At 41.6% G+C, this 108,766-nt stretch overlaps 4 protein-coding genes and 1 pseudogene across 6 annotated transcripts; all 5 read right to left on the bottom strand.

The window, feature by feature from the left end:
* Nucleotides 1–14,730: 14,730 nt before the first annotated feature.
* On the bottom strand, nucleotides 14,731–44,358 carry LOC120027542. 3 transcript variants are annotated; one of them, XM_038972531.1, is made up of 25 exons: nucleotides 44,185–44,358; nucleotides 42,532–42,804; nucleotides 42,140–42,433; nucleotides 41,738–42,022; nucleotides 40,695–40,748; nucleotides 40,307–40,351; nucleotides 36,817–36,855; nucleotides 35,287–35,325; nucleotides 35,025–35,102; nucleotides 32,957–33,229; nucleotides 32,565–32,858; nucleotides 32,163–32,447; nucleotides 31,121–31,174; nucleotides 30,736–30,780; nucleotides 27,247–27,285; nucleotides 25,717–25,755; nucleotides 25,455–25,532; nucleotides 23,387–23,659; nucleotides 22,995–23,288; nucleotides 22,593–22,877; nucleotides 21,551–21,604; nucleotides 21,166–21,210; nucleotides 16,463–16,501; nucleotides 16,201–16,278; nucleotides 14,731–15,712 (listed from the first exon to the last, which is right to left on the bottom strand). In XM_038972531.1, exons 1-25 carry the CDS (start codon nucleotides 44,246–44,248, stop codon nucleotides 15,705–15,707), a joined length of 3,354 nt encoding a protein of 1,117 aa, XP_038828459.1. In that variant the 5' UTR covers nucleotides 44,249–44,358; the 3' UTR covers nucleotides 14,731–15,704. The 3 variants fall into 3 exon arrangements, with proteins under 3 accessions (XP_038828459.1, XP_038828460.1, XP_038828461.1); XM_038972532.1 differs by lacking the exon at nucleotides 16,463–16,501; XM_038972533.1 differs by lacking the exons at nucleotides 14,731–15,712; nucleotides 16,201–16,278; nucleotides 16,463–16,501 and adding an exon at nucleotides 18,685–18,961.
* Nucleotides 44,359–45,490: 1,132 nt separating this feature from the next.
* LOC120026805 lies at nucleotides 45,491–48,861 on the bottom strand (annotated as a pseudogene).
* A 7,097-nt stretch (nucleotides 48,862–55,958) lies between these two features.
* LOC120027192 (histone H3-like centromeric protein A) lies at nucleotides 55,959–61,618 on the bottom strand. The gene is made up of 5 exons (XM_038972079.1): nucleotides 61,503–61,618; nucleotides 59,432–59,603; nucleotides 59,100–59,221; nucleotides 56,770–56,844; nucleotides 55,959–56,551 (listed from the first exon to the last, which is right to left on the bottom strand). Exons 2-5 carry the CDS (start codon nucleotides 59,556–59,558, stop codon nucleotides 56,423–56,425), a joined length of 453 nt encoding a protein of 150 aa, XP_038828007.1. The 5' UTR covers nucleotides 59,559–59,603; nucleotides 61,503–61,618; the 3' UTR covers nucleotides 55,959–56,422.
* Nucleotides 61,619–63,001: 1,383 nt separating this feature from the next.
* Nucleotides 63,002–69,102, bottom strand: LOC120027124 (proteasome subunit beta type-7-like). The gene is made up of 8 exons (XM_038971969.1): nucleotides 68,857–69,102; nucleotides 64,905–64,998; nucleotides 64,692–64,789; nucleotides 64,385–64,525; nucleotides 64,016–64,131; nucleotides 63,709–63,767; nucleotides 63,474–63,625; nucleotides 63,002–63,354 (listed from the first exon to the last, which is right to left on the bottom strand). The coding sequence occupies exons 1-8, from the start codon at nucleotides 68,919–68,921 to the stop codon at nucleotides 63,243–63,245; spliced, it is 837 nt and encodes a 278-aa protein (XP_038827897.1). The 5' UTR covers nucleotides 68,922–69,102; the 3' UTR covers nucleotides 63,002–63,242.
* A 7,764-nt stretch (nucleotides 69,103–76,866) lies between these two features.
* Nucleotides 76,867–99,046, bottom strand: LOC120026804 (tenascin-X-like). Its single transcript, XM_038971519.1, has 18 exons — nucleotides 98,653–99,046; nucleotides 97,780–98,154; nucleotides 97,066–97,593; nucleotides 96,471–96,586; nucleotides 89,720–89,873; nucleotides 89,324–89,602; nucleotides 87,700–88,503; nucleotides 86,486–87,240; nucleotides 80,547–80,634; nucleotides 79,965–80,084; nucleotides 79,533–79,685; nucleotides 79,246–79,388; nucleotides 78,994–79,126; nucleotides 78,732–78,883; nucleotides 78,185–78,281; nucleotides 77,461–77,622; nucleotides 77,101–77,264; nucleotides 76,867–76,965 (listed from the first exon to the last, which is right to left on the bottom strand). The coding sequence occupies exons 1-18, from the start codon at nucleotides 99,044–99,046 to the stop codon at nucleotides 76,867–76,869; spliced, it is 4,716 nt and encodes a 1,571-aa protein (XP_038827447.1).
* Nucleotides 99,047–108,766: the final 9,720 nt, after the last annotated feature.

The raw sequence follows: 108,766 nt of genomic DNA, 5'->3' as shown, positions 1-108,766 counted from the left end.
GTGGCATTCGTAAATTTATATTTTTTCATTAATCTCCTAGCTTGAAAAAGTGGTAGAATTGGCGGTTATTTCTCAAAAATCTCCGACAACATGCCCAACAGAACTACTAAGAACTCGACCAAAACCACCATCCCTGTAGATGTGCAGGAGGAGCTAGCTTACGTTAGCGAAGCTAACACCATTGCGGATCCAGGCACAATGGACCTGGTGATTCAAAAGATGACGGATAACATTACTAAAGTGATCGATGTTAAGATAAGAACGGTCTTGGAAGCAATAGCAGGCCATTCAGCTGAACTACAGAGGGTTGTCAAACGTGTTGATGAGGCGGAAGGAAGAATTGCTACAGTCGAAGCTTCAACTACATCTATGGACACTAAGATAAAAGCACTTGAGAAACAGGTGTGCGAAATGGCGGAGCACATTGACGACTTGGATAATTGAGGACGCAGATGCAATATCCGTGTTGAGGGACTCCCGGAAAATTCTGAAGGGACACGTTCAGTAAAAAATTTTGAGGAATGGATCCCTGACTACCTACAAATGGACACTAAGGCTGGTTGTGTGAAGCTGGTCGTGTGAAGCTGGACAGAGCCCATCGCTCTCAAGCACCGATACCTGGTCCCAACCAGCGCCCACGGCCAGTGGTTATAAAGTTCCACAACTTCACCGACAAGCAGCGCGTTATGGATGCGGCTAGAAACATCGGCTCTGACGGTAGTCAACGTAAAGGTCCAAAGGTCTCATTCTTCAATGATTACTCCACAGCGGTTGTACGAAGACGCAAAGGGTTTGATGAGGCGAAGGCTCGACTCAAGAGAATGAAGATGGACTACGCACTGCTGTACCCGGCCACATTGAAGATTATGGTCAACGGATCGCCTAAGAAACTCTACACACCTGAAGAGGCTGCTGCGCTTATTGACTCTCTCGGGTAAATAACTTTAAGCTGCACCTCCGCAGCATTGGATAACTTTTTTATTTTATTTGAATCTGATCATGAAACAGTGGTGTGAGTTCTCACGTGCTCCGGTTCAGTAATATTCGTATTTTTATTATTTTTCTTGCTAAAGTAATAGCTCAGGCTGAGATATGGGTGAATCTATATTGGTGCCCAGGCTTGGTTTTAGGTGGAAGAGCCTCAATCTTCATATATTGATTTTCATTTCCATATGTATAAAGGATGAGGCTATTGAGTGGCAATGCAGACTTAAGAGTCTACATTGGAAAGTTGAAATCCCCTGCATGTTAGCTAGTGGGAAAACCCCCTTTTGGATCTTTACATGTTTAATTTTTGGGTTTAGTATAGTTCGAGTTCAGGGTTCATATCGTTTGTTTATGCTCGGTGAGATAGAAGAGAGTTCAACACATGGAAAAAGGTACCATCCCACTTTTACAGTAGGATTCAGTCTGGATATTGAACGGTCAAAGTGCAATGGCAGGTAACAGACTGCGTGTATGTACATGGAACATTAGAGGGAGCCATAACCCCATTAAAAGGAAGAAGGTACCTTCTTTTTTGAAAAAAGAAAATATTGATATTGCCCTGTTGCAAGAAACTCATTTGGATGATAAGGAGCATCTGAAATTACAACAAGGGGGGGTTTGGTCAAGTGTTTTTCTCATCATTTACATCCAGAAGTAGAGGTGTAGCAATTCTTGTGAAAAAGAACTTACCACTTAAGGTCTTGAATTGTGTGAAAGATAAATTTGGTCGCTTTGTTATAATTAATGGTACTTTACAAGGGCAGAACATCTCCATAATGAATATTTATTTCCCCCCTGCCCACCCCCCTGATTTCCTCACTAAGGTATTTCTAGACTTTTCAGAATTAAACTCAGACACTGCAGTGGTTGGAGGAGATTTTAATTGTTTGTTGAACCCCCTTATTGATAAGTTTCCCAGCGGTATAGCTTCACTCTCTCCTCGAGCTAAGTCACTTAAAGCTATTTGTGATGATCTGGGGTATGCTGATGTTTAGAGAACTTTTCACCCCTCCAACAGAGAGTTCACTTTTTTCTCTGCCCCTCATGGATGTCAGACTAGAATAGATAACTTTTTTATGCCCAGGACGTCTTTGCAGTCTGTTTTATCCGCTAGGATAGGAAGCATAGTCATATCTGATCATGCAGAGGTGATCCTGGACATAAAACTCAACGGGGCATTCAATCTGTCAAGACATTGGAGGTTGAATACAACCATCCTTAAAGACCATACATTCACATCATATTTTATTACAGAGTTTAAAGCATTTTTCTCTATTAACTCTCAATCAACAGATAACCCCTCGCTCCTTTGGGAAACCTGTAAAGCGTACGCCAGGGGTCTGATTATGTCATACACAGCCACTAAGAGGCGGAAAAAGCGTGAAAAGCAAAAAATGTTAGAGGGTGAATTAGGAACTAAAGAGAAGCACTATATTAAAACTCCCACTCCTGCCCTATTAAAGGAAATATCAGTTCTTAGATCAACGTTGGACTCTCTCCTAACACAGGACGCTGAAAAGAAAATGAGATTTGTCAGGCAAAAGCTATATGAACATGGCGATAAGTCAGGAAAGTACTTGGCGTACCTAGCTAAAAAGAGAGCTGACTCACAGTCAATTGCTACTATTACTGATTCTGATGGCAATCATTTATATGAAAATAAATTGATAAATGACTCATTTAAGAAATCTTATGCAAATCTTTATGCCTCAGAACTGCCAAATGATGCACCCAAATTAATGGAGAACTTATTTTCTAAGATTGAGCTCCCTACTATCTCCGAAGAACAGAGGTCTCTCCTGAATGCCCCTATTACCGAGGAAGAGATAATGTTCGCAATTAAGAATCTGCAAAATGGTAAGGCCCCAGGACCAGACGGGTTTTGTAGTGAGTTCTATAAAGAGTTCCATGGCCTGATCCTTGAGCCATTGCGTGATATGTTTAACCACTCATTTTCAAATGACCAGCTCCCTCAAACGCTGAGAGAAGCCAACATATCACTTATTCTCAAAAAGGGAAAATGTCCAGAGTCTTGTTCCTCGTACAGACCAATTTCCCTTCTGAATGTGGATAGAAAATTACTTTCTAAAATTCGAGCCCCAAGATTAGAGGACTCACTGCCACTAATTGTGAAAGGAGACCAAACTGGCTTCGTTAAGGGCCGTAAGTCATGCAACAATGTCAGGCGGCTTCTTAATGTAATTCAAGCCTACCAACAAAGTGCTAGGGATGGTCTTGTGCTCTCCCTAGATGCTGAGAAAGCATTTGATCGTGTGGAGTGGTCTTACCTATTCTTTGCTCTAAATAAATTTGGTCTAGGGGACAACTTTATTACATTTACATTTAAGTCATTTAGCAGACACTCTTATCCAGAGCGACTTACAAAATTGGAAAGTTCATACATATTCATCCTGGTCCCCCTGTGGGGAATGAACCCACAACCCTGGCGTTGCAAGCACCATGCTCTACCAACTGAGCCACACGGGACCATAAAATTTATAAAATGGGTGAAAGTTTTATATGATGATCCTCAGGCTGCTGTCCTTACTAATGGGCTAAGGTCAAATAGCTTCTCTATATACAGAGGTACCAGAGAGGGCTGTCCTTTGTCCCCTCTCCTATTTGCACTCGTTATGGAACCACTGGCCGAGGCCATCAGGGTAACGCCTGCTATACAGGAGCTGCTCATTGGTGATGTTCACCATAAAATAAGCTTGTATGCTGATGATGTCCTGATATTCATCTCTAGTCCCGAGACTTCAACTACATCTCTTATTAATATTATTGAATTATTCAGCGAATTCTCAGGCTACAAGATTAACTTAACTAAATCAGAGGCTATGCCACTTGGTAACCTTCACTCTGTACCTAATACTTCTCCCTCCTTCCCTTTTAAATGGTCTCCCTTAGGTTTTACGTATCTGGGTATATTTGTAACTCCTAAATTCCAGCAAATGTACAAAGCCAATTTTGTTCCCTTGTTTGATACAATAAGGCAGGATCTGGAGCGCTGGAACTCTCTCCCAATTTCTTGGTTGGGTAGAATATCCCTCTTGAAAATGAACATTTTACCTAGACTACTTTACCCAATCCAAATGATCCCAGTATTACTCTCCAATAAGGTAATAAAGGATGTAAATGGATGGCTAAGTTCCTTTATATGGAGTAAACGCAAGCCAAGACTTAAGATGGCAATATTGCAGCTGCCAAGTTCTATGGGGGGCTTGGATCTGCCCAATATCAGGTTCTATCAGTGGTGTGCCCACCTATGTTATATTTCTGATTGGATCACAAACGATGATGGTTAGACATTGAGACTTCTTGTAACGATCGTCTGTGGTGGTAGAAGGATCGGACCAAAGCGCAGCGTGGTAAGTGTTCATGTCTTTAATATAAATCCAAAACTGAACACAGGAACAAAAACAATAAACGATGATCAAACGAAACAGTACCGTGTGGCGACAAACACTGACACGGAAACAAACACCCACAAACCAAAAGTGAAACCCAGGCTACCTAAGTATGATTCTCAATCAGGGACAACGATTGACAGCTGCCTCTGATTGAGAATCATACCAGGCCGAACACAAAACCCCAACATAGAAAAACACACATAGACTGCCCACCCCAACTCACGCCCTGACCATACTAAATAAAGACAAAACAAAGGAAATAAAGGTCAGAAACGTGACACTTCTCTTTCAAAATACCCCTTACAGGTTCTTTTATTTTTCAGAAGTTTCAAGTCTGTAGAAGATCACTGCAATAATCCTATTACACTTAACACACTCAAAGTATGGAGGTTAGTTCAGCGCTTCCTGGGAAGGTGCAAACTAACCTCTGTTCTTACCCCAATTCTTAACAACCCAGATTTTGGTCCAGGATTGCTGGATGCTGGCTTTAACTTTTGGCTTAATAAGGGCATACGCAGACTAAATGACTTATTTGCTGATAAGATTTTATTGTCATTTGAGCAGATGGTGGAGAAATATCGACTCCCAAAGCAGGACTTTTTCCACTTCCTACAAGTAAGACATTATATTGTGAAGAGCACCACCTTAATTGGTAACCCTGATATGTCTGTCATTGAAAGAATGCTTTTTTTTCCACAAAGGAAAATGTCTGTAAGTCTGTTTTATGATGCTTTAAGGCCCCTTTCTGCTGTCGACACACAGAGGATGAAACAAGTGTGGGAGAAAGAATTGTCTGTTACTATTGACGAAGAGATGTGGGAGGACATTTGGTGATATGCAAAAACAATATCTATATGTAATCGTACTAGAGCAATCCAATTAAGAATAATACACAGATTGCATATATCCCCAAATCGCAGACATGCCTTTAGCCCCTCTTCCTCTTCTCCTCAGTGTCTTAAATGCAAAACTGATACAGGCACCCTAACACATTGTTTATGGTCATGTACCAAGATACAAAGATACTGGTCTGGTGTTCTGCAAGAAATTGAAAAGATCCTAGGGGTTGATCTAGATTTGGACCCACTTTCTTTACTGTTGGGTCTCCCTAGTAGGCATGTTACTTCTGTGGGTAAGAGGAGGCTTTACAACATCCTTACCTTTGCAGCAAGGAAAAACATCCTTTTACAGTGGATTAGTGATAAGGTTCCTTCTATTAAAGATTGGCATAAGATACTTTTTGAATGGGTGCCTCTGGAATATCTGACATGTACATTGCATTCTAAAACAGATCAGTTCTACAAAGTATGGGAACCCTATCTAAATTACCTAGAACATGAGGTATCAGCTATTATGCTGCAAGGATTCTCTTAGAATGGTGGTGATCTATGTATTTCAGAATTACACTGTACGTTCCATGTGTGGAACCTAACTTCTTAGTTTAAACTGAGCTTTTTTGTTTAATTTCTGTTTGTAAGTTTGTTTAAAATGTATGTATTGAGAGACGCAATGATGGGGATGGGGTGAGAGAAGCGGGGAGAGGAAAATGGTGTGCGTGTGTGTGGATGTGTATGTATGTGTGTGTATGTATGTATGTGTATGTATATGTATATATATATATATATATATATATATATATATATATATATATATATATGCGCAGGTATGTGTAAGTGGGTGCTGTTTTTTTTGCCTTGTCTCTGTTGTTGTATCTCTTCATATGGGTGAAAATTGTGAAATTCCAATAAAAGTACTGTTTTAAAAATAAAAAAAACAGTATCTTTAATTATATGTAAAACATGTATCTTTCATCAAAGTTTATGATGAGTATTTCTGTTAGATGACGTGGCTCTCTAAAACTTCTCTGGATATTTTGGAGCCATTTCTGAACATGGCGCCAATGTAAACCGAGATTTGTGGATATAAATATGCACATTATCGAACAAAACATAAATGTATTGTGTAACATGATATCCTATGAGTGTCATCTGATGAAGATTATCAAAGGTTAGTGATTCATTTCATCTCTATTTCTGCTTTTGTGACTATCTTTGGCTGGGAGAAATGGCTGTGTTTTTTGGATTTGGTGGTGTTCTAACATAAATATATGTTGTGTTTTCGCTGTAAAACATTTTTAAAATCGGACACGAGGGGTAGATGTACAAGATGTTTATCTTTCATTTGCTGTATTGGATTTGTTAATGTGGGAAAGTTAAATATTTCAAAAAAATATTTTTGAATTTCGCACGCTGCCTTTTCAGCGGAATGTTGTGGGTGTTCCGCTAGCGGAACCCCTGGGCTGTAAAGGTTAAGGAGAAGTATATCTTTAATTCCATGCATAACACTTGTATTTTCATCAACATTTATGATGAGTATTTTTGTAAATTGACGTGGCTCTCTGCAAATTCACCGGATGTTTTGGAGGCAAAACATAACGCGCCAATGTAAACTGAGATTTTTGGATATAAATATGAACTTTATCGAACAAAACATACATGTATTGTGTAACATGAAGTCCTATGAGTGCCATCTGATGAAGATCATCAAAGGTTAGTGATTCATTTTATCTCTATTTCTGCTTTTTGTGACTCCTTTCTTTGGCTGGAAAAATGGCTGTGTTTTTCTGTGACTAGGTACTGACCTAACATAATCGCATGGTATGCTTTCGTCGTAAAGCCTTTTTGAAATCGGACACTGTGGTGGGATTAACAACACGTGTATCTTTAAAATGGTGTATAATACTTGTATATTTGAGGAATTTTAATTATGAGATTTCTGTTGTTTGAATTTGCCACCCTGCAATTTCACTGGCTGTTGTCAACTCAATCCCATTAACGGGATTTGAGCCAAAAGAAGCTAAGGAAGTCTCAAGCTATTGCTCATCTGAGGTAGAGTATCTCATGATAAGCTCTAGACCACACTACCTACAGAGTTTTCATCTGTATTCTTCGTAGCTTACTACATACCACCACAGTCAGAAGCTGGCACTAAGACAGCATTGAATGAGCTGTATTCCGCCATAAGCAAACAAAGAAAACGCTCACCCAGAGGCGGCACTCCTAGTAGCCGGGGACTTTAATGCAGGGAAACTTAAATCTGTTTTACCAAATTCCTATCAGCATGTTAAATGTGCAACCAGAGAAGAAAAGAAACTCTGGACCACCTTTACTCCACACACAGAGATGCATACAAAGCTCTCCCTTGTCCTCCATTTGGCAAATCTGACCATAATTCTATCCTCCTGATTCCTGCATACAAGCAAAAATTAAAGCAGAAATCACCTGTGACTACATCAATAAATAAGTGGTCAGATGAAGCAGATGCTAAGCTACAGGGCTGTTTTGCTAGCACAGACTGGAATATGTTCCGAGATTCCTCTGATGGCATTGAGGAGTACACCACATCAGTCATTGGCTTCATCAGTAAGTGCATCGATAACGTCATCCCCACAGTGACCGTACGTACATACCCCAACCAGAAGCCATGGATTACAGGCAGCATCCACAGTGAGCTAAAGGCTAGAGCTGCCGCTTTCAAGGAGGTAAACATTCACAAGGCCACAGGGCCAGACGGATTACCAGGACGTGTACGGTGAGCATGCGCTGACCAACTGTCAATTGTCTTCACTGACATTTTCAACTTCTCCCTGTTCAAGTCTGTAATACCAACATCTTTTAAGCAGACCACCATAGTGCTCAAGAACATTAAGGTAACCTGCCTAAATGCCTACCGACCCGTACCACTCACGTCTGTAGCCATGAAGTGCTTTGAAAGGCTGGTCATGGCTCACATCAACACCATCATCCCAGAAACCAACACCAATTTGCATACCGCCACAACAGATCCACAGATGATGCACTCTATTGCACTCAACACTGCCCTTTCCCACCTGGACAAAAGGAACACCTACAGTGGGGAGAACAAGTATTTGATACACTGCCGATTTTGCAGGTTTTCCTACTTACAAAGCATGTAGAGGTCTGTAATTTTTATCATAGGTACACTTCAACTGTGAGAGACGGAAATCCAGAAAATCACATTGTATGATTTTTAAGTAATTAATTTGCATTTTATTGCATGACATAAGTATTTGATACATCAGAAAAGCAGAACGTAATATTTGGTACAGAAACCTTTGTTTGCAATTACAGAGATCATAAGTTTCCTGTAGTTCTTGACCAGGTTTGCACACACTGCAGCAAGGATTTTGGCCCACTCCTCCATACAGACCTTCTCCAGATCCTTCAGGTTTCGGGGCTGTCGCTGGGCAATACGGACTTTCAGCTCCCTCCAAAGATTTTCTATTGGGTTCAGGTCTGGAGACTGGCTAGGCCACTCCAGGACCTTGAGATGCTTCTTATGGAGCCACTCCTTAGTTGCCCTGGCTGTGTGTTTCGGGTCGTTGTCATGCTGGAAGACCCAGCCACGACCCATCTTCAATGCTCTTACTGAGGGAAGGAGGTTGTTGGCCAAGATCTCGCGATACATGGCCCCATCCATCCTCCCCTCAATACGGTGCAGTCGTCCTGTCCCCTTTGCAGAAAAGCATCCCCAAAGAATGATGTTTCCACCTCCATGCTTCACGGTTGGGATGGTGTTCTTGGGGTTGTACTCATCCTTCTTCTTCCTCCAAACACGGTGAGTGGAGTTTAGACCAAAAAGCTCTATTTTTGTCTCATCAGACCACATGACCTTCTCCCATTCCTCCTCTGGATCATCCAGATAGTCATTGGCAAACTTCAGACGGGCCTGGACATGCGCTGGCTTGAGCAGGGGGACCTTGCGTGCGCTGCAGGATTTTAATTCATGACGGCGTAGTGTGTTACTAATGGTTTTCTTTGAGACTGTGGTCCCAGCTCTCTTCAGGTCATTGACCAGGTCCTGCCGTGTAGTTCTGGGCTGATCCCTCACCTTCCTCATGATCATTGATGCCCCACGAGGTGAGATCTTGCATGGAGCCCCAGACCGACCGTCATCTTGAACTTCTTCCATTTTCTAATAATTGCGCCAACAGTTGTTGGCTTCTCACCAAGCTGCTTGCCTATTGTCTTGTAGCCCATCCCAGCCTTGTGCAGGTCTACAGTTTTATCCCTGATGTCCTTACACAGCTCTCTGGTCTTGGCCATTGTGGAGAGATTGGAGTCTGTTTGATTGAGTGTGTGGACAGGTGTCTTTTATACAGGTAACGAGTTCAAACAGGTGCAGTTAATACAGGTAATGAGTGGAGAACAGGAGGGCTTCTTAAAGAAAAACTAACAGGTCTGTGAGAGCCGGAATTATTACTGGTTGGTAGGTGATCAAATACTCATGTCATGCAATTACTTAAAAATCATACAATGTGATTTCTGGATTTTTGTTTTAGATTCCGTCTCTCACAGTTGAAGTGTACCTATGATAAAAAATACAGACCTCTACATGCTTTGTAAGTAGGAATACTTGTTCTCCCCACTGTATGTGAGAATGCTATTCATTGACGACAGCTCAGCGTACAACAACATAGTGCACTCAAAGCTCATCAATAAGCTAAGGACCCTGGGACTAAACACCTCCCTCTGCAACTGGATCCTGGACTTCCTGACGGGCCACCCCCAGGTGGTAAGGGTAGGTAACAACACATCCGCCACGCTGATCCTCTACACTGGGGCCCCTCAGCGGGGCATGCTCAGTCCCCTCCTGTACTCCCTGTTCACTCATGACTACACGGCCAGGCACGACTCCAACACTATAATTAAATTAGCAGATGACACAACAGTGGTAGGCCTGATCACCAACAACGACGAGACAGCCAATAGGGAGAAGGTCAGAGACCTGGCCGTGTTGAGCCAGGACAACAACCTCTCCCTCAACGTGATCAAGACAAAGGAGATGATTGTGGACTACAGGAAGAGGACCGAACACGCCCCATTCTCATCAACGGGGCTGCAGTGCAGCAGGTTGAGAGCTTCAAGTTCCTTGGTGTCCACATTACAAACAAACATGGTCCAAGCACACCAAGACAGTCGTGAAGAGTGCACGACAAAACCTATTCCCCCTCAGGAGACTGAAAAGACTTGGCATGGGTCCTCAGATCCTCAAAAGGTTCTACAACTGCACCATTGAGAGCATCCTGACTGGTTGCATCACTGCCTGGTATGGCAACTGCTCCGCTTCCGACCGCAAGCTTGGCCCCAGTACATCACTGGGGCCAAGCTTCCTGCCATCCAGGACCTCTATACCAGGTGGTGTCAGAGGAAGGTCCTAAAAATTGTCAAAGACTCCAGCCACCCTAGTCATAGACCGTTCTCTCTGCTACCGCACGGCAAGCAGTACCGTAGCGCCAAATCTAGGTCCAAGAAGCTTTTAAACATCTTCTACCCCCAAGCCATAAGACTCCTGAACATCTAGTCAAATGGCTACCCAAACTATTTGCATTGCCCCCATTCTTTACACCACTGCTACTCTCTGTTGTCATCTATGCATAGTCACTTTAATAACTCTACCCACATGTACATACTACCTCAACTAACCGGTGCCCCCGCACATTGCCTCTGTATCGGTACACCCCTGAATATAGTCTCGCTATTGTTATTTTACTGCTGCTCTTTAATTACTTGTTTTATTTCTTATTCTTATCTGTATTTTTTTGAAACTGCATTGTTGGTTAGGGGCTCGTAAGTAAGCATTTCACTGTAAGGTGTTGTATTCGGCGCATGTGACTAATAAAATTGTATTTTATTTCATTTACATGTAAACAGGAGTAATAGTGACCAGTAGCAGGATAAATTCCAGTCAAAAGTTTGTACACACCTACTCAGTGGCCCCACATTTGTTTTGGGGGGGGGGCTTGCCTGTTTTGCATGTTATTTTGGCATTAACACGTGTCACATATCAGTTTGCAAACAATGTAATATATATATATATATCATTGAGTTAATAAAGCCGCATACAAACAGGCAGCTCCGAAACGCAGGTGTTTCAGCCTAGCTCAGTGCTTTCTGTTGCGGTGGGGCAGGCCAACAGAAAATAGGAGCATTGCACCGTGATTGGCTCAACATTGCACTGTAATTGGCTCAGTGTTCTGTCACTCATGGGGACACTACATCACCCGCCTTTAGTAAGGGTAGACATCAAGAATGTGAGCCCGTTGGGTCATTCCATAGACTTAGATTAGAAGTGCCCTTCCAATAAGAATCAAGGTCATTGGCCACAGATAAAATGGCATCAAATCACGTTATATCTACAGTAGCTTTGACTGGACTGTCAATATCTTACTTTCAAAATCTTAGTTTGCAGTCATCATGAATCAAGTAGACAATCTACTGGCAAATCCTTTTTAGTCCTTGTCATATGAAAATAAATAATGAAGATAAATTATAGATAAAGTGCATCGGTGCTCATCGGCCATTGACCATAAACATTACACAACAAGTAGGAAATCGCAAATTCAACAAAGAGTTGTTTGGAAGGAATCGGTGACAGTGGCAACTCAGAATTGTAAATCTGTCTCTTTCTTTGATGATAAACTTTGCCAAGGAAGGACCGCCGCGCACAACAAGGTGAGTTCAAAAATGTCCTAAATGCTGCAATATGCCAGGGAGATATGGTCAGCCATATCAGCTATGTTTTTTAAAAAGACAGTAAACGAGGCTGAATTAATTGTGTCGCTGTCAGACAAGGCTCCGCTGATATCCAGGTGTAGCGGTGGTAAGGATTCACTCAATTGTGCTGGAAAGAAAGCTCTGCTGTTAGGACAGTTTGTGGGCACCCCTTGTCGCCGTAATAGTGCAATTAATGTATTGTTTAGTGTTGTGTATGGGCTTTGCTGGCAAGCATCTAAAAAGAATGTTGGAGTTTGCCCGACCAAGGTTAACATGCTAAAATCGCCACTGCACCTAATCATTTAAAGATTTTTCTTTATTTTTACTATTTTTTACATTGCAGAATAATAGTGAAGACATCAACAATATGAAATAACACATATGGATTCATAACCAAAAGTGTTAAACAAATAAATATATATTTGAGATTCATAAAAGTAGCCACCCTTTGCCTTGATGACAGCTTTGCACACTCTTAGCATTCTTTCAACCAGCTTGATGAGGTAGTCACCTGGAATGCATGTCAATTAACTGGTGTGCCTTGTTAATAGTTAATCTGTGGAATTTCCAGCCTTCTTAATGCATTTGAGACAATCTGTTTCGTTGTGACAAGGTAGGGGACTATAAATAAGATAGCCCTATTTGGTAAAATACCAAGTCCATAATATGGCAAAAACAGCTAAAATAAGCAAAGAGAAATGGCAGTCCATCATTACTTTAAGTTATGAAGGTCAGTCAATCCGAAAAGTTTCAAGAACTTTGAAAGTTTCTTCAAGTGCAGTCGCAAATACCATCCAGTGCTATGATGAAACTGGCTCTCATGAGGACCGCCACAGGAAAGGAAGACCCAGAGTTACCTCTGCTGCAAAGGATAAGTTCATTAGTTACTAACCTCAGAAATTGCAGCCCTAATAAATGCTTCACAGAGTTCAAGTAACAGAGACACATCAACATCACCTGTTCAGAGGAGACTGCGTGCATCAGGCCTTCTTGCTCGAATTGCTGCAAAGAAACCACTACCAAAGGACACCAATAAGAAGAGACTTGCCTGGGCCAAGAAACACGAGCAATGGACAATAGACCGGTGGAAATCTGTCCTTTGGTCTGATGAGTCCATATTTGAGATTGTGGGTTCCAACCACCGTGTCTTTGTGAGACGCAGAGCAGGTGAACGGATGATCTCCGCATGTGTGGTTCCCACCGTGAAGCATGTTAGAGCAGGTGTGATGGTGATTTATATAGAATTCAAGGCACACTTAACCAGCATGGCTACCACAGGATTCTGCAGCAATACGCCATCATATCTGGTTTGGCTTAGTGGGACTATCATTTGTTTACAACATGATAATGACCCAACACACCTCTAGGCTGTGTAAAGGGTATTTGACCAAGAAGGAGAGTGATGGAGTGCTGCATCAGATGACCTGGCCTCCACAATCACCCAACCTCAACCAAATTGAGATGGTTTGGGATGAGTTGGACCGCAGAGTGAAGGAAAAGCAGCCAACAAGTGCTCAGTATATGTGGGAACTCCTTCAAGACTGTGGGGAAAGCATTCCAGGTGAAGCTGGTTGAGAGAATGTGACTGTGCAACGCTGTCATCAAGGCAGAGGGTGGCTACTTTGAAGAATCTAACATCTATTTTCATTTGTTTAACACTTTTTTGCTAACTACATGATTCCATGTGTTAGTTCATAGTTTTGATGTCTTCACTATTATTCTACAATGTAGAAAATAGTAAAAATAAAGAAAAACCCTTGAATGAGTAGGTGTGTCCAAACTTTTGACTTGTACTGTATTTATACAAAAAGTAATTCCTTCAGAAACTTTGCTATGAGACTCGAAATTGAACTCAGGTGCATCCTGTTTCCATTGATCATCCTTGATGTTTCTACAACCTGATTGGAGTCTACCTGTGGTAAATTCAATTGGACATGATTTGGAAAGTCACACACCTGTCTATATAAGGTCCCACAGTTGACAGTGCATGTCAGAGAAAAAAACAAGCCATGAGGTTGAAGGAATGGTGCACTTCACAAAATAGATGGCATCACGAGGGAGGAAAATGAAGTGGATATATTGAAGCAACATCTCAAGACATCAGTCAGGAAGTTAAAGCTTGGTCGCAAATGGGTCTTCCAAATGGACAATGACCCCAAGCATACTTCCAAAGTTGTGGCAAAATGGCTTAAGGACAACAAAGTCAAGGTATTGGAGTGGCCATCACAAAGCCCTGACCTCAATCCTATAGAAAATGTGTGGGCAGAACTGAAAAAGCGTGTGCGAGCAAGGAGGCCTACAAACCTGACTCAGACCAGCTCTGTCAGGAGGAATGGGGCAAGATTCACCCAACTTATTGTGGGAAGCTTGTGGAAGGCAACCTGAAACATTTGACCCAAGTTAAACAATTTAAATGCAATGTTACCAAATACTAATTGAGTGCATGTAAACTTCTGACCCACTGGGAATGTGATGAAAGAAATAAAGGCTGAAATAAATCATTCTCTCTACTATTATTCTGACATTTCACATTCTTAAAATAAAGTGGTGATCCTAACTGACCTAAAACAGGGAATTTTTACTTGGGATTAAATGTCAGGAATTGTGAAAAACTGAGTTTAAATGTATTTGGCTAAGGTGTATGTAAACTTCTGACTTCAACTGTATGTATGCATGTATACACACACACACACACACACACACACACACAATGTATGGTAGACCCTATTTTGAATGATAGAATGTGCAAAAAATTGAGTATTTTATCATTTATTTTTTTTGTCACAAAAAATCCTACAGGAGATTTTGAAAAGCATGTACAGGTTATAAACAATGTGCACGTGTGTGTTTCTGAGTGCATCTGTGGGCACAATAATTGATAAGTAATGTAGCATACTGGTTAGTACATAGTAACAGAGCAATGCCATGCAAAATTATTGAAATCATTCGGCAAAATAATTTTGTCCACACGTAGCATGCATAACACAAGGAGGCCATATTCAACAAACAAAAAAAGTTTTGGGGAATAAGAGAAAATATATTTTTTACCATCGCTTCAAGACTACATGTTGGGATTATTTGTGTCCTCCATAAAACAATGTTAAAATGTGATAGAAACAGAAAATCCAGTACATATTCATTCAAGAGAGTAGCTTTGTCTTAGATTAGAAACCCAGTGAACGGTTTTGAAATGGGCCCAAGGTTGAAATAAACAATCATAACAAATTATACTGCAAATACCCAAAGGATTAACAATGCTTTTTTGTTACTGAAAATGTACGATAACTATTTTGATATGTTACTTAAAAAAGAAGAGTTTGTCACCGATTGGGCAGAGACTGGAGGTATGAAAACATACCAACATAGAGTATCCTTCTAGGCCTATATAACCCTGATCTAGTTACAATCCCTGAAGACTGATACAAATACTGTAAATATGCCTTTTCATTGTGTGTTAACCTCTCTCCATACAGTAACATCCAGTGTAACAGTAAAACATGAAATGTACTACAGAATAAATTCGTTGAGGAGAAAGGGACACATTGAACTGTAGTGTATTTGGAAGTACAGAACCTTACTCAAGAACAGCTAACAAACACAAAGTAACTATCATTTCCATCACAAGCTTATAAGAATTGAGCAGTGTAACTGAATAACAAGCGTTATCAATAGGCATACTATGAAATTAATTGACTGGTCCCGTCAGGAAGTTTGGCCACCAAGTCATCTAGCCACCTGCACATAAATACACAATATGGAAAAGATGTCCATTATTAGATTGAACACATATGTTACAGCGCAATGTTGTAAAATATTTTCTTATGTATAACAATAAATGGCATGAATAACACATAAGTCAGCTCTAATTACAAATAGATGGTGTCAAATACTGCTGATGGCTTGGCCTCACATGAACTAATTAGTTAGGATCTTTAACTTTCTCTTTTAGTAATAAAACACAAGTGTTGCCCGTTGACATTTTAAAACCGATGTTCCTTATGTTCAGAACTGTCTATTTATCGAACATGCCAACTTTAGAGGATAAACAGAGGTAATAAATGTTTTACATAAAAGTAACCAATTCTACGGCGGCAAACTAATGCAGCATGTAATTCCTAGTTATTTTATTCTATCTTCATAATTACCTCAGTAAATCATTTCTGTAATAAACTGGGACAGTTGGAGAAGAGGTGAAAGAAGGGTTGATATCCATCTAGACTTACTTCCATTAAGCAGCATTGGCATCTTAACTTCCTCCTCACTGGCTCCGTCTGAAGACCTTGCCTTCTGGCTGCCGTGACCTGAAATAGTGGCAGAGGGAAACGGTCTTTCTACAGTCTCAAAAAAAATTGTAAACAAATACAATGTAAGTCTTTGATTGATATTATGTATGCACACATATGACTGACTGAATGTCGCTTTGGATAAAAGCATGTCTGCTATCTTTATTTATTATTATTATGGGTCAAGGGAATATTAGATTACCAGAGTCTGATGAGTTGCTACTTCCATCCTCATATTTGCCTAATAAAAAGGAGAAAACACAGTCCCTAATTTCACTTTAAATATGACAATAAAAAATGTAAACAAAAGCTAACAAAGACAACCATAAACAAGAGGTTCCATTCTTCCATATTGTTGTTCATAGTGCCGCATACAACATACTGTATGTGTGCCTTACATAGCATGCGATGTGTCTTTGTACTGTCTTATTTATTTTACAAACCTCTTCTCTGGCATACTGAAACTAACAGATCTGTTGCCCTGCATGTTAATTAACACAATGCATCAGACACACAGCTCATAAAAGAGACTACAATCACACTAAAAGGGCTTGTGTCTGAGAGTAAGGAAATAAACCTTTAGACCTTTGTGTTTGGTCCATGGTCTGATGTCTTTCTATCCAATCCTCCCTGAGAATCTTGTCGCTTGAACATTTATTGCACTGTTCTAATTTGTGTGCCGGCCGTGTGGGGAAAAATGTGAAGGTATCACGAGCTAGGACAAAATCAACTTTTGTGTCCTCCATCATTCTTAAATAGAAGAAGTTTGGAACCACCAAGACTCTCTCTCCACTGGCTCCAGTTGAAGCTCGCATCCGCTACAAGACCATGGTGCTTGCCTACGGAGCTGTGAGGGGAACGGCACCTCCGTACCTTCAGGCTCTGATCAGGCCCTACACCCAAACAAGGGCACTGCGTTCATCCACCTCTGGCCTGCTCGCCTCCCTACCTCTGAGGAAGTACAGTTCCCGCTCAGCTCAGTCAAAACTGTTCGCTGCTCTGGCACCCCAATGGTGGAACAAACTCCCTCACGACGCCAGGTCAGCGGAGTCAATCACCACCTTCCGGAGACACCTGAAACCCCACCTCTTTAAGGAATACCTAGGATAGGATAAAGTAATCCTTCTAACCCCCCCCCCCCTTAAAAGAGTTAGATGCACTATTGTAAAGTGGTTGTTCCACTGGATATCATAAGGTGAATGCACCAATTTGTAAGTCGCTCTGGACAAGAGCGTCTGCTAAATGACTTAAATGTAATGTAATGTAAATGACTCTTCCTAGAGCCAAACCGAGCAATCGGGGGAGAAGGGCCTTGGTTAGGGAGGTGACCAAGAACCCAATGGTCACCAAGAACCCAATGACAAAGCTCCAGAATTCCTCTGTGGAGATGGGAGAACCTTCCAGAAGGACAACCATCTCTGCAGCACTCCACCAATTAGGCCTTTATGGTAGAGTGGCCAGATGGAAGCCACTCCCCAGTAAAAGGCAAATGACGGCACCTAAAGGACTCTCAGACCATAAGAAACAAGATTCTCTAGTCTAATGAAACCAAGATTGAACTCTTTGGCCTGAATGCCAAGCGTCATGTCTGGAGCAAAGCTGGCATCATCCCTACGGTGAAGCATGGTGGTGGCAGCATTATGCTGTTGGGATGTTTTTTCAGCGGCAGGGACTGGGAGACTAGTCAGAATCGAGGGAAAGATGAACGGAGCAAAATACAGAGAGATCTTTGATGAAAACCTGCTCCATAGCGCTCAGGACCTCAACCAAGACAGCGCAGGAGTGGCTTCGGGACAAATCTCTGAATGTCCTTGAGTGACCCAGCCAGAGTCCGGACTTCTAACATCTCTGGAGAGACCTGAAAATAGCTGTGCAGCAACGCCCCCCATCCAACCTGACAGAGATTGAGAAGATCTGCAGAGAAGAATGGAAGAAACTCCCTAAACACAGGTAAGGGGTCTGAATAATGATGTAAATTTGATATTTCTGGGGGTGGGAGTTATACATTTGCAAAAATGTCTGTTTGGGTAGTCAAGGATATATTTTGTATAATTCTATAAAGTTATAGAATAAAACGTAGGCCTATCGTCTATTTTTGTTTCCCTTACAATAAAAAACACTACAGTGTAATCCATTTGATCACCTTTATTTGTAGATGTGATTAATAATAAAGACCAGTCACAGCTTCTTTTGACAAAGTAGAAACTAAAAATATAATAATAATATAACCAGCCAGGTGTGCAGGTGAATTATTTGCTGTATTTCTAAATAAAAGCACCAGTGCATGAACAATAGTAAAGGATTAATTGCATAAATAAATATTAGTGGAAATATATTTATGACAAGATATAAAAACAGTAATTGGTTGATTGTAGCAGACACTGTATTGCGCCCTTATATCTGTGCCTTTACACACAAATCAATCGTGTCTTTTCTTTATGCTTCGGGTCCAGTCAGCACACAGCTTCGGGGCTTTGTGTGAGCAAGCCCCACAAACAAATCGGTTGCACTGCACAATTTATGGGCCTTGTTTCGTGCACCTGACGACTTGACATTGTGTCTTATTTTTCCCGAGTGGGAACTGTGGTGCTTGGGGAAAAGAGAGCAGGACTTGTTTCCTTGGCGGCCTGCTTGGCTGCTGTAGCTTCCATCTTGGCGTTTTATGTTCCGAGCGGGCTAGTCTTCTTTGCAATCAACTTGTCTGCCAGGGAAATTGATTTGAACATGGTCACATTTCTGCCTTTGCTCATGTTAAGGCTCCATGAGTCTCAAAACCACAGTCTCAGACCGTCGCTCACCCGCTAGCCTGGTTTCATCTTTCCTCAGATATGGAAAGCCATTGAGTAAGGACTTGGTTTTGACATCGGTGGCTAACCAGAACTTAACTGAAGTGAAATGCACCATTATCACTTCCTATCGGGTTTCTATCACCCATTCACGACAGAAAGGAATATTAAAATTGTACGTTAATTATGTTACTAGTTTTTGCTTAACAGCCAGAGGAATGCTGCCTGACAAGTGGTCATGTGCTGAATGCATGGACAGCACAGATATTCTTGTAAAAAGTGACATTTGGAAAAAGAGCTGCACCTCTTGAATTTTGAGAGTTATTTGAAAAAGGTAAGTCTGATAGAAACTGCAGAATATGCTCTTTCAGATACTATATAAAAATCACAATGTTTTACCTGCGTGTGACTCTGAAGGACAATTTGATAAAGCGATGCTCCGTTCCCTGCATCTGTCAATTACAAGATGCGCCCATTTCTTCATGTACAACTTGATTGGCCTAATATTCTCACTCCTCAAGTTATTGTCAACTGAATCTTGTCCACAGGCTAACTCTTATTATGTATGAAATTAGTTTTGGTATAGTTTAGGTGTAGTTTTGATGGACCGGCTGTGTGGCATCGGCTGACTGGCATTGTTTGTTTCCTGCTCATCAACCTGGATAATAGTCAAGGATATGTTTAACATTATTCTAAAGCCTGCAACATGTAGCATGTTTTACTTTCCCTTCCATTTGATTAGTAATAGAGTTATAGTAAATAAAACAGTCCCATAAGAATGTATTTTTACAAAGTAAAATTTAAACAAGAATGGGATCAATTTAGGCCTAATTTGAATTTGATTGTGAAGTGACTTGTACAATTATCGCCTATTTATCCATTTGTCAATCATTCAGTGAGAAGAGAGAGACGCATTAGCACCTGGCTGACTACAGCACATTGTCTTGGCGGATTTAGATAGGAATAGTTGTAAAAAAACAGGTAAAACGGCTCTAAATACTTTTGTTTGTAATTTCAAAATTCTGACAAATGAGCAGTGTAAAATACAAACATTCAGGAAGAGTCAGGGAAGGAGCAGGACATAGGTTTTTTGGGAGGCTGAATTTTTTTACTTACAAAATCAATCATCAGTGGCCGTTGGCCTATGGCAGTTCTAGTGTTATCTCCTAGCTCTTGATGATGACTCAGTCCTCTCATTTTAGGTAAACACTTAGAAAAAAAAACCCTCTAGAATCTAAAAGGGTTCTTTGCCTGTCCCCATAGGAGAAGCCTCTGAAGAACTCTTTTTGGTTCCACGGAGGGTTCTACATGGAACTGATGGGTTTGACCTATAAACTTCAAACATCCTTAATCATGTCACAGAGGGAGAGAGAGGGAAGCAGGATGTGTAAATACTGTCAGAACATGTTATTGTTAGACATCGGGATACTATGGGAAGGAGGGGGGCCACAGACTGGTACAAGTCAACAGGACAGCTATGAGTGGGGAGAATTAAGGAATGCGGAACCAAGTCAGCTCCAATGAAGTGAGAAAGAACAGTCATCACTGGAGTTCTGCCTAGCAACAGAGATGTACTGGCTGACCATATGTGTGAGGAGGAGACTCCGCGTAGGAAGGGTTAAATACCAGTGCTTGTGTAAATATGTTTTTTTTGTCTTGTGCATCTGTGTGACCCAGTGGGTGAATACACCTGGTTGGAGCTTTACTAATCATCTGAGTTTTACACAGTTCATTTAGAACCTAACAAACTCAAAAGGGTTCTATCTGGAACCAAAAAGGATTCTATCTGGAACTCAAAAGTGTTCTCTTATGGGGACAGTTGAAGAACCCATTTTTCTAAGAGTGTACCACATGATTTGTGATGAAGGTGATAAAAGTAACCTTTGCTATTAAATGCAAACATGCCAGGTCTTATTGTATTGTTCCTTAACCTGCCTTTGGAAAACACCTTGAAGACGTATTTGCTTAAATGCCAGGAATTCATGTTATAAGTCAATCATTCTTATTTGTAATTAGAATCTTCTCAGAAAATAAAGAAATGGAACCTTTTCTGCTTTTAGCAACTATTATAACAGTAAAACATAATATGTCCTCTACAAGTTTTGAAATAATGTCTTACTTGGTGTGGTGGTCATGTTCGAATTGGTCGCTCCATTCCCATTGCCTGAAAGTAACAGAGTCATATGAGTAGAATAACTTTGCAAGTACATGGTTAAGTCTGATTCATTGATGTTATGCTATATACTGATCGGTATTGTCCAGAACAACATGTAGACAATATGGGGCTATTAATCAGTATGGGAACATGATTGATGTGTAAAAACATGGATTGGATGGGCTGTCATTAATTGAATCCTCTCAAGATGTTATTAAATCAATGCAAACGACAATCATGAGATGGACCATTATTAAACACATCCCAACCAGATCATTGGTATTGCTGTGCTACTGCTATACATGAAAGACTTCTAGGGGTAAAACACATGACATTGTATCAACAGTACCATTTAGAGGGGTCTGGATCCCAGGAGGTGGTAGAGCTCCTGAATTACCAGCACCTAAAACAATGGAGCAAGGTGTTAAAACCAATTATGAAAGTGGACAAAAACAGGGGAAACACATAGGTAGGAAAAATAATTATACAATACTTCACTTAGTTTGACCTCCTGACTTGATTTACTAAAGTCATGCACTAATGCCAAAAAGTGCACTGAAAAACCTACTCTGTACAGAAATTACCACAATCGCTACCGTTTCTCTCATACATAATATAAGAAACTTAGATATTTTGCCTTTCCTCCAAAGAAACAGCATGATAATTATGCCAATGGCAGCAGCACCACCAATGATGATGATAGCAACTGTGGATTAAGTACAGAACACACTAAGTACAGAACACACCTTCAACATAGTAGTTTGAAGGATTTTATTGTAATGGAATGGGGGGGGGGTAGTTGAGGTAGTGAAGGGGGAGCGTGATGCTCGTGGTAGGTAGAGGTTTGTCTGTCCGTAGAAACAATAACAAAGTGGTCACACCGCCTGTATTTTGGTAAAAAGCGGTGGGATGGGCTTGGAGAAATGTACCCACTCCCAAGTTCATAGACAGAGCTATGGATGCAAGGACTGACCATCCATGTTATTCAAATGACAGTTTTAACCACGTTCTGAGGCCAGACAGTGTTTGTTTACATTTACATTGTTTACAAAACACTGGAATAAAACAAGCCTGTATCTTGGGATTTGATGGAGTACGACAGTAGAACTAAGCTCATGAGGCATTCATAAGTTATATTCTTCAAGATGCAATGGGTATATATCATTCATTTATGTCCAAAAATGGATGTAGCAACAACAGATTCCAGCTTTAACAACAAAATCCTATACATTGAGCTTGAAACTGTTGACTCACATTTAAATAATCTTAATTTGTGACCTTACAACAGACTCAAACATTTTACTAATTGATTTTTACCATAATTGCTAACCATGCTAATAACTGGTTTGTTGAAAATATATAAAGTATATGAAATACTAGGACAACCTTACCCCATTTTTTCACAATTGACTCGTTCAATGTTGTATGGCTGACAGAGCATTCATACATTTCCTTGTCTGCCTCTGGGATCTGCACACTAATCCTGATCTGGTAGGTGTCATCATTATTGGGTAAGACTCCGTCAGACTGCACTCCATCGTCTTCGGTCAGTTGGACCCCATTCTTCTTAATATGAATTATCACATCTTTGGGATAGAAACCTGTTGCCATGCAGGTCAGGCGGACATTTCCTGCAGGTGTGGCTTTTTTAGCAAAAACAGAGATATTTGGAGGGGCTGAAGAGGGAATAAACAGAGAACACTCATATTTAATTTCTGATCTCATAGGTCCTTTTCTGTAAACCAATCGTTAGGCTACACTATTTAAGGAGATTAATATTTATAAGTACTCACGGTCAGTGCTACTTAATTCTTTGTCTCCATATTCCATGAATTTGGACAGCCAGTCCACACACTCCTTCTCCAGGTAGCCCTTGGTGTACTGGTTGAGGATCTGCACCCCGTCCCACTTCCTCTTAGTCGGCACAGCTTGAACAACTGAGGCCACCCACTGCATAGTGGCAAAATCAAAGGCCAAGAAGTCATCACCATCGTAGCTGTATTGGTCAGTGCCCTTTATGAATTTCAATGTGCCGTCTGGCTGTTTGTCAATCTCACATCCATGTTTCCACTGAAGGACATGAACATCTGAGATGAAAAATGAAAAAGGTAGACAACTAATTACCCACAATTTAAGAAAAATATAAATGCTGAGCGTAGGACAAAATGCAAGTGTGGTTTCTCACCAGTGTTGTTGTGCCCCATGCGGTCCATCAGGATGTTGATGTTGACTTTGAACCACTGCTCCTTGCTCTTGCGTGACTGAGTGCCTTTTTCCCAGTAGTCTGCTGGCAGCTTCTCCCTCATCCAGTCCTGTTTGGGAATCTTCTTTTTATCCACACTGTCATAGTAATCAATCTGTTTGTCATTCAACAGACCCATGGCAGTGAACTCGTGGATACCAGGCAATTCAACTGGCTTTGAGAGGGCAGTGTAGATGTAATTCAACGAGTAGATCTCTGTAGGGGAAAAGAAACATTGAGATAATTTGTCTCAATTCTCCTTCTCTCCATGTTAATCAGCCATGCTGTAAAACATTCAATTTGCACTACGCATAAATAGCTCTGCCATTTCCTGGTTGCTAAAACTCTAATAGTTAACCTAATTTCAGTTTGTGCCAAAATAAGCTTGTATAGTGTGTAGAGAATCATTGTACCATCTAAACTGCTGTTAAATATATTTTCCATAACAAAAAATACAGTATTTTCAGCTGTTTGACTGGTGTACAAAAACAAAAGTAAAAGAAGCAAAAACAAAACTTAAGAACAGAAAGCATAGAAATAGAGTACATAGAACATATCTCCTGCTTCTTAGAAGTGCTATCAATTAGAATGATAGAGCTTTAACTAACATTTCTATGGTAATTTTGTCACGTCGCCCAGAAAGTTGCCACTAGGAAGACACTGTCAAATACTTAGGTCTATCGTCTCTGTAAGGGGCCAACTAGTAAAAAAATAAACTTCTATGAAATATCATAGCAGGGAAGTCATACTACGGCCTTGCATCATTATGTCTAAATGGTAGTTTAGTTTGCATTGATGTAGCCCATACAGGCCTATTACAAATCTAATCAAATCAAATCAAATGTGTCACATACAACAAGTGTAGACCTTACCGCGAAACGCTTACTTACAAGTTACACCGGTTGTATTCGGCGCATGTGACAAATACAATTTGATTAGATTTTTAATGGGCCTATAAGGACTACATCAATGTAACCTAAACTACCATTTAGACATCATTATGCAAGGCCATAGTATGACTTCTCTCTGCTATTACATTCATTGCCTATTGAAGAAGTGAAGTGGAACATATTCTGCGATTTATCAAAAACAAATGTATTAACCTAATCAATTAACAGTATTGATTAAGGTAAACTATTTTCGTAACTTGTTGATTAGGCATATGAGTCGTCAAACTATTAAAACAATGAATTTCCTGTTTCCTGTGAGCGTTTCATATTTTTGTTAAACAGTACAAGTAATTTATCTACAATGTAAAATGTCAAACATACCAGCTAACAACATGATCGGGCAGCATATGTGTTTTACAAAAGGTTGATCATGGGGGATTTTGAACTGTAATGTATTTGGAAGTACAGAACCTTACTCAAGAACAGCTAACAAACACAAAGTAACTATCATTTCCATCACAAGCTTATAAGAATTGAGCAGTGTAACTGAATAACAAGCGTTATCAATGGGCATACTATGAAATTAATTGACTGGTCCCGTCAGGAAGTTTGGCCACCAAGTCATCTAGCCACCTGCACATAAATACACAATATGGAAAAGATGTGCATTATTAGATTGAACACATATGTTACAGCGCAATGTTGTAAAATATTTTCTTATGTATAACAATAAATGGCATGAATAACACATAAGTCAGCTCTAATTACAAATAGATGGTGTCAAATACTGCTGATGGCTTGGCCTCACATGAACTAATTAGTTAGGATCTTTAACTTTCTCTTTTAGTGATAAAACACAAGTGTTGCCCGTTGACATTTTAAAACCGATGTTCCTTATGTTCAGAACTGTCTATTTATCGAACATGCCAACTTTAGAGGATAAACAGAGGGAATAAATGTTTTACATAAAAGTAACCAATTCTACGGCGGCAAACTAATGCAGCATGTAATTCCTAGTTATTTTATTCTATCTTCATAATTACCACAGTAAATAATTTCTGTAATAAACTGGGACAGTTGGAGAAGAGGTGAAAGAAGGGTTGATATCCATCTAGACTTACTTCCATTAGGCAGCATTGGCGTCTTAACTTCCTCCTCACTGGCTCCGTCTGAAGACTTTTCCTTCTGGCTGCCTTGACCTGAAATAGTGTCAGAGGGAAACGGTCTTTCTACAGTCTCGAAAAAATTTGTAAACAAATACAATGTAAGTCTTTGATTGATATTATGTATGCACACATATGACTGACTGAATGTCGCTTTGGATAAAAGCATGTCTGCTATCTTTATTTATTATTATTATGGGTCAAGGGAATATTAGATTACCAGAGTCTGATGAGTTGCTACTTCCATCCTCATATTTGCCTAATAAAAAGGAGAAAACACAGTCCCTAATTTCACTTTAAATATGACAATAAAAAATGTAAACAAAAGCTAACAAAGACAACCATAAACAAGAGGTTCCATTCTTCCATATTGTTGTTCATAGTGCCGCATACAACATACTGTATGTGTGCCTTACATAGCATGTGATGTGTCTTTGTACTGTCTTATTTATTTTACAAACCTCTTCTCTGGCATACTGAAACTAACAGATCTGTTGCCCTGCATGTTAATTAACACAATGCATCAGACACACAGCTCATAAAAGAGACTACAATCACACTAAAAGGGCTTGTGTCTGAGAGTAAGGAAATAAACCTTTAGACCTTTGTGTTTGGTCCATGGTCTGATGTCTTTCTATCCGATTCTCCCTGAGAATCTTGTCGCTTGAACATTTATTGCACCGTTCTAATTTGTGTGCCGGCCGTGTGGGGAAAAATGTGAAGGCATCACGAGCTGTGACAAAATCAACTTTTGTGTCCTCCATCATTCTTAAATAGAAGAAGTTTGGAACCACCAAGACTCTTCCTAGAGCCAAACCGAGCAATCGGGGGAGAAGGGAATTGGTCAAGGAGGTGACCAAGAACCCAATGGTCACTCTGATAGAGCTCCAGAGTTCCTCTGTGGAGATGGGAGAAACTTCCAGAAGGACAACCATCTCTGCAGCACTCCACCAATTAGGCCTTTATGGTAGAGTGGCCAGATGGAAGCCACTCCTCAGTAAAAGGCAAATGACAGCCCACTTGGAGTTTGCCAAAAGGCACCTAAAGGACTCTCAGACCATAAGAAACAAGATTCTCTAGTCTAATGAAACCAAGATTGAACTCTTTGGCCTGAATGCCAAGCGTCATGTCTGGAGCAAAGCTGGCATCATCCCTACGGTGAAGCATGGTGGTGGCAGCATCATGCTGTTGGGATGTTTTTTCAGCAGCAGGGACTGGGAGACTAGTCAGAATCGAGGGAAAGATGAACGGAGCAAAATACAGAGAGATCTTTGATGAAAACCTGCTCCATAGCGCTCAGGACCTCAACCAAGACAGCGCAGGAGTGGCTTCGGGACAAATCTCTGAATGTCCTTGAGTGACCCAGCCAGAGCCCGGACTTCTAACATCTCTGGAGAGACCTGAAAATAGCTGTGCAGCAACGCCCCCCATCCAACTTGACAGAGCTTGAGAAGATCTGCAGAGAAGAATGGAAGAAACTCCCTAAACACAGGTAAGGGGTCTGAATAATGATGTAAATGTGATATTTCTGGGGGTGGGAGTTATACATTTGCAAAAATGTCTAAAAACCTGCTTTTGCTCTGTCGTTATAGGGTATTGTATGTATATTGATGAGGGGGAAAAAACGATTTAATCAATTTTAAAATAAGGCTGTAACGTAACAAAATGTGAAAAAAGTCAATGGGTCTGAATACTTTCCAAATAGACTGTACAAGGTAAAATAACTGGCAATACTTTTGAATAACATTACCTGAGTCAGAGGAAATGCCGCTAGCGCCATCCATTGTCACTGGGAAAAGATAATCAATCTTTAGTTAGATAAAGCTATATAGTGATGATCATTGTTCCTCTATAAGGCATGCATATTCCCAATTGAAATTCAATTAATGAACTGAAAAATCCTCATAGTAAACAACGACCAGTATCCAGATCATTAATTTAATTCACTTCCTGAATTGAAAAGTACACTAGTAAAATATGTTACATTTACTTTTTCCCCTTTTTACATTTAACTTCAGTGTTATAATAATCATACTCAGTACAGATAATTTATTGGTTAAAATTCATTTGTCATGTTGTTCCCCACTAGGTTGTTGACAGTGTGTAAGGGCTTTTAACATTAGAACTGCCTGGCCTTTCAGCATATAAGTACCCGATAGAGAATGTTGCCAGGCGTCCCGTTTAGCATATACATAAGATGCATTTCAACCTGCAAGATGCGCAAACATGCTTGATAAATAAATGCTTGATAAATAAATGCTTGATAAATAGTGCATTAACTATTGTAAAGGATTAATTGCATGAAGAAGTATTCATGGAAAAATATATTTAAAAAATAACAATAGTTTTGTTTGGGTAGTCAAGGATATATTTTGTATAATTCTATAAAGTCATAGAAAAAAACGTAGGCCTATCGTCTATTTTTGTTTCCCTTACAATAAAAAAACACTACAGTGTAATCAATTTGATCACCTTTATTTGTAGATGTGATTAGTAATAAAGGCCAGTTACAGCTTCGTTTGACAAAGTAGAAACTAAAAATATAATAATAATAATATAACCAGCCAGGTGTGCAGGTGAATTATTTGCTGTATTTCTAAATAAAAGCACCAGTGCATGAACAATAGTAAAGGATTAATTGCATAAATAAATATTAGTGGAAATATATTCATGACAAGATATAAAAACAGTAATTGGTTGATTGTAGCAGACACTGTATTGCGCCCTTATATCTGTGCCTTTACACACAAATCAATCGTGTCTTTTCTTTATGCTTCGGGTCCACAGTCAGCACACAGCTTCAGGGCTTTGTGTGAGCAAGCCCCACAAACAAATCGGTTGCACTGCACAATTTTCATGGGCCTTGTTTCGTGCACCTGACGACTTGACATTGTGTCTTATTCTTCCCGAGTGGGAACTGTGGTGCTTGGGGAAAAGAGAGCAGGACTTGTTTCCTTGGCGGCCTGCTTGGCTCCTGTAGCTTCCATCTTGGCGTTTTATGTTCCGAGCGGGCTAGTCTTCTTTGCAATCAACTTGTCTGCCAGGGAAATTGATTTGAACATGGTCACATTTCTGCCTTTGCTCATGTTAAGGCTCCATGAGTCTCAAAACCACAGTCTCAGACCGTCGCTCACCCGCTAGCCTGGTTTCATCTTTCCTCAGATATAGAAAGCCATTGAGCAAGGACTTGGTTTTGACATCGGTGGCTAACCAGAACTTAACTGAAGTCAAATGCACCATTATCACTTCCTATCGGGTTTCTATCACCCATTCACGACAGAATAGAATATTAAAATTGTACGTTAATTATGTTACTAGTTTTTGCTTAATAGCCAGAGGAATGCTGCCTGACAAGTGGTCATGTGCTGAATGCATGGACAACACAGATATTCTTGTAAAAAGTGACATTTGGAAAAAGAGCTGCACCTCTTGAATTTTGAGTTACTTGAAAAAGGTAAGTCTGATAGAAACTGCAGAATATGCTCTTTCAGATACTATATAAAAATCACAATGTTTTACCTGCGAGTGACTCTGAAGGACAATTTGATAAAGCGATGCTCCGTTCCCTGCATCTGTCAATTACAAGATGCGCCCATTTCTTCATGTACAACTTGACTGGCCTAATATTCTCTCTCCTCAAGTTATTGTCAACTGAATCTTGTCCACAGGCTAACTCTTATTATGTATGAAATTAGTTTTGGTATAGTTTAGGTGTAGTTTTGATGGACCGGCTGTGTGGCATCGGCTGACTGGCATTGTTTGTTTCCTGCTCATCAACCTGGATAATAGTCAAGGATATGTTTAACATTATTCTAAAGCCTGCAACATGTAGCATGTTTTACTTTCCCTTCCATTTGATTAGTAATAGAGTTATAGTAAATAAAACAGTCCCATAAGAATGTATTTTTACAAAGTAAAATTTAAACAAGAATGGGATCAATTTAGGCCTAATTTGAATTTGATTGTGAAGTGACTTGTACAATTATCGCCTATTTATCCATTTGTCAATCATTCAGTGAGAAGAGAGAGACGCATTAGCACCTGGCTGACTACAGCACATTGTCTTGGCAGATTAAGTCAGGAATAGTTGTAAAAAAACAGGTAAAACGGCTCTAAATACTTTTGTTTGTAATTTCAAAATTCTGACAAATGAGCAGTGTAAAATACAAACATTCAGGAAGAGTCAGGGAAGGAGCAGGACATAGCTTTTTTGGGAGGCTGAATTTTTTAACTTACAAAATCAATCATCAGTGGCCGTTGGCCTATGGCAGTTCTAGTGTTATCTCCTAGCTCTTGATGATGACTCAGTCCTCTCATTTTAGGTAAACACTTAGAAAAAAAAAAACTCTAGAATCTAAAAGTGTTCTTTGCCTGTCCCCATAGGAGAAGCCTCTGAAGAACTCTTTTTGGTTCCACGGAGGGTTCTACATGGAACTGATGGGTTTGCCCTATAAACTTCAAACATCCTTAATCATGTCACAGAGGGAGAGAGAGGGAAGCAGGATGTGTAAATACTGTCAGAACATGTTATTGTTAGACATCGGGATACTATGGGAAGGAGGGGGGCCACAGACTGGTACAAGTCAACAGGACAGCTATGAGTGGGGAGAATTAAGGAATGCGGAACCAAGTCAGCTCCAATGAAGTGAGAAAGAACAGTCATCACTGGAGTTCTGCCTAGCAACAGAGATGTACTGGCTGACCATATGTGTGAGGAGGAGACTCCGCGTAGGAAGGGTTAAATACCAGTGCTTGTGTAAATATGTTTTTTTTGTCTTGTGCATCTGTGTGACCCAGTGGGTGAATACACCTGGTTGGAGCTTTACTAATCATCTGAGTTTTACACAGTTCATTTAGAACCTAACAAACTCAAAAGGGTTCTATCTGGAACCAAAAAGGATTCTATCTGGAACTCAAAAGTGTTCTCTTATGGGGACAGTTGAAGAACCCATTTTTCTAAGAGTGTACCACATGATTTGTGATGAAGGTGATAAAAGTAACCTTTGCTATTAAATGCAAACATGCCAGGTCTTATTGTATTGTTCCTTAACCTGCCTTTGGAAAACACCTTGAAGACGTATTTGCTTAAATGCCAGGAATTCATGTTATAAGTCAATCATTCTTATTTGTAATTAGAATCTTCTCAGAAAATAAAGAAATGGAACCTTTTCTGCTTTTAGCAACTATTATAACAGTAAAACATAATATGTCCTCTACAAGTTTTGAAATAATGTCTTACTTGGTGTGGTGGTCATGTTCGAATTGGTCGCTCCATTCCCATTGCCTGAAAGTAACAGAGTCATATGAGTAGAATAACTTTGCAAGTACATGGTTAAGTCTGATTCATTGATGTTATGCTATATACTGATCGGTATTGTCCAGAACAACATGTAGACAATATGGGGCTATTAATCAGTATGGGAACATGATTGATGTGTAAAAACATGGATTGGATGGGCTGTCATTAATTGAATCCTCTCAAGATGTTATTAAATCAATGCAAACGACAATCATGAGATGGACCATTATTAAACACATCCCAACCAGATCATTGGTATTGCTGTGCTACTGCTATACATGAAAGACTTCTAGGGGTAAAACACATGACATTGTATCAACAGTACCATTTAGAGGGGTCTGGATCCCAGGAGGTGGTAGAGCTCCTGAATTACCAGCACCTAAAACAATGGAGCAAGGTGTTAAAACCAATTATGAAAGTGGACAAAAACAGGGGAAACACATAGGTAGGAAAAATAATTATACAATACTTCACTTAGTTTGACCTCCTGACTTGATTTACTAAAGTCATGCACTAATGCCAAAAAGTGCACTGAAAAACCTACTCTGTACAGAAATTACCACAATCGCTACCGTTTCTCTCATACATAATATAAGAAACTTAGATATTTTGCCTTTCCTCCAAAGAAACAGCATGATAATTATGCCAATGGCAGCAGCACCACCAATGATGATGATAGCAACTGTGGATTAAGTACAGAACACACTAAGTACAGAACACACCTTCAACATAGTAGTTTGAAGGATTTTATTGTAATGGAATGGGGGGGGGGTAGTTGAGGTAGTGAAGGGGGAGCGTGATGCTCGTGGTAGGTAGAGGTTTGTCTGTCCGTAGAAACAATAACAAAGTGGTCACACCGCCTGTATTTTGGTAAAAAGCGGTGGGATGGGCTTGGAGAAATGTACCCACTCCCAAGTTCATAGACAGAGCTATGGATGCAAGGACTGACCATCCATGTTATTCAAATGACAGTTTTAACCACGTTCTGAGGCCAGACAGTGTTTGTTTACATTTACATTGTTTACAAAACACTGGAATAAAACAAGCCTGTATCTTGGGATTTGATGGAGTACGACAGTAGAACTAAGCTCATGAGGCATTCATAAGTTATATTCTTCAAGATGCAATGGGTATATATCATTCATTTATGTCCAAAAATGGATGTAGCAACAACAGATTCCAGCTTTAACAACAAAATCCTATACATTGAGCTTGAAACTGTTGACTCACATTTAAATAATCTTAATTTGTGACCTTACAACAGACTCAAACATTTTACTAATTGATTTTTACCATAATTGCTAACCATGCTAATAACTGGTTTGTTGAAAATATATAAAGTATATGAAATACTAGGACAACCTTACCCCATTTTTTCACAATTGACTCGTTCAATGTTGTATGGCTGACAGAGCATTCATACATTTCCTTGTCTGCCTCTGGGATCTGCACACTAATCCTGATCTGGTAGGTGTCATCATTATTGGGTAAGACTCCGTCAGACTGCACTCCATCGTCTTCGGTCAGTTGGACCCCATTCTTCTTAATATGAATTATCACATCTTTGGGATAGAAACCTGTTGCCATGCAGGTCAGGCGGACATTTCCTGCAGGTGTGGCTTTTTTAGCAAAAACAGAGATATTTGGAGGGGCTGAAGAGGGAATAAACAGAGAACACTCATATTTAATTTCTGATCTCATAGGTCCTTTTCTGTAAACCAATCGTTAGGCTACACTATTTAAGGAGATTAATATTTATAAGTACTCACGGTCAGTGCTACTTAATTCTTTGTCTCCATATTCCATGAATTTGGACAGCCAGTCCACACACTCCTTCTCCAGGTAGCCCTTGGTGTACTGGTTGAGGATCTGCACCCCGTCCCACTTCCTCTTAGTCGGCACAGCTTGAACAACTGAGGCCACCCACTGCATAGTGGCAAAATCAAAGGCCAAGAAGTCATCACCATCGTAGCTGTATTGGTCAGTGCCCTTTATGAATTTCAATGTGCCGTCTGGCTGTTTGTCAATCTCACATCCATGTTTCCACTGAAGGACATGAACATCTGAGATGAAAAATGAAAAAGGTAGACAACTAATTACCCACAATTTAAGAAAAATATAAATGCTGAGCGTAGGACAAAATGCAAGTGTGGTTTCTCACCAGTGTTGTTGTGCCCCATGCGGTCCATCAGGATGTTGATGTTGACTTTGAACCACTGCTCCTTGCTCTTGCGTGACTGAGTGCCTTTTTCCCAGTAGTCTGCTGGCAGCTTCTCCCTCATCCAGTCCTGTTTGGGAATCTTCTTTTTATCCACACTGTCATAGTAATCAATCTGTTTGTCATTCAACAGACCCATGGCAGTGAACTCGTGGATACCAGGCAATTCAACTGGCTTTGAGAGGGCAGTGTAGATGTAATTCAACGAGTAGATCTCTGTAGGGGAAAAGAAACATTGAGATAATTTGTCTCAATTCTCCTTCTCTCCATGTTAATCAGCCATGCTGTAAAACATTCAATTTGCACTACGCATAAATAGCTCTGCCATTTCCTGGTTGCTAAAACTCTAATAGTTAACCTAATTTCAGTTTGTGCCAAAATAAGCTTGTATAGTGTGTAGAGAATCATTGTACCATCTAAACTGCTGTTAAATATATTTTCCATAACAAAAAATACAGTATTTTCAGCTGTTTGACTGGTGTACAAAAACAAAAGTAAAAGAAGCAAAAACAAAACTTAAGAACAGAAAGCATAGAAATAGAGTACATAGAACATATCTCCTGCTTCTTAGAAGTGCTATCAATTAGAATGATAGAGCTTTAACTAACATTTCTATGGTAATTTTGTCACGTCGCCCAGAAAGTTGCCACTAGGAAGACACTGTCAAATACTTAGGTCTATCGTCTCTGTAAGGGGCCAACTAGTAAAAAAATAAACTTCTATGAAATATCATAGCAGGGAAGTCATACTACGGCCTTGCATCATTATGTCTAAATGGTAGTTTAGTTTGCATTGATGTAGCCCATACAGGCCTATTACAAATCTAATCAAATCAAATCAAATGTGTCACATACAACAAGTGTAGACCTTACCGCGAAACGCTTACTTACAAGTTACACCGGTTGTATTCGGCGCATGTGACAAATACAATTTGATTAGATTTTTAATGGGCCTATAAGGACTACATCAATGTAACCTAAACTACCATTTAGACATCATTATGCAAGGCCATAGTATGACTTCTCTCTGCTATTACATTCATTGCCTATTGAAGAAGTGAAGTGGAACATATTCTGCGATTTATCAAAAACAAATGTATTAACCTAATCAATTAACAGTATTGATTAAGGTAAACTATTTTCGTAACTTGTTGATTAGGCATATGAGTCGTCAAACTATTAAAACAATGAATTTCCTGTTTCCTGTGAGCGTTTCATATTTTTGTTAAACAGTACAAGTAATTTATCTACAATGTAAAATGTCAAACATACCAGCTAACAACATGATCGGGCAGCATATGTGTTTTACAAAAGGTTGATCATGGGGGATTTTGAACTGTAATGTATTTGGAAGTACAGAACCTTACTCAAGAACAGCTAACAAACACAAAGTAACTATCATTTCCATCACAAGCTTATAAGAATTGAGCAGTGTAACTGAATAACAAGCGTTATCAATGGGCATACTATGAAATTAATTGACTGGTCCCGTCAGGAAGTTTGGCCACCAAGTCATCTAGCCACCTGCACATAAATACACAATATGGAAAAGATGTGCATTATTAGATTGAACACATATGTTACAGCGCAATGTTGTAAAATATTTTCTTATGTATAACAATAAATGGCATGAATAACACATAAGTCAGCTCTAATTACAAATAGATGGTGTCAAATACTGCTGATGGCTTGGCCTCACATGAACTAATTAGTTAGGATCTTTAACTTTCTCTTTTAGTGATAAAACACAAGTGTTGCCCGTTGACATTTTAAAACCGATGTTCCTTATGTTCAGAACTGTCTATTTATCGAACATGCCAACTTTAGAGGATAAACAGAGGGAATAAATGTTTTACATAAAAGTAACCAATTCTACGGCGGCAAACTAATGCAGCATGTAATTCCTAGTTATTTTATTCTATCTTCATAATTACCACAGTAAATAATTTCTGTAATAAACTGGGACAGTTGGAGAAGAGGTGAAAGAAGGGTTGATATCCATCTAGACTTACTTCCATTAGGCAGCATTGGCGTCTTAACTTCCTCCTCACTGGCTCCGTCTGAAGACTTTTCCTTCTGGCTGCCTTGACCTGAAATAGTGTCAGAGGGAAACGGTCTTTCTACAGTCTCGAAAAAATTTGTAAACAAATACAATGTAAGTCTTTGATTGATATTATGTATGCACACATATGACTGACTGAATGTCGCTTTGGATAAAAGCATGTCTGCTATCTTTATTTATTATTATTATGGGTCAAGGGAATATTAGATTACCAGAGTCTGATGAGTTGCTACTTCCATCCTCATATTTGCCTAATAAAAAGGAGAAAACACAGTCCCTAATTTCACTTTAAATATGACAATAAAAAATGTAAACAAAAGCTAACAAAGACAACCATAAACAAGAGGTTCCATTCTTCCATATTGTTGTTCATAGTGCCGCATACAACATACTGTATGTGTGCCTTACATAGCATGTGATGTGTCTTTGTACTGTCTTATTTATTTTACAAACCTCTTCTCTGGCATACTGAAACTAACAGATCTGTTGCCCTGCATGTTAATTAACACAATGCATCAGACACACAGCTCATAAAAGAGACTACAATCACACTAAAAGGGCTTGTGTCTGAGAGTAAGGAAATAAACCTTTAGACCTTTGTGTTTGGTCCATGGTCTGATGTCTTTCTATCCGATTCTCCCTGAGAATCTTGTCGCTTGAACATTTATTGCACCGTTCTAATTTGTGTGCCGGCCGTGTGGGGAAAAATGTGAAGGCATCACGAGCTGTGACAAAATCAACTTTTGTGTCCTCCATCATTCTTAAATAGAAGAAGTTTGGAACCACCAAGACTCTTCCTAGAGCCAAACCGAGCAATCGGGGGAGAAGGGAATTGGTCAAGGAGGTGACCAAGAACCCAATGGTCACTCTGATAGAGCTCCAGAGTTCCTCTGTGGAGATGGGAGAAACTTCCAGAAGGACAACCATCTCTGCAGCACTCCACCAATTAGGCCTTTATGGTAGAGTGGCCAGATGGAAGCCACTCCTCAGTAAAAGGCAAATGACAGCCCACTTGGAGTTTGCCAAAAGGCACCTAAAGGACTCTCAGACCATAAGAAACAAGATTCTCTAGTCTAATGAAACCAAGATTGAACTCTTTGGCCTGAATGCCAAGCGTCATGTCTGGAGCAAAGCTGGCATCATCCCTACGGTGAAGCATGGTGGTGGCAGCATCATGCTGTTGGGATGTTTTTTCAGCAGCAGGGACTGGGAGACTAGTCAGAATCGAGGGAAAGATGAACGGAGCAAAATACAGAGAGATCTTTGATGAAAACCTGCTCCATAGCGCTCAGGACCTCAACCAAGACAGCGCAGGAGTGGCTTCGGGACAAATCTCTGAATGTCCTTGAGTGACCCAGCCAGAGCCCGGACTTCTAACATCTCTGGAGAGACCTGAAAATAGCTGTGCAGCAACGCCCCCCATCCAACTTGACAGAGCTTGAGAAGATCTGCAGAGAAGAATGGAAGAAACTCCCTAAACACAGGTAAGGGGTCTGAATAATGATGTAAATGTGATATTTCTGGGGGTGGGAGTTATACATTTGCAAAAATGTCTAAAAACCTGCTTTTGCTCTGTCGTTATAGGGTATTGTATGTATATTGATGAGGGGGAAAAAACGATTTAATCAATTTTAAAATAAGGCTGTAACGTAACAAAATGTGAAAAAAGTCAATGGGTCTGAATACTTTCCAAATAGACTGTACAAGGTAAAATAACTGGCAATACTTTTGAATAACATTACCTGAGTCAGAGGAAATGCCGCTAGCGCCATCCATTGTCACTGGGAAAAGATAATCAATCTTTAGTTAGATAAAGCTATATAGTGATGATCATTGTTCCTCTATAAGGCATGCATATTCCCAATTGAAATTCAATTAATGAACTGAAAAATCCTCATAGTAAACAACGACCAGTATCCAGATCATTAATTTAATTCACTTCCTGAATTGAAAAGTACACTAGTAAAATATGTTACATTTACTTTTTCCCCTTTTTACATTTAACTTCAGTGTTATAATAATCATACTCAGTACAGATAATTTATTGGTTAAAATTCATTTGTCATGTTGTTCCCCACTAGGTTGTTGACAGTGTGTAAGGGCTTTTAACATTAGAACTGCCTGGCCTTTCAGCATATAAGTACCCGATAGAGAATGTTGCCAGGCGTCCCGTTTAGCATATACATAAGATGCATTTCAACCTGCAAGATGCGCAAACATGCTTGATAAATAAATGCTTGATAAATAAATGCTTGATAAATAGTGCATTAACTATTGTAAAGGATTAATTGCATGAAGAAGTATTCATGGAAAAATATATTTAAAAAATAACAATAGTTTTGTTTGGGTAGTCAAGGATATATTTTGTATAATTCTATAAAGTCATAGAAAAAAACGTAGGCCTATCGTCTATTTTTGTTTCCCTTACAATAAAAAAACACTACAGTGTAATCAATTTGATCACCTTTATTTGTAGATGTGATTAGTAATAAAGGCCAGTTACAGCTTCGTTTGACAAAGTAGAAACTAAAAATATAATAATAATAATATAACCAGCCAGGTGTGCAGGTGAATTATTTGCTGTATTTCTAAATAAAAGCACCAGTGCATGAACAATAGTAAAGGATTAATTGCATAAATAAATATTAGTGGAAATATATTCATGACAAGATATAAAAACAGTAATTGGTTGATTGTAGCAGACACTGTATTGCGCCCTTATATCTGTGCCTTTACACACAAATCAATCGTGTCTTTTCTTTATGCTTCGGGTCCACAGTCAGCACACAGCTTCAGGGCTTTGTGTGAGCAAGCCCCACAAACAAATCGGTTGCACTGCACAATTTTCATGGGCCTTGTTTCGTGCACCTGACGACTTGACATTGTGTCTTATTCTTCCCGAGTGGGAACTGTGGTGCTTGGGGAAAAGAGAGCAGGACTTGTTTCCTTGGCGGCCTGCTTGGCTCCTGTAGCTTCCATCTTGGCGTTTTATGTTCCGAGCGGGCTAGTCTTCTTTGCAATCAACTTGTCTGCCAGGGAAATTGATTTGAACATGGTCACATTTCTGCCTTTGCTCATGTTAAGGCTCCATGAGTCTCAAAACCACAGTCTCAGACCGTCGCTCACCCGCTAGCCTGGTTTCATCTTTCCTCAGATATAGAAAGCCATTGAGCAAGGACTTGGTTTTGACATCGGTGGCTAACCAGAACTTAACTGAAGTCAAATGCACCATTATCACTTCCTATCGGGTTTCTATCACCCATTCACGACAGAATAGAATATTAAAATTGTACGTTAATTATGTTACTAGTTTTTGCTTAATAGCCAGAGGAATGCTGCCTGACAAGTGGTCATGTGCTGAATGCATGGACAACACAGATATTCTTGTAAAAAGTGACATTTGGAAAAAGAGCTGCACCTCTTGAATTTTGAGTTACTTGAAAAAGGTAAGTCTGATAGAAACTGCAGAATATGCTCTTTCAGATACTATATAAAAATCACAATGTTTTACCTGCGAGTGACTCTGAAGGACAATTTGATAAAGCGATGCTCCGTTCCCTGCATCTGTCAATTACAAGATGCGCCCATTTCTTCATGTACAACTTGACTGGCCTAATATTCTCTCTCCTCAAGTTATTGTCAACTGAATCTTGTCCACAGGCTAACTCTTATTATGTATGAAATTAGTTTTGGTATAGTTTAGGTGTAGTTTTGATGGACCGGCTGTGTGGCATCGGCTGACTGGCATTGTTTGTTTCCTGCTCATCAACCTGGATAATAGTCAAGGATATGTTTAACATTATTCTAAAGCCTGCAACATGTAGCATGTTTTACTTTCCCTTCCATTTGATTAGTAATAGAGTTATAGTAAATAAAACAGTCCCATAAGAATGTATTTTTACAAAGTAAAATTTAAACAAGAATGGGATCAATTTAGGCCTAATTTGAATTTGATTGTGAAGTGACTTGTACAATTATCGCCTATTTATCCATTTGTCAATCATTCAGTGAGAAGAGAGAGACGCATTAGCACCTGGCTGACTACAGCACATTGTCTTGGCAGATTAAGTCAGGAATAGTTGTAAAAAAACAGGTAAAACGGCTCTAAATACTTTTGTTTGTAATTTCAAAATTCTGACAAATGAGCAGTGTAAAATACAAACATTCAGGAAGAGTCAGGGAAGGAGCAGGACATAGCTTTTTTGGGAGGCTGAATTTTTTAACTTACAAAATCAATCATCAGTGGCCGTTGGCCTATGGCAGTTCTAGTGTTATCTCCTAGCTCTTGATGATGACTCAGTCCTCTCATTTTAGGTAAACACTTAGAAAAAAAAAAAACTCTAGAATCTAAAAGTGTTCTTTGCCTGTCCCCATAGGAGAAGCCTCTGAAGAACTCTTTTTGGTTCCACGGAGGGTTCTACATGGAACTGATGGGTTTGCCCTATAAACTTCAAACATCCTTAATCATGTCACAGAGGGAGAGAGAGGGAAGCAGGATGTGTAAATACTGTCAGAACATGTTATTGTTAGACATCGGGATACTATGGGAAGGAGGGGGGCCACAGACTGGTACAAGTCAACAGGACAGCTATGAGTGGGGAGAATTAAGGAATGCGGAACCAAGTCAGCTCCAATGAAGTGAGAAAGAACAGTCATCACTGGAGTTCTGCCTAGCAACAGAGATGTACTGGCTGACCATATGTGTGAGGAGGAGACTCCGCGTAGGAAGGGTTAAATACCAGTGCTTGTGTAAATATGTTTTTTTTGTCTTGTGCATCTGTGTGACCCAGTGGGTGAATACACCTGGTTGGAGCTTTACTAATCATCTGAGTTTTACACAGTTCATTTAGAACCTAACAAACTCAAAAGGGTTCTATCTGGAACCAAAAAGGATTCTATCTGGAACTCAAAAGTGTTCTCTTATGGGGACAGTTGAAGAACCCATTTTTCTAAGAGTGTACCACATGATTTGTGATGAAGGTGATAAAAGTAACCTTTGCTATTAAATGCAAACATGCCAGGTCTTATTGTATTGTTCCTTAACCTGCCTTTGGAAAACACCTTGAAGACGTATTTGCTTAAATGCCAGGAATTCATGTTATAAGTCAATCATTCTTATTTGTAATTAGAATCTTCTCAGAAAATAAAGAAATGGAACCTTTTCTGCTTTTAGCAACTATTATAACAGTAAAACATAATATGTCCTCTACAAGTTTTGAAATAATGTCTTACTTGGTGTGGTGGTCATGTTCGAATTGGTCGCTCCATTCCCATTGCCTGAAAGTAACAGAGTCATATGAGTAGAATATTTTTGCAAGTACATGGTGGTTAAGTCTGATTCATTGATGTTATGCTATATACTGATCGGTATTGTCCAGAACAACATGTAGACAATATGGGGCTATTAATCAGTATGGGAACATGATTGATGTGTAAAAACATGGATTGGATGGGCTGTCATTAATTGAATCCTCTCAAGATGTTATTAAATCAATGCAAACGACAATCATGAGATGGACCATTATTAAACACATCCCAACCAGATCATTGGTATTGCTGTGCTACTGCTATACATGAAAGACTTCTAGGGGTAAAACGCATGACATTGTATCAACAGTACCATTTAGAGGGGTCTGGATCCCAGGAGGTGGTAGAGCTCCTGATTTACCAGCACCTAAAACAATGGAGCAAGGTGTTAAAACCAATTATGAAAGTGGACAAAAACAGGGGAAACACATAGGTAGGAAAAATAATTATACAATACTTCACTTAGTTTGACCTCCTGACTTGATTTACTAAAGTCATGCACTAATGCCAAAAAGGGCACTGAAAAACCTACTCTGTACAGAAATTACCACAATCGCTACCGTTTCTCTCATACATAATATAAGAAACTTAGATATTTTGCCTTTCCTCCAAAGAAACAGCATGATAATTATGCCAATGGCAGCAGCACCACCAATGATGATGATAGCAACTGTGGATTAAGTACAGAACACACTAAGTACAGAACACACCTTCAACATAGTAGTTTGAAGGATTTTATTGTAATGGAATGGGGGGGGGGGTAGTTGAGGTAGTGAAGGGGGAGCGTGATGCTCGTGGTAGGTAGAGGTTTGTCTGTCCGTAGAAACAATAACAAAGTGGTCACACCGCCTGTATTTTGGTAAAAAGCGGTGGGATGGGCTTGGAGAAATGTACCCACTCCCAAGTTCATAGACAGAGCTATGGATGCAAGGACTGACCATCCATGTTATTCAAATGACAGTTTTAACCACGTTCTGAGGCCATACAGTGTTTGTTTACATTTACATTGTTTACAAAACACTGGAATAAAACAAGCCTGTATCTTGCGATTTGATGGAGTACGACAGTAGAACTAAGCTCATGAGGCATTCATAAGTTATATTCTTCAAGATGCAATGGGTATATATCATTCATTTATGTCCAAAAATGGATGTAGCAACAACAGATTCCAGCTTTAACAACAAAATCCTATACATTGAGCTTGAAACTGTTGACTCACATTTAAATAATCTTAATTTGTGACCTTACAACAGACTCAAACATTTTACTAATTGATTTTTACCATAATTGCTAACCATGCTAATAACTGGTTTGTTGAAAATATATAAAGTATATGAAATACTAGGACAACCTTACCCCATTTTTTCACAATTGACTCGTTCAATGTTGTATGGCTGACAGAGCATTCATACATTTCCTTGTCTGCCTCTGGGATCTGCACACTAATCCTGATCTGGTAGGTGTCATCATTATTGGGTAAGACTCCGTCAGACTGCACTCCATCGTCTTCGGTCAGTTGGACCCCATTCTTCTTAATATGAATTATCACATCTTTGGGATAGAAACCTGTTGCCATGCAGGTCAGGCGGACATTTCCTGCAGGTGTGGCTTTTTTAGCAAAAACAGAGATATTTGGAGGGGCTGAAGAGGGAATAAACAGAGAACATTCATATTTAATTTCTGATCTCATAGGTCCTTTTCTGTAAACCAATCGTTAGGCTACACTATTTAAGGAGATTAATATTTATAAGTACTCACGGTCAGTGCTACTTAATTCTTTGTCTCCATATTCCATGAATTTGGACAGCCAGTCCACACACTCCTTCTCCAGGTAGCCCTTGGTGTACTGGTTGAGGATCTGCACCCCGTCCCACTTCCTCTTAGTCGGCAGAGCTTGATCGACTGGTGCCACCCACTGCATAGTGGCAAAATCAAAGGCCAAGAAGTCATCACCATCGTAGCTGTATTGGTCAGTGCCCTTTATGAATTTCAATGTGCCGTCTGGCTGTTTGTCAATCTCACATCCATGTTTCCACTGAAGGACATGAACATCTGAGATGAAAAATGAAAAAGGTAGACAACTAATTACCCACAATTTAAGAAAAATATAAATGCTGAGCGTAGGACAAAATGCAAGTGTGGTTTCTCACCAGTGTTGTTGTGCCCCATGCGGTCCATCAGGATGTTGATGTTGACTTTGAACCACTGCTCCTTGCTCTTGCGTGACTGAGTGCCTTTTTCCCAGTAGTCTGCTGGCAGCTTCTCCCTCATCCAGTCCTGTTTGGGAATCTTCTTTTTATCCACACTGTCATAGTAATCAATCTGTTTGTCATTCAACAGACCCATGGCAGTGAACTCGTGGATACCAGGCAATTCAACTGGCTTTGAGAGGGCAGTGTAGATGTAATTCAACGAGTAGATCTCTGTAGGGGAAAAGAAACATTGAGATAATTTGTCTCAATTCTCCTTCTCTCCATGTTAATCAGCCATGCTGTAAAACATTCAATTTGCACTACGCATAAATAGCTCTGCCATTTCCTGGTTGCTAAAACTCTAATAGTTAACCTAATTTCAGTTTGTGCCAAAATAAGCTTGTATAGTGTGTAGAGAATCATTGTACCATCTAAACTGCTGTTAAATATATTTTCCATAACAAAAAATACAGTATTTTCAGCTGTTTGACTGGTGTACAAAAACAAAAGTAAAAGAAGCAAAAACAAAACTTAAGAACAGAAAGCATAGAAATAGAGTACATAGAACATATCTCCTGCTTCTTAGAAGTGCTATCAATTAGAATGATAGAGCTTTAACTAACATTTCTATGGTAATTTTGTCACGTCGCCCAGAAAGTTGCCACTAGGAAGACACTGTCAAATACTTAGGTCTATCGTCTCTGTAAGGGGCCAACTAGTAAAAAAATAAACTTCTATGAAATATCATAGCAGGGAAGTCATACTACGGCCTTGCATCATGATGTCTAAATGGTAGTTTAGTTTGCATTGATGTAGCCCATACAGGCCTATTACAAATCTAATCAAATCAAATCTAATTTGTCACATACAACAAGTGTAGACCTTACCGCGAAACGCTTACTTACAAGTTACACCGGTTGTATTCGGCGCATGTGACAAATACAATTTGATTAGATTTTTAATGGGCCTATAAGGACTACATCAATGTAACCTAAACTACCATTTAGACATCATTATGCAAGGCCATAGTATGACTTCTCTCTGCTATTACATTCATTGCCTATTGAAGAAGTGAAGTGGAACATATTCTGCGATTTATCAAAAACAAATGTATTAACCTAATCAATTAACAGTATTGATTAAGGTAAACTATTTTCGTAACTTGTTGATTAGGCATATGAGTCGTCAAACTATTAAAACAATGAATTTCCTGTTTCCTGTGAGCGTTTCATATTTTTGTTAAACAGTACAAGTAATTTATCTACAATGTAAAATGTCAAACATACCAGCTAACAACATGATCGGGCAGCATATGTGTTTTACAAAAGGTTGATCATGGGGGATTTCATAAGCCTAAACAAAGTAGCTGTATCATCTTGCCTTATGGCTGGCCTGTAAGTGCGCATTAGCGAGTAACGGTAATCAATAAAGTGGAATAACGCACATAAGGCTGACTACATAGCCTATAAAACGCAATAAATCAAAAAATATTGTAGACTATGCTACAACAACAGACCGCTCATATCAGTTGGTAAACGATTTTTATTATGTTTTTATTTTTATCCAGCAGTCAACTTTTACTTTTGACATTCGAGTAGGTCTACAACTTACCGCTTTGGCTCTGAACAATACATTCTGTCGAGAAATATAAAACAATTAACATAAACGTATACATCTTGTGAACTACGTTTTTGCAGTTTCCTTGAGAGGTACAGTAAATGTTGGAGGTACAGTAACGGAATACCTCCAACTTCAACAAAGTCCGGTCTGCTACAACCAATTACTGCCGCGTTCAAGTACTAGTCAGAACTAGGACTTTTCTGCCTCTCTTAACTGGTTGTAGTTATAAACGTGCCGTGTTCAACGTTAGCAAATTGGACATTCCAGTTTCCAACTAGCGTTTGAACGCGGCATAATTCGTTGCCCAAAGTGCTTTTATTCATCCAATGATTTTTGAGGACTGAAAAACGTAAGCTGTTATCAGGTAAAAAAGACGAATGTACGTTTCAGTTGCTGTGAAGCCTATTTGTTTCCCTTATTGGTGTCAAATCAAACTTCTCACATGCGCCGAATGCAACAAGTGTAGACCATACCGTGAAATGCTTACTTACAAGCTCTTAACCCACAGTGCAGTTCAAGAAAGAGTTAAGAAAAATATTTACCAAATAAACTAAAGTAAAAAATAATAAAAAGTAACAATAATGAGGCTATATACAGGGGGAATTGGTACCGGGTCAATGTGCGCTGAGGGTACAGGTTACTCGAGATAATAAACAGCAGTAGCAGCAGTGTACAAAACAAATGAGGGGTGTCAATGTAAATAGTCCGGTGGCCATTTGATGAATTGTTCAGCCGTCTTTTGGCTTGGGGGTAGAAGCTGTTAAGGAGCCTTTTGGTCCTAGACTTGGTGCTCCGGTACCCCTTACTGTGTGGTAGCAGAGAAATAGTCTAAGACTTGGGTGACTGGAGTCTGACAATTCTTTGGGCTTTCCTCTGACACCGCCTAGTATACAAGTCCTGGATGGCAGGAAGCTTGGCCCCAGTGATGTACTGGGCCCTACTCTGTAGTGCTGTATGTTCTATTCCTATTCATTAATTGTGCAGACCTGGAGAAAATCTAAACACGATGCCAATACTGTTTTCACTGTAGGCTTGCATTGATAAATTCAATCATAGACATCAAATACATCAGATTCATTCACATACCCTCAATCATTTTATAATGTAACAATTATGATAGACTAGATTTTACATTTTGTTTAACGGTTTGGAAGTCTATTTCATGATATATTTCTAATCATAATCTCACAATTGATTGCTCTGACATGTGTCAATCAGTACTTCAGCTGTCCACTCATCCCTCTGCCTCACCCATTTCCTAGTTTCCCACCCTCCACAAGTCTTAGTCCCTCCTTTTTTACTTCCTTCCAAAACAGAATCCAAAGCCTCCCTTCTCTCTGTTGAAAGCCTGAAGCCCGCCGGTGACGTAAGAGCCCTGTTCCCGTTTCCTCCTCCCTCTTCTCCCCCCTTTTGGTAGTGCAGAGTGTCCATGGGGTGGCCGGGGAAGGGACCCAGGGGCCTCCTCTCCAGATCCCCCCTCTGGCCTCTCATGCCCTCCTGTCTCCAGCTGTTCTCAGACACCAGCTCCCTGAGCAGGCCCGGGCGTGGGTTCTCTGGCCCAAACTCCAGAAGTGGCCCCCTGGGGCGGAGGCCCGCCGCAGCTACAGCCCTCGGGACATCCAGGGAGTCCTGGAGTAAGGCCGCCTCCCACTCAGGGTTATCCAACGTGGGCAGGATGGCAAGGGGGAAGTGGGGGTGCCCGTGTGGCCCCGGGATGTGAACCAGGAGAGCCAGGGAGAAGAGTGAGCATCGGCTGAGAGGCACAGAGAAGGAACGAGGAAAATCTCATCTATAGGTTGGAAATATAAAGTAGTTGTGAAATAAATCACAAAAAGTAAAAAGACTCAACGCATCAGATTGCAAATCATCCAGATATTCGCAAAGCCCTGATTCTTAGGGCCCCATTCAAGAAAAAAGCTAAATTAACTGTGTGGAGCAACAAGCAAGCATTCCTCCTTCCCACAAACACCCTGAAATAGCACCAAGTGGGTGTGCTGCTGTAACAGTATAGCTTTCATCTGTCCCCTCGCCCGACCCGGGCTCGAACCAGGGACCCTCTGCACACATAGACAACTGACACCCACGAAGCATCGTTTACCCATTGCTCCACAAAACCCGCTGCACTTGCAGAGCAACAACTACTTCAGGTCTCAGAGCGAATGACGTCACCCGATTGAAACACTATTAGCGCGCACCCCCGCTAACTAGCTAGCCATTTCACATCGATTACACTGCTAGACACCATGTCCTAGCATGCAGATTTCTACAGGTATTTACATGGTTCTATTTACTATGTAAGCACTGAATCATGTGTACCTGCTGTACACAGACAAACTGAATATCAATGTCCACACCTGATACCAAACACATTAGCATTGATGGATCCATTGGCTTACCTTGTAGAATGTGTTTCTGCCTTGACCCTTTAAATACCCCCATAAATGTAGTTTCAGCTGACAGCGTCGTGTCCTCTGTCCCCGATTGGTTAATCGGGCCCTTGATGCACATGTAATGCAACATCTAAATTCTTCTGACTTGGAAACAGGCCTCACTTAACTGATGGATTCTAAAGTGTCCAATTATTGTGCTTGATTGTGAAGTGATTCTTTAGGACTGTCGAAGAAACCTTGTCTCAGTCATTAAGGTCATCTCACAGGGAGGACACGGATGTACCTGAAAGAATTTCATTGTAGGGTTTCCTGACACATTCATTATAGACATTCATAAATACTCTGGATCAGTCACTTTTCTCAATTGAACGATTCAAGTAAAAACATCATATAACCATTGAGGTCAAACTATAGATTAAATTAATTACTAAACAGAGCGGTCATCTTCATAGCGGAACGTCATGTGTGCTTTGTAAATTGACATTTTAAGAGGATTGTAGCCATTTTACATTTTGGTTGTTTAGCAGACGCACTTATTCAGAGTGACTTACAGTTGTGAGTGCGTACATTTTCATAATTTTACGTGCTGGTCCCCCCTGGGAATCGAACCCACAACCCTGGCATTGTAAGTGTCATGCTCTAACAACTTAGCTACACATGACCTCATCCTATTCATCCTTAACCCAGTCTGTTAAAACCAATCTAGGGTGCCTCCCGAGTGGCGATAAGAAACCCTGCCTCCCGAGTGGTGCAGTGGTCTAAGGCATTGCATCGCAGCTGTGCCACTTGAGATCCTGGTTCGAGTCCAAGCTCTGTCACAGCCAGGCCGTGCCCGGGAGACCCATGGGGCGGCGCACAACTGGCCCAGCGTCGCTAGGTGTGACACATTGGTGCGGCTGGCTTCCGGGTTAGGCGGGCATTGTGTCAAGAAGCAGTGCGGCTTGGCTGGGTTTCAGAGGATGCACGCCTCTCCAACTTCGCCTCTCCTGAGTCCGTACAGGAGTTGCAGCGATGGGACAAGACTGTAACTACCAATTGGATACCACGAAATTGAGGAGATAAAGGGGTTTAAAAAAATCTAGTAAGGTATGACTGATTGCTGAAGTACTGTATTATTTTATCTGTTGAAAAATTATTTTAGACAATGAGTAAACAGACAACCTATACTTCCATCAGTTAATACAGCCCATTTATTAAAGTACAAAGAGCTCGTAGTCATATTTGTGGTGGGATTCAGATACATGATCTTACACACATTCCCTGGCACTCAGTGTGTACAATATCATAACAAACACAAGCATCTATACATCTCTAAACTACTTGCGCATATTGATATCATAACAGCCATGACAAAAAGTGGAACAAAACAAGGGGCGAAGAATGATCATAAAACGCTTAATTTACCATAGCATTATTATAACTAAAAGTCTATCAGTTCACAGAGCTGTACCGTCAACATGCCTAACATTGACCACGTTTACATGCACACCAATATCCACTTATTATTCGGGATACTGTTTTTGAGTTGACTCATATAAACATCATATCCCGATTACAATAACCAGGATTGAAACTTTTCCTGGTTATGAGACAGGCGGATAAGAAGGCTGGGACATGCTGATCTTCGACGGGATACTGTAGCATGTAAACATCGAATCCTGTTTACCGTTGTTTTTGGCGGTCTGCGCAGGCTCAGTTTCGCATATCATGGGTGATGTTTTTATCTGATTGTCAAACTCACTTGAAAACAATAGGCTACCTGTGCAGTTCGATCCATCATAATTCCATAGTAATTTGTTTTGCTGATACTAACTTACTGGCTTAGGCTACTTTCACCCATAATTTAGATACATTTCTGCAGGCCATATTATAATTTCTGACATTTGGTAGGCCATTTGTTTGTCAACTATAGTTAGATACTTGCAGCTTCTCTCCTGTCATAACTTGTTGTCCTGGAAGACTAAATAGCGTAGTGATCACCAGAATAATGTGAACATGGTCAATAATATGGTTGAAGTACCTTGTCAGAATCGCCTTCTCTCCCCAATCCAGACTCCCCAAAATCATAGGTCATTAAAGGGGAGAGCCTTGGTGCACCCTGGGAATTGTAGTCCAGGAAGAACGAGTCTTTAAAGCCTGCTGATTGGTCGGCGGGGCTTTGGGCCGGGTCACTGAGAGGGGCGGTGAGCAGAGAGAGCTCCAGTTGGTCGATGGTGCTGGTCTGGAAGAACTGGGACTGGTGGGAGGAGGTCACTAGGGACGGGGAGGCTGTAGCCATGGTGTCGAACCTCTGGGGGGCGGGTGAGTTGCTCTGCGACTCGTCGGCTGAGAGGGAACGCCTGAGCTTGGCCCTTGCATTCTGGAACCACACCTGAGTGTGTGTGTGTGTGTGTATGTATAAGAGAGAGATAGAGATGAAATGAGAAATCACAATCATTTTAAGCATGACCTCAATGTCCATTGGCAACAGTTTGTCCGCATAATCCTGTACTGATTTTTTGGGGGATCACTACTCAGGTCAAAATTTGTTCACAGTTAAAATCCTATGTTCATGTCTCAAACCTGAAGCACTCTCTTGGGCAGACCGGTCCTGTGAGACAGACAGCTCCAATCCTTGCCATCAGGGTTGTGTTTCAGGGCAAAATAGGACTCCATGGCTCTCAACTGTTCGCTGCGGAAACATGTTCTTATTCGCTTAGTCCGCCTGCGGGCCCGGCCACCTGTAACGCCATCCTCCAGTCGTGGCTCAGGGCTGCTGACAGACTCCTCCCCTTCTCCTGTATCAAGGTAGGTTGATATAGCAGACTGTCCATTTGTAAACGTGAATATCATCTGTCATCTTTGAATAACTCACCTTCTCGCTGCTTGAGGTGGAGCTTGTGAGAGGGTGGAGCACTGCAGTCATCATGGTAATGTGATTGACAGTACAGGCTCTGCCCCTGTTGGCAGTATAGGTTACCAGGCATCAAGGTGACATCACACTCCTATGAAATATAGAATTACCACCATTGATGTAATTAAAAACGGTGCCTGGAGAGAGTGACTTCAATAGCCTCCTATTAAAGTGTATTCAAGCTAATGTTTGGGCCTCTTGGCCTTCGTCAGAGCTTTTAAAAGTGAAAGAAAATTGAGTGTACCCAGGTTGACTAATACTTCATTATTTGATTTTATGCATTTCACGTCACCATTACCACAGGTTTCAGTAATAAACAAGAATTCTACCCCCTAGCTTATGGTAGGGGTAATTGCACCACCTTATACTCAGATAGGCTAGGGCAGGGTTTCTTTATTTTCTTTTTTTACCCCTTTTTCTCCCCAATTTTCTGGTATCCAATTGGTAATTACAGTCTTGTCTCATCGCTGCATCTCCGGTACGGACTCGGGAGAGGCGAAGGTCGAGCGCCATGCGTCCCCCGAAAACACAACCCAGCCAAGCCACACTGCTTCTTGACAATGCCCACTTAACCCGGAAGCCAGCCGCACCAATGCGACGGAGGAAACGCCGTACACCTGGCGACCGTGTCAGCGTGCATTGCGCCTGGCCCGCCATAGGAGTCGCTAGTGCGCGATGGGACAAGAATATCCCTGCCGGCCAAACCCTCCCCTAACAAGGACGACGCTGGGCCAATTGTGTGTTAACTCGAAATGACACAACGACAAGGTTCCAGTTTAACAAAGTTTACTCTACTATATGTACACACTACAAGGTAGCCATTACACTCCAGGCTAGGTCCAACAACGACAAGACTTCCTGCGCATGCGCACTCTTGACTGAGTGATAGCCCCGTAATAACAGAAATATAGGGATACTTAAAACATGAACTTAACAATCTCCCCCTTTTCTTTAAAGACAAATAAAACATCAACAACATAATTAAATGTCCAAGTATTATTCAAGATCCCCATTACAAATGGGTTGTGTGACAGTTTTTATTTGTATTACTCAAGCTGCCACTTTCCATTACTGAGAGCCTGTAGGAGCACAAGACCGGATGCTCCTTTTTTAGTCAGACAGTCAGCAAGCTTTTCCTTTGTGGTTGACCACAGAATCCGCTGGATTCTCTGTGCTCAAAACCTCTAGCCACTAGACGTGCTTTGGGCACTATTCCAGTTAAGGATTCTTTAAGGGTACACACCCACCTTGTTGAGACGCACTTTTGGCCAATGTCTTTGACTTCCTCAAACACTCCATTTTTCCTCCAATTACTGAGCTCATCTAGCTTAGCTGAGTCAAATGACACGTCCTTTGTTTCAAGTACATCATCATTTTGAATGTCATTCTGTTTTTCTCGATTTTCCATTGGTTCAATTCTGATATTATCTACAAGTGGCAGGTCAGCTGACCCTGTTGTACCAGAAAGTGTAGCTGGTTCAGAGTACTGCAAGTTGTACCAGTTCTTGTGTTTTGCTTTTCCTGCTCGTCCAATGACAGTTGCTGTATGTGGAATACCACTTTCTCTGTCCGTGTATTTAACAGTTTGTCCAGTTTTCAGATTGGAACAACCATGTTCTCTTAACACATGTGGCTGTTGAATGTTTTCCTCATTTGAACGCTCAACAGTATTACCTGTGGCATGGTTGAAGGTCTCTGCTCCATTTCCTGTGTCAGTTTCGGTGTCCATATCATTGGATGCGACATCTGGTAGGTTTGTCTGTTACTGTGTCCTTTTTGTCATTTTCATTAGGAGACTGATTCTCAGCAACAGCCCCTCTATCTTGTTGATCATTTACTTTCCGCAATCTTGAGTGATGCACCCTGACAATCATGCCTTCGTGCCTCACAAATATCACCACACCATCTTGACCAATGACTACTCCCGGTCCTTTCCACTCTTGACAGTCAACTCGTTTGTAGTACACTTTGTTTCCAGTTTCGTACTTCTCATCATCATTATTCCCTGAACTGCTGAGTAACTTCTGAAGTCTGTTAACTGTATCATGTGCAAACTGTTTGTGAAGCTTTAACAATACTTTGTGTTTTTCTTTAGTGCTCATGTTCTCTGTGACTGTCAGAATCTTCATGTGCTCTGTGTCAGTCAGAATCTCATTTTTGCATGGACTCTGTGTGATGTCTTTGTCTAAAATGTTTACACAATAGTGGCCTGAGGTAGTAAGTTCAAGAGTCACTGGTTGTTTAAACATCACTGCCTTGTCATTTTTTATGTCTAGTACAGCCTCTGCCTTCTTGAGTGAAGCTTTGCTTAATAGTAAGGGGATATCTGTAGGGACCACCTCTGTTTCAATGTGACACTTAGTCTGACCAATTTTTGCTGGTATCTTAACTCTCTTGGTAGAATGGACAATTCTCCCATCTCCAAATTTGAAAGCTCTGTTGCTTGGTGTGTCAATCATATTTTGTACTTCTTTCATATTTAGTTCACTGACATAGCTATCAAGCCATTTTGCACCACACACTGTCCGTGTACATGCAGTATCAATCACAGCAGATCCTAAGGATTCAACTATAAAAATCTCAGTATCAGAAGCAGATTCATTAGAAAACAGTGTAATGTTACACTGCTCTATCTCTGTGTTTACATTTTCCTCTGTTAGTTTAACTTGTTCATTTTTATGAGGACAGTCTTTAACCCAATGGTAAGTGCTTTGACAAATTGCACATTTTGATCTCCTTCCATATTTGTCCAGTGGATTTGTGCCGGGAAATGGCGCCCTCTTCTGGTTGTCTTGAGAACGTGACTTGTTGGCGCCTTTTCTGTGCTGCTCGGTGTAATATGCTGCGTCACTCACTTGCATTCCATCTGTTATTGGCGCGACAGACGTCTTTTCACCAAATATTATTTTTAGTGCCGACTTCATAGATGCAAAAGTCAGCACAGTACAAGCAGTCAAAGCCAACTGTTTCTCCCTACCATCTAGACAAGCAGTGTCTAGCAACTTGAACCCTAACACTGCATCTGGGAGAACCATGTCGTACTTGCGCATTCTATTGTACCTCTGTTCGAAATCAATGATGTAGTCCGCCATTGCAACCGAAATATCTCTCGTAACACTGTCAAACTTTGAATATGCCTCGTAGGCACGGTCTTTCTCTTCTTTAAGAAATACAGAATCCAGTGCTGTGATCAAAGTTCCCATACCGTCATCCTTGTTCAAATCCTCAACGGATATGTCCAGTGCTGTATCTCTCGCTCTTCCCTCTAGCGATAATACCACCGCAAGTGCTTGCTTTTTCGCGTCCAGATTAGTAACCCGTATCCAGATTCCCAGTTCATTTTTCCAACTTTCGTACGACCTCTTCTCGTCGAAGCGAGGTGGCACGTTGTAGTTAGAAGCCATCCTCTGCTACCAATGTTAACTCGAAATGACACAACGACAAGGTTCCAGTTTAACAAAGTTTACTCTACTATATGAACACACTACAAGTAGCCATTACACTCAAGGCTAGGTCCATCAACCACTAGACTTCCTGCGCATGCGCACTCTTGGCTGAGTGATAGCCCCGTAATAACAGAAATATAGGGATACTTAAAACATGAACTTAACATTGTGCGCCGCCCCATTGGTCTCCTGTTCGCGGCCGGGCTGTGACAGAGCCTGGACTCGAACCAGGATCTCTAGTGGCACAGCTATCCCTGCAATGCAGTGCCTTATAGACCACTGCACCACTCGGGAGGCAGGGTTTCTTAAACTATGGGTCAAAGTCGGCATGTGAGAGGTGGATCGCGAGTTATGAAAAGACATCCATAATCTCACACCATTTCTTCTTAATTTGGGTCATTGGAGGATGCAAATTTCTCCTTTGGGCCTCGAGCTGAAAAAGTTACACAGAAGTGTCTAGGAGGTAGGGTAGGGGTTAGTGGTCAAAGTAGAATTGGACAGGTACTGTAAGTGCTAATTATAGATCCAAAATAGCTAACCTGGCAGGAAAAGCATTCAGGGTGAAAGGTCAGATCACCAGACCTCATGACCATTGCGGACGACGGAATTGGCTGGGAGCAGCGGGCACATCGTCCCACACTGAATAACCTGGCCAGTTGGAGAAATAAGATCTCTGTTAACACTCATCATTCTTGAACAATATGAGGACTGAGCATGTCTTTTACAACATTAACATGCTCCACTAAAGGAAATCCTCTTAGACAGAAGAGAAAAGTGTACAAATAGAAGACTGTCGTCAGTAGCCTGCAGAGGATTTACCGTACAAGAAAATGAAGACGGGACCAAAACAACCAAATGAGTAGTCTGGTGCAGATAAGTAGGTAGAGGCAGAATCAAAGCAACCAGAACATAAGTGTCTAAAGTGGGTGAAGACTGTAGTCACCTGCAGTAGTCCTGCTGACAGTAGATGCTGCCGTCACGGCAGTAGAGTGTGAGGTGCGTCTGGAGCTCACACTGGCATTGGCTACAGCGGAGACACGCCTCGTGCCACGCCCGCCCTGCAGCCAATAGGACAAAGCGGTCGCAAACACGCCCCTCGCAGCCGGCACACACCAACGGCTCCTCTACTACGCCTGTAGCTGGAGACTGCAAAGCAAGAATAGAAAAAGGTCATTCCGGATCACAAGGGCTCCGTTGTAATACTTTACAAATGCATCCCTCCTTCCTCCGTTACTTGGTGTAATCACTGATTTGACATGACTGGAGAGGTGTAAACAGACTCATGTCAGATCAATGATTACCGCTAGATAATTTAACAGGGTCATGAAGAGACATTTTAGGGGATCGTGGAGGCCACTGTGTATCAAAATAGAGCCACATTTCCTGGTTTCCCTGCAATCGCCATTACCTCCATCAAACAAGACAACTCAGAATGTAGGTCATGGATTTCCTGCTTACTTTATGTACCTAGTGGCTGTGTGGTCTATCAAACAAACTGAAGCCTGTTAGCTGAAGCCTGTTAGCCTGCACATGCACGTTCATTATGTTGAACCCAGTTTATACCGGGAACAGTTTTCAGACGTGCGCTACTGGAGCGGTGCAAAAAAGGAGCAAAGCTTCTCTTTATGGGAAGTCATGAACTATTCATAAAAACCCATAGAAGACAAATAGAGTGTAGGGCCCTTGGACATGCATTGAGACTGTTCTCATACGCCTACATGGTAAAAATACTATCAAAATGTGAAGATATTTAGTCAAGAATTGATCCAATTCCATAGTATTATTTGTTTGACAGATACAATGCCTGTTTAGGAATGTTAACAACAAAAATGGGGCATATGCTATTATATAGTCCACATATACAGTACTGTATGGGTTTTAGCCAACTCCTCTATTGATGTCATAACATGTATGTATGGACGTCAGAACAGTCTGGGACCAGGCTACAGACATGCATAATTCATATCATTGGTTCAGGCAAGCTGGGGCTTACACTGGCTGTTGAATTATCCTCTCCTAATCGTCTGCTCCCCTGGTTCACTGACTCCTCCCCCTCGTCACCATGGAGGCTGCCATACAATAAGCCCTCCAGGGTGCTGCTGTCCTCTGGTGACATCATGATTGCCCTTGTGACAGAGGGGAAAAGGATGGATATGGATCACATCAAATAACAATAAGACATTTAAAAGAGTTCTTGCTTATTCATTAGGTTTATTTCTAACACTATCCTTGCAGTTGATACTTCCATCTCCAATCCTAAAATGCACCTTTTACAAACATTTACAATAGATGCAAGTAGACAATGTGGAATTAGAACTGATTTAGATTATCTTGACAAACAAATACATTGCTCTTAACATAACTATTCAATGAATTGGCTTGACTAGACCCATAAGCATAAAATGATCTTACCTGACGTGTTGATGTCCTGAAAGAATGCACTTCTTTTGGATCCCTGAACAATATCCCCTTTAAAATGACAACTTAATGTGCATTATGGCACTTGAATAAACAGTACTATTCTCTGTCCAACCCCTTCTTTTTGACTCCAAAAATCCTCATGTCCACACCATTATTGTGATAATACGCTAAAACAGTGTTCCCGCTCCTCTGTAGTCATTCAACTGTTGTGCTGTTAACTTTAAACATCTAACTCCCTAAATGTTGCCTGGTGTGTTTCTCGGTCCCAAGTGAAGCCTCAGCACACCTGTAAACAGTACCATCAGGAGCCGTTTCAGGCAGGTGTGAGAAGATTGGATTGGCTGCGCTGCCTGCTGGGAAAGCGGGTAGATCAGGGGCCAGGAGGCAGCAGAAAGCTGTCCCAAGAGACCAATTAAAAAAAAAAAAAGAGCCAAAAGGGGCATCTGGGAACACCACACCATAGGCTGAAAATACAATGAGACAAAGGCAATGGATAAAACCACATGCACACAAACACCATAGATGCATGTTAAATTTGGGCATGAAATATAAGATGAATTTCCATTTTCTAAGTATGGATCTGTAATCCTACAACAGCTGTATGGGAACAGGTATACAAATGTGAGGCATTTCTAATTGTTTTTCCTACTGAATAAAAACATTTATTAAAATCCAACATTATTTACAGTAAATCTCATATTTGACCACTATACTAACTTGTTTTAGGTGGCATGAGGGCCCAAAACACAGATGAACTAAAGCAGTATACCCAACAATGTTTTTCCATCAATGTACAAAAACACTTTTTTCTAAAATCAAAACATTGGTCAACAGTCCTTGCCTGGGTGAGCATTTTGTTATAGAATATACTGAGTTTATAACTGGCATGAACATAATGCATGTGTATTTGGGGCAAATTAGATCCACTGATGCTTTGCATCAAAACATAGCATTGTTAGAGGTCCCCAGCACCCCATAGTCCATGGTCAGTGGTTTAAAACAATATATATTAAAAAGAGGCTATAACAGGCCCACTCCAAGACACATTGCTCGCTCCTCAATGGCTCATCTGAGTGTTCTCAGAGATTATCCACTCCTCGAATTCGCCGGGCAAGTTGAATGTCACGGGGGAACAGCGTTACACGCTTGGCGTGGATGGTACACAGGTAGGCGTCGGAAAACAGTAAAACGAGGAAAGCCTCTGCAGCCTGGAAGAGAAAGAATGGTGTCAAAAAATGATGACCAGGAAACGTTCATATTGACAACAGGGATACCATTTTTTTTATTGCAGATTTGTAAATAAAACCTTTCAAAATAAGTGTACTATGATGTTATTATAATCAAACATTTTAAAACTGTAAGAGAAGGGTTTAGAGTATTGATATAACAGTTCTTCAAATAAGCACAGGAGTGGGAACCAACCTACCTCCTGCAACGCCAGAAGAGCATACACCTGCCATCTCATGAAGTCCCTGCTATAAGTCTGGCACACCTCCCGAACCTGAGTAAACAACCTGAGTAAACAACCTTGAAATTCGCTAAAGATAAATAATCACTAATAGGTTATATTAACTTGGGGTATCAACTTTAAGTCTAAAATACAAGCCTCTTAGTTAATCTTTCTTTTATTTATTCCAAACTAAGACACCACCAGCTTGCCAGTCCCACCAGGATTTTGCAGTATATATATATATATATATATATATACACACTGCTCAAAAAAATAAAGGGAACACTTAAACAACACAATGTAACTCCAAGTCAATCACACTTCTATGAAATCAAACTGTCCAATTAGGAAGCAACACTGATTGACAATAAATTTCACATGCTGTTGTGCAAATGGAATAGACAAAAGGTGGAAATTATAGGCAATTAGCAAGACACCCCCCAAAAAGGAGTGATTCTGCAGGTGGTGACCACAGACCACTTCTCAGTTGCATTACTATGCTTCCTGGCTGATGTTTTGGTCACTTTTGAATGCTGGCGGTGCTCTCACTCTAGTGGTAGCATGAGACGGAGTCTACAACCCACACAAGTGGCTCAGGTAGTGCAGTTCATCCAGGATGGCACATCAATGCGAGCTGTGGCAAAAAGGTTTGCTGTGTCTGTCAGCGTAGTGTCCAGAGCATGGAGGCGCTACCAGGAGACAGGCCAGTACATCAGGAGACGTGGAGGAGGCCGTAGGAGGGCAACAACCCAGCAGCAGGACCGCTACCTCCGCCTTTGTGCAAGGAGGTGCACTGCCAGAGCCCTGCAAAATGACCTCCAGCAGGCCACAAATGTGCATGTGTCAGCATATGGTCTCACAAGGGGTCTGAGAATCTCATCTCGGTACCTAATGGCAGTCAGGCTACCTCTGGCGAGCACATCGAGGGCTGTGCGGCCCCACAAAGAAATGCCACCCCACACCATGACTGACCCACCGCCAAACCGGTCATGCTGGAGGATGTTGCAGGCAGCAGAACGTTCTCCACGGCGTCTCCAGACTCTGTCACGTCTGTCACATGTGCTCAGTGTGAACCTGCTTTCATCTGTGAAGAGCACAGGGCGCCAGTGGCGAATTTGCCAATCTTGGTGTTCTCTGGCAAATGCCAAACGTCCTGCACGGTGCTGGGCTGTAAGCACAACCCCCACCTGTGGACGTCGGGCCCTAATACCACCCTCATGGAGTCTGTTTCTGACCGTTTGAGCAGACATATGCACATTTGTGGCCTGCTGGAGGTCATTTTGCAGGGCTCTGGCAGTGCACCTCCTGGCACAAAGGCGGAGGTAGCGGTCCTGCTGCTGGGTTGTTGCCCTCCTACGGCCTCCTCCACGTCTCCTGATGTACTGGCCTGTCTCCTGGTAGCGCCTCCATGCTCTGGACACTACGCTGACAGACACAGCAAACCTTTTTGCCACAGCTCGCATTGATGTGCCATCATGGATGAACTGCACTACCTGAGCCACTTGTGTGGGTTGTAGACTCCGTCTCATGCTACCACTAGAGTGAGAGCACCGCCAGCATTCAAAAGTGACCAAAACATCAGCCAGGAAGCATAGGAACTGAGAAGTTGTCTGTGGTCACCACCTGCAGAATCACTCCTTTTTTGGGGGTGCCTTGCTAATTGCCTATAATTTCCACCTTTTGTCTATTCCATTTGCACAACAGCATGTGAAATTTATTGTCAATCAGTGTTGCTTCCTAATTGGACAGTTTGATTTCACAGAAGTGTGATTGACTTGGAGTTACATTGTGTTGTTTAAGTGTTCCCTTTATTTTTTTGAGCAGTGTATATATATATATATATATATATATATGGAAAAATGTTTGATTTTGCTGCAGCAATTCTGACGTGTGTCTTCATTGGTCTAAATAGCAAGCCCCTTTTTTGAAGTGCGTGATTGGTCATTTTTATGTGATAATATTGAGATGATTTGACTATTGTATGCAGTAATAGTGCCGTGATAGGTCAAATATGCAAGCTCTCGCATAATACGTGGGGAATTGTCAATTTTGCAAAGAAATATGGAATCGCAAAATCCCAGAGAGACTGATTTACCCACATACACAGCAGAGTTCACAGGGCTTTACAGGATTAACTATGTATCATCAACAACAAATAATGTATTGTTAAAGAGTGGCAGCATCCATCTAAGAATGTAAGGTGCCTATAGACAAAAATGGTGGTTGTAAATCGGTCCACAGGAGCCATGTGCTAATCAACCTCTACGATGCAAGACAGTGAGGCAACAAAGCCAGTGGTATTGTACCAGGCGCACAAACGGTCCCTTGCGCAAAAGCAAGTCAGTGCTCTTCTGGTACTTGCGAATTTCCATCAGAGCTCGGGTGCCAGGGCGAAACCTCCTCTTCTTTTGCATGGAGGGAGCTGGACCTGCAGGGGATAGAGAGATCCAAATCATCTTTAAAACAATGAGAACCTTATTATTATTATTATAATAATAATAATAATAATACATAATTTATTAATTGCAACACTTTCAACTAGTGGTTACATACATAGCTAAACAAAAAGTTTGCTTCAGTGTCAGGATTGAGAAGGCATGAGTCAACCCACATTTCCCCTCCTCCCTATCTTCCTCACCTGATGGTCCGCTCAGCCGTGCTGCCGGTGATGTTGAAGCAGGCGCGGTTGGGGCTGGAGGCCGACGCTTGGGTGTTGCACCCTTGCGCCGGCTTGCAGAAGAGCTGTCAGGTTCGCGACGAGGCATCCTCCAATACTAGTTCACAACACTGCGTTAAAGCCACACTGTTGCCTGATGGCGAAGAGAATATGGAGAAATTATGCATTTAGTGACTTGATCCAGTATTGACCATATAAGTTCTTGGACTTCATCATTAATCTTGCATGTCATCATCACACCTGACCTGTAAGCCAATAAGTAAAAAGGGTTGAACTCAAACTAGATAAAAAATAAAAAGCATAATTGATATGTCTTTATGACAAGGGTGTCAAACTCATTCCATGGAGGGCCTGAGTGTCTGCTGGTTTTTGTTATTTCCTTTCAAAATTGTATCCAATTAAGACTTAGACAACCAGGTGAGGGGAGTTCCTAACTAATTAATGATAAATTGATTAATCAGGTACAAGGGAGGAGTGAAAACCTGCAGACACTCGGCCCTCCATGGAATGAGTGAGGGGTTTCGATTAATCTTGGGCGGGCGCAAGTGTAGGTGTGTTTTGCACTGGCTGAAAGTTGATCGCATTCGATTTGAAGTGAGCCAGGTGCCCCGCTCTGCTGACGGCGAAGTCAGCGCAAAACTAAAAGTTACATAAGCACTTGTAGTAATGAGTAGGATTTCACATGCAAAAAGTAATTGATTTGATAAAGGTTTTCTATCTGCCTTCCCAATAAAAAAAATAGTTTTCGGGATGGAAAAACGCTTTCAGTGTAAACTTAAAACAACTAAAACCAAATATAAAGTACTTGGAACAAAAATATAAATGCAACAATTTCAAAGATTTTACTGACTTACAGTAATCAATTAATTTTAATTAATTAATTAGCCAGGCCCACCCAATCAGAATGAGTTTTTCCCGACAAAAGGGCTTTATTACAGTCAATACCCCCGTAACAGCTCTGGTGGACATTCCTGCAGTCAGCATGACAATTGCACACTCCCTCAACTTGAAACATCTGTGACATTGTGTTAGAAAATGCACATTTTAAAATTGGCTTTTAAATTTGAGAAAAATAAGTTTTGTGCATATGGAAAGTTTAAGATTTTATTTTAGGTCCTGAAACTTGGGACCAACACTTTACATGTTTATTTTTGTTCAATGTATGTAGAAAAGATAATACACAATATTTTTTTAATAAAAAAAAAAAAAAATTACTATCATCTTTGAGAAATAACAAATACAAAAAAATAAAAGCCAAACGGTCAAGGGAATTAAATTCCAAACCAATGAATTGAACAGTATTGAATTTATTTATTAAGTTTGGAGCAAAAGAACACAGCATTAGCCATGGAAAAATGCATAGAATTGCAGGAAATTCTTTGCAACTGCTAAATGTTGCCTCAGCTACATGGCAGAATCCCTGGAATAGAGCTCCATGGAGAAATTCTGAGAATTGCAGGAAATTCTTACAAATACTAAAATTGCGCACACAAAAATGGAGGCGTCTGGACGATGCACCATGCTGCCTTGTTGACAAAATGACAGAGGTGCAGATTACTGTTCTATGAGACTGCAACCCCCTACTACTTTCTCCCCCCAATTTTCGCTCGATAACGTGATGGGCCATAGTCCGGTGTACCCACAGGCCAGATTAATCGAACCCCCTCAGTGACACATGCTACCTTTGAGTAAATGTTGTTTTGCTGGGGGAAACCTGGAAACAATGCAAAACAACATTCACTCAAAGATAGCAGATAACTAGCGAACTGGCCACACAACAAGCTAACTAGTAAACGGGCATCGGTATGAAAGCAAAGAACTTGGCAAATCAAGAATAACAAAAGTTAGCTAGCTAACTGACAAATTCATTTAAGGGAGGAAAGAAAGCTAGCGATAGGTCTTCAGAAAGCGTTGGACATCTAACTTACTCAATTAGGTAGCTAACGTTATATTGAGCACGCATGCCATATCTAACAACAAAAACAATGCAGAACTATCATAACTTTATAACGTGCAAAAATTACACACTTACCAGCCGATACAAAATATTATGCGAAGAACTTTTTGCCACTCATATTTTCCGTGACACAAAGACAAGCTCAACATTCAAACGACGCTCTTTGGTGTCCTTTTCTTTACAGAGCCAATGAGATTCATGATGGGCTTGTAAAAACGCCCTGTTTACCGTTACTCCAATGGGCGGTGTTGGAGAAAGTAAAGCTGTTCGTTTAGTGGACAAGTAATCATCCGTCATATCGAGCATCTGCTTTTCCATGAGGTAAACGAATGTATGGTCACTTTGCTGTCTGTTTTGGCTATACAGCATTTACTGCGATCCGGGCCTCTACAGAAGTCAGGGCATTCATACTTCTTGAGCTTCGCTCAGCAGCGCAGAGCCATACACCAGTTATGTCAATGCGGAGCTATACAGAGCCCTCTGCATTGTAAACGTTTTTTGGGGGGAAGCAATGACGATGTGGTATGGAGCTTGATTTGGCCTATGCAAGCTTCCCGAGGTTCCGCAACTGCGTGTCACATCCTCCATATGGGGCTTCGGGTACACATTGCCAGATCAAGCATAAATCGGGTTCAAAGAACCCACCATATCTAACAGCATATCTAGCAGTAATAACTCTAGTAATACAAATGATAGAGACAGAAATATCCAACATTATTAGATTCAGGTGTGTGTATGGTTTGGGGTGGGGGGTTATCACAGTGCGTGCGGTTACATGCACACAATAATGTGATTATTGTGGATAGTCAGATTAATATAATAGTTTGTTGAAAACGTTTACATGCTTTGTAAGAAGAACGATTTCCCTAATAATCCTGTTTACATGGACACATCTGAAATCAGGCTACATGATGGAACTAATAAATGCAGAAAATCGCCAATCAAAATAAACATTCTACCACTTTATTTTTGGGAAGCATATTTGATTCGGAGTTTGGACATATATAGGATATATGTGAAAACGAATTCTAAGCAGGGGTGAAGGCATGGGTGGGCCCACTGGGGAGCCAGGCACTGCCAGGCCCACCCAATCAAATTGAGCAAAAACCAAAAAAAGAATATATATATTTTTTTTTAAACTCCTCTGCATAAATCGGCATTTAGAAGTAGTTTTCACATTAAAACTTTATATGTCCGAACTCAGAATCAAATATTCTTCCCAAAAATAACATGGTAGAATAACATTGTAGAACGTTTATTTTGATTGGCAATTTTTTCGCATTTATCAGAGTTCCGTCAGCTAGCCTGATTTCAAACGTGTCCAAATCGTTCGTCTTGCAAAGCATGTGAACGTTTCAATCAAACTATTACATTAATCTGACTAGCTACAATAGTCACATTATTGTGTGCATGGAACCGTACTCAGTGATGTACTATTGCATGCATGTTCTTGTAGAACCTGCTAATACATGTAGGTCTAATAGAAATGTCTAAATGCATTCATTGTATTTTGGTATTAAGTACCAGTAAGGCGATCGCAATGCAAATTACCAATGATTGTTGCTGATACTTAATGCCATTATCGCATGTAAGAAATATTTTATTGCCTTTTAATGTTTCATACACTGCAATACTGTTTTGAAAGTAAATTATTTAATTAAAAAATCTGCCAAGTATGTGTAATAAGCTATGCAAAACCCAATGCCATTATCAATTCACAAGTTCATCTAGGTATTTATTATTAAAGTAGATACTTTTGCTAATGAGTGTTGGAATTCACAAGTGTGTTTGATGATTCCTGCTGCAGCATACATTTCACTGAGTGTCCATGAGCTGAATTGATTCATCAACAACATCCAGAGGCAGGAGTGTGACAGTCTTTGTCAAAACTGCAGTGGTGCCAGGCTTGTACTTGTACTGTCCTTCTCTGGAAACAGACAGAGAAAGGAAAGAGAGAGAGTATATTGTAAATTCCCGTTATGAATAATCAAGTAATATTCACAAAATGTTGTTGGTTGTAGCCCAGTAGAAACTTGTATAGCTCACTTTTTCCCCTTCTGGACAGGCTGGTCATAGCCCCTAAGGTACTGAACCCCTGCCTGGGTGATGACACACAGGTCCACGTTGCTGCCAGAGCCCAGGTCACAGAAAATCCCAGCAGCAATGGCATCCCGCACCAGCTTTTTAGCCTCGTCCAGCTGAGCAAGATAGACAGTTAAGACAGGTGAGCAATACATTTTATGAAATGAACAACTGTTCAATGAGAATAACTGCATCTCACCTCCATGTTTGGTCTGTATCTGTCCTCAAATATTGAAATAGCTGCACCTGCTCCTGAACCTGCAAAAACAACGGCAGTAATGTTACCTTATCTAATGTTTCAATATTCAATACAACTTCATACCATTAAAAGCTCTTCACACGGCCCAGATTAATTATTTGATGGCAATAGACGATTACCAAAGAGAAACAATACAGACAACACTATGTGATTTTGATGAACTGAAACACGGACAGATGGTGTAAAAAAAAAATCTCCATAAATGACAGAGTCAAGAATTGACTAGATAAACTAATGGAGAGCATACCCATGGTAAGGAATGGTAGTTTGTCGTAGGAGCCGTGTGGGTAGATGCTGTAGAGGTGAGCGCCAGTCACATCCACACCTCCAACAATCAGAGAGGAGCCAATATGTCCCTGGTACCTGGAGCGGAAGTCACAATTCAGGTGTAGAGCGCTACAATGTAACAGCATCATCAAAATGTTCTTGATAAAAACTGGTTGTTGTAATCAAATGAGGGATGTGCTATCATTGACGAAGGCACTGCTGTGTCTGTTATTTTATATTATGGTCTGGAAAGTAACTGGATTGTCAGCATTCAAACCGTGTTATGTGAGTGGCCACTGTAGTGGTCTTATTTTCCCATCGTCACAGACTCATTCATGCTCTCGCTCACCTAAAGAGCATCTGTTTCAGTTGTCGGGTAACCGTGACAACAAGGGGAGGGCGTCCTGTGCTGAGTGAGTGCAGCTCCATATTGGATGACATCATCTGAGTGGTGACTTCTGCGTCTGCAGCCACACCTGCTCCACAACAGCTACAATAAAAATGGAGATTAGTGGGTGAAGCATGGTGGCTCAAATAGACTTCAACAAAAGCCCCAGTCTGTGCCTACCATTGTGCAGGGGCTGATGCTGATCTACATAGGGGTTACACAAGCTACACTATTATACTGTACGAGGTGTATTCTTTGTGGCACTTACTAAATGTTAGGTGCAATGTAGTGGATCTTCATGCAATTCTTGTCAGCTACCACCATGTCATCAGTGGCTCTTGTGTCAGCTCCAAGTATCACCCCATCCTGTGGAGGGAGGAAACCCAAAGTATAATCATACTTAGGGTATTGATTGTGTTGAGCTCAACCCTGAAACAGCTACATCACAATAAGCGGAAAATGTGTAATGACTGATTCTCACCTTGAAGACTATGCCAGCGATGGTGGTTCCAGTCTTCCTTGCCTTAGGAGAACTGTAACCAAGCTCAGACAAATTCCCTTCCAGCACAGCATTCCTGCAAAGTGAGCACTTTTTATGCAATGTTGGGTATATTTAGAGGAACTGGCATTGTGTTAGCCTATGTAGAGCCAGACCGATATATCGATTCACTGATATTATCTGCCGATATTGGCCTTTTAACGCTATATCGGTCGATAACTCCACTGATAACCGATATTCAATAAATTGAACGAAAATAGGGAATTTCATGCTCATCTGAACACTCGCGGCCATTCTCATGATGTGCCATTATTGTCACAAAGTATGAAATCAACACTTGAAGCATAGTTATTGGATAATTGCTTGTTTGGATGGCAATTTATGAAAATTCAGCGTGGAAAAATTGCACTTCTTAATTTCCCTGCTGTAAAATAGTATGTCAGGAGATATATTGGTATCATAAGTTTAGAGCCCGACCGACATACCTAAGCCTACTAAAAGCAGAGATTATTCAGGAAAGCTTCCTCTACAGTCTCTGCTAAAACTATGCATTTACATGGTAACAATATGTAGGCTTGCAGTAATTAACCTGCTTTAAACTGTGCTATATTCTTAGTAATCTGTCTGTAGGTTCACAATTTTACAAAAATGTGTCATATTCAGAATAAATGACATTTTATATCAGTTTCTTTAACAATTTCAGAGGCACAGTAATTAAAGGACAATTCCGCCACTTTTCAACCTCATTCATCTCCTGCACAAAACCAGTGTCTACATACAGTACCAGTCAAAAGTTTGGACACACCTACTCATTCAAGGGTTTTTCTTTATTTGTAATATTTTATACATTGTAGAATAATTTTGAAGACATCAAAACTATGAAATAGCACATATGGAATCATGTAGTAACCAAAAAAATGTTAAACAAATCAAAATATATTTTATATTTGAGATTCTTCAAAGTATCCACCCTTTGCCTTGATGACAGCTTTGCACACTCTTCTCTCAACCAGCTTCATGAGGTAGTCACTGTATGTGAAAACAACACGTTTCTATGATATGTGGTTAAAAAGATAAGGTCCTAAAACATTGCTAATCACAGGGCAGGGTTAAAAGTAAAAAAGTGACTTTCAAAACCTGCAATGAGTTTCTAGCCCAAGGGAGGGTATTCTTGCTCCCCACGTCATGGTGAATCTCCGTTTTAACTTTTGATGTCATCGGGTAGAACTTTTTTACGTTATATTTTTTTCAGACAAAACGTACAAATGTGCCGTTTTCACATATGTTGACAATCCAGAGGCGGCTGGTGGGAGAAGCTATAGGAGGAAGGGTTCATTGTAATGTCTGGAATAGACTAAATGGAACTGGGTCAAACATGTGGTTGAGATATGTTTGATACAGTTCTAGTCATGCCATTCCAGCCATTACAATGAGCCAGTAGTCCTATAGCACCTCCCACTAGCCTCCTCTGGTTGACACTTGTATTGTGCTGGAGATAATGAAAATTAGGTTGAAAAGTGGTGGAGTTGCCCTTTAATTGTGCATGAATTTGGTCTTGACTCGAGCCCCTCACATCCATCTCAAGACCTCGAGATCTTTCACAACACTGTGGTACAAACATAACATCTTATTAAACAGAGCTGCCAACTCTCACGCATTGGCCGCGTGACACATTTGACCCTCTTCTCATGCTCAGACGCCACACCTCATATCTCACGCATTAAAAAGTACTGCTTTTATTTTTATAGTCACGTCCTGACTAGTTAGTGCCTAGTCAGTGCGTTGACTTTTCAACTGTGCTCCAAATCGTTTTGAAATCGGAGCATCTGCGCCTGCAATTTAACATCACGAGCGGAACCTCTATCATTGTTCTATCACAGCACTGTGAGCCACGGCACTTTGAAGAAGATGATTGGTCTAGTTATGTAAGGGATCAAGAGGATTAATCAAGAGCAGAGTGGAGCTGGATGGAGAGAGCAGCACAGTAGCACTGTTTTATGTACAATGCCAACAAAATGAGGTTGCTGTTACGCCTCTATCACACCGACAGCATCATTGCGCTAAATGGTACGCAGCATCATCTGGATATGTGTGCAACAAAAGTTTAACATTCACCTTTTACTACCTTTTCTGTCAAGCCGTCTATGCATACAGTTTTATGTATATGTTCAATATATCCAACGTATGCACCACACAGAATGCACCGCAACTGCCTCTGCAACACAATGTTGCAAGGAAAACGCAGCATTCCATTGGAAATAAATGTACTTCTCGTGTACCAAAATGCAATAACGCTATCTGTGTAATCGAGGCGTTACTCCCGTGCCTATTACAGAATGCATCTGTTTGACAGTGTTTACTAAAGTCGATTTAATCCACACTTGCATTTGTCCCCTCGTTTGGTGATTGGCATTAAGGCTGTGACAACGATAGGGCAGTAGACAGAGACCAGTATGTTTTAGCAGGGAAGTTTGGTAGGGGGACCTGATGTGTAACTATGCCAGTGTAATCACATATTTGAAATCTAATATGCCTACTTGAGTGTTTGAAAATGAAGTATATGAGGCTATGTATTTTTGCAGGCATTCATGGACAGTTTTGAATAAGTCCTACAAATAAGCATCCAGGCCTCAAATATATTTTGACATTTTAATATTGTGCACATGTTAAGCAGAGATGGTAGGGGAACTCACAACACATAAACACATTATATTTTGTCTATGTAGAGTACGATGATGGCAAGGATCTTAAACTAGTAGGGATAAACCACCTGAATAGTGATATTCATTAGATTTTTTTTTTAAGGTTTGTGATTGAGAAATTAATTGTTATAATAAGAACATTTTGAAAAGCACTTGGGAAACATAGATTGCGGTGGTGAACCCTCCTGGAGAGCAAGCAGGATTTTCTTGGAGATCTGTTTTAAAGAAAGTTCACCCAAATTACAAAATGTATGTCCTTAGCTTGAAAGCAGTCTATTGACAAGGAGACTGAAATCTATGATTTGGTTACCCACTGCCATCAACCATTAATATTAATATTTCCTGTGCTGAGCCTTGGTGTAGTGCAGGGATAAACAACTAGATGCAGCCTCAGACCGATTTTTGTCTGGAGCGGATGGTCAGGGGGCCGGAAAATAATTACAAATAATTTGTAGACTGCGAACTGGCAGCAAGAAGCCCAAACAGATACGTTTGACTAAAACATAATAATTTCAAACCTTGCTTACATTTGTATACGATCACGTGTCTCTCTATTATGCGGGGAATACTTGGGAACAGATTTCTTAAATTAAGATAACTTGGAGAGGATTTCCTGATATTTTTACAGTCTTTTATGTCCTACAATGAAAATTCCACACAAATGTTTATTTATTTTTGCACCGAAAACTTGGGGGGCCAAATAAAACCACACCCGGGCCAAATTTTGCCCGCCAGTTGGAGAACCCTGGTGTGGTGGTAACACTCCCTGGCACATGTCACGTACTTTCCACCTGAGGACAGACAGTCCCTGCTTCCAACGGTTTCTCCCATTTGCCTGTCTCCTCATCTCATTACTGTCTGAATAATGTGTCAAACCACCTAAAAAAAAATATTAGGATACTTTAAATGTAATCCCAAAGATCTCAAAGTAACAAAGTTGTACAATTGACTGTTTATTTAATGTTCAAAGCATCTTGAATACACCTGACCTGTGGTTTTATTTTATTTTCCACCCTGGTCATACAGTAGGCCTAAGCCATGTCAAAATACGTAGAATTGCAGGGAATTAGCTTTAGAACTGTAAAACCTGTCTAGGGGTTGTGCCAGAGGGCAATGAAAGTCACTCCAAGCTTTCTTAAAAAGTTGACTGCCCTGATTATTATAAAGATGTTTTTGTTGTTGCAGTAAATGTTTCTCAAATTACCATGTGGGCCTCAGAAAAATGAACTCACCTGCGAGTATTTTCGAAGGAAAAACCAGCGCTTTGAGGTTGGCACGGTCGAGAATTATTGAGCATCTTCAATCAAGATGGGCGAACGAATCCACAAACCGAGACCCCTTATGAAAGGCGAGACAGCTTACTGCACTTTACTTTTCTATCCCTATTACTTTGTTAAACGCTGTCAAGGTAAACTGTGTTAGCTAACTGTGTCAGCGTTTAGTGGGGAGAACTCTTTCACTTTCAATTTTAACACATCATAGCCTCAGACGAATCAAAACACCGTATAGGTCAGGGAGAACAAAAGGGTAATGGCTAGATGGGATACAGCTTTTGTTAAGTAAACGTCAAAAGTCGTTTTTTTTGTTGCATTTTTGCAACCCATTTCCTAACATTAACCTAATTCTCCTAACCTGCTGCGTAAGTTCTAACCTGCTACGAAAAGTCAAATATGACCAGCTGTATACCATCTTGTCAAAACCGAACAAAATGGATTCTCAATGGCTGGTTGGCTGATAGGAACGGGATCCTTGGGCCGTCCCAACTCGGATGTTTTAAAATGGTTACGGTTAGTTAAGGGTTATGGTTAAGGTTAGGTAAGGGTTACGGCTAGGGTACGGCTAGGGTACGGCTTAAGTTTAGAGATGTCCGAAGGATACCAAATAGCACTAACGTTGTAGGTTCACAACCAGCTGTTTGGAAAATGAACAGCTGCATAATTGGTGCAAAAGGTATTGAATTTTAGAAAATTCAACGAAAGAAGCAATGAAGACGGGTGAAGTGTGAATAGGCCTACTTTTATATGCATGTCTATGGCGTGTAAAAAAAGTAATGTCCTCTACGGTCATACTATCAGTAGGCTATCAATGGCATATCCTAGGCCATTTGCACCATTATCAGTTTGTGGAGTGTGGAACATATTATGGAAATGACAAGGCCAGTGTAAATATGCTGTATGTTTAGTATTAGTTTAAAATACAAAACAGTTTCTCAACATAATTATATGTAGGGTAAAGGGAACTTTCATTCTATTTTCTCACACTTGGTCTTCATGTTGCTCAGGGGAGGATGGACGTCAGTTCTCCTGTTTGGTAGCAGAAACACATGGGAAACAACATCCTGCGCAGGGAGAAGTCCAAGGAGAAAGCCCCATATTTCAGGAGACTTGGATTCATAGCAGGTATACAGTCCCTTCAGAAAATATTCACACCCCTTGACTTTTTCCACATTTTGTTGTGTTACATCCTGATTTAAAATGGATTAAGTTGAGATTTTTTTCCTCACTTCCCTCACTCTGTGCAATAAGAGTTTAACATGATTTTTGGATGACTACCTCTTCTCTGTACCCCGTTCATACAATAATCTGTAAGGTCCCTCAGTCAAGCAGTGCATTTCAAACAGATTCAACCACAAAAACCAGGGAGGTTTTCCAATGCCTCGCAAAGAGTATGTATTGCAACCTCAGGAGGTTGAAGAAATTCAGCCTGTCCCCTAAGGGTCCACAGGACGTCCATCGAGAGCATGCTGTACCACAGCGCCGGACATTTGTCACCTAGGAAATGTGTATCACTGGACCTTCTCAAATAGTAGTTGAGTACCCCTGCTCTAGTGGCTTGATAAGGAACGTGAAGCAGAAGACACCACACTGATGTATGTCTCTTTATGTTCAGTTCCTTCCCCTGCTCCAGAATTACAATTAGTAGCTCAATAATGTTGAAGCAGGTCTACATTCTGAGTTTGGCAATTCAGCACTGGGAGCTGTCCATGTGCAACAGTGTCCACAGTGTTCATAGGCTACTGTTTAGTTGAAAAACATGTGAAAGAGTGATTCCACTAGGCCATTGTGCAACTACATTGAGGGCAACAGTTTCCAATCAACACAAAATACCACATTTTTCTAATGTAGTAATATAACAGTAGCATGACAAAAAAGAGCTTCCAGAAAGGACAATTTGCAATATTTAGCCCAACTGCAAATCTTAACACCCATACTGTTAATAATTGGACATACTAATAATAATGTGTACGGGACTAATTGGTAAAGGAACCATAAACCTGTGATCTCTTTCTGTCCCTGCTGCAGTTTGGGGCATCTCTGTGTGCTACTGGCTACCTCACAGTGGCTCTTGGAGACTAAGGGCCCCAAGGACTCCTCTAAACCTCTTTGTGGATGTGAGAGCACTCTCAGGCGATGGCGTTGGTCGTCGACGGCGCTTTGGCCAACAGGCAGTGGTCCCGGAGAGCGACTGATCTCCTGTCCGTTTACTACGGTCATGCTAACTACAAAATTCGCCCATCCACAAAGAAAATTGCAAACGTCCATGTTGATACCCAGGTCTGTGAGACACTCGTGCTTACTGATGTCCCCCTGCGCTCCTTCGTGAAATTATCCATGAGGTTATTGAGGACGAGCCCAGTCAGACGGCCAACAATCAAGGTAAACTCGTCCGTTGTGTAGTCCTCCCACTGCTTAAAGCCTCTCTGATCGCCAGCATCTTGAATTGAAGTGAAATCAGAGAGATCTACAGGGATCCTTTTAGACTTGTAATCCTGCATACATCATTGATGAATCTCTCTGCCACATTGAGCCAGAAGGGTGTTATGCCGCTTACTTGTTCTAATTTGCCCACGTTGTAGCCATGTCGCCCAGCAGCTTCAAATGGGTTGGCAACGGCTTGCTGCAATTAATTAAATAACTGACAGGGATTTTGAAAGTACATGGTTGTTGTCGATTGCTATACGAATGAATATCCTATGTCACTCTCTTAACTTATTATTCTTATGTAACACATTAGACTCTTAAATGACCTAATACGATACGTTACAGACTTATTCTAAAATGGATTAAATCGTTTTTTTTCACTCCTCAATCTACACACAATGCCCCATAATTACAAAGCAAAAACAGGTATATAAAGAAAACAGAAATATCACATTTACATAATGTCACGCCCTGACCTTAGAGATCCTTTTTATGTCTCTATTTTGGTTTGGTCAGGGTGTGAGTTGGGGTGGGTATTCTATGTTTCTTTATTTGTATTCCTATGTTTTGGCCGGGTAAGGTTCTCAATCAGGGACAGCTGTCTTTGTTGTCTCTGATTGAGAACCATACTTAGGTAGCCCTTTTTCCCACCTGTCTTTGTGGGAAGTTAACTTTGTTTGTGGCACTTAGCCTTAAGCTTCACGGTTTGTTTTGTATTGTTTATTGTTTTGTCGGCGTCATTTCTAATAAAAAGAAAATGTACGGTCACCACGCTGCACCTTGGTCCACTTCATTCAACAGCTGTGACACATAAGTATTCAGACCCTTTACTCAGTACTTTATTGAAGCACCTTTGGCAGCGATTACATCCTAGAGTCTTCTTGGACAGGATGCTACAAGCTTGGCACACCTGTATTTGGGAAGTTTCTCCCATTCTTCTCTGCAGATCCTCTCAAGGTCTGTCAGGTTGGATGGGGAGCGTCGCTGCACAGCTATTTTCAGCTCTCTCCAGAGATGTTCGCTCGGGTTCAAGTCCGGGCTCTGGCTGGTCCCCTCAAGGACATTCAGAGACATGTCCCGAAGCCTCTCCTGTATTGTCTTGGCTGTGTGCTTAGGGTCGTTGTCCTGTTGGAAGGTGAACCTTCACCCCAGTCTGAGGTCCTGAGTGCTCTGGAGCAGGTTTTCATCAAGGATCTCTCTGTACTTTGCTACGTTTATCTTTCCCTCGTTCCTGACTAGTTTCCCAGTCCCTGCCGCTGAAATACATCCCCACAGCATGATGCTGCAACCAACATGCTTCACCGTAGGGATGGTGCCAGGTTTCCTTCAGACATGATGCTTGGCATTCAGGCCAAAGAGTTTAATCTTGGTTTCATCAGACCAGAGAATCTTGTTTCTCATGGTCTGAAGGTCTTTAGGTGCCTTTTTGGCAAATTCCAAGCGCGCTGTCATGTGCCTTTTACTGAGGAGTATCTTCTGTCTGGCCACTCTACCATAAAGGCCTGATTGGTGGAGTGCTGCAGAGATGGTTGTCAAACTGGAAGGTTCTCCCATCTCCACAGAGGAAATCTGGAGCTCTGTCAGAGTGACCATCAGGTTCTTGGTCACCTCCTTGACCAAGACCCTTCTCCCCCGATTGCTCAGTTTGGCTTTGCGGCCAGCTCTAGGAAGTGTCTTGGTGCTTCCAAATTTCCTCCATTTAAGAATGATGGGGGCCACTGTGTTCTTGGGGACCTTCAATGCTGCATAAATGTTTTGGTACCCTTCCCCAGATCTGTGTCTCAACACTATCGTCTCTGAGCTCATGTACTGTCAACTGTGGGACCTTATATAGACAGGTGTGTGCCTTTCCAAATCATGACCAATCAATTGAATTTACCACAGGTGGACTCTAATCAAGTTGTAGAAACATCAAGGATGATCAATGGAAACAGGATGCACCCGAGCAACATGTCGAGTATTTCAATATTTCTGTTTTACATTTTTGTACATTTGCAGAAGTGGGGTATTGTGTGTAGATTGATGAGAATTCTTTTTTAAATCGATTTTAGAATAAGGCTGAAACATAACAAAATGTGGATACCTTTTACCTTTTGCAATAGGGTCACTACAGGGTTCACCACTGGCCTCACTTGGACTTGCTGATCATAAACCTGGTTTGATACAGGAATCTCCACCTGAGGTGTTACAGCATCCCTGTGAAGAGCTGACCATATAACCAGGTAAGATGGACTCTGTCTGTGTGTGTGTGTTAGGTAGAAATAGAGGTCATTACCTGGGAGCCTCAGTAGATTTAGCCGGGATTCTTGTTCTCTTCTGTGTATTGTGAGAAATGTGTACACATTGTAAACACAAGCTTATCGTATTTACATTAGCAGTACATAAATAAACGATAATAGTTTAAGAATTATCTGTAATATCAATGTTTTCTACAATTTTTTATTTGATAATTCTACAACCTAAAAATCCTACCTTTCTCCCCCTCCTCAGCATGGTGGATCTGAAGGAAATGTGTACCAGTTTGAGGAAATGTGTGTGCTTGGAACATTGCATGAACATTGAAGTGAACAATGGAAGGTCTATGTCATAATGGTATCAATCTGATAGAATTAAATATTAAAACTAAGTCTACAGAATTAAATGGAACACAGTACATACAGTTGAAGTCGGAAGTTTACACTTATGTTGGAGTCATTAAAACTCGTTTTTCAACCACTCCACAAATTTCTTATTAACAAACTATAGTTTTGGCAAGTCGGTTAGGACATCTACTTTGTGCATGACACAAGTAATTTTTCCAACAATTGTTTACAGACAGATTATCTCACTTATAATTCACTGTATCACAATTCCAGTGGGTCAGAAGTTTACATACACTAAGTTGACTGTGCCTTTAAACAGCTTGGAAAATGATAGGCTAATTGACAACATTTGAGTCAATTGGAGGTGTACCTGTGGATGTATTTCAAGGCCTACCTTCACACTTAGTGCCTCTTTGCTTGACATGGGAAATTCTAAAGAAATCAGCCAAGACCTCAATTTTTTTTTGTAGAACTCCACAAGTCTTGTTCATCATTGGGAGCAATTTCCAAATGCCTGAAGGTACCACGTTCATCTGTACAAACAATAGTATGCAAGTATAATCACCATGGGACCACGCAGCCGGCATACCGCTCAGGAAGGAGACACGTTGTGTCTCCTAGAGATTAACGTACTTTGGTGCGAAAAGTGCCTTGTGAAGATGCTGGAGGAAACCGGTACAAAAGTATCTATATCCACAGTAAAACGAGTCCTATATCGACATAACCTGAAAGGCCGCTCAGCAAGGAAGAAGCCACTGCTCCAAAACTGCAATAAAAAAAACAGACTACGGTTTGCAACTGCACATGGGGACAAAGATAGTACTTTTTGGAGACATGTCCTCTGGTCTGATGAAACAAAAATAAAACTGTTTTGCCATAATGACCATCGTTATGTTTGGAGGTAAAAGGGGGAGGCTTGCAAGCCGAAGAACACCATCCCAGCTGTGAAGCACGGGGGTGGCAGCATCATGTTGTGGGAGTGCTTTGCTGCAGGAGGGACTGGTGCACTTCACAAAATAGATGGCATCATGAGGCAGGAAAATTATGTGGATATATTGAAGCAACATCTCAAGACATCAGTCAGGAAGTTAAAGCTTGGTCGCAAATGGGTCTTCCAAATGGACAATGACCCCAAGCATACTTCCAAAGTTGTGGCAAAATGGCTTAAGAACAAGAAAGTCAAGGTATTGGAGTGGCTATCACAAAGCCCTGACCTCAAACCTACAGAACATTTGTGGGCAGAACTGAAAAAGTGTGTGCGAGCAAGGAGGCCTACAAACCTGACTCAGTTACACAAGCTCTGTCAGGAGGAATGGGCCAAAATGAACCCAACTTATTGTGGGAAGCTTGTGGAAGGCTACCCGAAACGTTTGACCCAAGTTAAACAATTTAAAGGCAATGCTACCAAATACTAATTGAGTGTATGTAAACTTCTGACCCACTGGGAATGTGATGAAAGAAATAAAAGCTGAAATAAATCATTCTCTCTACTATTATTCTGACATTTCACCTACACTGATTGAAGTGGATTTAACAAGTGACCTGGTAAGTCTATGACATAGACTCTATGTCATGGAAAGAGCAGGCGTACCTAATGTTTTGTACACTCAGTGTATATGTAATAATAGAATGTTCAAATAGATCTGATTGTGGACATGAATTGCTTTGTAGTAGTGGTACTGTTTCATTTGAGTAAAAGTGCAGTAGGTGTCATCTTTGGCAATGAGTAATGACCAGTGGGAATGCATTGGGAATATTTGGGGAGTTTGGTAGAGTGTTGGCTATTCAACGTCAAAAATAACTCTGTAATGTCACGCCTTGTCACTGCACAGTTTATCTTCAAGGCCTCCAACTCTATCACCTAGCTTATATCAGTGAAAACCTCCCTTACGTACAGTACTTGCTCATAAAACGGAACACCCAGTGCTTCTGCTGCCCATGTTCCACCATTATTTTATTAGTGTAGCAGCTACCATTTGAGAATTGGGGCAACCGAAAATACAGGACATATAACCACAAAATAAGACAAACAAAGGACAAACACCAAAACTTGATAATTGCCAGTCAAGTACAAACAGAAATCTCCGTTATTCACCGCTCATTTCCACGGTTGTACCGTCATAGCCAGGGGACAGTGCATACATTTTTACAGCTTACACAAGGGGTGCCACAACACTTAAGAGTAAAAAAGAAAAGGGAAATCTCAAAGATAATCTAGAAACTGTACAATATAACATACAGATAACTGTCCTCTATACATTTGAAAAAATCGAATTGCTTTAGTCTGGAGAGCAAGGCATTGGGAAATTTTCAAACTAGCTAATAGGTGCAAGTACTGTGTATGCATGCATGAGTGAGTGTGTGTTTGCTTGTGTGCTTATGTACAGGTAACTACCCAAATAAAGCAAACACTTGAGTAAATGAGGGATACGAAGTATATTGAAAGCAAGTACTTCCACACAGGTATGGTTCCTGAGTTAATTAAGCAGTTAACATTCTATCATGCTTAGGGTATAAAAATAGCCAGTTGCCTATTATTTGGCTGCCATGGCTAGAAGAAGAGATCTCAGTAACTTTGAAAGAGGGGTCTCAAAAGAGAATTGGGGGTTTAAAGGGGGTGTGTGTGTGTATGTCTCAGTCACCAGATCTCAACCCAATTGAACACTTATGGGAGATTCTGGAGCGGCGCCTGAGACAGCGTTTTCCACCACCATCAACAAAACACCAAATGATGGAATATCTCACGGAAGAATGGTGTCACCTCCCTCCAATAGAGTTTCAGACACTTGTGGAATCTACGAGAAGGTGCATTGAAGCTGTTCTGGCTCGTGGTGACCCAACGCCCTATCGAGACACTTTATGTTGGTGTTTCCTTTATTTCAGCAGTTACCTGGATGTGTGTGTGTGTTCATAAACTGTGCCTCTCCCCCCTTCTCATTTTCTGTCCACCACTTTGTCATTATCCCTGAGTTGGAGGGGTGAAAGATGTTGGTCGGAGCTTCATCTCAGTGAAAGGGATGGACAAGTCCTTGCCTTTCCAGGCAGTCCAGATCACACCCTGAGACACAGAGACAATTCAGTTAGAAAACCACCCCGAACTTGTAATTGATTGTTCTGGAATAGTTGCCTTAGATTACTTTGGTGATATAGACTCTGAAATAGTGAAATGAGGTATGAAGTCGGTTGGTATTACCTGGTGATTGACACTGGTGTCGTAGAGGCCATTAAGGTTGGCCTCGTGGCAGTTCTTGTACCACCAACCCCCCTTATAGGACATGGCACAGCGGGTGATGAAAGGCGTGGGGTCTCTGTCTCTGGTAGAGAACATGCGCGCGTTGTGGTAACTCATAGAGTCACCTACAGGGACGAAAAAGTCAGGAAGGAAGGGGAAAAGGGAAGTAGAGTGGAAAGACAGATGGCAGGTGTGAGGAGGGAAACAGTAGGTGTGGAATAGAGGGATAATGAGAAAACAATAAGCGACGGGTTTAATGATAATGTGGAAGTATGCACAATAAGAGGTCAATCATTTTCAGTGGACAGATTCTGTTCATACCTGCTGTACCGCTGTACCCAGACACTTTGAGAGCATAGTTCCTTCTAACAGTGTCCACTGTGAATGCAGAGTACTTGGCAAACACTGATTCGTCCCCTGCACGGAGGTCCACACGTAGGGTCATTGGTGCCATGCTGGTTAGATTGTGTAGGTTCTCATTACCTATAGATGGACAGAGATGAGTGGGAAACAAGGTGTTAGAGCACACAAAAAACTGCTCACTGCCGAGCTCCTGAAGTAAACTATATGTGTTGCCTCTAGGGGGCGCTGAAGACTTATTTTCATCAGATCTACACAGTAGAAATTAGCATGATGCCTCTCAATGTTAGAATGAATAGTGGATAGTGCGCTACTGGCGTTAATGCTCAGCCAATCGCTCAAGAAAAGTTAAAGGGTTTTGAAGAGTGATAGGCCCTCTGCTACTGCTCTTGATTGTCCTTCTGTTTGTGCACCAATAGTGCCAGTAGTCACTTTTTTCCTACCGTCTTGCCATAAATTTCCACATTAAATTGATCCTTCTCATCTGGTGTTATACTGTTTAATTTATCTGCCCAGCAACGGGTCTATTTACAGAGTTGATCTGTCATGAGGGCTTACACTGTTTACGTAACAGTGATATAGTGTAGCTTTTGCGTTGTCATTCTAACAGTTCTATGTGATGTAATGCTGGTGCACTGCTGCTGAAGTGGGTGAAAACAAACTTAGCGTGACGAATGACTCTCACCCAGCCAAAATTCCCCACTCAGTTCTCCAAAACCTTTGCTGTAGTTTTTCCAGCCTCTGAAGAAGTCAGTTTTCCCATCCATCCTTCTCTGGAAAACCTGTAAAGCACACACGCTCATACAGCGGACATATACCATCCATAACCAACCGTTAACTCCCTCTCATGTCAGTTAAAGGAAAATACCACTCCAAAACTATTTTGGTATTTGGTATTTGATTAGTCCAATGTTGATCCAGTCCCAAAATGTTTTGGGATGTTTTGGGTCTTCAAGATAAACTTATTTTGAAAGTTCGATATCTTGAAAACTTGATTGCTGACATGCAAAACATTTTGGGACTGTATCAACTAATGAAATACCAAATAGCAAAAGATAGTTTTTGAGTGGTATTTTCCTTTAAGGGACATAGCTATTATGCAGTCAAATGTATTACATTTGCCATTACTTATGCTAAATCTATTGTCTACATCTGAATACATTTTAAATAGCAATCTCTCCCTTCACCAACAGTATAGACACATGGTCCCTGACACAATCATCTTCTCTTACCGTCCATCCGCCTCCATCAGTCACCTGGTCGCAGTAGACCAACACTGGTTTTCCCTGCCTTCCCTTGGGGAAGATCTCCACCTCTCCAGACTCATGTATCCCGTTTAGCAGCTCCTGGGAACAGTCACTTGGGAAGGGGTATCGGAGATTCCCTGACATACAAAATCAAAGAGAGAGCCTAACTTTATGAAACTGTGCTTTCGATGTATGTATTTCGTTTTGTAAAGTTTCTTTATAAAGTCAAATATATTTGACCACTTACCTGTGGTGAACTCAGTGGAAATTTTAGCAGTATAGCTCCCTCCCCTCTCCCCCTGTAGCTGCACGGTATACTTGGACATGGGATGCAGCCTGGTCAATTTGAACTCTGTTACTGTGGAGTCAATGGTAACCTCCTGTTGAGAAGAAATAGGTCATCTGTCTAGACCAGAGTTTGTTGCATTTTGTCCTAATTTACTGTCCTGAATAAAATCGAATGTGTGTCTGTCTCCACCTTTTACTCAATGTTCCTCACCTGCATCTCCTGTCCCTCCGTTTGATAGGTCAGCTTGTAGCTTCCCATGGCGGCAGAGGGTGCTTTCCACGTCAACAGCGCTGAGCGAGGAGTCACCTGACTGGCCTTCAGGTCACGCGGGACTTCCCCGTCTCCCCTGGATCCTGCCAGATGGACATGGACACAATCACAAGAAGCTCAGTTGTCAAATTAAATGAAAACATCAGCCTTCCTTTTCTGCTCGGTCTCGGGTGAGTTGATTGGTTTAAGCATTAGGGTAGTTTGAGAAGGTGTGTGTGCGGACTGACCACCGGTGGTGGTGAAGACGGTGATGGCGGCAGAGCTGTCCAGGTTGCCCAGCTGACTGGTGACTGTGACGGTGTACATAGTGGAGCCCTGTAGGCCTTTCAGCTGCTGCTCCGCCGCATTGCCCGATACAGTGATCTCGGCATCATCTGATCCTTGGTTGACACAGAAACAAGTAAGCAGCGGAGAGAGAGCAGGTGAGTGGCAGGGGAGAGAGGTAGGCAGCAGGATTTAATTTATTTCTCAGTGTTTATATTGTAATGCTGTTGGAGTGGTCATAAACTGACTGTCCAATACAAATACTATGATCTCATCTTGCCTGTGGCCTGTGTGAAAGCTCCAACTGGAAAGGAAAGGCTCTAATACGGCTTGGGCTTTTAAAAGCCCCACGGGGTATTGTTGTAATGGATATCCAACTTCTGATACCCCTTTACCTTTTTCAGAGCCATACACTATGACGTAACGGTCGACTGTTGCCAGTGCTGGTCGCCATAGCAGCAAGGCCTTGGTGTCTGTGACATTAATGGCCCGGAGATCCCTCGGAGGGTCAGGGACTGAGATCGGTTTGGGTTTGAAAAAAATGAAGGCAAGAGAAAGGTAGCGTTAGTTATCACAATGTGAAATCAAATCCTTTCGATACATCATTAGATTTGAATCTCATTCTTGCTAAAAAAGTATTTTGAAATTGAAGTTGAATCAGCTCCAGAATAGAGCCTTTGAGAAAATTTGAAAATGCACAGATCTTTCCCAGATCCTGCACCTGCTAGAACAATTATGAACACAGACCCCATATAAAATGCAGAGGAAACACCATACACACGAAAGTAAGAAACAAAACAAAAAATACATGTGGTTTTTAATGCTTAACTTAAATTCGTTGACCAAGACACCACCAAGGACCAAATTAAAGTGACTGTTGATAGTCTAACTTCCTATAATTTATAATCTGACAACTTCCTGTAAATTAGCATTAATCCTAAAATTGAAAGTCAACAGTATGACTGAAGTAAACGTACGTGTCATAACCAGGTCTTTGATTGCATCGCTCTCGTCCAGTCCAAGGACGGATATCACACTGACCTCATAGGAGGACCCTGGAGAGAGCTTTGACAGTGCCAGAGTGGAATCCCCAGAGTCCACCGTTGCGGAGAGAGGCTCCCCTGGAATAGAACGGGCAACTTCCGATGTGAATGCACAATGAACTGACGTGACTCAACAGCCAGGATTTTGACCCCCAGGACTTTAGTGTAAGCACCTACCTTCCTGTGTGTTAGTGTAGGTGACCTTGAAGCCACTCACTGGACTTTTTGGCTTGGTCCAGGACACAGAGAGAGACGTCTCAGTCACTTCACTGAAGACAAGACCCGAGGGAGGCTCTGGACCTGGGCATGGCACGGGAATATTAAGTGTGATTGAGAGCGAAAAAGAGAAACAAAAGATAGAAAGACGAACACAGACAGAAAGACGCATGAAAACAAATAAAGACAAATAAAAACTGTAAGAAAGAAAGAATGAAAAGTATCAAGAGAAAAATGATGGACATGGAAACAGCTAGAATATATTTGAGAAAGAGAAAATGGAGACTTGAGGTAAGTCATACTACATGTGAGGAGAAGAAAGATCAATATACCTTAAAATGTAGGTGCACTCATACTTTTCTTGTTTACTCACGCTGTTATTATTAGTGCTCCATTGAGTTTGGGTATATATGTACAGTGCAAACATATATACAGTATACACAGTACAGCATATACTAAAACAGACAAAGGTGTCACTGTTAAATGCAGATGTTGGACCCTGGAAAGCAGCAAGGGAAAAGGATGAGATATTAATGTTGAGCTGGTCTTTTGATCCTGAAAAAAAAAAGAAGTTGGCAGGAAAGAGAAAAGTTTAAATGGTTATAACAGAAGACAAGAAAAATCGAAGAGATGTTGATAACAAATACATACCCCATATTATTTTAATGCAAGAATAGGAGAGATAAAGCAAGATAAGGATAATTTCTAAGGAATAAGAAATGTGTTGACCAACAGATTTTCAACCATGAGTGAGCAGAATTCTGCCATAATGATTCCAAATACCATTTGAGACCTCACCCTCTGAAAAAAACAAAAAAAACTAGGTAATCGTTAAAACCTTGTCGAATTTAGTTCTTTAAAAAAAAAATTTTTACAAATATATTTAAAAAAGACTCATAGGATTAAAATCTGTACATTTCACGCTTAAGATCAGGAAAAACCATAGGGACCAACCATGGTCTTACCCTGGGTTTTGAGAGTGATGAAGGGAGCCAATGAAGGTTGCTGACTTAAAGCTTACCCTAAGTGAGAGAAGATCAGACCAGCAGTGAATGGCGGTTGTAGCTGAATGGTCTCATGAATATCAGAGTAATTTTCATTAGTACAGTGCCTTCAGAAAGTGTTCATACCCCTTTACTTTTCCCACATTTTGTTGTGTTACAGCCTGGATTTGTATTGATTAAATTGAGATTTAGTGTCACTGATCTACACACAATACCCCATAATGTCAAAGTGGAATTTTGTTTGTAGAAAATCTTTGAAATTAATAAAAAATAAATCATCTGAAATGTCCTGAGTTAATAAATATTCAACCCCGTTGTTATGGCAAGCTTAAATAAGTTCAGGAGTAAAAATGTGCTTAACACATCACATAAAAAGTTGCATGGACTCATTCCGTGTTCAATAATAGTGGTTAACATGATTTTTGTATAACTACCCCAGTTCCTGTACTCCACACATACAATTATCTATAAGGTCCCTCAATCAAGTAGGGAATTTTAAGCACAGATTCAACCACAAAGACAAGGGAGGTTTTTTAATTGCACGCAAAGCAGGGCACCGATTGGTAGATGTGTAAAAAATATATATACAGTGTCTTCGGAAAGTATTTGACTTTTTCCACATTTTGTTACGTTACAGCCTTATTCTAAAATTGATGAAATAAAAAAAATATCAGCAATCTACACACAATGATGACAAAGCGAATAACAGGTTTTTAGAAATGTTTGTAAATGTATAAAAAAATATATAATATTTGCATAAGTATTCAGACCCTTTGTTATGAGACTCGAAATTGAGCTCAGATGCATCCTGTTTCCATTGATCATCCTTGAGATGTTTCAACAACTTGATTGGAGTACACCTGTGGTAAATTCAATTGATTGGACATGATTTGGAAAGGCACACACCTGTCTATATAAGGTCCCACAGTTGACAGTGCACGTCAGAGCAAAAACCAAGCAATGAGGTCGAAGGAATTGTCCGTAGAGCTCCAAGACAGGATGGTGTCGAGGCACGGATATGGAGAAGGTTACCAAAACATTTCTGCAGCACTGAAGGTCCCCAAGAACACAGTGGCCTCCATCATTCTTAAATGGAAGAAGTTTGGAACCACCAAGACCCTTCCTAGAGCTGGCCACCCGGCCAAACTGAGCAATCGGGGGAGAAGGGCCTTGGTCAGGGAGGTGACCAAGAACCCAATGGTCACTCTGACAGAGCTCTAGAGTTCGTCTGTGGAGATGGGAGAACCTTCCAGAAGGACAACAATCTCTGTAGCACTCCACCAATCAGGCCTTTATGGTAGAGTGGCCAGACAGAAGATACTCCTCAGTAAAAGGCACATGACAGCGCGCTTGGAATTTGCCAAAAAGGCACCTAAAGACCTTCAGACCATGAGAAACAAGATTCTCTGGTCTGATGAAACCAAGATTAAACTCTTTGGCCTGAATGCCAAGCATCATGTCTGAAGGAAACCTGGCACCATCCCTACGGTGAAGCATGTTGGTTGCAGCATCATGCTGTGGGGATGTATTTCAGCGGCAGGGACTGGGAAACTAGTCAGGAACGAGGGAAAGATAAACGTAGCAAAGTACAGAGAGATCCTTGATGAAAACCTGCTCCAGAGTTCAGACTAGGGCGAAGGTTCACCTTCCAACAGGACAACGACCCTAAGCACACAGCCAAGACAACACAGGAGTGGCTTTGGGACAAGTCTCTGAATGTCCTTGTCCCAGTCAGAGCCCGGGCTTAAACCTGATCGAACATCTCTGGAGAGACCTGAAAATAGCTATGCAGCAACGCTCCCCATCCAATCTCACAGAGCTTGAGAGGATCTGCAGAGAAGAATGGGAGAAACTCCCCAAATACAGGTGTGCCAAGCTTGTAGCGTCATACCCAAGAAGACTCGAGGCTGTAATCACTGCCAAAGGTACTTCAACAAAGTACTGAATAAAGGGTCTGAATACTTATGTACATTTTATATTTCAGTTTTTTATTTTTAATAAATTAGAAAAAAATCGAAAAACCTGTTTTTGCTTTGTCATTATGGGGTATTGTGTGTTGATTGATGAGGGGGAAACATATTTCATCAATTTTAGAATAAGGCTGTAAGCTAACAAAATGTGGAAAAAGTCAAGTTGTCTGAATACATTCCAAAGGCACTGTATATATCCCTTTGAGCATGGTGGCATTATTAATTAGGCTTTGGATGGAGTATCAATACACCCAGTCACCACAAAGATACAGGCGTCCTTCCTTACTCAGTTGCCGGAGAGGAAGGAAACTGCTCAGGGATTTGATCATGAGGCCAATGGTGATTTTAAAACAGTTAGAGGTTAATGGTTGCGATATGAGAAAACTGAGGTTGGATCAACAACATTGTAGTTACTCCACAATACTAACCTAAATGACAGAGTGAAAAGAAGGAAGCCTGTACAAATTCCAAAACATGCATCCTGTTTACAACAAGACACTTAAGTAATACTGCAAGAAATGTGGCATAGATATTAACCTTTTGTTTGGGGAAAATCCAACACATTATTGAGTACCACTCTTCATATTTTCAAGTATGGTGGTGGCTGCATCATTTTATGAGTATGCTTTTCAACGGCAAGGACTAGGGGAGTTTTTTATGCTAAAAATTAAAATAATACAGCTATAAGAACAGGCAAAATCCTAGAGGAAAACCTGGTTATCTGCTTTCCAACAGACGTTGGGAGACAAAATCACCTTTCAGTAGGACAATAACCGAAAACACAAGGCCAAATCTACACTGGAGTTGCTTACCAAGACGAATGTGAATGTTGAGTGGCCTAGTTACCGTTTTGACTTAAATCGGCTTGAAAATCTATGGCAAGACTTGAAAATGTCAGTCTACTGTAGCAATGATCAACAATCAACTTGACAGAGCTTGAAGAATTTTTAAAAGAATAATGGGCAATTATTGTACAATCCAGGTGCTGGACAAAAAGACTCAGTTGTAATCGCCGCCAAAGGTGCTTCTGCAAAGTATTGATTCAGGGGTGTGAATACTTATGTAAAAGAGATATTTCTGTATTTCATTTCCAATAAATTTGGTCAAATTTCTAAAAACATATATTTAATCCATTTTGAATTCAGGCTGTAACACAACATGTGGAATAAGTCAAGGGGTAGGAATACTTTCTGAAGGCACTGTATGTGCTTAACACATGGATGTGTTTGGGTTGACATACTGTCCATGTACAAAACGGAAAACACAGGCTGTATATGACATGTCGTATATGGACCAGGGAGGCTATGTAATCACGTGTTTATTGTGTAAGGTTTAGCACTGTAATGATTATATATTAGAGAGTATCCCTCAACATAACCTACATTTTGAAGATGATGAACTCATGCTCACATTTGTTTGATGGGATGTGCTTCAGATAGTTTCCCAGTTAGCAACAGCCCATTTCCCCTGGGTGTTTTGGCAATCATACCTGTTTTTCCACAATGCACCCAGTATGAACAATACACATCACAGTTGCACTAATCACTGCACAACATGGTATAAACAAGGGGTTAACATGAAATACAAATGATTAGCACAGATGCATGATTATTTGGTCATTGCATATTTAAGCAATAAGGCCCGAGGAGGTGTGGTGCATTTGGCCAATATACTACAGCTAAGGGCTGTTCTTTTGCACGACGCACCGCGGAGTGTCTGGATACAGCCATTAGCCGTGGTATATTTGTCATATACCACAAACCCCAAAGGTGCCTTATTGCTATTATAAACTGGTTACCAACATAATTACAACAGTAAAAATCGATATTTTGTCATACCCGTGGTATACGGTCTGATATACCACGGCTTTCAGCCAATCAGCATTCAGGGCTCAAACCACCCAGTTTATAATTTGTAATTAAAGCTTTGGATTTATTTACCATTCCTTTAATTAAAAGCTCTTGGTTCTCAAGGACAAACCAAAATAAACACAGCTCACGGTATCAATAAGCAGATGATGCAAATTAACGACAGACATGATGAAGTACTGTAATTCAGGAAGTTACAGTATCAAGAGTGTGACAACTCTTGAAATGGATATGGATCAAGCAGCTGTGCAAGTGTACCTCACCTAAAATGGTGTGAGGATGTATCGGCATCTAACTTGGGTCTCTTGAATAACTTGCATAGTTCAAAAGAAGAGAAGTCCTGTGCTTGAACAATGAGCTAATGAACCCTTGTAGTAGTTGGTAGAGATTTAACTATGGCCAGTACCTGTGCTTACGATGAGTCTGTGAATTTTGGAGCGTAGTCCGGGACCCTTCCCAAATACGGACAGGGAATAGCGTGTCTGTGGATGGAGATTCTGGAATGGGAATGAGCGAGCCGACCCTGGAAGGACTTTGGAGAACTTGATTGTACCCCCGTCACCAACTTTAGCCATAGTATTACTGTTGCTGTTCTGTCTCTGGTTATCACTTTTGCTATTGGTAACAGGGTTCTCCTCCCCTCCCTCCTTACCTTGACTCACCCCCATTTCACTTTCCTCCTCACTATCCTCCTCTGACTCACTCTCCCCTTCCTCCACTTCCTCTTCCTCCTCTTCCTCCGCCTCATTCTTACTTCCATGCTCTTCCCGGGTTACTATGAAATTTCTGTACATCCCCTCTGGTGCTCCCCAAACAAGTACGAACCCTCCTGAGGTTATGCTTTGAACCCCCACTGAGTTTAGAGGCTGGCCTGTTTTTCCAGTAGTAGTGGCATCTGATCCATTTATCTGGTTTGGTCTGTCTGTTGAATCAGCAGTCTTACTCACTTGGCTCCCTTTGTCATGATGACCTGTTTTTGAATCTTGGCTACTTTGGCTCAAGCTACCGCTATTTCTAATATATGTTTGACCTTCTGCTATTTTACTAGCTGTGGTATTTGCTCTCTTGATGAGAGTTTCAGGCTTAAGGTCTGTGTTTGTGTCATTCTGGCTGGTTCTGTAGGTGCCCTGCTCCTCCGGTTGAGTGGTGTGGATGATGATGCCGTTGTCTCTGTTTGTCAGTTTAGGTTGGAAAGGTCTGCGTATGGGACCTCTTGATGGATGCTGAGGGGGTCTCAGGTTTGTTCGTGTCCTCTTTTGGAATGGTCCCATATTTGGGTGTGAGCGGCATTGTTGGGTCCCCTTTGGAGGTAGACGGTGTGAGGGTGGTGTGCCGCCCACTGTCAGAGTCTTTGACTTGTTTCGTTCAGTTCCAGACGACACCACGTCAGTTGCCCTGTCTGCGTCTGTGCTCATACCGTCCTCTGTTACTGCAATACCATTCTCTGCCACTGCAGCATTTTCTTTAGTAGAGTCTGATTCCTCTGAAGTGGAGGATGATGATGAATAGCCTTCTTTGCCACTCTGTTCTGATTCACTGGATGATTTTGGTGCCCTCTCTGGCTGAGCATCTGGATGGAGGGTTGAGGATTGGGAAACAGGCAATGTCTTTGCAAACACCACTTGTCTGCCAGTCATGGGTTGACCCATACTGGTCTTTGATTAATTTAGTTTTGTGGGAGCTGAAGAAGGTGAACGTGTCCTGTTTCGGAATGGTCTCATATTTAGGTTTGGGCGGTGTTGGTAGGGCCCCTTTGGAGGTAGGCGGTGAAAAGGTGGTGTGCCGCTCACTCTCAGAGTCTTTGTCTCGTTTTGTTTGGTTCCAAACAATCCCATGTCAGTTGTTTTCTCTCCATCTCTGCTGATACCCACTTCTGCAACTTTATCTTTATCTGAGTATGTTGTTTTTGAATGTCCTGTTTCAGACACTTTTAGGGCACTGTCCTCTTTTTCAGCAAAACCCTGCTCTGTTGTGGGTTTACTTTGAACTATTGTGCCATCCCCCCTCCCCCCAATGACTCTCTCTCTACAGGTCACATTGACTTTCCTGTGTGTCAATTTAATCTTGTTGACACATTTCTTCCCGTTCAGGTGAACAGTAGTATTTGTTTCTGATGTGGTTGTAGGCTCCAAGCCATCTGTCCCTTGCCCTGGCTCGTTTGTTTCAGTCTCTGTACCCATTTTCCTATCAGGTAGGTCCTTTAAGCCGGGAATCACTGTTGGTTGTTCAGAACCAAAACTCGTAGTGGCATTTTCAGGAAGGATTCCAACAGGATATGTCTTTGTCGAAGTTCCATCTTTTTCTCCAAGTGGACTTGTCTTCAGCTTAGTGTTTTTCACAGTTATAGCTATAGTCCTGTCCCAAACAATGGGATTTTCTGTTTTAGTGTCAGTTTTTAAGGTCTTCTTGACCTTTGACCCCACCAATGGATTTCTGCTTGAAGGCTTTTTCAGAAGACTGTGACCCACTCTCCTCCCACCCTGGCTTACACTTGTACCATTAAAACGGATAGAGTCTCCAATGTATGGCTTCCTGGGCAAAGTTATTCTATCACCTGGTTTATGTACAACCCTGTATTTTGTGTTGACAAGTGGTCTTTTACTGGTTGTAACAGATGGGTCCTCTTTGGTTCCATTGGTGCCTTTGACTGTTACAGAGCCTGGTCCACTCCTATTCTTTCCACTCTCTGGTTCTTCACCCTTGGCCTTTGAGTAGTAGATGGCCTTCACAGGCTTTGTATTCCCTGCTGGGTCTTCATGGCTTGCTACTCCTGGTGCTACCTGCATGGTCACAGTGTCCATGGTCACCCTGGATATTGTCTCTGTGGATTTTCCTAAAGGCACGAAGCGATCATTTGGAACCAAAGATAACAATATTTTTTTTTGATCCGACTACAAGAGGGAAGCACTGTTAGATCCAAATGGGAAAATCAAAAAGAATATCTTTGAACTGAACACTTTGAATTATCCTGTTTTCCAACAACACCTGCATTGACATTAGTGCAATAAATAGTTGGCCTATGTGCTGTCCAAACCTGCGGGGAGAAGTGGAAAGAGTATTACATTTGGTCATCAATACAACCTTGCCTTTCATTGTTCGGGTGCTGAAAATGTCAATGTTGTGAGTTAAGTGTGTGCCGCTACTGTCGAGAAAGAGAGAATGAATAATGAAAATGGAAATATATTTTACAAAGAGAGATCAGGTTAGCTCCAGGAGCAGTCTTTATATTGTACCTCTATTAATTTCAAGCTATTTTAATTTCACTTCCAATGACCTGCTCTATTGAAAAATGACGTGTCTAGACATGTTAACTTTAGTGGGATAACAGTTCACAGGAGCAGGGCTGGCCGCTCTTGCATATTCATTCACATTGCCAGGGAATCCAATTTGTTTGAGAGATTTCTCTCTCTTTTAAACATAATGATGACTTTCTCTTTCTCTCCTGCTTCTTCTGCTTACTTCACAATTTATTTGTTGTTTCATGACTGTATAACTCTTATCTTAAAATATAGAATTATTTTTATGGTCTTCATTTCCAAATAAACTAATAAAGAATATGGCCTATAAATCAAGATTGCTTCTTATACAATCTAGTCCCTGGATTTTTTCATATGCAATGTAGTAACTAAAGTAAGCCATCCAATAAAACTCACCAGGAGTGACTTGGACTGTTGCTGGCTTGCTCTTGATCCCGCCCTTTTCAGCCACTAGCGTGATGTCATACAAATGTCCTGGGTCCAAACCGTCAATCTGGGCAGAGTCCCTCTCAGGGGGCAGGGTTAGGTCTTGTCTTCCCTTGGCTGTTCCGTCTGTCTGATTGGGTGCAACAGTTAAGCGATACCTGTCGATGTCTCCTTGCGATTGTTCCCATTGGACAACTGCAGATGTTGTGGTTGTCTTCACAACTCGAAGGTGTGTGGGTCCAGAGATAACTGGGTGGTGGGTCGGGGAAAAGCAGTGGGGGAAAAAACGACTTAGCATTTATATCTATTGATAACCAAAGTAACAGATGCTAATAAAGAGATACAAAATGTGGTTTCCTGACTCACGGGTTGTGAATTCTGCTGTGCTCTCAGTGCTCATTCTCCTATTTATTTCTCCCTTGATTGTCACCGTGTACTCCTGCCCGGCCGCCAGTCCTGTTTGGGTGTAGGTCGTGAGCTTCCCTCCAACTTGAGATGTTATCTGTTGATCGCCCTCTTTCTGTGTGGCACAGAAAACGATACAGTTCATGTTAGAACGGGCATCAGGAGGAATATGAATAATTATGATGAAATGGTCTACTGGTATTTCAGTTAATTTTCTAAAGTAATGGTAGTCAGAACCTGTGTTAAACATTATTTTTGAATGGGTGCATGTACTGTATGCTTACCAGCAGGGGGAGTAGGCTAATTTACAAATTCTGTCATGCCGAAGCCTATATTCAGATATTTTGGAAACGTCAACCGAGCCAACTTGGGTGGGCAGCTTCTCTTTATATTATTATTTTCTTGGCAATGAGATAAACAGCCTCATATTCCAATGATGCAATAGTAGTATTGTGAAAGTATTTCATTATTAACATATATGGGAAATCCAGTAGCTCACAAAGCTTTGAGAAATGGTGTCACACAAATAACATTACAGTATACACAGCATCTGGCAACCCCACTCAACTATAGTCAACCATTCACGTTCCAACGTTCACAATATCCTTTATTGGTATGTCATCATTTGAAAAACCAACTTATAAAAGATGCTATTAAAACAAAAACAGTATCAGGTTGTTATTCTTCAATCTATGTATTGAAAAACGGCAGTATTTCCATTCATTTAAAAGCAGTAGTTTAAGGGTTTACTCAATTACTCCAATGTGGGGGTGTTCTCCAAGTTTTTCTCCATTGTGTAATATATTTTCTCATATGGGAAATCGGACACAGCTGGGTTGCCAGGTTGCCCAGCATTGATCTTCAGTGTCCGTGTGTCATATGCCTCTAATTCTTTCAGCAGTTATTTCAAGAGATGAGTGTGTTGTGCTTTATCTTGCACAATGTGGGGCTTGCTCCCCATTTGTGTACGTGTGTTGTTATCTGTAAACATGAGATGAATGTGTATCTCCCTTATTCATTCTCTTCTGCTATGTGTCACAGCTGCTGACCAATGAAGTCATTTCTCTGATCAGGGCCATGTTTTTGACAGTGTTTATGGCTGCCCTAGCAACAAGCATCCCACATCTGCATCTTTTCTTCTTCCTTGCTGCCCACTCACTCTTTCTCCCATTATCCTTCCCTTGACTTTCTCCTTTGCTCATTGTCCTCATCCCTAATTTTCTCTCCTCTGTTCAGTTTGATGTATTCCCTGTACAAGGATGTTCTCCCTTCCGCCATATTTCTTCTCACACCTACCCCTGTCATGTATGGAAAAATAGACTGTTTCCCTTGTTGTTGTTTTGGGAATGCGTCCTGGTGCTGATGCTGTGGCCAAGCGTCACTCTACTAACCGACAATAGTCTCTATATACTGTTTTTCTCTCTCTTTTTCGTCTGGAACCCTTTTATGAAGAACAATAATCTCATTCACACATTGAAAAAATTACATTAAGTAGGAAAAAGAGGGGAGTGGGATTTGTGCTAGGTTGTTTCATCTTGGTACAATTTCCCTACCTTTTCCTCTAGTACTCTTGGTTGTCATTAAGGTGTTTCTCTTTGTTACAGTGTTGTAGATTTGTCTTTTACTGACATAGATACTGCTTCTCAAGAGTGCTTGTTTCTGCTCTAATAGCAAGGTCCAACAACATGTGCATGATGAGTACCAATCCAGTTTGTCATTGTGTAAGTCTGACATCACCTCTCTGTGCAGATTGGGAGCATATGTTTTATTAAAGCTCCAATGCAGCCATTTTTTAAATTTATCTCAAATCAAATCATTTCTGGGTATCAATTAAGTACCTTTCTTTTCAATTTAAATTGTTAAAAATACACAAAATTAGCTTCTTAGCAAAGAGCAATTTCTCAAGCAAGAATTTTGCTAGGACTGTCTGGGAGTGGTCTGAGGAGAATTGAAAACTAGCTGTTATTGCCAGAGAGGTTTGGAACTCTTTCTTATTGGTCTATGAACTAATTTACCGCCAGGTGATATCTCAAACTCCATCCCACATTTGAGTAATTTAGCAGACGCTCTTACCCAGAGCGACTTACAGTAAGTGCATACATTTTAGTACTTTTTCATGCTGGTCCCCAGTGGGAATCAAACCCACGACCTTAGCATTGCAAGTGCCACGCTCTACCAACTGAGCCACACAGGAGGACCAAAAACGGGTTGAAATTTAAAGCAGTTTTTTCAAACAGCTCTTACACTAAAAGAGCATTATCATCATTATTATTATTCCAACCGCATAGTGTGGAAATATATATAAAACACGGGGAAAAATCACGTTTTTGACTACACTAGGCCTTTAAGGGACAATTACAGTGGGACATTTGCACACATGTCCCAAATATTGTATTAGATCATAAGAATGTACACTTTTTTAATACATAGTGTCCAGGCTACTGTCTGTTAACTGAACTGGAACTCAATAGGAAGTTAAGCATCCAGTACTAAATTACATGATTCATGTAGTGCAAATCATTGAAACACTAAAAACAGCCTATACTCAAAATAAAGTGTACAAAGGCAGCTTTGAATGCAATTGGTAGCATATGTCTCTGTGAATTCACTGGAATTCATTTATTTCATCCATTAGCTACCTTTGATATTGGAAACTGGATTTCATCTCTTCAATCCACGTATTGATACCATGAGCTGCTGAACAAATTGAATACAACAACACACTTAAAATATGATGTCCTCCATTCTGTGGTTACTATGGCTGTGAATCCAACCATATACAGTTGAACCAGTATATAATGATATAAGTTGAACCAGTAAAAGCAAACCAGTATTTACTGAGGTGACCGTTTGTTAACGCCAAACGTCATTAAGTAGAAACTGGCAAAATATCCACTGCTAATTCTTTTGGCAAAGCATTTGAATATCTGCACATTTACAGCATCTATAAACCATGTTATGTACTCCAATAGTCCACTAATGGGTTATGCTCAGTGAAACTCGTTTTTTGCCATTTGAAAGTCTTCAAAGGCTTCGTGAAATGAATGACTGAATAGAAATTGAAAACATAATAATCTGTTTCTGACATGGCCTGAGGCTCCCCTGCCACTAACTGTTGCGTATGGACTCACCTTTCATTTGTGTGATGGACCTCTGCTGCTCAGCTGTCAAACTGTGGTGTGCTACTGTTCTCAAGGTCAATCTTTTTGGATTTATTTATTTTGGGATGATTTCCACTCTTTGGTATAGAAAATGAAGGGCTCTATTGAATCCTTATCGTGGAGGTTCAAGGTAACAACATGATTATAATTTCAAGGCAATGTTCCGGCGTTAGCGGAGACTGCATTCACGGTAAACGCTGTATACACTGACATAGCTCTTTCCATGACGTAGACCGACTAGGTGAATCCAGGTGAAAGCTATGATCCCTTATTGATGTCACTTGTTAAATCCACTTCAATCAGTGTAGGTGAAGGGGAGGAGACAGGTTAAAGAAGGATTTTTAAGCCTTGAAACAATTGAGACATGGGTTGTGTATGTGTGCCATTCAGAGAGTGAATGGGTAAGACAAAAGAAGTGGCTTTGAGCGGGGTATGATAGTAGGTGTCTGGCGCACTGGTTTGTATCAAGAACTGCAATGCTGCTGAGTTTTTCACACTCAGCAGTTTCCTGTGTGTATCAAGAATGGTCCACCACCAAAAGGACATCCAGCCAACTTGACAACTGTGGGAAGCATTGGAGTCAACATGGACCAGCATCCCTGTGGAACGCTTTCGACATCTTGAAGAGTCCATACCCCAACGAATTGGAAGGTGTATTAGGAAGGTGTTCTTAATGTTTTGTTCATTCGGAAAGTATTCAGACCCTTTGACTTTTTCAAGATTTTATGTTACAGCCTTATTCTAAAATTGATTAAATTGTTTGTTTTTCTCATCAATCGACACACAATACACCATAATGAAATATCACATTTACATAAGTATTCAGACCCTTTACTCTACTTTCTTGAAGCACCTTTTGCAGCAATTACAGCCTCAAGTCTTCTTGGGTATGATGCTACAAGCTCTGTCAGTTTGGATGAAGAGCGTCGCTGCACAGTTATTTTTAGGTCTCTCCAGAGATGTTTGATCGGGTTCAAGTCCGGGCTCTGGCAGGGCCCCTCAAGGACATTCAGGGACCTGTCCGGGAAGCCACTCCTGCTTTGTCTTGGTTGTGTGCTTAGGGTCATTGTCCTGTTGGAAGATGAACCTTCGCTCCATTCTGAGGTCCTGAGCACTCTGGAGCAGGTTTTCATCAAGGATCTCTCTGTACTTTGCTCCGTTCATCTTTCCCTCGATCCTGCCTAGTCTCCCAGTCCCTGCCGCTGAAAAACATCCCCACAGCATGATGCTTCCACCACCGTGCTTCACTGTAGGGATGGTGCCAGGTTATCTCCAGATGTGACGCTTGGCATTCAGGCCAAAGAGTTCAATCTTGGTTTCATCAGACTAGAGAATCTTGTTTCTCATGGTCTGAGTCCTTTAGGTGCCTTTTGGCAAAGTCCAAGTGGGCTGTCATGTGCCTTTTTACTGAGGAGTGGCTTCCGTCTGGCCATTCTACCATAAAGGCCTGATTGGTGGAGTGCTGCAAAGATTGTTGTCCTTCTGGAAGGTTCTCCCATCTCCAAAGAGGAACTCTGGAGCTCTGTCAGAGTGACCATTAGGTTCTTGGTCACCTCCCTGACCAAAGCCCTTCTCCCCCGATTGCTCAGTTTGGTCGGGCGACCAGCTCTAGGAAGAGTCTTGGAGGTTCCAAACTTCTTCCATTTAAGAATGATGGAAGCCACTGTGTTCTTGGGGACCTTCAATGCTGCAGAAATGTTTTGGTACCCTTCCTTGACACAATCCTGTCTCGGAGCTCTATGAACAATTCCTTCGACGTCATGGCTTGGTTTTTGCTCTGATATGCACTTTCAACTGTGGGACCTTATATAGACAGGTGTGTGCCTTTCCAAATCATGTCCAATCAATTGAATTTACAACAGGGGTACTCCAATCAAGTTGTAGAAACATCTCAAGGATGATCAATAGAAACAGGATGCACCTGAGCTCAATTTCGAGTCTCATAGCAAAGGGTCTGAATACTTATGTAAATAAGGTATTTCATTTTATTATTATTTTTATACTATATATTTGCTAAAATGTGTAAAAACAAGTTTTCGCTTGGTCATTATAGGGTATTGTGTGTAGATTGATGAGGAAAATGTTTTATTTAATATATTTTAGAATAAGGCTGTAATGTAACAAAATGTGGGAAAAGTCAAGGGGTCTGAATACTTTCCAAATGCACTGTATATGTACATATCTACCTCAATTACCTCGTACTCCTGCACATCGACTCGACACTGGTAGCCCATGTGTATATATAGCCAAGTTAACATTACTCATTGTGTATTTATGCCTTGTGTACATTTTTTCTATGATTTCTCTTTTTCTCTCTCTGCGTTGTTGGGAAGGCCGCACAGGTTAGCATTTCACTGTTAGTCTACACCTGTTGCTTATGAAGCATGTAACAAATAACATTTGATTTGTTTTGAAGGCAAAGGAGTCAATGTTTTTTCCATGGCATGTTTTAATCTACTGTATGTCATCCTTGAATTCCCTTGGGCTCTCAGGGAAATGTTAGGCAAACATTTTGGGGATTTGTAATGGAAATAACGCAGCACCATGACTTTTCAACATGACCTTAAATTTGCCCCCAAAACAAGTCTTAAAACCTGGAATGAGAACTGGGCTCCGTGCCATGAGACAATTCTCAGCTAATATAGTGAGCTCCAAAAGTATTGGAACAATGACACATTTGTTGTTTTGGCTCAGTACTCCTGCACTTTAGAGGGTATTTTCATCCGTTTCGGATGAACCGTTTAGAAATGACATTACTTTTTGTACACAGTCCCCCCATTTTGGGGGAGTTGGGGTGGCAGGTAGCCTAATGGTTAGAGCGTTGGTCCAGTAACTGTTGTTAGATCGAATCCCTGAGCTGACAAGGTAAAAATCTGTCATTCTGCCCCTGAACAAGGCAGTTAACCCACTGTTCCTAGGCCGTTGTAAATAAGAATTCCCGATTAATTCAGGACTATCCGCAATCATGGTAGCATCCACATTAATGTAGAAGTTCTTAAAAACATATTATATTCTTATTTACAATAAAATTGACTCCATAATGACACACAATACATTATTTACCATTCATTTCTATTGGGCACAAAATGATCTGAAACACATCCAAAAGAAACAGCAAATGGATCCAACAAGTTCGTAGAGTCACAAGCTTGATTGCGTGCTTCATTGCGTGCTAGGAATTTAAAAAAATTCACTTGTGTTTATTAAAGTAGTCAAAAGTTTAGTGTGTATATAAGTGAATTTGTCCCAATTCCTTTGATCCCCGGGGGGACTATGTACAAAAAGTGCTGTCATTTCTAAACGGTTCACGCGATATGGATAACAGCTGACAGTCTGTACTATAACCTCCATAGTCACTGTATCCTTTCAAATCCAAAGTGCTTGAGAACAGAGCCAAAACCAACAAAACATATGTCACTGTCCCAATAATGTACATCTGTTGTCTAACAGTTGTTTCTCAAGTTCAGTTTCCTTTGTGCTTTAGTTAGGACCCAGATTCACAACTCACGACTTCGAAGAGATTGTGAGTAGGGTGTGTAGGGTGTTGTTACCTGGCTGGCGAAGGTGATGTGGTAGGTGTCATACTGGACTGGAGGCGGGGTCCAGTAGAGGGTAACAGAGGATTCTGTGATGTCCTTGGTGTTGAGCTGGGACACACCAGACATGGCTAGAGACAAGGGAGGGGTTAGGTGCTTCATTACAGTCATTCAAGCCAGCAATGCCATACAATGTTTCCTTGCATTAGCTAAAGGGATTTACCGTGGAATTGATTTGGAAAGCAATAAGGCATCTTTTTGCGAAGCTGGCACCCCCCCCCCCCCCCCCCCATTTAACATTAAAGTCAATGTAAAATACAGAGTCCTATCTCCCTAAAAGGTACAGGCCCATTAGTTAACTTGTGTCAGCGTCTCAAGCTGCAACATATGGTAGTGGTCTACACACTGTAAGTCCATACGGTACTTGAAAGCATAGCGTGGCATATATAACAGTATGTGGAATTGGATAGAAGGGAATACTATATTCCACACACTATGATATATTAACACTGCCCTGTGGCTAATACAGTACGCACTCTTTTTCACTGGACAATATAAAAGGCTATTGCAGCCTTGAGAGAGTTTTATAGAGAATATTTGGATGACTCACCGGTGCCACAGTCAGCTCCAGTGAACCCAGCTTCACACTGGCTGCAGTCCGGGGGGGCGAAACCACGGCGACACACACACCTCCCCTTCACGCAGCGCCCTTTGTTGCTGCAGTTATCGGGACAGCCCTTAGCAGCGCAGTCCTGTCCGCTGAAGCCCACTTCACACACGCACTTCCCGTTCACGCACCTTCCCTTGTTGCTGCAGTTATTGGGACATGCTTTGGCGGAACAGTCCGGCCCCGTAAAGCCGCTATCGCAGACACATTGGCCGTTCACACACTTTCCACGGTTGCTGCAGTTGCCAGGGCAGGACTTGGTGGAGCAGTCTGGGCCTGTAAAACCGCTATCACACACACACTTACCGTTCACACACTTCCCCCCGTTTTTGCAGTTTCCAGGACATGCCTTGGTGGAGCAGTCTGGGCCTGTGAAGCCAGTATCACACACACACTGCCCGTTCACACATCGCCCCTTGTTGTTACAGTTTCCAGGACAGGACTCTGAAGAGCAGTCTGGCCCTGTGAAACCTGGGTTACACACACACTGCCCGTTCACACATCGCCCCTTGTTGTTACAGTTTCCAGGACAGGACTCTGAAGAGCAGTCTGGCCCTGTGAAACCTGGGTTACACACACACTGCCCGTTCACACATCTTCCCTTGTTGTTACAGTTTCCAGGACAGGACTCTGAAGAGCAGTCTGGCCCTGTGAAACCTGGGTCACACACACACTGCCCGTTCACACATCTTCCCTTGTTGTTACAGTTTCCAGGACAGGACTCTGAAGAGCAGTCTGGCCCTGTGAAACCTGGGTCACACACACACTGCCCGTTCACACATCTTCCCTTGTTGTTACAGTTTCCAGGACAGGACTCTGAAGAGCAGTCTGGCCCTGTGAAACCTGGGTCACACACACACTGCCCGTTCACACACTTCCCCTTGTCATTGCAGTTGCCGGGGCAGTCAGACAAACTGCAGTCGGGTCCACTGAACCCTGGGAAGCAGACACACTTGCCATCCTCACAGCGTCCCTGGTCACTGCACTCATTAGGACACTCGTCTCCCTCCGGCTTGATGGAGCACTCTGCACCTAGAGAGGGGGTTCGGACAGACGCAGAGTAAAGCAGTAAGACACTACAGCGTATTGATATTTTGAACCGATTAGTGGATACACTATTGGTGCTGTCGCTGAAAGTGTCCCACATTGAGAGAAGGGTGGAGAGCTAGATAAGGAGGATTGTCTAAGATCACATTGGGCAGCAAGTTAGAGCTGGACCTTGTCCTATACTTGCTTTGATTGGTCGAGCCCGTTAGCAGAGTCCTCATCACTCAGGTTAGTTAGATCATATGAGCATGGCTGTAGTCTGCCAGTTCAAAATGTGATCATCGTTGAGGTAAGTGATGGATAGTTTGTTATATTCATGTGAGAGCTGTGTGTGTGTGCAACCTGCGTGTGTTTGTGTGTGTGCTCAAATGAGAACCAGTTGGGTAATTCAGTGAGATGGGAGGAGCTATGAGGTGCTGCCGTATGATGGTTAAAACGAGACTCAGTTGATCAGTGAGTCACCTGGCAGCAGTCCTACTGTACCTTTACTCTGCTGGGATGTGCAGCAGCCCCCCTCTGGGCCTCCACACTTCTCCCTCAATGATGACACCTCCTTCTCCAGCCTCTCCAGACGGTCTCGCAGGGCAGCAAACTCGGCCTCGCACCCGCCTGCGCACGACCCCGGAACCAGTCGGATCCGATGGGTAAGGACTAGAGCAGAACCAGGCTCAAGGTCCAGTTCCTTGCCCTGGGTCTGACTGGAGTCCCCCTGAACACACGCCTCAGAGATCACTACTTTGATTGGCTGCCCGCCACCCTCTGGCTTTGTGTCCCTGGGTGCCCTTTGACCCCCAGGCTGCAGGCTCTGGGAACCTGATGGGGTCAGGAGGGCAGGGCAGGTGAGGAGCAGGATGAGGAAGGATGGGACAAGAGACATTTTTGGCGGGAAGCTGCCTTCAGGTGGAGGGGGAGGGCAATTGTCTTTGTTGGTTGAAGAGAAACTGATAGTAGATCACTTCAAAAAATGACAGTTTTCAAGGAAAGGCCAGGGCAGACGGATGAACTCTCTGCTGTGGCGGTGCCTACAGGTCAAGGGGTTTTCTCATCAAGAGGTTGTCTTATTCATGGGAATCTGTAGAACCGTTGCCTCAAAGTGGAGGATATTCAAAGACTCCCTTGCCACTGTATCCCAAGAATTTCCCTAGGAAACAAGAGAGTTAAGAATAAACATTCCCCTGAATTTATGTAAGAACAACAACTACAGTGAGCTGGAATATAATTGTAGTTGTTTATGGCGGGATTGTGGAAAAAACATGTTTGTCTTGAAGACTATTTCAATATACTCCGCGACCAGCGTTCCTATTTTCCTACAGCAACGTGGTTGTGGCACGTGTCGAACCACGGACTGATTCTGAACAGTTTGCCATTCACTAACAGCCCATTATAAGGATGGGATTCAACCCAAGGCCCAGTTGGTGTCGGTTAGGCTTGTGTTTGGACAATGTACAGCCATGCAGGATAATGTGGTTTACCGGTGGGACCCAATAAGGTCACTATCCTCATTCCAGTAGGGGGTTTGGATGCAAGTGTCTGACCTGGAGCCAGAGTCTCAATCCATGCCACGTAGGCCAGAGGCAGTGTACCCACAATCCCTCCCTCTCTCACCTGACTGAACCCTAACCAGCCTATCCTCAGTCCTCTCAGCAATGGCATTTTTCATACCTTCTGTGTATCACAATATGGAAAGCCATGGCTGCCCTATCACCAGCCTAATGCCTCGACCTACTATATGTCCAGTAACCTGTACTATGTATTTTCTAAATTAACCAGGTTGTCACAACCTACCTAAATTCCCCAGAATTGATAAGCACAAAAGTGGATCCTGTTCAAATGATCTATGTGCACAAACAGTACAGCTCAAATGACATTCCTCTCAATGCATAAACCAGGCCCTGCCTTTCCCAACCTGGAAATGCAGGACCATTCAAGAGCAGCATAACGTCATAGCACCTAGAGAGTTGAGTGAGGGATAAAGATAAATATATAGAGATTTTTAAAAATGAGGGGGTGAAATGGTAGTAAAGCAGAATAGGAAACAAAGTAGCAGCGGGAAACGACAACAGGTTATTCAATTTTCGGCAGCCTGCAAAAAGCTCATAAATCGAGGCCCTCGGAGGGCAAGTATCTTGTCAGCATGAGGAGACTCACAGACACTCATCACTCAGGGATAGATTTACTCAGTCCCTCAGAGCTACACTGCTTCCAATCCCACGAGGCTATGAATCTCAGGGTTTACAATCGTATAATATCTTTGGCACGGGAATACCAAAACTTCACAACAGCCTTACTCACAGTCACAACATATGGCTAACATCACAGAGGGAGGAAGGAAGGTAGGAAGAAGAGGATTAGGCAGAGGAAAAAACACTGAAGTGCACCTAGCTTCTACAGTGATGGTTGCTACTGCGGAGTTGACTAAACTCAACTCCATGGTGAAGGAAGTTCTGATGAACTCCACCAATGGAGTTGAGCAGAGACCAGGCTTTGTGGAATTCAGCTCCGACTACATCGGCCCGAGATCAATACTTCAAAACATTTCAATTATGAAACGCTTACCTTGTACCTATGTTTGTCCTACCTATGAAATCCATACTTTTTCAATAAACGTTAATCAAATACAACCACCGACTGTTTGATTGTTTCTGTTTCTCGAAGATGGCAACTCAGCGCAAATGCCTAGGTCTCCAAATACCCATTGTCCAATTGAATCACACAGTCTAGGCCTAAATCATCTGAGATTAAATTGGCACATGCGCATTCACACTGAGTTGCCATCTTCGAGAAACAGAAACGAGCAAACAGTCGGTGGTTGTATTTGATGAACGTTTATGGATTTCAGCAAACAAAGAAAGGCACAAAACTACAGAGGACAAACATAGGTATAAGGTAAGCGTTTCATCATTTTCATAATTTGACGGTGGCGAATCGATGTAGCCGGAGCTGAATTCCATAATGCCTCGTCACTGCTCAACTCCATTGGTGGAGTTCATCAGAAATTTCCTTCACCATGGAGTTGAGTTTTGTCAGCTACTACTGCGCCTACTGCCACCTCTCTGAGTGATAGGTAGCGTAGTGATTTTAACAGTGAAGCTGCTCTTTCCATCTCTCTGGGATTTCCATCCTGGTCTGGAACTCAGTAGTAGACTCAGAATACTGATATCAGCCAACAGTTTCCTTATTAATACCTGTCACAGCTGGTAATAACACTATAGTCACAAAATAAAGCAATATATTTTACAGGACTTCTGTCTGCAGAAATCTTAGTCAAATGCACTGTGAAGTGTTTTCCAGTTGCTTTGCGTCCTTTTTGGGCTTTTGCACCATCTTCCCACAACCCACCTCCCTCTCCAGCTCTCTCACATTCGAGCACACTCATACACACATTAAAATGTACAATTGAATATATATTTTGAAATGCCTGTCAATACACCAGGGTAGAGTGGTTTTGGATTGTATACTGGATGGGGATTGCATTATTTTGTATATTGGCATTAGTCCCGCACAACCTTCCATTGATGTCTACATAGACACTGTGAAATACAGTACATATATATAAAACGTTTGCAGGCCAAGGTCATTTGGATTCTATCCTACCTATAACATATTTACAACCATTATTCAGTACTTACACGAATATGCATCGCTCACAACTGTATAAATGTACATATAGGATGATCAGATAATAATGTACTCTGCTCTACTTTTTAAAATTAATATAACAAATGATTTTTTGATTTATTCTTATTGATAGGCATTTATTGTCAATATTAATTTTAGAATAAAAGAACGTAATGAAAATACAAATGCATAGGGCTTACCTGGATAGACTGTACCTCTCTCCCTGACCAATGTCTGTCAGTCAGTCCAAAGCTCCCTCTCCCTGCTCTTGGAAAGCTCTGATTGACTGACCAAGAGAAAGGGAGGGGGATAGGAGAGTGGGAGAGAGAAGGAAAGAGAGAGGGGAGGAGAGCAGTAACATTTTCTCATACTTCAAGAATTTTTCCTCCCTCTCTCACTTCTCTCTCTTCTACCTCTTTTTCTCTGATGTAATTCTATGTGCTTTACGGGTCCCTTTTGGGCGGTGGATTTCGATGGAAAACATCTGAATATTTTGATGTTTTGAACGACTGGGACCAATCTTCAATATCTTTTGAACTCATCTTTGTCCTCTCCTTAGACACTTTATGATGTTAGTGAGACATTCCTCATTATCTTCCCTTTGTTCTTTTTTGACAGTTGACAAAACCTACAGTTTCATATCAGTCATATTTGCTTCTTCAGACACCACATTTGCACATAGGGCTTGTGAGTGCATCTTTTCTCAGACTTTTGCAATATGCATCATCGCTGTATTTTCTGTACTCTGTATGGCCATAATAAAAACAGTCGTAATATATTACATTTGTGCTGTGGATGAAATGGGAAGTGAAAATATGGAATTGTCTGATATCTGTCGTGAGAAAAGGGAATCCATCTCTAACTTGATGTATTTTATAGATGCATTGTTAAATGTATGAAAAGCTCACGGTCAAGTCAGATGGCATTAACAGATAGCACCATGAAGTGTCTATCTACCAACCCTTAGCACATCCCCAACTTCTTTCTGTTATTCTCATAGTAAGCACTCTCGTCTTCCAAAAGTATCTCACCCTAGCTGGGCTAGTATCCAGCCCTACCCTCGCATAGTAGACTACCCTCTTTTCCAACTCCGAAACCATAGAAACGCATCTTTAGTCCCACAATAGGCCTTACCGTCGCTCTCACTTCTGTCATCAGGAAGTGCTTTGAGAGGCTAGTTAAGGATCAGATCAACTCTACTTTACCTGACAAACTAGACCCACTTCAATTTGCTTACCGCCCCAATAGATCCACAGATGATGCAATCACACTGCACACTGCCCTATCCCATCTGGACAAGAGGAATACCTATGTAAGAATGCTGTTCATTGACTATAGCTCAGCATTCAACACCATAGTACCCTCCAAGCTCATCATTAAGCTCGAGGCCCTGGGTCTGAACCCCGCCCTGTGCAAATGGGTCCTGGACTTCGTGACGGGCTGCCCCCAGGTGGTGAAGGTAGGAAATAACACCTCCACTTCACTGATCATCAACACAGGGGCCCCACAAGGGTGCGTGCTCAGCCCCCTCCTGTACTCCCTGTTCACCCATGACTGCATGACCACGGACGTCTCCAACTCAATCATCAAGTTCGCAGATGACACAACAGCCTGATTACCAACAACGATGAGACAGCCTACAGGGAGGAGGTGAGGGACCTGGCGGAGTGGTGCCAGGAAAATAACCTCTCCCTCAACGTCAACAAAACAAAGGAGCTGATCGTGGACTTCAGGAAACAGCAGAGGAAGCACCCCCCTATCCACATCGATGGGACCACAATGGAGAAGGCAGAAAGCTTCAAGTTCCTCGGCGTACACATCACTGACAATCTGAAATGATCCGCCCACACAGACAGTGTGGTGAAGAAGGCGCAACAGGAGGCTGAAGAAATTCGGCTTGGCCCCTAAGACCCTCACAAACCTTTACAGATGCACATTTGAGAGCATCCTGTTAGACTGTATCACCGCCTGGTATGGTAACTGCCCTGCCCACAACCACAGGGCTCTCCAGAGGGTGGTGCGGTCTGCCCAACGCATCACCGGGGGCACACTGCCTGCCCTCAAGGACACCTACAGCACCCGATGTCACAGGGAGGCCAGAAAGATAATCAAGGACATCAACCACCCGAGCTACGGCCTGTTCACCCCGCTATCATCCAGAAGGCGAGGTCAGTACTCTTTAATAAATGGAACACTAGTCACTTTAATAATGCCACTTTAAGAATGTTTACATATCTCGCATTACTTATCTCATATGTATATACTGTATACTGTATCCTACATTATCTATTCTATACTATCTATTGCATCTTAGCCGCTCTGTCACTGCTCATCCATATATTTTATATTTATATATTCTTATCCCATTCCTTTACTAGATTGTGTGTATTAGGTTTTGTTAGATATTAGATTTTGTTGTGGAATTGTTAGATATTACCTGTTAGATACCGCTGCACTGTCAGATCTAGAAGCATAAGCATTTCGCTACACTCGCAATAACATCTGCTAACCATGTGTATGTGACCAATACCATTTGATTTGATTTGATTTGAGTACAGATGCATCAAAGCTGGGACAGAGAGACTGAAAAACAGCTTCTATCTCAAGGCCATCAGACTGTTAAATAGCCATCACTAGCCGGCTACCACCCAGTTACTCAACCCTGCACTTCAGAGGCTGCTGCCCTATGTACATAGACATAGAATCTGGGCACTTTAATAATGGAACACTAGTCACTTTAATCATGTTTACATACTACTTTACTCATCTCATATGTATATATTGTATTCTATTCTACTGTATTTTAGTCAATGCCACTCCGACATTGCTTGTCCTAATATTTATATATTAATTCCATTATTTTACTTTCATATTTGTGTATTGTTGTGAATTGTTTGATGCTACTGCACTGTTGGAGCTAGGAACAAAAGCATTTCACTACACCCACAATAACATCTGCTAAATATGTGTATGTGACCAATAAAATTTGATTTGACAATAGTGCAACTCCTCATCCAGGAGGAGGGCACCCTGGGACACAAAACCAGAGAGGAAGAGGCAAAGCAAGAGGGTTTACTCCACCCAAAATCTGTTCATGAAAACAAGTGGAGTTCAATGAGAGCTTTGAATGTGGTCAACAAAAAATGTAATTGCTAATTTGCTATATGAGGCTTATTTGATCGAATAGAAGTTTTGTAATGGTTAGGTTGTTATGAATGCACTGATATAAGTGGAAGCACGTGGCATTTCGGATACTTTGAAAAAAACGACTTTATATCGGAGATGTGACTGTTGTTCACACGCGTATCTGCCCTCTCATTGGCTAGAATAGTCCCACCTGATCTCACCTCCTCCCGCCTGCCTTCCATCTTTGAGGACATGTATTTCCATTGTTAGAGCGGTCACTCGTCAATATAATCAATAATCTTTGACAACACCAGAGGGTGCCAGGCAGCCAATCAAAGTGGTTATGTTAGAGGTGTGTTCCAGTGGAACCAGTGGAGTTTCACCTCAATTCATGGTAGAGTGTAGGATGGAATGGACATAATCCGGTGCAGAATTTAATTTGGGCGTCCTACTCAGGTACAGGAGTCTAATTTGAGTCAAGTGATATACTTTATGCAAGTATAGAACAGCTGATGGAAAAGCTCAACTTGGCATGTGACATTTCTGTTTAATGATGAAAACAGCTCAATAGATGAGGCAAGAGATGAGGAATGAAGTGCTGATAGTGAGTTGACAATGTTTGGGGGAAAAACAACTCGTTGCCAGTGTGTTAGCATGGGACAAAAGCACATGGGGAAACAAGAGCTACTGTAGCACAGCTAAATTGCGTTCGTTGCGACCTGTTCAACATTTCCTTAACCAAACACATTTCTCAATTTGTCATCTATTCACCTTGTTCCATCATTTAGAAAAAAAAAGTATTGTGGACATATGTTTACGCCTATCTTCCCCTCAATATCATCATACAGTCTCTTTGTTGTTATCCCAATGATCAATATTATGCAATACCACCACTCATGATCATTATCATCGTGATCATCCTCTGACAGTCATCCTTCACTTTCTAATTGGTCTCTGATCAATGACACCCATGTTTCTCCTTTTTCATCTGGATACATTATACAGTATCATTCATGGGCTGCGTTTACACAGACAGCCCAATTCTGATATTTTTTCCCCAGTAATTGGTCGTTTGACCAATCACATCAGATCTTTTCACATTTTCAGAGCTGATCTGATTGGTCAAAATGTATTACTGAAAAATGTGTGGGAAAAAATATCAAAACTGGACTGCCTGTCTAAACGCAGCCATGGTGGTCAGACCTTTCTTTCGTCTACATGGTCAGGCCTCTTCATCTTTCATCTGCATTTCCATTTTTTCACTTCAGATCCCTTACCTCACATAATTCACCATCCTCTGTCATTTGAAGACCTTTTCAAATGCACAGGCATCAGTCTGATCCAAGCACGCAGTGTCCTTTGTTCAAAAGCTTATACGAGGCTCATTGTCACACCCTGGCCATAGAGAGGCTTTCATTCTCTATTTTGGTTAGGCCAGGGTGTGACTAGGGGGGGCATTCTAGTTTCTTTATTTCTATGTTTTCTATTTCTTTGTGTTTGGCCGGGTGTAGTTCTCAAGCAGAGGCAGCTGTCTATCGTTGTCTCTGATTGAGAACCATACTTAGGTATCCCTTTTTCCCCACCTGTGTTTGTGGGAAGTTGACTTTGTTTAGGGCACATAGCCTTTAGCTTCACGGTTTGTTTTGGTAGTGTTTATTGTTTTGTTCGGTGTCATTTTTATTAATAAAAGGAACATGTACGCTGACCACGCTGCACCTTGGTCCTCTTCTTTGAATGGCCGTGACACTCATACTGTGTCAAGTGTACCAGAACAGTTACAGATGTTCCTTTGATATTCATGTCAGTTTTCTGGGGTCACCATGGCAGCACTTTCACCAGCCATGTTTTCTTAAGGAGGGTCTGTACATCAATAATGGGGACAAATGAGTGACAAGTAGTCACAAAAACACAATTTACATGGCACTAAGTCTATTTTGGTTCATAGTGTGCATATTCATTCCATTGGATCAAACTCAGTATGTGTCGAATTGGCACCTTTCATTCCATGGATTAAGTACTGAAGATGTTTACAGGCCACTTCATATTTGGCGTCGGATAGAAGTTTGAGTCGTTTCCGGCATAGTGATACGGGCTTAAGGGAAATTAAGTTTATTATTGAGCTCAAACGGATGGTTGTCCTCAACACTTCTTTATGGTCACTATCAATGACAAGACTGGATCTTTGAAATGTCTGAAAAAAGGAAACATGTGGCTTTTTAAAACCCCCATGCTGTAACGATCGTCGTAATCCTCCTCCTCGGACGAGGAGGAGAGGCGAGAAGGATCAGACCAATATGCAGAGTGGTTAGTGTCCATGATTATTTAATGAAAAAACAGAATGAACACTTAACATACAAAACCCAACAAACGTGACAAACCGCAAACAGTCCCGTGTGGTGCTAACACAGACACGCGATACAACCACCCACAAAACACACGTGAAACCCCGGCTGCCTTAGTATGATTCTCAATCAGGGACAAACGATCTACAGCTGCCTCTGATTGAGAATCATACCAGGCCGAACACAAAACCCCAACATAGAAAAACACACATAGACAACCCACCCCAACTCACGCCCTGACCAACTAAATAAATAAAAGAAAAAGGAACAATAGGTCAGGAACGTGACATAACCCCCCCCTTAAGGTGCGAACTCCGGGCGCACCAGCATAAAGTCTAGGGGAGGGTCTGGGTGGGCGTCTGTCCACGGTGGCGGCTCTGGCGCTGGTCGTGGTCCCCACCCCACCATAGTCACTACCCGCTTTCGTAGCCTCCTCAAAATGACCACCCTCCAAATTAACCCCACTGGATTAAGGGGCAGCACCGGAATGAGGGGCAACACCGGAATGAGGGGCGGATCCTGGCTGGCTGGCAGATCCTGGCTGGCTGGCGGATCCTGGCTGGCTGGCGGATCCTGGCTGGCTGGCGGATCCTGGCTGGCTGGCGGATCCTGGCTGGCTGGCTCTGGCGGATCCTGGCTGGCTGGCTCTGGCGGATCCTGGCTGGCTGGCTCTGGCGGATCCTGGCTGGCTGGCTCTGGCGGATCCTGGCTGGCTGGCTCTGGCGGATCCTGGCTGGCCGGCTCTGGCGGATCCTGGCTGGCCGGCTCTGGCAGCTCCTGGCTGGCCGGCTCTGGCAGCTCCTGGCTGGACGGCTCTGGCAGCTCCTGGCTGGACGGCTCTGGCAGCTCCTGGCTGGACGGCTCTGGCAGCTCCTGGCTGGACGGCTCTGGCAGCTCCTGGCTGGACGGCTCTGGCTGGTCCTGGCTGGACGGCTCTGGCTGGTCCTGGCTGGACGGCTCTGGCTGGTCCTGGCTGGACGGCTCTTGCTGGTCCTGGCTGGACGGCTCATAACAGACGGACAGCTCTGACGGCTCGGGACAGACGAACAGCTCTGACGGTGCTGTGCAGGCAGACAGTTCATACAGCGCTGGGCAGGCAGACAGCTCAGACACTGGCTGCGCTGGAGAGGAGGAAGGCTCTGACAGCGCTGGACAGGTGGGAGCAGCCGGAGAGAGAACCCGGAGAGACAGCCTGGTGCGGGGGGCTGCCACCGGTGGACTGGTACGTGGAGGTGGCACCGGGTATACCGGACCGTGAAGGAGGACACGCGCTCTTGAGCACCGAGCCTGCCCAACCTTACCAGGTTGAATGGTCCCCGTAGCCTTGCCCGTGCGGCGAGGTGGAATAGCCCGCACTGGGCTATGCTGGCGAACCGGGGACACCATTCGTAAGGCTGGTGCCATGTATGCCGGCCCGAGGAGACGCACTGGAGGCCAGATGCGTTGGGCCGGCTTCATGACATCCGGCTCGATGCCCAACCTAGCCCTACCAGTGCGGCGAGGTGGAATAG

Source organism: Salvelinus namaycush, chromosome 32 (assembly GCF_016432855.1).
Source record: "Salvelinus namaycush isolate Seneca chromosome 32, SaNama_1.0, whole genome shotgun sequence".
NCBI classification, from domain to species: domain Eukaryota; kingdom Metazoa; phylum Chordata; class Actinopteri; order Salmoniformes; family Salmonidae; genus Salvelinus; species Salvelinus namaycush.
The sequence above is the reverse complement of the archived record's forward strand: the minus strand, read 5'-3'. Positions and strand labels throughout refer to the sequence as shown.

Excerpts from the sequence above, each read along its gene's own strand:
- LOC120027542 (XM_038972531.1), bottom strand. The coding sequence starts at position 44,248 with ATGTATACGTTTATGTTAATTGTTTTATATTTCTCGACAGAATGTATT. Across the intron at positions 35,326-36,816 it reads CGGCATTTCCTCTGACTCAG|GCAAATATGAGGATGGAAGT; the intron begins GTAATGTTATTC and ends CCTTTTTATTAG. Across the intron at positions 25,756-27,246 it reads CGGCATTTCCTCTGACTCAG|GCAAATATGAGGATGGAAGT; the intron begins GTAATGTTATTC and ends CCTTTTTATTAG.
- LOC120027192 (XM_038972079.1), bottom strand. The coding sequence starts at position 59,558 with ATGCCTCGTCGCGAACCTGACAGCTCTTCTGCAAGCCGGCGCAAGGGT. Across the intron at positions 59,222-59,431 it reads ACGGCTGAGCGGACCATCAG|GTCCAGCTCCCTCCATGCAA; the intron begins GTGAGGAAGATA and ends TATCCCCTGCAG. Across the intron at positions 56,552-56,769 it reads CTCTTCTGGCGTTGCAGGAG|GCTGCAGAGGCTTTCCTCGT; the intron begins GTAGGTTGGTTC and ends TTTCTCTTCCAG.
- LOC120027124 (XM_038971969.1), bottom strand. The coding sequence starts at position 68,921 with ATGCTCAATAATTCTCGACCGTGCCAACCTCAAAGCGCTGGTTTTTCC. Across the intron at positions 63,768-64,015 it reads ACTACCATTCCTTACCATGG|GTTCAGGAGCAGGTGCAGCT; the intron begins GTATGCTCTCCA and ends TTGTTTTTGCAG. Across the intron at positions 63,355-63,473 it reads CCTGTCCAGAAGGGGAAAAA|AGAAGGACAGTACAAGTACA; the intron begins GTGAGCTATACA and ends GTCTGTTTCCAG.
- LOC120026804 (XM_038971519.1), bottom strand. The coding sequence starts at position 99,046 with ATGTCTCTTGTCCCATCCTTCCTCATCCTGCTCCTCACCTGCCCTGCC. Across the intron at positions 80,635-86,485 it reads CCTCAGGAGGGTTCGTACTT|CTCTCTCCAGGGTCCTCCTA; the intron begins GTTTGGGGAGCA and ends GCACTGTCAAAG. Across the intron at positions 77,265-77,460 it reads TGGGTACAGCGGTACAGCAG|GTGACTCTATGAGTTACCAC; the intron begins GTATGAACAGAA and ends TCGTCCCTGTAG.